Below are 128597 nucleotides of genomic sequence, written 5' to 3'. Positions count from 1 at the left end.
GGAGCAGAAAGACTTACCTTGGGGGAAAAAAGGGCAGGTATACACTCGCGCGCGCCTTTGCCTTTAGCACTGCACGGAAAACTTAGAAACTGTCTGGCTGGTCAAAAAGGAATTTAAAAAAGAGGTGTGTGTGTGTGTGTGTGTGTGTGTGTGTGTGTGTGTGTGTGTGTGTGTGTGTGTGTGTGTGTGTACGTGTGCGTGTGCGTGTGTGCGTGTGTGTGCGTGTGCGTGTGTGTGCGTGCGTGCATGTGTGCATGTGCGTGTGTGTGCGTGCGCGAGTGTATACCTGTCCTTTTTTTCCCCCAAGGTAAGTCTTTCCGCTCCCGGGATTGGAATGACTCCTTACCCTCTCCCTTAAATCCCACATCCTTTCCTCTTTCCTGATGAAGCAACAGCTTGTTGCGAAAGCTTGAAATTCGTGTGTGTGTGTGTGTGTGTGTGTGTGTGTGTGTGTCGACCTGCCAGCACTTTCGTTCGGTAAGTGACTTACCAAACGAAAGCGCTGGCACGTCGATAGACACACAAACATAAATGTATTAAAAGGAGTGGTTTTGTGGTGGCAGATTATGAAAATGAGGCTAACAATTGTTTGGCGACGAAATAATGACGTTAAAACCCATGGGAAGTGGCTAAAAATATCAGTGATGTGCAAAAAACGGAAATAAAGCGAAAGTTATCAGAACTAGACGAAATGGTTGTTTAATTGGTGAAAGGAACTGTTTGTGGACTAGAAACGGTGGATTTTATAGCAACAGTAGTGTCGAAAGCGGAATTTTTTTTGGGTTATGGTTTGGAAGTGGGTGACGTATTGTTGAGTATATATAAGCGGGATAAAATTGTATAGTAGATTACGGTAAAAAGGAGAAGGTGAATACAAAGTGAAACTACTGGCAAAAACAAAAAGAGAAAACAAAACGACAGAAAAAAAGATTTCGAAATGTAACAGTGACAATAACTAATATATATATATATATATATATATAAACAAAGATGATGTGACTTACCAAATGAAAGTCCTGGCAGGTCGACACACACACAAACATACACACAAAATTCAAGCTTTCGCAACAAACTGTTGCCTCATCAGGAAAGAGGGAAGGAGAGGGAAAGACGAAAGGATGTGGGTTTTAAGGGAGAGGGTAAGGAGTCATTCCAATCCCGGGAGCGGAAAGACTTACTTTAGGGGGAAAAAAGGACGGGTATACACTCGCTCACACACACATATCCATCCACACATATACAGACACAAGCAGACATATTTAAAGACAAAGAGTTTGGGCAGAGATGTCAGTCGAGGCAGAAGTGCAGAGGCAAAGATGTTGTTGAATGACAGGTGAGGTATGAGTGGCGGCAACTTGAAATTAGCGGAGATTGAGGCCTGGTGGATAATGGGGAGAGAGGATATATTGAAGAGCAAGTTCCCATCTCCAGAGTTCGGATAGGTTGGTGTTAGTGGGAAGTATCCAGATAACCCGGACGGTGTAACACTGTGCCAAGATGTGCTGGCCGTGCACCAAGGCATGTTTAGCCACAGGGTGATCCTCATTACCAACAAACACTGTCTGCCTGTGTCCATTCATGCGAATGGACAGTTTGTTGCTGGCCATTCCCACATAGAATGCGTCACAGTGTAGGCAGATCAGTTGGTAGATCACGTGGGTGCTTTCACACGTGGCTCTGCCTTTGATCATGTACACCTTCCGGGTTACAGGACTGGAGTAGGTGGTGGTGGGAGGGTGCATGGGACAGGTTTTACACCGGGGGCGGTTACAAGGGTAGGAGCCAGAGGGTAGGGAAGGTGGTTTGGGGATTTCATAGGGATGAACTAAGAGGTTACGAAGGTTAGGTGGACGGCGGAAAGACACTCTTGGTGGAGTGGGGAGGATTTCATGAAGGATGGATCTCATTTCAGGGCAGGATTTGAGGAAGTCGTATCCCTGCTGGAGAGCCACATTCACAGTCTGGTCCAGTCCCAGAAAGTATCCTATCACAAGTGGGGCACTTTTGTGGTTCTTCTGTGGGAGGTTCTGGGTTTGAGAGGATGAGGAAGTGGCTCTGGTTATTTGCTTCTGTACCAGGTCGTGAGGGTAGTTGCGGGATGCGAAAGCTGTTGTCAAGGTTGTTGGTGTAATGCTTCAGGGATTCCGGACTGGAGCAGATTCGTTTGCCACGAAGACCTAGGCTGTAGGGAAGGGACTGTTTGATGTGGAATGGGTGGTAGCTGTCGTAATGGAGGTACTGTTGCTTGTTGGTGGGTTTGATGTGGACGGACGTGTGAAGCTGGCCATTGGACAGGTGGAGGTCAGCGTCAAGGAAAGTGGTATGGGATTTGGAGTAGGACCAGGTGAATCTGATGGAACCAAAGGAGTTGAGGTTGGAGAGGAAATTCTGGAGTTGTTCTTCACTGTGAGTCCAGATCGTGAAGATGTCATCAATAAATCTGTACCAAACTTTGGGTTGGCAGGCCTGGTTAACCAAGAAGGCTTCCTCTAAGCGACCTATGAATAGGTTGGCGTACAACTCCCCAGGACACTATCCAAATTCAACCCTGCCTGGAACAGTTCCGTCCTCCGTCACAGCGGGACCCACCTCCTCTTCCTCAAAATCACCCTCTCCAAACTTTCCAGGAATTTCTGACTTCCAGCCTTGCCTCTCAATCCTTCTTAAAAAACCTTAATCCTAGTCCCAACATCACCACTGCTGAAGCCCAGGCTATCCGTGATCTGAAGGCTGACCGGTCCATTGTCATTCTTCCGGCGGACAAGGGTTCCACGACCGTGGTACTTTATCGTCGGGAGTATGTGGCTGAGGGACTGCGTCAGCTTTCACACAACACCACATACAAAGTTTGCCAAGGTAATCCCATTCCTGATGTCCAGGCGGAGCTTCAAGGAATCCTCAGAACCTTAGGCCCCCTACAAAACCTTTCACCTGACTCCATCAACCTCCTGACCCCACCGACACCCCGCACCCCTACCTTCTACCTTCTTCCTAAAATTCACAAACCCAATCATCCCGGCCGCCCCATTGTAGCTGGTTACCAAGCCCCCACAGAACGTATCTCTGCCTACGTAGATCAACACCTTCAACCCATTACATGCAGTCTCCCATCCTTCATCAAAGACACCAACCACTTTCTCGAATGCCTGGAATCCTTACCCAATCCGTTACCCCCAGAAACCATCCTTGTAACCATTGATGCCACTTCCTTATACACAAATATCCCGCACGTCCAGGGCCTCGCGGCGATGGAGCACTTCCTTTCACGCCGATCACCTGCCACCCTACCTAAAACCTCTTTTCTCATTACCTTAGCCAGCTTAATCCTGACCCACAACTTCTTCACTTTTGAAGACCAGACATACTAACAATTAAAGGGAACAGCCATGGGCACCAGGATGGCCCCCTCATACACCAGCCTATTCATGGGTCGCTTAGAGGAAGCCTTCTTGGTTACCCAGGCCTGCCAACCCAAAGTTTGGTACAGATTTATTGATGACATCTTCATGATCTGGACTCACAGTGAAGAACAACTCCAAAATTTCCTCTCCAACCTCAACTCCTTTGGTTCCACCAGATTCACCTGGTCCTACTCCAAATCCCATGCCACTTTCCTTGATGTTGACCTCCACCTGTCCAATGGCCAGCTTCACACGTTCGTCCACATCAAACCCACCAACAAGCAACAGTACCTCCATTACGACAGCTGCCACCCATTCCACATCAAACGGTCCCTTCCCTACAGCCTAGGTCTTCGTGGCAAACAAATCTGCTCCAGTCTGGAATCCCTGAACCATTACACCAACAACCTGAAAACAGCTTTCGCATCCCGCAACTACCCTCCCGACCTGGTACAGAAGCAAATAACCAGAGCCACTTCCTCATCCTCTCAAACCCAGAACCTCCCACAGAAGAACCACAAAAGTGCCCCACTTGTGATAGGATACTTTCCGGGACTGGATCAGATTCCGAATGTGGCTCTCAAGCAGGGATACGACTTCCTCAAATCCTGCCCTGAAATGAGATCCATCCTTCATGAAATCCTCCGCACTCCACCAAGAGTGTCTTTCCGCCGTCCACCTAACCTTCGTAACCTCTTAGTTCATCCCTATGAAATCCCCAAACCACCTTCCCTACCCTCTGGCTCCTACCCTTGTAACCACCCCCGGTGTAAAACCTGTCCCATGCACCCTCCCACCACCACCTACTCCAGTCCTGTAACCCGGAAGGTGTACACAATCAAAGGCAGAGCCACGTGTGAAAGCACCCACGTGATCTACCAACTGACTGTGCCTACACTGTGACGCATTCTATGTGGGAATGACCAGCAACAAACTGTCCATTCGCATGAATGGACACAGGCAGACAGTGTTTGTTGGTAATGAGGATCACCCTGTGGCTAAACATGCCTTGGTGCACAGCCAGCACATCTTGGCACAGTGTTACACCGTCCGGGTTATCTGGATACTTCCCACTAACACCAACCTATCCGAACTCTGGAGATGGGAACTTGCTCTTCAATATATCCTCTCTTCCCATTATCCACCAGGCCTCAATCTCCGCTAATTTCAAGTTGCCGCCACTCATACCTCACCTGTCATTCAACAACATCTTTGCCTCTGCACTTCTGCCTCGACTGACATCTCTGCCCAAACTCTTTGTCTTTAAATATGTCTGCTTGTGTCTGTGTGTGTGTCTGTGTGTGTGTGTGCGCGCGCGCGCGCGCGCGCGCGCGCGCGCGCGCGCGCGCGCGCGAGCGTATACCCGTCCTTTTTTCCCCCCTAAGGTAAGTCTTTCCGCTCCCGGGATTGGAATGACTCCTTACCCTCTCCCTTAAAACCCACATCCTTTCGTCTTTCCCTCTCCTTCCCCTCTTTCCTGATGAGGCAACAGTTTGTTGCGAAAGCTTGAATTTTGTGTGTGTGTATGTTTGTGTTTGTCTGTCTGTCGACCTGCCAGCACTTTCATTTGGTAAGTCTCATATATATATATATATATATATATATATATATATATATATATATATATATATAAAAAGAAAGATGATGAGACTTACCAAACAAAAGCACTGGCAGGTCGATAGACACACAAACAAACACAAATATACACACAAAATTCAAGCTTTCGCAACAAACTGTTGCCTCATCAGGAAAGAGGGAAGGAGAGGGAAAGACGAAAGGATGTGGGTTTTAAGGGAGAGGGTAAGGAGTCATTCCAATCCCGGGAGCGGAAAGACTTACCTTAGGGGGAAAAAAGGACAGGTATACACACACACACACACACACACACACACACACACACACACACACACACATATCCATCCACACATACAGACACAAGCAGACATAATATGTCTGCTTGTGTCTGTATGTGTGGATGGATATGTGTGTGTGTGCGAGTGTATACCTGTCCTTTTTTCCCCCTAAGGTAAGTCTTTCCGCTCCCGGGATTGGAACGACTCCTTACCCTCTCCCTTAAAACCCACATCCTTTCGTCTTTCCCTCTCCTTCCCTCTTTCCTGATGAGGCAACAGTTTGTTGCGAAAGCTTGAATTTTGTGTGTATATTTGTGTTTGTTTGTGTGTCTATCGACCTGCCAGCGCTTTTGTTTGGTAAGTCTCATCTTTCTTTTTAGATATATTTTTTCCACGTGGAATGTTTCCCTCTGTTATATATATATATATATATATATATATATATATATATATATATATTCCTGCAAGCGCAACTTGTCCAAAAGCTTACACATTTATGATTAATTTTTCACTGTGCCTTTCTGACTCAACACCACCTCTCTGTGGCAACCTACAATCTATTCTTCATATTGTGATTACACTGTTCAGTGTATGGCTGATGCACATCTTCTATATGATCTTTTACATGGTGACAATAAATGTGTTATCTACAAAATAGTAATGAACAAGAAATGGAAAAGTTCATACATCAACTGGTAAAAGAACTCATGGGAACGGGAGAGCAGGAAGAACAAATTAAAGAGGATACAAGACGAAACTCTTCTAGCAAGCTGAAGTAGTGCCAAATCAGTTTTGCAAAGGCAATAAAACCAATGAGGAAAATGCCTGATGAACTCCTGAAGTAGTTCTTATGAGTAAATAATATTTGATACGAATTATTGTATTCCCTCAATTACAATGGACGTATACACCCAATGCCATTTGTAATTACATCCATCTTTTCCAGAGCTCAAACAGTTCCAGTTCCAACTGTAACAAGAGAGATTATGGTTTAATGTCTCATCAATGGTGACGTCATTGAACACAGTTGGTGCTGAGAATGAAACTGGCTGGCTTTTTCGACGGAATTACATTTGCCTTTAGCACTGCTCGGAAAACTGAGAAACTGTATGGCTGGCCAAAAGGGAAATTAAAGAACTGTCCTTCCAAGTCTGATGACTTAACCACTACACCACCTCATTGAGCACAGTTGAGAACATTTTCCCAACCATTTAACCAAAAACATGTTACATGTTTGTTAGACTTTTTTTTGGTAAAAGGGCAAGGACACTATAAACCTCTTTGCAACATCTGTAATAAAAAAATTCAATAAATATTCTTAGTGGCACCTTACATTATAGCACATTTTTGTACCAATCACACCAGGCTTTGTTATTTTCATGAATTCCAGTTTATTTCTTCAGTTTAATAACTAGTATGCAGATGCTTTAAAGTTTAATAAACAATTTCAATTTTAAGGCTTATGTCATATGAAAGCTTAAGAGGATCTAAATTGCCTCTAAACTTCAAGTGCACTTAGTAGTTTCATTGCTGAGTATAACAGACTTTATAATTTTAGTCCCACAACCACAACAAAGCTGGGATCTACCAGCATGATATTGACACCAGCCGTATATTTGCTGCGAAGTAAATCAACAACTTGCACACATGTATCCAAGCATACACAAATTTACATGATAATGTTTTTAAGTAACCAGTTTATTTGTGTAACAATAGCATACAATATAAGTTAATAAATCTCCGATGTGGAATCTTCTGCATCTGAAAGGATTCACACAGCTTTAACAAAATGAGGTACAAGGGCACAAGCTGACCTTCCAACTGAGGAATCCAATAAGAAAGTGGATTACCAAATTCAGTAACCAACTTCTATCAACAACTATGAATCACACGAGCATAAAAGTTCTTTAAACACAAACAAAATCCCACAACAGTTTGAGGCTTGTTACCTGACCACACACATATTGATAGCCCTTTATTTCGTAACAAAATAAAGTATCTTGACATTCACAAGAAATAAACACTTTTATAACACAATTTCACACTGCAGCTATATTAGTATCAATACTGTTCACCTATCCATGTATCATCACTTTAGATGTCATAGTTCATAATTTAGCTACCTGGAGATGCTTTAAAAAGCAAGCGAGTTTGTGAAATATGGTCCTCCTAAAATTTATATTATGTAATAAAGCTGGGAGTGTTCTAGTGTCAAGATCTACACTTACATGACCAATTTATTATATTCAAGTTTTAAGCAAAGGCAATGAGATGTCACTTTCCTTACTTCAGTTTCTCACTAACATTACAAAGATTTCTATAAGAAACCTAGCAATTCTACCAGAACTGCAATTTTTAAAATTTTCACACATCAGAATTTGGTTCAATAAAAACTTCCACACTTTTAACAATGTTAGCAAATGCTCACTCTCCATGGGTACACCAGTCAGAATACAAATTACTTCACTGTATAACCTATTGCTTTTAAATTCAGATCCCATCACATCTACAAAAAGCATGTACTATAATAAGATGAGACTGCTACACGAGGCACTAGGACAATGACAAGTAACTTGCCACAATATCCTTCCTCCGATATTACGTTAACCTGAAATTTTAAGCAGTACCACTTGTAGGTGGCCAATATTATATGATCTCCAGGATTTATTACAGGAACTGCACCAAGTTCGCAGACTGACGTTCACAGCAATTATCACATTCCTGGTGAGATTAAAATATTTTATATCACATTATAACAAAAAATATTTACATATCATTAGGCTACATTAAATTGTGATTTGTATGACTATGGTTCCCAGTAATGAAACTGTTGAAGATGACTATATGTAAATATATATAAATAGCAGCAAACACTGCATTAATGACATCATAAAAAGTATTAACTAGTTAATTTAACTGTCTTTGTTCCACTCATCAATGAATATTTACAATATGTCCAGTCAAATATGGCAGTTAAACATGAGACCAACAAGGACAGTGCCACTTAAACAAGTGAAAGGCACAAATAAATTATGTACTGCATAGAAATATATATAATATATTTATATATATATCAGCTTTCCTCATTCAGGAGGCCACAGCACATATGGGCACATATTTCAACAACTACATACAAACTGTTTCTTAAAATGCCATGTTATAAACTTTGTTGCTATCTACATTTGTTACTTAATGGAAGTATTCTTGTTGGCATCTTTTTGTAACCAATTTGAATGTGCATTGTATGGAGTCAACTGTAGCAGACTGCAGATATAAATGTCTGTATCAACATTTCTTACTTGAACAATCAGTAAACTACTTTACAGTTCCTGATTGTCCATAACAATAATCCATTACATAAAATATTAAAGAGTATAAAAGTGCAACACTGGAATTAAGTACAAACAATGTTGTGTTTTATGGTATATTATTTTGTGAATTTTTATGACTCAAATGAATGTTCTCTTTCTGAGTTCTATTCTTCAAACGGAGAACACACACTCAGGTCACCAAAACATTAATACATTGTTAAAAACTTTATTAAGAACAACAAAAAGGTAACAGTTATGCCTTCTGGCATTGTTCACTTTCTATGCCTGATTGAATCCTTCCCATGGTCAGGTGTGTTTTTCCTGCAACAAATGGAGAGAAGTCGATATTGCATTTACCATGAATGAAACTATTTAGATACAAAAATAAGTACCTTTTGATGAGAAGGAAACAGAGGAATTTATGTTCAACATAACTACATGTTTGAAGAGTTTTTCTAGCTACAAAAGTTAAATAACTTCCAGTCGAGAGTAGTGAGCTCCAAATATGGTGCTCCCTTTTGTAATTTCCAGTGCAAGACATTACTACAAAACTTTTACACGGAGATTAACTGGATCATTCAAGAAACTTTATGTAAAAATAACTGAACTTTCAACTCTACAGCAATAGCAATACTAGCAGTTTTGCAGATTTAAATGAAGGTCAATTATTGTTTGTTTTTCAACCAAGTAACAATATCTTTTAGCAACACCGACAAGCTTTTTGGGATCCCAAAGGAAGTCCTTTGTACATCATGGATAGTATCTTACCTGTTCAAAGGAACCAAAAGACATGCCTTCACAGACCTACAGAGGCAAGTGCTGGGGCCAAAGGCAAGGAATTTGTCAGTGGCTGCAGGTGGGCACAGAAGCCTGCCAGGTCCATGTCCTCTACTAACTATCCCACTATCAGCCTACAGTGTTCTTGACAAATTTGTAATGAGACACCCAAAACCACAATGTAAGAACCACTGTCTTACATGATAAGACTAATTTACAGTTGTTTCTACAGATTCAACACACAATCCAATAACCCCATCAGCACACTGTTCAAAATCCATTTCGTTTGGTGACAATCTGGTCAATCAATCTATGCACAAACTACTGGACTCAAAAAGATTAAATAAGATGCCTTTACATTATTTTGGAAATATGCCACAGAATAAATGTTTTCAAACAGCATTTTTACTTACTGCTCTGGACTGTTATCTGTGTCACTTTCTTCAAGTTCCGCCTTGTTGCGCTTCTTCTCATAGATCAAGATAATGGCACACAGTACAAACACTTCAGCACATATGCCGAGGAATGGCCATAAAGCAGCAAGTTTGTCTAGAAACAGAAGCACTGTTTATTAGCACTATCACAATAGGGACATAACTTATTATTATAACAATAATAAATAATGGAAAATCCAGGATGGAATGTAACTGTCTGGCTTCACGTGTGTGTGTGTGTGTGTGTGTGTGTGTGTGTGTGTGTGTGTGTAACTAGTATTGCATTACATTATACAAAATCTACATGACACTTCTAGTTTTAAATATTTGGGCTTTATACAGATATTTACAGCTGGGCACTTCTATGCTGATGGCACAGCCTATTCAATATGGTTCACCTGGTGGTTCTGGAATTTGAACACCAGAAATTAAGTCTGGCAATACAATAATTATTCTTAAGACATAACTATGAATATACGCTGGTATCACTAACATTTTCCTTGTATCAACCAGAATTTTCTTCAATCACCCTTCAACCTCTGAAACAACTGTCAAATTCTACGAAATTCTCCAATTACCCAAGGTTCCAATCTCTTAAAACATTGTTGCTATATAATTTCTCATGCAACCACAAATTGCCAACTACTCCAGTCACAGCATCCAATTATAAATACATGTGCTTGTACCAGAAGTACACTAAGTGAGGCATTTGAGCATTAAGTAAAGACTGAAGGAAACTGAAAAGACTGCGGTACTGAGAAAAGGCGTGACTATATGTGGTTTTCAATTGAAGCAGATGGTCGATATGAGACCTTCCCTCCTGAAAGCCATCCTGGTAAGGAGATAAAAGGTCCCGAGATTTGGGGACCCAATAGAGCCAACTAGCCACCATCAATTTAGTAACTTGAAGTGGACACTGGTCAGACTGACTGGCCAGTAGCTATCAAGAGATGACAGCGTCTTAAACTTTAGGTCAGGCATCGCTATACTGCTAAACACTCGGAGGAGATATTGTCGTTGTGGGGGACTGAGGTGTTTAAGCAACTCATTATGGATGGAATCAGGACCTAGGGCTGAATCTTAAGAAGATAGAATCAGAATTAATTCTCATCCAGTAAAAGTTTTATTGTTGGATTCCACCTGACAAGGGGTAAAACATAGGAGGAAAGCTTCAGCCCACTGTCTCTGGAGGAGGAAGGCAACTGGTTAGGAGGCTCACTGTTGCTGTTGCCGAATGAGTCACGATGTGTTCTGCAAGACCTGATGGATTGGTACAGATGCCACCTGGAAGAGCAAGGCCTGGCATGGATTGGTTTGTTTGTGGTATAAAGGGACCAAACTGCAAGGTCAGTCGCTTTTTCCTGATACATGAAAGGCTCAAGGTACAAAAACACCCAACACCACACCTAAAAAGAAAACAAATGGAACAAACAAAAAAATGGGGAAAACATACACCACAAAGAAAAGTAGAAGAACGTATTAAAACCATAGAGCATGTGGTCTGGGCTGGCTGATGACAATAATAAAAGAGGATGAGCCAGACACACTGCAACACACTAAAATGTCCACCCTAAAAAGACATGGCACATTAAACACATGTAGGGAAAAGATGACCATCAAGACAAACAAACGCAAAGAAAGTGCGAGACTCAAAATGCAGGGAGAGTGGCAACCTCAGAGAAGGCAAAAAGCCCACCCTTAGATGGTACGATAAAAAGCACCCTCACGGATAAAATTTAAAACTAAATCTGCTCTGTTGAGGCATTATCGACCAACACCGAAAATAGGGTGCCGAGAAAGTTAAAAGTCCGCCACAGAGCGGCGGGAAAGTGGGCAGTCCAGCAAGAGGTGGATGACCGTCACTGACCCACAGCGACACAGAAGCGAGTCCTCACGACGGAGGAGGTAAATATGTGTTAGCCACGTATGGCCATTGCGGAGCCGGCAGAGGACAACTTACTCCCTGCGATAGGCACGCATGGAAGACTCCCACGCATTCGTAGTCTCCTTCATGAGAGAGAGTTTATTGTGCATACTGTTATGCCATTACATCTCCCAAAGCCAAAAAACCTTGTGGCGTAAGACAGAATGCAGGTCAGGTTCAGAGAAGCCAATCTACATAAGCAATTTCCGTGCAGCCTGTTTGGCTAGCCTGTCAGCAAGTTTGTTACCTGGGATTCCGACATGACCTGCAGTTCAGACAAACACCACTGAACAACTGGACCATTCCAGGGCATAGATGGACTCCCACATGGTCACTACCAAACGATGACGAGGGTAGCACTGGCCAATAGCTTGAAGGCTTCTCAAGGAGTCAGTACACAGGAGAAATGACTCGCCTGGGCATGAACAGATGTGCTCAAGACCACGAGATATAGCCACCAGCTCGGCAGTGAAAACACCGCTGCCATCGGGCAAGGAATGCTGTTCAATATGTTCTCCATGGACAAACGAGAAGCCGGCATTACCATCAGCCATTGAGCCGTCTGTGTAAACCACTTCATAGCCTCGGTACATGTCAAGAATCGACAAGTAGGGGGAGCTGTGAGCTGTGGAGTTAACCGAGTCCTTAAGGCCATGTGATAGGTCCAGGTGAAGCTACACACCATCGAGGTATACGTGAATGGACCTCAAGTATAGGCGGTAAAGGCCACGGATTCCAGTTCGGATAGAAGGGATGGGACGCTAACTGCAACTGTAAACCCTGACCTGGGCCACTGATGTGGGAGGATGAACTGCAATGGGTGGGAAAAGGAGATGGTAATTTGGATGTGCAAAGGAACTACAAATGTGTGCAATGTACCTGGTGAGCAGTTGTGCTGCACACCTAACCTTCAATGGAGGGACTCCAGCCTCCACCAGGGCACAGGTCACTAGACTCATCCCAAAAGCTCCCATCACTAGCCTAACACCACACTGGTGCATTGGGTGAAGTAACTGTAACACTAAGGGTGCCACTGAACTATAAACTACACTCCCATAGTCAAGGCGGGATTGAAGGACAACTCTAGAGCAGGAACAGGAACAGCAGCAAAGAGCTATCTGCACCCCAGTTGGTGTTGCTCAGGCAGTGGAGAGTATTGAGGTGCTGCCAGCACTTCCACTTAAGCTGACAAAGGTAAGGAAGCCAAGTCAATCGGGCGACAACAGCCAGTCCTAAGAATCGATATGTCTCCACTAAAGTGAGAGGATCGTCATTAAGGTAAAGTTTGGTTCTGGATGAATGGTACTAGGCCAACAGAAGTGCATAACCCAAGACTTTACGGCTGAAAACTAGAAACTGTGGGCTGGAGCCCATGACTATGCCTTGTGGATAGCTCCCTGTAGGCACCACTCAGCAGCACCAGTACTGGCGGAGCAGTACGAAATTCTGAAGTCGTCTACATACAGAGAAGCTGAGACCGACGGCCCTACAGCTGCTGCTGGACCATTAACGGCCACTAAAAACAGAGACACAGAATACAGAGCCCTGCAGGACCCCATTCTTTTGGATATGGGGGGGAACTATAGGACGCACCAACTTTGACACAAAGTACGGAGCAACAGGAAATTTGGATCAACATTGAGTGCGGGCCTCCGACACCCCACTTGTATAATGTGGCAACGAGATGATGTTGCACGGTGGTGTCATATACTTCTCGTAAATCAAGGTTTGGCATCTCAAAAAGGCTGTTCGGATGGCAGACTACGGACACAAGAGTGACCCTAGCAGAAACCGCCCTGGCATGGAGCCAGTAGGCCACGTGATTCCATGACCCAACCTAACTGTCGACACACTATACATTCTAGCAGCTCACAAAGAACATTGATAAGGCCGATAGCTATCCACATCAAGCAGGTTTTTGCCGGGTCTGAGCACTGGTATGATGGTGTTCTCCCACCACTGTTATGGAAAGACGCCATTGCACCAGATCCGGTTGAAGATGACAAGGAAGTGTCATCTGTCAGAAGAGAGATGTTTAAGCATCTGACTATGGATCCAATCTGGCCCAAGAGCTGTGTTGGAGCAATGTGCAAGGCCACTGAGGAGCTCCAACTCTGCAAATGGAGAGCCATAGGGGTCACTGTGTTGTGTAGTGAATGAGAGGACTCTCTTCCATCTGCCTTTTGAGAATGCAAAAGGCTGGCGGGGTAGTTCTCCGACGCAGAGACTCTAGCATAGTCCTCAGCAAAGTGCTCGGCAATTGCATTTGCGTTGGTAGATAACAAGCCATCAATGGTAATTCCAGGGACACCTGTTGGGGTCTGGTACCCAAAAACAAGTCTGATCATTCAGATATGGGAAGGTGACGTATGGCACGCAATGGTCGAGACACTCCTCTCGCACCACTAATGTTTCCACCTTTTGATAAGCTCGCAAACACAGGCACGGAGCCGTTTAAAGGCTATTTGGTGCTCTGCCATCCGTTACGAAAAGCTTATGACAGCACCTTGCAACATCATATCCTGCGCTTATGTCGTGGTAGAGCTCGCCGACTGCTCTTTAATTGCCTCTGCAACCTCCAGCGACCACCTAGGTACAGACTTTCACCGGGGCACCCCAAAGAACTATGGTAGGCATTTTCTGCTGCAGAAATTATTGTTGTAGTGACCTGCTCAATCACAACCTTGATGGCACCACGAGGGGAGATTCAACGGTGACTGCAGAGGTGAAGGCTCTGCCTTTTTTAAAGCCCATATGGGTAGGCATCTGGGCATGACACCGTGGCAGTGACAGGAAGATGGGGGAAGTGGTCACTACCACACAGTCATGTGCTCTCCAGTGGATAGTTGGGGAAGTCCTGGGCTGCAAATTGATAAATCAATGGCACAGTAACTACATTTGCCGGATATAGACTGGGAGACTCAAACGTTCATAACGGGTGGCAGGGACAAAGAACCCAGTGAAATTTTTTTAAGTGCTTTATCTGAAAACTACCGTGAGCAGTTAAACAGAGAACTGACTAGTGGCGATAACATATTAGACCTTCTGGTGACAAACATACCCGAACTATTTGAAACAGTTAACGCAGAACAGGGAATCAGCTATCATAAAGCGGTTATGGCATCGATGATTTCAGCCGTAAATAGAAATATTAAAAAAGGTAGGAAGATTTTTCTGTTTAGCAAAAGTGACAAAAAGCAGATTACAGATTACCTGACGGCTCAACACAAAAGTTTTGTCTGAAGTACAGATAGTGTTGGGGATCAGTGGACAAAGTTCAAAACCATCGTACAATATGCGTTAGATGAGTATGTGCCAAGCAAGATCGTAAGAGATGGAAAAGAGCCACCGTGGTACAACAACAGAGTTAGCAAACTGCTGCGGAAGCAAAGAGAACTTCACAGCAAACAAACATAGCCAAAGCCTTGCAGACAAAAAAAAAAAAAAAATTACGCGAAGCGAAACGTAGTGTGAGGAGGGCTACGCGAGAGGCGTTCAACGAATTCAAAAGTAAAGTTCTATGTACTGACTTGGCAGAAAATCCTAAGAAATTCTGGTCTTATGTCAAAGCGGTAGGTGGATCAAAACAAAATGTCCAGACACACTGTGACCAAAATGGTTCTGAAACAGAGGATGACAGACTAAAGGCTGAAATACTAAATGTCTTTTCCAAAGCTGTTTCACAGAGGAAGACTGCACTGTAATTCCTTCTCTAAGTTGTCGTACAGATGACAAAATGGTAGATATCGAAATAGACGACAGAGGGATAGAGAAACAATTAAAATCACTCAAAAGAGGAAAGGCCGCTGGACCTGATGGGATACCAGTTCTATTTTACACGGAGTATGCGGAGGAACTTGCCCCCCTTCTTGCAGCAGTGTACCGTAGGTCTCTAGAAGAGTGTAGTGTTCCAAAGGACTGGAAAGGGCACAGGTCATCCCCGTTTTCAAGAAGGGACGTCGAATAGATGTGCAGAACTATAGACCTATATCTCTAAAGTCGATCAGTTGTAGAATTTTGGAACACGTATTATGTTCGAGTATAATGACTTTCCTGGAGACTAGAAATCTACTCTGTAGGAATCAGCATGGGTTTCGAAAAAGACGGTCGTGTGAAACCCAGCTCGCACTACTCATCCACAAGACCCAGAGGGCCCTAGACACCGGTTCACAGGTAGATGCCGTGTTTCTTGACCTCCGCAAGGCGTTTGATATAGTTCTCCACAGTCGTTTAATGTACAAAGTAAGAGCATATGGACTATCAGACCAATTGTGTGATTGGATTGAGGAGTTCCTAGATAACAGAATACAGCATGTCATTCTCAATGGAGAGAAGTCTTCCAAAGTAAGAGTGATTTCAGGTGTGCCGCAGGGGAGTGTCATAGGACCGTTGCTATTCACAATATACATAAATGACTTGGTGGATGACCTCTGAAGTTCACTGAGGCTTTTTGCAGATGATGCTGTGGTGTAACGAGAGGTAGTAACAATGGAAAATTGTACTGAAATGCAGGAGGATCTGCAGCGGATTGACGCATGGTGCAGGGAATGGCAATTGAATCTCAATTTAGACAAGTGTAATGTGCTGCGAATACATAGAAAGATAGAGCCCTTGTCATTTAGCTACAAAATAGCAGGTCAGCAACTGGAAGTAGTTAATTCCATAAATTATCTGGGAGTATGCATTAGGAGTGATTTAAAATGGAATGACCATATAAAGTTGATCGTCAGTAAAGCCAATGCCAGACAGATTCATTGGAAGAATCCTAAGGAACTGCAATCCGAAAACAAAGGAAGTGTGTTACAGTACGCTTGTTCGCCCACTGCTTGAATACTGCTTAGCAGTGTGGGATCCGTACAAGATAGAGAAGATCCAACGGAGAGCAGCGCACTTCGTTACAGGATCATTTATTAATCGCGAAAGCATTACGGAGATGATAGATAAACTCCAGTGGAAGACTCTGCAGGAGAGACGCTCAGTAGCTCGGTACCAGCTTTTGTTAAAGTTTCGAGAACATACCTTCACCGAAGAGTCAAGCAGTATATTGCTCCCTCCTACGTATATCTCGCGAAGAGACCATGAGGATAAAATCAGAGAGATTAGAGCCCACACAGAGGCATACCGACAATCTTTCTTTCCACAAACAATACAAGACTGGAATAGAAGGGAGAACCGATAAGAGGTACTCAAGGTACCCTCCGCCACACACCGTCAGGTGGCTTGCGGCGTATGGATGTGGATGTAGATGTAGATTAGCCACATTCAAATGTGTTGTGGCCCCAGTATTTAAGAGGCAGAGGTAGAGTTGGGACAGTAAATTCGCGAAATCTCTGCCACTGCCAGTAAGCATGGTGCTACCCCACAAGCGGTTATGGGCGTTAAAATCTCCCCATAGCAGGAAAGGTTTAGGGAGTTGATCAATCAGTGCAGCCAATATGTTCAGGGGAAGTGCACCATCTGGAGGGAGATATTCACAGCAGACAGTTATCTCCTGTGTCGTCTGTATCCTGACAGCCACAGCTTTAAGAGGATTTTGAAGGGGGCGCAAGTTCACTACATACCGAGTTCAGGACAAACAAACTCCACCTGACACTACTATAGTTGCTACAGTTCTTGTAATATCCCTTGTAGCCACAAAGGGCAGGGGCCGCGTTGCCGGGAACCAGGTTTCCTGGAGTGCAATGCAGAAAGCAGGTGTAAAGCTTAACAATTGCTGAAGCTCAGCCAGGTGGTGGAAGAAACCGCCGCCTTTCCACTGGAGGATGATGTGATCATGAGACGGTGAAGGCATATAACACTCAATGAGGCAGTCTACAGCTCAAGGTCGGCTCAAGGTCACTTGCTGCCACCGGCATTGCCAAAACAGGCTATATCCATTGTGTCAGTGTCTGGCGAGATCTAGGTCCTCAGTGGATGGAAGAATCTCCACCCCGTCCTCAGACGTATAGCTTGTAGGTTGTGTGTGTTGTTTTTAGGGCACGAAACATCTAAGGTCATAAGCGCTCAGTAAAGAACCAGATAGTGCTGGGGCCATGAAGGCAAATAATCGTTACAAGGTCCAATACAAAAGGGAAGAAAAAACAAATCTAAAACATCAAGACATCATGGAAGAGTATCTAAAAGATGTCAACAAGACATGGAGTCACCAGGTAGAAATTACATCTCTCTCGTCATATTACTGCTTTTAAAAAACACAAAACGTGAGCCAGAGCTTGCATGTCATCTGCTAAAATGCCCGGCAACTCAGGTGGCAGCCCGACCCTGAGACGGAAGTGGCTAAAATAGGGGCAGAGGGTCAGGAAATGTCTGACTTAATGGCTGGCTTTAGAAAGGACAGCTGGGTGCAGAGTCACCACTCAACAAGTGGTGGTGACTAAAGCAATAGTTCCCTATTCGCAACCGAGCTAACATTACTTCCTCATGGCGAGACAGCCAGGAGGAAGTCTATCAAGCTGTTGGGAGAGGTTTCACTTCTCTGAGTTTGTTCCCATGAAGGGAGCACCAATGGTCACATCAAAGTAACGTGATACGCCGAGGGATAAAAGTACAAATATCTTGTCAGGGAACAGAGTAAGAGGCAGGCCGACAGATGGACGGTGGCCTTGGCTGCAGCATCAGCAGAGTCATTCCCAGGCAAACTAACATGGCCAGGAACCCATATGAACATCACTTGGGCTCCCCCATCTGGGAACAAATGGAGGCAGTCCTGGATCTGTCGGACGATGGGGTGTACTGGATCAGGATCATTTAGACTCTGAAGGGCACTGAGGGAGTCAGAGCAAATCACACAGCGAGCGACCTGGTGCCTATGGATGTAGTGAGCAACCTGATAAGAGAGCAAGAAGTTCTGCTGTAAAAATTGTGCACTGGTCGAGAATCCAGTACTGAAACTTATCAGCCCCGATGATAAAAGCACAGTCAACACCATGGGCGGACTTTGAAGCATCAGTGTAGAAGAGTATGCTATTGGCAATTTGTGAGCGAAGTTCGAGAAATAGGTCAGCTCGGGAGTCGAATCCTTCGGGAACGACCCGAGGTCAAAATGAACGCAAACCTGTGTCTGAAGGCAAGGTGGTGAAGGGCTCTCCGTCATTCGGAAAGTGGCAGGAAGTGTGAACTGCAGCTGCTGATGGAAGCGAATGCAAGGAGGCCGCAGAGAAGAAATGTACATCTCGTACTGGTGGTCAAGAATGTCATAAAAAAAAATAATAATAAAAAAAGGGGGGGGGGGGTGTCAAAGGTTGGGTGGCCTGGCATGGAAGGAAGCCGACACGCATACCTACTAAGCAGGATGTCGCGCTGGTATGACAGGACAGGTGTGTTGGGGGGGGGGGGGAGAAGGGCAGGACGGGTGTGTGTCGGGGGGGGGGGTGTCGGGGGAAGAGGGCAGGACGGGCGTGTGTCGGGGGGGGGGGGTCGGGGGAAGAGGGCAGGACGGGCGTGTGTCGGGGGGGTCGGGGGAAGAGGGCAGGACGGGCGTGTGTCGGGGGGGTCGGGGGAAGAGGGCAGGACGGGCGTGTGTCGGGGGGGTCGGGGGAAGAGGGCAGGACGGGTGTGTGTCGGGGGGGGGGTCAGGGGAAGAGGGCAGGACGGGTGTGTGTCGGGGGGGTCGGGGGAGAAGGGCAGGACAGGTGTGTGTGGGGTGGGGGATGAGGGCAGGATGGGGAGAGAGTGATACAGGAAAAGAGCAGTGTAGGGAAAGAACGATACAGGGAAGGAACAGTATAGGGAGAGTAGAAGTAAACCAACGTAAATGAGCTTCAAGAGCCCATGGAGTCTTTAGACAAGGAGCGCTGAAAAAGCAGCAGAGCTGCGAGGGCTGGGGCCCCGTGGTCGCCAAGCACGTACTCACCCTAGATCAGTTTGGCCCCCGGAGGGGTGGGGTGGGGGGCGCAGAACTATTACGCAGTGGTGGTATGAATGCCACCGCAATTCCCTTGATGTTGGGGATCTTCTTTCTGGATTTCTCACTGATCCTTGGGTTTCTCTGGCTGGGAGGGCTTCACTGGTTCAGTCTCTGGGACTGAGGATGATTATGAAGCCCTACAATGAGTTACTTTTCAGTACTTCGGCCAATGGCGTGTGTCATCTTTCCAACTAGCAGAAACCTGGGAAGGGAGTGACCCTAGGGACACCTTCCTAGCGAGAGGAGCCAAAGAAGACTTGTGCTTTTCCGACTGAAGTGGGAAATAGTGTCCCCGATGGTTGGGGGAGGGGCGGGGGACAGTGTTCCTGAGGTAAGTGGTGGGGGAGCAACAGGGAGGGAGGTGCCCCCACCATCAAGGGGGCAGGTGTAGTCTTCCAGCTCAGAGCCGACTGGAACTCGCGCAACTGATGGGGCTCCAACTGTTCTCTTAGCGGGGGCATAAGAGGTGGTCATAGCTACAGGATGTAGGCACTCACATTTCCTCTTTGCCTCAGTGAAGGGCAGTCTGTCCCAGGGTCTAGTATTCCATGATTTTCCTGTCTCACTGTAAAATTCTGCTGTCTGGTGAGCAAGGTGAATGGTACTTTCAGCAGCTGACACAGATGGGAGGCAGGGCACATGGAGTATTGGGATGGGATGGATGTCCACTATCTCATGTTATGCTGGAAGTACAGCAGGAAGATATATGCCCAAATTTCCAGAACTAAGCACCACATTGGGGGACGGATATATGGCTTGACGTCACAGTGGTAGACCATCACCTTGACATTCTCGGGTAATGTGTCACACCCAAAGCCCAAGATGAGTGCACTGGTGGCAACCTGCTTATCCCTCAGACCCCGATGGACGCGCCACATGAAATTAACATATCACCGCTCTAAGCTGATGTGCAGCTCGTCATCAGGCTGCAAAAGAAGGTCACTGTGGAATATAATACCCTGGACCATATTTAGGCTAAACATCCCCCAGCTAGTCACAAGTGAGTAATGCCCGTGACTGGGCAGAAGATATCGTTTTTATGAAGACTGACCCTGACCGCATTTTGGACGAGCCCTCCACCTTTTCAAATTTTTCCTCTAAATGCTCTACAAAAACCTTAGGCTTCATTGAGGCAATGAAGTCTCCATCAGTTCTCGTACATATGAGGTACCGGGATGAGTAAGGTCCGCTGCCATCCTTAGCCTGGTGTTCCTCCCATGCTGTGCCCAGGGAGGGGACTGATTTAGGATCATATTTCGTTGCATTGTACTGAGACTTCGAATGCTTAGAGACTGCTGGCATTTGATCATTTGCAAGTGATGATGTGGTACACTTCATCGTGCGTCATCCTCCCTGATGTCACCCACTCTGATTAGGGGCCCTCCCCACAGGTGCCACCCAGCCTCATCAAGGGCCACCTGGCAGGGTGGCCATTGCCAGGCGTCCCAATGCCCCCGGGAGATGGGTATCTACTCCATGGCATATGTAGGGAGTTTACGGTGCAGACATCAGCAGAGCAACCCCTGTGCAGTCAGGAGGCTACAACCAACAGGGTACATGGCAGCCCCACCTCAATGGACTGGCTACCGTGCTGGATTTGAGGTGCAAAGAATTCCATGGTCATCGATGGCGCACAAAATGACACTGCATAGCGGGTGGAAGAAAATGCACCCAGGAAGGTGTCCTCACTCAAGAGATGGACAATGAGCAAGACTGCAATGCCAAGACAAGAAAATGGGCTAAAGATCTCAATGCACGATGAACATGATGCACCATGTAAGGCATCCTTCCCCAATTGGCTCGTTCTTCGGGAAAATTTAGAAAAATGGAGGTCAAACCATACAGGGGACCATAACAAAGGAAGTAGTCTGTCACAGAAGTAGTAGTGTTGTGATTTGTGTGAGGAAGGAAGGAAGGAAGGAAGGAAGGAAGGAAGGAAGAAGGATAGGGGAGTAAGCAAAAAGATCAATGGCAGAGAAAGTGCCATAGGCAGCAGTAAAATGCCAAGGGAAACCATTGCTAAGAAGACAAAAAGTTGGTCACTGACGAGCCTCCAACTAGACGAGGAAGCACTGCTGGGTGGATGGATGGGCGGGCATGTGATCAATGGGAATACTGCACAAGTATTGTGCTGGTCACTAAATAACAAGCCACCAGCTGATAGTCACTTGTCTATTTGATGCATTGTCATCAACATCATTGTTATCACGTATATAAAGACTGTACATTACAAAGCTGTCAGAGCAGTGTTGACTGTTACATACTCCTTTACACATCTGATCAATATGTTCATGACAATCTAAGGACAGATTCTACTCTAAATGCATAAAATAAATTCATTGGTTTAACAGCTGGTGGCTTCTTATTTAGTGGCCAATACACCAATCATGTAGTACTATTGATTAGCAACATGGTCACATTCTTCCTGCACGACTAAGCACAATCACAAATTTAACAACAAAGAGTGGTAATCCTAAAGCCAGTATAGTCTACATCTACATGGATACTCTGCAAATCACATTTAAGTGCCTGGCAGTATGTTCATCGAACCACCTTCACAATTCTCTATTAATCCAATCTCATACAGCGTGCAGAAAGAATAATCACCTATATCTTTCCGTACGAGCTCCGATTTCCCTTATTTTATCATAGTGATTGTTCCTATGTAGGTCGGTGTCAACAAAATATTTTCTCATTTGGAGGAGAAAGTTGGTGATTGCAATTTCGTGAGAAGATTCCGTCGCAAGGAGAAACGCCTTTCTTTTAATGATTCCCAGCCCAAATTCTGTATCAATTCTGTGACACACTCCCATGTTTTGCGATAATACAAAACGTGCTGCCTTTCTTTGAACTTTTTCGATGTACTCCGGCAGTCCTATCTGGTAAGGATTCCACACAGTGCAGCAGCATTCTAAAAGGATGGACAAGTGTAGTGTAGGCAGTCTCCTTAGTAGGTCTGTTATATTTTCTAAGTGTCCTGCCAATAAAACACAGTCTTCGGTTCGCCTTCCCCACAACATTTTCTTCATTCCTTCCAATTTAAGTTGTTCGTAATTGTAATACCTAGGAATTTAGTTGAATTTACAGCTTTTAGATTAGACTGATTTATCATGTGACCGAAGTTTAACGACTTCCTTTTAGCACTAACGTGATGACCACACTTCATTATTTAGGATCAACTGCCACTTTTGCACCATTCAGATATCTTTTCTAAATCGTTTTTCAGTTTGTTTTGATCTTCTGATGAGTTTATTAGTCGATAAACAACAGCGTCATCTGCAAACAACCAAAGAAGGCTGCTCAGATTGTCTCCAAACTCATCTAATAGATAAGGAACAGCAAAAGGCCTATAACACCAGATTGGGGAACGACAAAAATCACTTCTGTTTTACTCTATGACTTTCCATCAATTACTACGAATTGTGACCCCTCTAACAGGAAATCGCAAATCCAGTCACATAACATACAATATTCCATAAGCACGCCATTTTTACTATGAGCCGCTTGTGTGGTACAGTGTCAAAAGCCTTCTGGAAATCCAGGAATACAGAATTGATCTGAAATTCTTTGTCAGTAGCACTCAGCACTTCATGTGAATAAAGAGCTAGTTGTGTTTCACAGGAATGATGTTTTCTAAACCCATGTTGGCTGAGTGTCATAGACCGTTTCCATTAAGGTAATTCATAATATCTGAACACAATATATGTTCTAAAATCCTGCTGCATATCAGCATTAACGATATGGGCCTGTAATTTAGTGGATTACTCCTACTACCTTCCTTGGAAGGTGTGACCTGTGCAACTTTCCCGTCTTTGGGTATGGATCTTTCGTCGAGTGAACGGGTGTATATGATTTAAGGATGGAGCTAATGCATCAGCATACTCTGAAAGGCACCTAATTGGTATACAGTCTGGAACAGAAGCCTTGCTTTTATTAAGTGATTTAAGTTGCTTCACTCCTCCGAGGATATTTCCTTCTACGTTACTCATGTTGGCAGCTGTTCTTTATTTGAATTCTAGAATATTTACTTCGTCTTCTTTTGTGAAGGCATTGATAGTTTCTTGCTGCTAACATACTTCACATATGACCAGAACCTCTTTTCTTTGGGTTTTCTGCCACGTTTCGAGACAAAATTTCATTGTGGAAACTGTTATAGGCATTTCACCTTTAAGTCCATGCTAAATTTCGAGCTTCTGTAAAATATCGCCCATCTTGGGGATTTTGCATCTGTTTAAATTTGGTATGTTTGTTTCATCGTTTCTGCAACAGTGTTCTAACCCGTTCTGTGTACCAAAGAGTGTCAGCTCCAGTATTTCGGATAAATCTCTCAATTTCTGCCAATACTATTTCTTTGAATTTAAGCCACATCTGGTCTACACTTATTAATTTGGAATGAGTGGAGATTGTCTCTTAGGAAGGCGTCAAGTGAATTTTTATCTGCTTTTAGAATAGGTGTATTTTTCACTTATTTTTGGACGATTTGGGGATTACAATATTAAATCTCGCTACAACTCTGTTCACTAATCCCTGAGTCAGTTTTGACACTCTCTATTAACTCAGGATTATTTGTTGCTAAGGGGTCAGGTGTGTTTTCAAAATCTTTTACTATATGTGTGGGCTCAAACTAACTGCTCGACATAATTTTCACAGAATGCGTTTAGCACAAATTCGGATGATATTTTATGCCTACCTCCGGAATTAAACATGTATTTTTACCAACATATCAAGGGTAAAAGAGTCAACTATTATAGTACAAGATGGGTATGTGTTTGAAATCAAACTCAAGTTTTTGTTGAACCTTTCAGCAACTATCATCTGAATTGGTAGGTCGGTAAAAGGATCCAATTATTTTATTCCGGTTACAAACAATGACCTCTGCCCATACTAACTCACAGGAAGTATCTACTACAATTTCATGGCAAGATGAACTACTTCTGACAACAACAAACACACCACCGCCAACGGTGTTTAGCCTATCCTTTCGGAACACCGTTGGGTTCTTCACAAAAATTTCGGCTGAGGTTATATCCTGCTTTCAGTGCCTATAACGATTTGAGCATCAGTGCTTTCTATTAGCACTTGGGCTCTGGTACTTTCCCAACACAGCTATGATAATTTACAACTGTTATACCAATGGTTCCTGCATCAGTGTTTTTTTTTTTTTAAAAAAGTTCACATATACAAGTCTAAACTAGACAACATGAAGACAGAGGAGTTTAAAAAACAATTATATGTCAGAAGACAGCTAAAAACAGGCATGTGGAGAAAGGGCTAAAAGCAACACCATATACTGATACGAAGGTCCAAATCTAAAAATTAAATCGCTTTCGTGGATAAAAAGTAAAACGCGGTCGACAGCCCGCGTGTCATTTGCTAAAACAGCCAATAACTCATACGGCAAACCCGAGCGGGACTGTTAAAAAATGGACATTCCATACGAAAGTGGTGGACAGTAAAAACTTGGGTACAATGTGTACAAAGTGGTGGGGGTAGCATCACTTAGCAAATGATGATGGCTAAACAGGCGGTGCCCAATATGCAGCCTAGTTAAAATGACCACCTCTCGGCGAGAGGGCGAAGAGGTGGTCATCCAAGCCGTTGGGAGAGGCTTCATAATCCTGACCTCATTCCCGTGAAGGGAGGGCCATTGGTGATACAAAAGGGACACAACCACCTCCTGAGAGACGGCAACACAGAGATCTGAAGAAACATAGGAAATTGCGGGCTGAGGTACGAAGACTGCAACCTTGTTGCCTGGCAGACTGACATGACCAGGAACCCACAGAAGCATCACACTGGCTCCAGCAAGAGTGAGCAAGTGACAGTTTTCCTGAACCTGCTGCACGAAGGGGTGGGCAGTGGACAAAGACTTTGAATGGTGCTGAGTGCGTCTGAATGAGGACACAATTGAAAAGGCTGTGTCGCCTGATGTACTCCGTGGCACGACACAGGACGAAGAGCTCTGCTCTAAATATTGAGCAGTTTGCCAGTAGCTGAAATCTAAAGACACGGGTGCCAATGACTAAGGCACACCCGACCCCACAATCAGTCAGAGCCATCAGTTTACACAAAGGTACTATCGCGAAGTTCCATGCGAAGGTTTTGAAACTGAAGGCAATAGATCCGAGGCTGGAGTAGTGTCCTCAGGAAGAGAATGAAGGCTGAGGTCAACATTGGCCGCTTCACGAAGCCAAGGTGGTGAAGGGTTCACACAGACCACAAAACCTGCAGGTAATGTGAAGTTAAGCTGAAGAAGACTAAGAACTCAAACACTGAAGTGGAGGCACGAGAGAAGAGAAACAAAGTTATAGGGAGCAAAAAGCAAAGGTGACACTGTTCTTACGTCAGCAACAGAATGCAGAACATCCTAATAACACCCCAGACATCCTCCCAAAGGAGGGGAAAAAGAATAGCAAGAGGATAGACATGCAGCATAGAAGGGGAGGAAAAAAAAATCCAGAGTTCAGCACCCCGTGGTAGCCAAGCACGAACCCGCCTAAGTGTGGCGAGCTGTCTTCGGGGGGGGGGGGGGGGGGGGGCGCTTTGTGCTCACAGAATATCTAACTTCATGGACCTTAGTCTCATACCAGACAGTACCTGCACTTGGTAAGAGTACTCTCCTGTTGCACTACACAATAGAGATGATGTAATGAAGTCAATCCTAATGGATATTATAAAATAATCCAGTCTTTACATTGCTAAGTGGTAGTAAGAGTATCTCAATTTACACTCAGATTAGCACCATGTATATTTAATGTACCTTTCTCAATTTCTCTATTACACAATGGACAGCTTCATGGGTGCCTGTTGCTCCCTAAGGGCACCCTGGATCCATCCTTTCAAGCTGGATTCCTACCTCAACCACTGCTCACAATTTACAAAAGTCTTTGTTGCTGCCTTTTATTTTAATACCTCAATCACCCTATCTATCTTGCCCACAGTGCCAAAATTTTACTGTTTTAATTGTGCTTTTACCTTTTTTATTCTTCCGTCTATTTTCTTATTCCATTTTAACCTCTATCCTATATCATTCAGTTTTTCCTTTCTTCTACCTATTAATCATCCTACTTATGAGATTTGTTGATTTGTCTCCCTAACACCTGTCTTTTGAAATACTGTTGCAACTTTAAATTTGAATTGTGTTCCAGCTTCATATAAATTTCTGTATGTGCATCCCAGATATTACTTTAAGCTTATTAAAACTCAAGAGGTAGGCACAAGAAAATGCTATCCCAATGAGGCTTGTAGAAATGACATCCTTTGGATGTTCTATAGCTACATACCATGCATCTTCCTTTGCATAACAAAGAATATTATTTATAAATAATGTATTCTGATAGTGCATGCAGCACATGCTATTAAGAATGTTGTACTGGGAAACCGTCCAAACAAAACCAGGCGCAGAACTAAAAATAATTTGTGCTGGTGCTTCACATGTTACAATAGGTCACGTTTATAATTTATTGAAGCTGTGGAACAAATCAACAAAAACTACTAGCTCGGATCAGTTTCATCACACACTGTTGTGTTTCTGAATGCATTGCAAGCTTGTAGCAAGTAATTTTCACCGCTTGGAAGTTCTGTTGGTTATTTAAGTTGTTCTGCTACATTGTATTACTGTTCTTGTCTTTGGTTTATCCAGCATAAAATGCACTAACTCAAAATGATCCCTGGAATAACATTTTCTTACAGCAGCTCCAATTCACCACCATTTGTACCTCTTCCCAGAGTCTTGTTAATGCACAGGGTGTATCAAAAAGAATCATCCGATTTGGCACATCTATATTTCTGAAACTAGTTAACACCAGTGCATCTTACAGTAATTCTTTGATTTAAAAAAATGCCCGCACTTACAGATGTTAGTGTGCCAGTGCCCCAATAAAGTCCTTCGACTCAGTCTTCAACTGTGAGAAAAGTAAGTTCTCAAGCATATTGAGATATGTGCTTCATGTAGTGTTCTCAGCAAAGAAAACTGGCCCATACACCTTTTCCAATGAAATTGCACAAAACCATTAAATTTTGGAGAGTCCCTCCCATGTTTTACACATTCACGTGGTCGTTCCATTTTCACATTACGACTGTTCACCTTTCCATTTAAATGGATTGTTGTCTCTTCACTAAACAAGAAGCGTGGAAGAAAACAGTCAGCCATCACCATGAACGAAATTGCAGAACTCCACACGTTGTTTGTCACCTTCAAGAAGAGCTTGCATTAGCTGAATTTCGTACGGTTTCATGTGTAAACATCGACTCAACACGCGTCAGACAGACATCGGGCATCTTGAGCTGTAAAGCGAACGGCTTTCTGCAGACTGTGTGAAACTAAGGCAGCTGCTTTCAACATCTGTGTGTGTCAGGCATGCGGGGACTGGCCGGCAATTTGCCTTTACACAAACAATCTGTTTCTTGGAATTTTTCATGCCATTATCTAATGCTACCTAGTACGAAAGTCACACTGAACAGTTATTACTGACCCACACTGTGCAAAATGTAGACCACAAAATGCTTTCTGTTTTCCTGGCACCATTTTTACTAGAACTGAAGAGGGCACACAGCTGCTACCTAATGAGAACCATGTAAAACTTGGAGGTTTGCTCTTTCCAACAGTATGCTGTTCACACATGTATCTCAAATAACTTATCACTTTTTTTTTTAATACTGATTCATTTTGATACATCCCATATTTAAAAATCAAGACCTATGGAGATTACACATAATGAAAAAATTATTCTTTGGGCTTAAAAATTAATTACACAAGAAATTTTTGGAGGTTGTGAAATTTAATTCTGCACATATGAAGAACTTTAGTAAATACACAGCATAATTATTAACAGTATAGCAGTAGGAATACAACCTTGTGTGTTAGTGAACTTAAAGGAGACAATTCACTTTCCACTTTTCAAATATTCTACTAGAAATTAAATTGTTGAACAATAACTTAGTGCATTCGTACTAACAGTAAGCTCACCAGGCTGTTTTAACAGTGAAGCAATAACAATGGAAGCTCCAGGTAGAAATATTAACATTAGGAATAAGGACTGCTACTTACCGTAAAGACACGTTAAGTTGCAGAAAGGCACATTTCAACAACACTTAAATAGAGCTTTTGGCCACAGCCTTCATCAGTAAAGATAGAGGCATCCACACATGACTGCCACTTCTAACATCTCTGGCATTCCAGCCTAAGATGCTGGAGTTTGCCATCTCATGTATGCATGAGGTGTGTGTGTGTGTGTGGGGGGGGGGGGGGGGGGTTAACTGATGGAGACTGTGGCCAAAAGCTGTGTGTCTGCAACTTAATGTGTCTTCTTTATGACAAGTAGCAATGTGTCTTTTCCTATATTGTCCATGAAGCAGTAACTTATTGATTACCTAAATTTAAAATAACTCCAAGAATTATGTAAATATACTGTTTATGTGCAATGTCTTATCTTAGCCATACAAGCACTCTTCACACTAAGTCAAAGTTTCAATGACGTCCAAGTGGAAACTAAGAAGTTACTGCAAAACTTAAGCTTTGAGTCCAGTAGATGAGGCTTTGAGGCTCAATTCAGTGGCTCAGACAGATGGCAGTAATATTTGAAATGCAAAAATCTTTGTGCAAGTAACTGTCCTATAGGTGTTGGGAAACCTACCTTGTAAAGAAGTATAATAGAAATTTAATTGTACTTTAGGTAAAAGGTATGAACTACAGGCTCAAACATTAATTTAGTGGCAATTACATTAGCTATTACCAAGGGCAAAGCAGGCACTACTACTAGTAATCCCCATACACGATAAATTCTTTTTTCCAAATGTGACTGTACACAGAACTAACCTTTTACGCGCACCATTGATTTTGCTGTCCCAGCCGTCGTCATATTATTATAATTTCCAATATTGGAAGCAATGCAATAGTAATTATTTCTATCGTCCATTGTAACTTCTTTTATGTACAGAATTGCATCAGCAATGTCACCTTTTGCTTTCAGCGTGATACGATCTGTACTTCCATTTAAAATTTCATTGCCTGAAATGAAGATATTTACACATATGATTTTAAGGAAATCAAGAAACTTGAGAAGCACACTACATGTTTATCTTTAAAACTTGTGTTGTTCTTTTCTAAAAAGGATGTATTTTTTACACTTGCCTATTTTCCATTTAATTGTTGGAGTAGGGACACCACCAGTCTGGCATTCTAATGTCAAACTCTCACCCTCTATTACTATTGTGTTGTCAGGTAGGCGCGCAAATGGACGAGCTGTAAGAAAAACATTATATAGCAGATACAGTAATTATGAGTTATGCTTAAATATCACAACTGTTAAATACAACACTTAATTTTAATAAGTAATAAACTATCTCAATACACTACAGCCAAATTCAGAACAGTATCAAATCACACATAACAAGATTTTAAAACCCACATCCTTTCGTCTTTCCCTCTTCTTCCCTCTTTCCTGATGAGGCAACAGTTTGTTGCGAAAGCTTGAATTTTGTGTGTATGTTTGTGTTTGTTTGTGTGTCTGTCGACCTGCCAGCACTTTCATTTGGTAAGTCACATCATCTTTGTTTTTTGATATATTTTTCCTACGTGGAATGTTTCCCTGTGTGTGTGTCAAAACCGTTTCTCCACAAAAAGGCTGGAAATGTAGGTAGTAGCAGTAACAGATGGAACAATGGCATAAAATGTTGTTTATGGCATTGACAGATGTTAACTTTTGACTGTTGATAAAGCAATGAAACACACTGACCATTTGGTCCAATATTTGTGGAGGTCATGTTTTACAGTAAAAAATAGAGTGTGAGAGTGAGTGGCCAGTATTTGCTTTTTTTTTTGGGGGGGGGGAGGGGGGTGTATAATTTTTAATACTACTTGTATACATACAGAAAAGGACAAGAAACAATACTAGCTTTCAGAACTAGTAGTTCCTATCTCAGAGGCAAGAGGGATAGGTTGGGGAGGATTGTCAAAGACTTAAGGGTAAGTAATTCAGACCCCAGGATGAAAGAGACCCATCGCCTCCCAGGTTATAGGAAGATTTGATAATGTAATAATACAATTTGTCTCCATACCTTAAAGCAGAATGACAACTTCTTAAACCACTGATCAACTAACATTCTACACCAGCACATGATCTGTGATTTACAGGTTTATCAGGCGGAATAACAAAAATGCAAAGACATTACTGACATGTTCATACCGGATCTCTTTCCAACAAAAAGTATTGATTCAAAATTTTACAACAGGAAATTTCATGTAACAAAAATATTTTTAGTTTCCTAGTTAGAAGTCAAAATATAAAAATTGACTTTCTGTAATTTTTTACAGTGCACAATGAAACTTACAGATAACAATGAATGGAACACTTGCATTTGAAGCAAGATCAGTACAAGTGTAATTTCCAGTCTCATCGTCTGTTGGTTTCTCTATCACCAGAGAAGTTGGTTCAAGTTTGTATTTTTCACTTTCTTTGATTACTGTGTCTCCTTTGCGCCTGAAAACAAATTCAGTTCAGCATAGAGAGTACATGTCTTTTCAGAGGTAAAAACTGAATTACACAGTGGGAGTTAAGATAAACTGCAACAAACTATGACCTACAACTGATATGCACATTTATTGTTATGGAACACATGTCTTATCCTAACAAATCCCCGTTACATATTTTCAAAACTATGACCAACTGAAATTTTCAGAAACACAAGAACTTCCGAAGTAGTATCAAGTCACTTACCTGCTACCTTACAACAAATAAAAAAGCTCCACTTCACAGGTTTAAAAAATGTTACTATACAGTCTGTCTACACTGAAGAGTGAATCACTTGTGGTGAGGAAGTGGCACTTACCAAATCAGCACCTTACCTCCTCCACAGGATGAGTAAGAATTGAGTTTCCCATCTAGCAGTGGTGTGGCAGCATGCAGTGACTTACACACATTTTGTTCACATACATTAAAAACATTATTATCAAAAGGATGGATTGCTACTCACCACTGTGGACTCTGCAGTCAGGCCACAGTGGCAATTCTGCACACGTGGGCACCAAAAGGTGAAATGTTTAATAGCCTTTCCAGTCTGCAACTCAGCACTTCTATGTGGTAACAAATATTGCTGTTCCATTACTTTCCAATGTTAAGCTACTAATTTGTTTATTCCATATCTGTTAATGCATTTAAACACACCCGAGTGAGGACTCGTTGCAACTCATTTAAAAAGGCACACTATGGTTGGTACACAGCCTGTAGGTGCTCCTTGTGATGTAATTGGGATAGTGAACGGAAACTTTTCTGCTTGCTATTCAGTTTACTGACAGGCTATTGTAACAGAACACACCTACACTGGAAAGTGAAGACAAACGAGTTTGCTTAATGTGACACACTTAACAACCAATCCCACTCTCCCTGCCTTACACAACTGTTTACATCATAGAAACTGACGATGTGTTGTTTTTAAAGAGATAGAGCTACAGTTCAGAATTTCACTCTTAAAAGTTTGGGAAATTAAGGTTCCCAGCAACCTTACTGGAATTCAGTGTTAATCACGAAGCTCATGGTTACATACACAATTCCATCAGTAATTAAGATGAACTACAACAAAAGGCTGCACTGCTTGCCCATGATGAACACTAAGGCCACCCATGATTCTTGCAAACATGCTCACAATTTTTTGAAAAATTGTATGTCGTGTGATTATCATTAAAATATATTCTGGTTTGGTTATTATTGCCACACACAAGAAATTTTTCACACACTGTGCAGAAAACAAACATTGTTTAAATGCAACAAAAAATTATGGCAAGGGTATTCATGTACATGCAACATCTCATATCTATCTTGAACAGAAGACTGCAAATTAATTTGTAGTGTATCATGCAAATTATCTTAATTTATCTTTAAAGTCACTCACTGATATAAATTACTTACCACTCCAGTTTTGCAGTCGTACTGTTAGTACATTTCAGAACCAGTTTAAGTTGCCTCCATTCCATTACCTTGTAATTCTCAAAATCATACATAGGTTGAAGTTGTGGACCTGAAAAAATAATGCATATTTTCAAGGAATTTGTGAGTAATTTTATCAGCACTTTATTGTGGGCAACTGGAAATTATACAGTCCTTAGCAACTACACTAATAGTGGCTTTCAACACATGAATATCCAATAAGAGAAGGAAGAGAAGAATTTTTTTTATTATGAGCTACATATGAATACATAATTCCCCAATTTAAACTTTACCACATAAATAAGCATTTAAAAATTGTCCATTTCCGTAGACAAAGCCACAAGTATAGCAGAATAATGTAAAATGCCAATGTGTCCGTGTCGCAAGCAATCTTCTGTGTAAAAAAAAAAGAGGGAAGTTGCATTACTATGATCACAAACTAGTAACAACAGTCCTTTTGTAAGTGAAAATACTCATACAAATGATGTCTGATTTAGCATGGATGTTAATCCTTACAGTTTCCCAGGCCTAAAACTTTACAGCACTCAAGTTAACCCATCTCAACAATTCACAAATTACTTTAGTATACAAGGAAATGAGAGTTCTCCGAGATTCTCAAATTTATGTTAGATTTTGCAATTGGGCACTACTTCACATTAATGTATAACTGAAACACTCCCTCAAACTCATGGTTACCACCTGACCATGCACATGCAAGAAACCTTGTACAAAATACTCTAAGGCACCTAATGATTTCTTCACACATTTTACAGTAAATAAAGAATTGTTCTTATGTATTTTGGAATAGTTTTAACACTTCATTTATAGTGTAAATTGAGGACATGTCTAGTGAAAGTAGTCATGAACGTACGTGTGTGTGTGTGTGTGTGTGTGTGTGTGTGTGTGTGTGTGTGTGAGAGAGAGAGAGAGAGAGAGAGAGAGAGAGAGAGAGAGAGAGAGAGAGAGAGTGAGGGGGGGGGGGCAGCAAGTTTCAGTCACGCCAACCCAGAGTGAAGGGGAATATACTGTTGCATTTTTTAATGAAGAAAGGAACAGCACATTTTAAAAATTACAACAGTATGTACCCATTACTCTAACAATTTAAAAACACAAAAGATATGTGATTCTTATGGCTGATGTTCAAGGTAACTAGTTACTTCACAGATCTGTTGCTATTTTAGCAGCAGTTAACAACAGATTCAAACTTTCTTCCATAATATAACAAATTTTGTCAAGTTGTATAGGAAGTAGTTTGCATATTTTTGTGTTACACTAATCATACTTTGATATTAATTCTCAAAAATTTACTTTAATAAAATGATCAGAATTTGCACAACACTACCAACATCATAAATTACATTAGTTATTACAGCTGCAGAAATGTGATTAGTGATTAATATTACTGACTTAACTGCTACGAACCAGATCATAACCTTTTTGTTATTCAACAGTAGTGTCCTGCTTTCCAGTTTTCCTCTCCACTGCACAAAGAACTCATCAAAAACTGTCTAAAAACATGTAAAGCTGTGGAACAGCACTAAGGAAAAAATTGATTGTATAAACAGAAGGACCTAGAAATACCAGATGATTTCAGACCGATTATACAGGTTTGTCAGAGTGACGAGCTTGTAAGGGTGTTACAGGGTAGACTGTACTGAGAAGTAATTGTTAAGAAAAGTGTCATTTCTGTCAGCACTGGCATTAGGACCTAATTGGCTAACTTAATCTGAAGTGGATCAATGTATGAAGTTTTTTCTTACAAGCTTTGTGGACTTTTTTGGACTGTGTCTAATGATCCTGTATAATAAGGTATCAAAACCAGATTTTAACCCACAAAACATTTCCATGACAGATGTGTACATAGACCATAATTTGTTGGTCATGAATTGCACATTAAAACTTTTGGCATAGCAAGAAAGGACATGGAGATTGGTTCTGGGCAAATTTAAAGAACCACTTAAATTCTCAAAGGGCCAAAAGCTAACAACAACCTGGAAGAAAAAGGGGAAAGGATCAGTTGATAAGAGACACTGAGGCAACAAGGAATTTTAATTTGTTAATGGGAGGAGTGCAGGCTGGGGCTGGGGGTATGGGTAGACTGAGGAAAGGGGGAGGGTTAAATTGTCATTAGAGGGAAGGCTTGCACAGGGGTTAGTGTGGAGAGCTGCATCAACTCAATCTTCCAACTGAAGACCATCAGAAAACTTTTTATTTTGCTTGCTTCCTTAACACTGTTCAATTTGGAGGGGGTGGGGGTGCTCTGGACATTCCCTCATTCTTCCCTAGTCCATTAGTGACAGCAGTTAGAAATTCGATCTAATTGTGATAGTATGTAGGTGTGGTAAAAATCACAGCACCGAAAGCCATATTTATACCAGAGATGAAAAATCTAATTAGTAAAAAATATTCACAGGGCCAAAAAAGGCAGAGTTCATTTTTCACAAGCTACATACCGTATTTACTCGAATCTAAGCCGCACTCGAATCTAAGCCGCACCTGAAAAATGAGACTCGAAATCAAGGAAAAAAAATTTTCCCGAATCTAAGCCGCACCTGAAATTTGAGACTCGAAATTCAAGGGGAGAGACAAGTTTTAGGTCGCACCTCCAAATCGAAACAAAGTTCGTCTAATTGTAATATGAGACACAATTTAGGTCGAATGAATGACGATACAGCTGCAGTAGTTTGGTTCGAGTCGTAAGCTTAGCAGTTACGGTTTACCAGGTAGCCATTGCTACGCGTCACGCGCTCCGTCCGTATTTATACGGATATCCTTCCTTTTTCACGTGCTTCGTCTGGTTTGAATTGATTGCTTATTTTTCTTTGATCTGATAAGTGGCGTTCTCTTTGTTATAGGTGTTTACGTCAGTCTAAGTTGAAAATGCATTACTATACTATCATGCATTGTTTGTCGCATTCTGATAGGTGCGTGTTTACGACCTGTCGCCGCTCGCGGCGTGGCTTGCTTTTGTGCGCGCTACCGCCGCTTACAAATAAAAAATAGAGAGGAATCGTTTCATTAGTGAAACATTTGTTGTTACTTACACTACTGCTTTCTTTGATAATGATCAACAAGAACCAAATAATAGACTGCGTATGATAGATGATGTTCTGAACGAGAGTTTAGCGAAAATTTTTCTCCGTTTGAAAATCTTTGCAGGTGCCTCTTTAGTTCATTACGTTCTGCACAGAAATTAGAGTCATCTTAAATTTAAAAATCTAGTCAGTTGCCGTGCTTCATTTCTGACTGTATCACTATCAGGCATAAGAATAATACGAATATAAACATGACATGATATGTATATTCTTCCGCGTTTGCTGTTGTCTCACTCTAGTTTCGTAGTTTATTAGGCAGACAGGATTTAAATGAGATAGTAGCAAACACGAAACAATACATGGCAAAATGTTTATATTCGTATTAATCTTATGGCGAAGAGAATACTACATGTGATTCACAATACATAAAAGCTCCTATTAGCAACCATCTCTTCTCACAGGTAGGAAAAAAATTCAGAACGTAGAGTTGGCCATATTGACAAACATCCCAAACAGTCTTGCCAGTCGGATTTTCGTAGTACATTGAAATGCTGCTACATCCAAAGATCAACAATACAGAATTTGTATTTACTTCGTTGGATAATGTACCAAAATTCAGTGGTCGAATCTCTGGGCGGAGGAAAAAGGCTCGTCTTCCACTTTTTTTTTTTAATTTATTTACTGACGCAGAGATTTTGGTGCCAGTATTTATCTTTGTGCCTACAAAGCATGCCTGTGTGGCGCTACATATATTCGACGGCAGAAGTTAGTTGTGGCGGCACCCACCAACATTTTTCAGAACTCCCGCTTGCTTTGCACTCGATTCTAAGCCGCAGGCGGTTTTTTGGATTACAAAAACCGGAAAAAAAGTGCGGCTTAGATTCGAGTAAATACGGTAGCTCATTCTCTTTCCATGCACTTTGAGTCCTAGGGTTCAAAAGTGCTCAGAGAAAAACCTATAGAGGTGACTACTGATGTAATGGTGATGACAGTTCATATCTGTTATTAGTTTTAACATTTTTGGTTCACTGACAATTGTGCATTTCAAATGTGACACACATCCTACAACCAAACAAGGTCACAATGGAATAAAGACTGCTTCCAATAATTCAGAAGCATATTTATTATCTCTGTTACCCATTTCCTGTTTATGTACATATTTGTGACAGTTCTCTACAGTTTTTGATTTGTCATGATGCTGCAGTGATGGATTATTAAATTCCTGAGGCAATGATCTGACTACCAAATTTATGATTGTGAAGAATGAGAAGTTGATACTAAACATGACATACAACAGGGAACTGAATGAAATGTTTACTAGTCAATACCACCAATTACTCCCATGAACTTTCTGACAACATTTTCCTTGAACTGACAGTATACTCTTGATGATATTGAGTCTTCTGAGCCCACCAGTTACAAAGGGGCTCCACCAGATTTAATCCCACTGTCAAAGGCCAAAGCAGTTGCCTCTGCTAAAAAGCTCCAAAATACATTAAATCACTTCACAGGAATGGATTCTCTCGGTTGAAAAAAAGAATTCAAAGACAATGAAAGAACATCTACAAGAAAGGAACAAGACTGGAGGAACTCTGTAGTACTGGGCCATCCAATTTCTCATATTTATTGGAAAATTTCTTTTTGAAAGCTAGTGCAAACTGACTGAAAAATTTCAAGAGAAATACCAAATATGACAAGCTATTAAATGCACTGGCAAAAACCAAAGAAGCAGAATTTGAGCCTGAAAGCAGCAGAAGGTGCAATTGCAAACTGACACTTTATAATTACAAACAGCAATTGTGATTACATACATTTTCTGGCGTAATGAATGTTTATGCACTTCACCGGTATGAAGCTGGATTAGTCATTCAGACGACAACATTTTGACAATCCAACTGGCCACCATCTTCAGGTAAGATTACAGGTGCGCAATCATGCCGGAAGCAAGCAATGGCCAATATTAATTTTCTGATATAAACACATTTTCCTTAAACTGACAGTGTAGTAATGAAGATCCCGTTGATGAAAAAGGTATATCAAAAAATTTGTGGCTATCATCCACTAGTTCTGGCTTGACTGCACCTGCAATCTCACCTGAAAATGGCAGCCAGTTGGGCCATCCAAATACTGTGTCATCAGGACAAAGCCCAGCTTCATACCAATGAAGACTATTAACAAACAAATTTATTACTGTAAGTGGCAAATGGGATGTATTTTTGATGCTAGGTAAGCTCACCAGATGTTCCAAGTCACATGTTCCAAGCAGGAAAAATTAATGGAGCTTGCTAAAGAAAATTGCACCACATGTTATGTGACAACTTCATTACTGGTTGACTCAGAGTCATGTCTTTGATGAGATTTTTTGTAACAACTTTAGAACAGCTACATGCACAATCATCATACCCCAATGTTTAAATCTGGGTGATGTATATGCCCTTTGACGGGTCAAAAACTAATTGGCAGTGCACCTTCACCAAAGAAGTGTGCAATTTTTTAAATGGAAGGATGCAATTAAAATTAGCCAACTGTTCATAGGTTTTAAGCATACCTATGTTTCATGGCACATTATGATTCAAAATTAACAAAGGGGATTACAAATTATAGCACCAAAAATATTTCTCGTAGTCCTTTAGTGATGGCAAAAGGGACAGGTTACCTTAGGGTGTTCAGATTTCCAAAATCATAATATGGGACACAAATTACAAGTTGAAATGAATGGACATTTTATAGAAACTTTGCATTTTGTTAAACTACAACATACACAAAAATACTTTCCGTTAATAATCAAGTAAATATTTCATTGCTGCGACATGCAAAAACAGTATATGACTTTCGTGTAACGAAGTCTTTAACTAGGGTAGTAAATGATTATTATTTACGTAGGGTACCAATTTTCCACTCTCAATTGAGCGCGCAAGTTTAGCCGTGGTTAGTTTCTGAAAAATTTTTTCGATACATTTTGCGTAAGTTTGATACTTTGAAACGGAACGTTAGAAAAATTATGTTAAGTATTCAGAAAAATCAATCTTGGTTATAAGCACTTCCTCAACGGTCTGCACACTAAACCACCTCTTTTCAGCAATTCATAAATCATTTGTGATCGAGAATACCCATTCTGCAGTAACATTAGTGCCAGGTATAGTATCACAAATGCAGAAAAGAGCTACAATTTTTTTTCATCTGTTCTCTTGAGATGAAGGAAGCTGAAAATGGTAGACATAGTTCCAGTTGGTTTAGTCAAATAGTGTTATATTTACTCTTTGGGTATGACCACTTTGTTCTCCATCTGGTTATGCAACACATTAAAGACAGACTGTTGCAAAATACACGGGAAGGATAATGGAAAACGCTGACAATACACGGTCCTATTTATTTTGTCGGGGCAACAGGAAACAATAAGACACGATCACGAAAAATACGGAACGTCGGGTCACCCTAGTTTAACTTCCTTTTGGGAAGTACAATTTCTTAACATTTGTTAACCACGCTTAAAAAGAAAAGAAAAAATGTCAGGCTGTGAGCTAACAATGTTCATTGCCTACGTGAAGCACTAATGGCTGTAGAATTGCAAGATCAGAATCAAATATAAGGCATGTAGGAACGAGATAGATAAGTACAGATCGTCAACTTATTAGTCTGCATTAACTAAGTGACGCATAACTTGGCTTACGTGCGGCGAGAGATTACATCACTGTTAGTCCAGTAAACATGCGCCTTTGCGATAATAATTGCTGACGTTAACCTTATCAGTAAGCACACAGTGATTAATTACATTCTTAATTACCGCTACCTGAATGCCGTGGCATTGTCAGCAGATACCAGGTTCCATGAAAAAATCAATTCCTTCTATTACATGAACGAAATGATGCTTTGGGAAAGTAGCCATTAATGTACTCACCCCAGGTAACAAGAGTCGGCGCGGTAGTAATGCTTTGCAGAACACCAGGCGCCATTGTAAAAAGGATGCATTATAAAAAATGGAAATGCCGTGTGGCTAGGGCCTCCCGTCGGGTATACCGTTCGCCTGGTGCAAGTCTTTAGAGTTGACGCCACTTCGGCGACTTGCGTGTCGATGGGGACGAAATGATGATGAAAGACACACAACACCCAGTCATCACGAGGCAGAGAAAAATCCCTGGCCCCGCCGGGAATCGAGCCCGGGACCCCGTGCGTGGGAAGCAATAACGCTACCGCAAGACCACGGGCTGCGGACGGATGCATTATAATTCACAGTGACTCAAAATTGTTACACGAATGGTCGACATTCACCCACCTTATACATCGATGTTTAGTGGGGCAACATCGATATTTATATTAAACATTTTGATCTAATAAAACTGTCCAGTACACTCTTTTGTTCTAAACAGTCATTTTACCATTAATTTGCTTATTATTTCTTGTTTCTTTTTGAAGTTATGATGTGAGGAAACTACTTGAATCGCCCAAGAGTAAATACACTCTTGTTTTGCGTCACAGTAAGGGCTTGTTTTCGGTGTACACGGCTTTCGATGCAGGTGAATTTAATGCTAAACGCCTTTTGTATTGCACTGTTATGAAATATTGTCTAAAACAGTTAATTTGTTTCATGCGATGGTAAATAACTGTAGCGAATAATTTTTAATTTATTAGCTTTTAAAGATGCCATCGAAAAGTCGGGACTACTGAAGAACGGGATACAACCCGTCTGCTTTGACGAATTACGTCAGAATTTGTTAGACGATTTGTTACACAAATTTAACATCAAAGACGGGTGTTCGTAAACAAAGGAACGCAGGAGAGAGAGAAAGATGGTAGACATACTTCACGTGCATTAAGATTTCGAACATAACGTTAAGGATATCGCTTGTTGGAGTCCTAGTTCTTGTGCAAAAAAGAAAACGATGGAAGCAACGTTAGCATGGAATACCTCCGTCAACATATTAGCTGTATCCTTAACTTCCGTCGATCTGTATGGATTAGCTGCAGTACGGGATACAAATTTAACGTACGTCGATTTCTTCGTTTTCATTAGCATCATTGTTCATTCCTATTGGTAACATTGGATACTGTACCTAAGTTGAACGTCGCGAAGGCGGAAAAAAGACAAATTTGTATCCCATATTTCAATTGAGCTCTATGGGTAAAATGAAGTATGGGATGCAATTTTTTGCCTTCGATACCAATACTATTGAATGAAAATTATGATAGTCTTGTGACGCCAAAAACAGACTACAGTAAATTTTGTATCCCATTCTTCAGTTGAGCTATGTAGGTCAACTGAAGAATAGGATACTAGTGCTAGGTTAGGCGAAAAATAGCGACATAACATTTGTATCCTTTTCTTCAGTTGACCTATATAGGTAAATGATACCAATGTTACGTACGTAGCTTTTTTCATCAAGCTAGCACGAGTATCCCGTACTTGAGTTGGCTTGTATACGTCGACTGAAGTTCGGGATACAGATTTTAATATCTCAGTCTTTTTCGCCTTCAGTAGCGCTAGAATTGACTTTAAAAAATCGTAGTGATACTAGTACCAGGAAAGGGAAAAAGTGCAACAACTGCAAAATTTGTATTCCCTACTGCAGCTAACAGCAGCTAAGGCAGAACAATATAATACGACAAAGAAATAGCTCAAAGTAGACGGATTCAATATAACATAAAAATAAGACTAAATTTACCATACACAAAATCCTTCGCAAAAAATCAAAGCTTGTGTTGAAAGACTTCAAGAAAAATAACATCCACATACACAAGAAACATCACAAAAAACACACATACATATAAATATATAAACCCAGAAGTTTACATCAACGAAATAAAGTAAAATAATTAAAAAATATTCACAGAAGTAAATGACGAATGATGGATTAATCCCAAAAAATCCAAATCAATATTTTAACGATCCCGACCAAACCCACCTTTTTCTTTTATCAGTTACCCCCTCCCCAAACCCTATCCCAACCTGAAATTAACAAATTTTGGCACTTAAACGGGGATATGTATCGGGTACTCCACGCCTCCATAAATATTCATCTAAATAGCTCTGTCATGTCTAAGTATGTCGTTTCCCCCTCCTCAAAACAGAATTTATGGCTGACCAACAACCTTCTATACTATTGGTACAAGCCCCAGTTGATGAAGATTTGAATGCAATATTATGACTGAAGAAAAACCGTCGGAAATAACTACCCTCTGCAAAATGACCCATTATTTTCACCAACACTTTCTTCGTTGATTAGGAACTACTTTAAAAACTGCATCACATTATGGACCTGAAATTACAGCCCCCCAAACCCATAATCTCACCGCAGGTTCCCCTGTTGTACTTGGTTTTGCCGAAATGAGACACCGATTTCGACTGTAACACCCCTTCGAAAGGCCTCCTGCACTGCATATACCCCTACAAACTTCCCTACAAAACAAACACCAGTCTAAAACGGTACGCTCACTTACGACATTCAGGCACACACAACCACACACAAGATGCATACTGTTGCTGTTTGAGGTAATTTTTATTACAGCCCTCACGGCCAGCTTTGATTTCTGAAACCATGTTCCTCGTCTAATTGAGCGCCAAAGTCAATCCTTGCTATACATACATATGAATAAATCTTGAGTACGACGAGCAGATACACTCATCAGGCGCATATGTTCGCCGCACTCACGATATAGTACGTAATCAGCAAGAAGAGCAGACATTTACAAAAATCGAATGGTTGCCATTATGTCCACGCCCAAAGCCTGCTTTAAGTCTTACATATTCATGGGAATAGATAAATCCATACCTACAAAAGAAAATAGACTAAAAATACTTCTAAATGAACTATTCTTCCCAATTATCTCTGAACTCACAAAGAATGTAATTAAGTACAGAATGAATTGGAAAGAACAACTTATTTAAATCAATCCAAAAGAAAAAACCTTACGCAATGTCTAACGGAAGATCCGAATCGGCGAGTGATTTGTGATTGGGAAAGAAGGGATACACGCAGTGCCAGAAACCTCTTACTCAACCCCACGCCCTAGTTGTCGAAACACGTCCGAATACGCTGATACGGGATCACAAAGGATTCGGATGATTAACAGTATTTTGCACATGATTTGGAAGGTCTTACAACAATTTCAAATGTTAGAAAACGAAGGTTTTCTGGATTTAATCAAAACAAATACCTGATTTAACTAAAGTGTGAGATATTACATAAACTGAGATAATTACTCGCGAAGTTTGTGGTGAAAAGTTTGTAACCTATAACCACAGAAATTAAAAAAACGAATGCTACATGCTGAAAAAGTTAATCTCTTTGCTGTAGCCACTCTTGGATACTCTATTCAGGATCATACATCTTGCAAGAGGCACTAACCTGTTCAAGAGCCATTAAGAATGTCACAGAGTTTATTTAGGAATTGAGGTGCACGAATGAAGTGATAATTACCTATTGTCTACAAATTCCACAACATAAGAAGCCACATTTGTCTGGAGTGAGCTATATAAACATGTTAAGAAGACTGCCTACGAACGCAATTTAAAAATTAGTCCTAGGATCCATCTGTCCGCAGCAGAAGAAAGTATCTATCCAACACTAGTGCCGCACAGCGACTGACAGCTTCTGAAAGACTTTCAAACGCTGGTCAACACGTGTATCAACGACTCGCAGGAAAACTTTGGTCAATGCCACTTTATTGCAGAGTGTACCGAAACTAGGGTTTTCCTCTTTCTCTCCCGTGTTGTACGTAACGAACATATACTGTGAACAATGAAACGACTGACAATGAAGTCTACTGGCATTGTAATAGACCACAGAAAGTTTGCAGACGGCCTTCTGCAGGGTTACTTCATACTAAATACCACGGTAACAACCCGAAACAACTGATTTCAGTGAAGGCTGTGCTTAAATTCTGTATGTCACAAGCAGCGACTTCGCCAGATCTCAGAAGCGAAAGTTGTAAATAAGCTTAGTTCAAAGCTTTCCCGCCCGGCGTACTGATTGTTCCATAAAAACACGGGAGAACTGCCGGATATCAGTAACTTTTGGCAGGAAGTTACTGATATCCGGCAGTTCTCCCGTGTTTTTATGGAACAAGCTTAGTTCAGTTTACCTTACACACACACACACACACACACACACACACACACAAAACCTTCCGGATTTCGCAGATGATTTGCTGTTAACTTCCGTCCCTCTCAGACTGTCTGTTCAACAAACGCCACGAGATCGATTTACTGATATAGATCTGCGTAGCAGTTGTTTAACCTATTAGCATCCAGCGTTAACGGTACATGCGACAACATTAGGTATTTCCTGACTGTTGAACAATGAGCTCAATCTTGTAATGCATACTTAAGGATTGTTAAACATTTGTTCTTTGGTTCCTCTGTTCGTTGCTGCGAGAAGCAGTCTTACTAGAGACAATTGGAAATTGAATTGATACATGTTCCTACGGCTTGAATACCAAGAGTCATGACACCATGAATATAGAGGAGGTACAACAAATTTTTTTTCGTAATTCAGGTTTAAGAACTGTAAATAGCTCCTTAATACAACAATTATATGCCGTTTATTTAAATTTACGCAACACTTATACCACAGGGACATGATACGTTTATGTAATATCAGGGTTACGTAAAAGTAATGCTAAGCACTAAAGACAGCACTGTTTTAATTTTTACGCCGGATTCTAGTATATCTATTGCTTTTTAATTTGCTGTCATTCTGGTGAACTGGAACTGTGAGAAAGTAGTTTCACCCAAAATTGCCCCTATCCTAACGTGGCAGAAGGTTGGAAGAGGTACTAATTTTGCCACACAAAAAGAAAACTATCTTTGTGTAAATGGTGAAATAATCTCAGTTCTTTCTGCATCATGAGAGCTGGTTAGAATCTAGTGTCTAATGTTGACTGATAGCCTCAGCAGTCAAGAAGACTGGACCAGTCAAGAAGACTGGACGCTTCATTTCTTTATTACAACAAGCACATGAATGGAACTTATCGAATGGCTATACATGTGAATCAGTACAGGATAAATATCTGTAACAGGCAATGGTAATGGCCTCTTTCTAGCTGGTTATTAGACTAACTTTATACAATGCCTGGCTGCAATACCGCACAAATTTAAATTTTCGAAGAGAAATTATGCCGGTTACCTGAGACCCCCCCCCCCCCCCCCACACACACACACACAGTCCATTGTACCAGATGAGCTCCACTTTCATGGAATGAAGCACCTAATTGTAAACTACAGGAGCTCAAAAGAATACATGGTATAGACATCAAACATCCACTCCGTAATATGGGACTAAGTGTTAATTCTTCGCTACTTAAACCAAACTGTTTTGGATTTGTAATTTTTATTCGTTTCTTTCGGTAAAATGTGTAACCTTTTCGAATAAATGTATTTTTCCCCCCTTCAACGGTGCTTGGCTTTACATATATAGTACACTCGATTACAACGAAACTAGAAAGGTAAAAACTGGTTTTTCCCTTCAAATGTTTCTCCAACGTAATCAATGAGAAGCTAATAAATGTAAAGATCAACAAAAAGTAACTGGGCACTATCCCGAAAATGCACTGTTACTGCAAGATAACTACAAGTTATGAAATTAGGTTCAGCGAGCCAGCTTTTTTACAGTGTTTTTCTCCGAAGAGCGCTTACCTGGCACTCATTTTCATATGCCACAGTACACAGGGACTGAAGACACGGTGACATCATTGCATAAGCGTCATGAAGGTCGGGGTAACTTATCGCTCCGTTCCGCTCCCCTCCCCACTCCTAGAATATGGTGTACACAGTTTCTATTCATTGCAGAATCATCATGCACTGATCACCCCCGTGATTCTGCTAAACCTCTCTTTTAGCAAATAGTGGCATTACGTCGCTGTTTGCAAGGAGTCAATATTACGGCGTCTCGCAACTCATTTATAAAGAAAACTATTCTTTTATTCCCCTCCTGTAAAAATTTTTGCGGACACCATTGCCACGATCGTTACTCTATTCCATCATCCGCACAAAATTACAACAGTTCAGACGTAGTATATCAGATAAGCAGTCATTAGCATGGATATCATTTTATTTCTATGCGATGGTTGGTTGGTTTGTTTTGAGGTTTTATGGGGGGCTAAACATCGAGGTCATTAGTCCCCTGTTCCAAACAGACATACTTCTAAGAGACCTATATAGTAAAAGCGAAACCTCTGCACCCAGGCAAGAGCGCACCTCTGACAGGTTCTGGGAGAACCCCAAAGGGGATGATGTGCGTTGACGTCATGAAGCAGCAGAAACAGGTGAGGGAGTTGCCCAATAAGGTGGAAGAACTCTGTACCATTTACATCCCTACATTTGATGTCACAAGGGCAAAGGGAAAATGCAGTGTGGAAGGAAAATGCGGACGGGAACAGCTTGAAGCTGGGTAGTCAGGGAGATGGCTTAACTCATGATCCCAGATGAGTAGTACAGCTCCCTCATGAGATGGATTGGCGACATCAGGGGAAGATCAAAGCAGACCGGGAAGAAATGCAAGGGCTCAAAGCTGTTAGGACGCAATTTTGTTCCCTGGGGCAGAGAGCAAGCTGATGGAGCAATTCTAAGAGCAGCCGTAAGACCTCTTTGTTGGATCAAATGCTAGGAAAGCTCCACTGTAGGAGAGTCGTGACGAGAAAAGGGGAGGAGGGAAAAAATGAAGGGGTGTCCACTTGGCGGCTGCCAAATGCCAGCCTTCGAAGACTAGACTCATTGTTACACAGTGCAGAGATTGGAGGATCCTGCTCCAAGAGGTCTACAGAAGCATGGGCATTCTGCTCCTATCAGTCTTCAGAGTCAAGGGCAGAAAAGCAGTTGGCGGTGCCCAACAGCAACATGGAGGTCGGCCGGGTGAGAGTATCACATGGCGACAAAGTCTAAGAGTATCTCCAAGTCGGCAAAGGAGAAGACCGTTTGCCTTTGTCTTCTCTGAGCCTTTCCAGTTGGTGGAGGAAGACTCATTTGTTGGCTGGAGAGATGTTGGCAGTCTTCCTGGAGTACTCCTGTCCATTGTGGCCTGCCAGTTGTGTAGAATGTGACTGCCCCAAGAGGGGAAAATTTGGTGGCTTCTTGCACAGCTGGAGGAGGAGACGGGAATGCTACCATGAGCCCAGGTGATTTCAGGACCATGGTACTGAATTTGAGGCCACATGTATGCGTGGCCATGTCCCTCATGGAGCAAGGTGCAGCACGAATAATACTGTAAGTATCAGATGGTAGAACTCAGAGTTTCCTAGTATCCAACAACTTGTGAGCCACTGGGTAAGGCACTTTCTCCTTCACCCATATCTCCTGCAAAGCCTGCTCATCGAGATACACAGGACACTCAGAAGGCGGCAGCATGGTCACCATTGTAGTAGACACAGCAGGGAGACTTAGGTGGACAATCACCTTCGTGAGCATCCCTACCATAGGTTACACATTTGGCCAGGTGTCAAGACATTACGAGTGTTATAACAATGGAACTGGTAGCAGCACATCAGGTTCACAATGTATGGTCGGACTTTGATAAGTTCATACCTCGCTTTGATCTTTGACAGAAGCACCACTATCAGAAGTGATAAGAGTGTGTGGAGACACTAAGGATGCAACTACCTTTTTCATCATCCAATGGACCGGAGTGACAGTTGTCAGCAAGGTATGTTTGGATGTCCGCCTCAGTCAACCAGCCTAGTGTAAATATCACCGTGCAAAGAATACAGTGTTTGATGAGCCTCAACACGAACAGGATAGCCATGGAGGAGCAAAGCTGCAAGCAGTGGTTGTGCTTGAGAATCAGAAGTAGTCTCAAAAAGCAAAGTGCCATTCTGTAAATGAGAGCAGAACTTCACAGGGGCAGCAGTTGCTTCAACACCCTTCTCAATAATAAACGGATTTACCATAGCAAAGGTCTGACCACCTTCAGTACATGAAACCATGAGGAACCATGGTACAGCTGGGAGGGTCTTAATCGTTAGCCTCATTCCGTTTCGTAAACGTTGACTGAAGATAATTGGCTCATTGCGAGAAAATCCCTCATGAATGCCAGCACCCTCGATGGCATGTTCCTTCCAACTGTAGGCCACCCCTCAGAAGGAGCACACACACCTTAGGTGGTTGTTCACCCCTCAGGTCAAACGTACCTAACACATGACTGAGGGACCAATCCGCAATTTGGGAAGGTAGCAGCTCAGGCAATCACTCCTCCCTGGGCCTAGCCTGTACCAGTGAGTGTGTGAATGTTACCTGTCACTTGTCATGTGTCAGACATGTGGGCTGGCCTGCAAGAAGAGCACACGGGGAGAAAGAAGAGAGACACCTAACGTCAAAGCGGAGGCAGACAGGAGAAGAGGAACGGAGAAAGAAGAAAGGGACAAGAAACTGGAGAGGCTGTTCTGATATTGGCTACTGAATATTCATAACATTTCCAAAAACATCCCAGACATGTTCCCGAGGGAGGGTAAAAATAGGAGGATAGGCATGCAGCACAGAAGGGAAAAGATCCTGCAAAGGCTGGTGCCCTCTGGCAGCCATGCAGAAAACTGCCAACGAGCAGAGAACCCCCCCCCCCCCCCCCCCGGAGGGGAATGGGTAATGTTTGTTAGGAATTGTTACCACTATCTTTGCTCTCTCTAATAACTTGGCGACATTTAGCCCTTGACACACTAAAGGCAGTGAGGTTCTCTGCATCAGCTGGCACTTTAACCTACACAGAGCCATCTGCCTAATACTGATTGCACAGCAGCAGTAGGCACTCCAAGGGACAGGCAGCTTTTCACTTGTCCAGGAAACTGCAGAATGATCCACCTGGACAGTTACATGATTTTCAAACTCAGAATGGCTACTGTAAAGTGTCTTATCTGCTCTACTGAGCATGCATTGCAGTGGTTTTCTGTTGGGAACCACAATAGATGAAAGGTGAATCCAGATGTGAAAATTACCACCACCATGCAAATCATCATCAACTACTTCCAACTGAAAAGTGTGGGCAAGAGCTGGACAGCAAAGTGGGAGACTGACAGCAAAGAACAACCCTGTTGCAGTGCAGAAGTGCTTACCTGGCAAATTTAAAATTTAGCAAATATGTACATAAAGACAAGTGCAGTCTCTCAATGGTTCTACTGCTTGGACAGGTAGTTGCAGGTCCCCAAACCATTAAAATTAGGCATGGGGGAGCTGAGTAAGAAGGCGACACAGCCATTTTTTAAAATGCGTTGTGGGTGCACGTGGAGGGAACATAGTGTCAACTGATTACACATGTGCACAGACACTGCTTTTGTGGGGACAGGGAAAGTGTGGTAGGCGATGTTGACGAAAATCTCTACTCCTTTAGCTCACTCTAACATCATCCATTTTGTGGGTAACAGGCACATAGCACAGAGGCACCTGAAGATTTGAAATGAGTCTCCTGAAGACATGAGGTACGTGAGAAAAGTAATGAGACTGACTGACAACACTGTTATAAGAGTTTCAGCTCCACACAGCCGCCACATGTATCTAACGGCAACATTAGTAAAGTTGTATTTTTGTTGTGCATTACAAAAATGGAATAGCATGATTTAAAACACTATGCCATAAAGTTTAGAGCTGAACTTGGCGAATCCAAAAGTGTCACCTTTGAAAGTTGAAAACACGTATGGGGACACTCCTTATCAAGAGCAAAGTTTTTCATGGGAACAAATCATTTTTGGAAGGCTGAGAACATCTTTAAGATGATCACTCAGGGATGCCTTCTACTTCAAAAACCAATGAAAATGGCGAAAGTATGAGTGTTGTAGTGAGATCAGACTGATGTTTAACAATAAGGATGATGGGAGACTAGTTTAACATACTCACTGTAGAACAAATATTGACCAAAGATGTTTATGTTGCAGGTAAGTGGATGCTGTATCCTAACACCCAATGTCACACAGCCAGTTTCATCATCAGGGAATTTACCTTAAAAGGCACTCCCGTTGCTCCACAGCACCCCTATTCATCTGATCCGAGTCAGATTTTTCTATTGCCAAAGCTGAAAAATGTCTTCAAAAGACATTTCTGACTCTTGAGTGCAGTCAAAAGAATTTGACCAACATGTTAAAGGCCCTACCAGTTAAAGCCATTCACTACCGTTACCAATACGGAACAACAACACTGGTGTATAGCTGCTTAAGAGAACTTCTTCAAATGTTACAATACTGTTGCTAAAAGAATTTGGCAGATTAAAAGATCTGTGTCATTACTTTTCTCAGACCTCATATACACAATGGTTCACCCTGAGCCAGGAGATGTTACTCTAAAGGCATCTTGAACCAGTATTAAGTTCCAATGAAGTACAGAAGCAACATTACGATGGTGACGTATGCTCAAGCCATTCCTCCATTATACCCCCAAGGTAAGGAAATTGCAGAAGTGGGTGGGGGGGTTTGCTGGTTCACTTTAGGGACTCACTGGTTCCCTGAGGCAAACACTAACATACATATTGTCAATGTTCTTGTCTGATCCACTGGACAGGAACAAGGTTGCATGGTCCAATTTTCTTCAGTGAAGATAGCACAGTCCCTGCTCCAAACTGGATGGGCCTGGGAGCAATTAAAACACATGGGCAATCAGGATGTTGAAAACGCATTTCCTGGGTCATGGTGCCACGTCTTCCACATGTAGCTCAACTGTTAGAACCCTTCATGGTGTGACTGAAGTGTAGACAACAGTACATTGGTGGAGAAAGCCTGCTGAAATATACTCTTACAACTTTGGCAGAAATTGTCAGGGTAAGATGCTGATTTTTGAAGCTCACCATCGACCATTTCCATAACACTGTAGACTTGTCACCTATGTTCCTGTTGCACCTCATTTGTATTTGTACCCATAATGTGCCAACATGTTTAAATTTTATTTTAATCCAGCGTGCAGCTCACTGTTTATGGGCTCCAAGTAGCTTGGTATTCACAGCTTGTTTGCTTGTGGAGACTTCAGCCTCAAGCAAGAGAAGACTTGTGTACCCTCTTTATAGCTTTGAGATGCCCTACAAATGTCCCCCCAGAACTTTACCGACAAAGAAGGGTGACAATTTTTCAAAAGAAGGGCATGCACACATTTCATCACAAAGACATGTGGTAAGTCACTTAATACTTTCTGTAACATTCAGAGATGACCCAAGTGGACCAGCCATGTGAGGCCTCTAGGACTGGGTGTTAATACCACCCAATGGACACCTGACCACTGGGAGTAGAAGTGTAAGGTCTGCACTTCTTGCAGATCCTGTGATGAGTTAGGGAAGGAAGTCCACCCGGAGCTCCACTTGCCTAGATAAGTCTTATACAACTGAGGTGTAGAAGGTCTCCCAGAGGTTGCACACTGCCGCCCGATCCTCCACAAAAGCCACACAGTGCAGCACGAGGAGCTTTTCATAGAGGTTTTTCCATCCTTGCAACTCCAGCAGTTAAACCAAGATTACTGGTCTCTGTGAAACACCATGGCACCACTGTGCCACACAGTGGTCACTAAGCATGCCAAGAGCTTATGGTGACAGGACTGGCAACACTAGTCCCAAGGTCAGGAATCCTGCTGTCACCAAGCACTTACTCAGAAAACTAATGCTGACCCTGAGGGTTCACACTTCAAGAAAATCTTTCCTGAAGCTGTACTTCAGTGCTGTCTTTTGGAAACAGCATTGCGCACAAAGTTATACTCCGACTTGGCTGCCACAATGTTAAGGACAGGAAAGGCCCCACCTAATTTGATAATAGAAGTTTGAGAAAATAAGGTGGTTGAGCCAGAACTGCATACAGGCTGTATTAGAAGAAATTTGAGTGTCTAAAGAGCTATGTGCAACAACAGTTTCCACTGTTGTGTGTTAGCAAAAGATATTTCTGAGGTTCCACAAAAAGTCTGACCCTGAACTCAAAACATCACAGTGGCTCCATAAACAGTGAGCAAGTGAAAGTTTTCCTGGATCCACTGCACAAAGGTGCACAGAGGCTTTGATGGGTTCTGAGAGAATCTGAGCAGATGACAACTGAAACGCCTGTGTTGCCAGATGTACTGCACGGCCTGATACAGGGTGCTCTGCTGCAAATACTGAGCAGTGCACCGGAAGCCGAAACAAACAAACAAACAAACAAACAAACAAACATCGGCACCAATGACGAAGGCACACCCATCACCATGGTCAGCCCGAAGTTCCATGCAAAGGTAGTGAAACTGAAGGCAACAAGAGGCTGGTGTAGCATCCTTAAAAAGCGAATGAAGGCAAAGGTGAACACTGGCCACCACAGAAAGCCAAAGTGGTGAAGGGTTCACACCCACTGGGAAAAGTTGAAGGGAGTGTGAAGCTAATCTGCCAGAGCAAGAGCCAAAAGCAAACTCTAGAAGGTAACAGAAGAGGGACGTGCTTCATACTGATGATAGAGGAGTTGAAGGAGGCATATGATTGATGGCCATGCATGGCAAACAGACAGCATGCCTATCTGCTGATGAGAAAGTCATCACATTGGGACAGCAGTAGTTTAGCAGCTTCTGCCTACAGACTCTCCACTGGGCTGTTGTGAAAGGCATCAGTGGCCAAATGGATGTCACGATGGTAGATGGTATAGAGATGATTTAAGAGGGACAGACATGCTGATGCATGAACATAGCATTCATGGTTACTTTTGAACAGGCAAGGGAACGGTACAAATGGAGGAGGGTGGTTTGATCTACACAGCAGGAAATACTATTGAGGACACGTAGGACATTGAGGGACCATTTATTTGGTTTGGTTTTGGTTTTTTGCTTTAGGGCACAGACAACTGGGATCATGCGTGCCCAAGTCAAAATTAGAGAACACAAAGTCAGAGAGAAATTGAAAACTACTACACGTCAGTCCCGTGCAACATACTGATGATCAAAGGAATCAAAGGAGGCGTAAGACAGGTGGCCACACATGGCAGACAAATTGCATGCATACCTACTGAGGAGAAAGTCATGGCAGTAGGACAGTGAGTTCAGCAGCTTCAGCGCACAGACACAATGGGACTAGTGTAAAAGGAGCCCGCGGTCAAACAGATGCCACAATGGTGGCTAGTACTGAGGCAGCATAAGAGATGGACGTGCAGATGCATAAACAAAGCACCCATAGTAGAGTCTTGTACAGACAAGAGACTAGTAAAAACAGAGGGTGGTTTCATCAGCACCCCAGGAAGTACCATTCAGGAAACTGACATTGAGGGACTGTATACAGCAGGCTGCCAGGTAAGACACGTGGGAGGACCAAGAAAGTTTCTTATCGAACAGGAATCTCAGGTATTTCGTAGTTTCAATGAACGGAAGAGCAACAGGTCCAAGATGTAAAGATGCCGGAAGAAACCAATTGCACCACCAGAAATTCATACAAACAGTTTTGTCAGTGGAAAAAAGAAAGCCACTGTATGTTCCATGAGTAAAGACAAGACATCACTGAAAATGCTGCTCAACGAGACAGGTCCATGAGGAACTGCAACAGATGGCAAAATAGTCAACAAAAAGGGAGCTGAGATGCCAGGCAGGAGATAGGCAATATAGGATTAATGGCAATAGCAAAGATGATGAAACTCAGGACAGAACCATGAAGGCACACTGTTTTCTTGGGTAAAGGTGTCCAACAAGGCAGAACCCACACACACCCCTTGAAAACTGTCTTAAAATACCTGAAGGAAACAGGGCATACAGCCACGGAAGCACCATTTGTAAAGAGTACAGAGGATACCAATTCTCCAACAGGTGTCTTAAGCCTTCTCCAAATCGAGGGGGAAAAAATGGTCAGTCTGGGATTTCTGTGGAAAACCATTCATGACATGGGTTGACAAAGTAAGGAGATGGTCAACTACAGAACACCACACTCTAAATCCACACTGTGCATTCGTCAGTAAATTGCGAGACTAGTGACCATACCAGCTGGGCATGAATCATGTTTCCTCACCTTGCAAATGCAGCTGGTAAGAGATGGGGTGGTAGCTAGAAAGAACATTTTTGACCTTACCAGACTTAGTATGGGTATGATAGTGGCTTCATGCCAATGTCTGGGAAATGTGCCCACTGCCCAGATGCAGTTGTATGTATTAAGCAGAAAGTGCTTGCCCACAAGAGAAAGTTGCTGCAACATCTTAATATTAACAGCATCTGGCCCTAGGGTGGTAGATCAGGCTGAAGTGAGAGCATGATCTAGCTTCTTCATAGTGAAGACAGCATTGTATCAATTCTGCGAAGAGAAGGGTATCGCCTGAACCACCTCCACTTGTGTCTGATGGAGGCAGGCAGGTTGACAATGGGAGCAGCTCAAAATTTCTGCAGACAATCCACAATAACCATCTGCTACTAGCAGGCCAGAAATTGGGGAATGGAACTTGGTCCAAGAGAGCTGTCTGAAGTTGGTCCACAAGAGTGAAGAGGGAGTGGAATTGTTAAAATAACTAGTGAATAATATCCAGCTAGCTTTTTTGCTATCCTGAAGAACGCGATTACACTCTGCACCCATTTGTTTATAATGAATGCAGTTTGCCATCGTAGGATGACAGTTAAAAATGCTGAGAACATGTCCTTGGGTGCGAATTGCACTGTGGCATGCTTCACTCCACCAAGGTACCGGTATACGATGTGGTAAGGATGAAGGTCAAGGAAGGGAACATTTTGCAGCAGTAAGAATAATGTTTGTAAGATAGTCCATCTCATCATCACACCAGGGACAATCCTGTTCTCCGAAGGTCACCAGGGAGGAGTATAGCCTCCAGTTCGTCTTAGTAAGCTGCCATTTGGGTGTGCACACAGACGGGGTAGGAGTCAGGAAACTGATAGCACACGGGAAATGGATGCTCAAGTAGGTGTTAGAACAGACCACTAGAGACGATGGGCAAGTTGGGTAGCGCACAAGGAAGGTCCAAATGGGAATAGGTGTGCAGAGAGCCTGGAAGGATCGTGGGTGCTCCCGTGTTAAGGCAGAAGAGGTTTAGGTGATTAAGGTCAGGGCACCTGTGACAGGTTCTGGGAGAACCCCAAATGGATGGTGCACAGTAAAGTCACCGAGCAGCAGGAATAGGTGAGGTAGCTACCCAATAAGCTGGAGGAAGTCAACCCTGGTGACAATGGAGGGATGTGAATGGTAAAAAGTGAAAAGGCCAAATGAGGGAGGGAAAGGAACTTCAAAAACTTGAAGGTGGGTGGTCAGGGAGATGGGTTTACTATTAATGTCATCCCGTATGAGCAGCATGATTCCCCCAGGAGATGGAATGCTGACCTCAGGCAGGAGGTCAAAACAGACTAGGGAGAAATGCAAAAGCTCAAAGCGGCCGTAAAGATGCAGTTTTGTTTCCTGAAGGAAGAGTACACGTGGACACTGATTCTAAAAGCAGCCATAAATCCTCTGTTTCATCTAAGGCTGTAAACGTTCCATTGGAGGAGAGTAATGACAAAAAATGAAAGGGGGTGTTACCTTGGCGGCTGCAGAGTGCCAGCCTTCGAAGACTTGCTGCAGCAGAACAGAGACAGCAGGATCCTGCTGATGAGGTCCGCAGAAGCATCTGCTTCCTCCTGTTGTCAGCCTGAGGAGCCCAACACTGAAAAACGCTTAGTGGTGGGCACCAGTGACACGGAGGCCAGCCAGGCGAAGGTAACTTATGGCAACACCATAAAAGAGGATCTTCGAGTTTGTGAAGGAGAAGACCATTTGCCTTTGTTGGACTTCTTCGAGCCTCTCCGGTTAGCAGAGGACTCAGGTGTTTGTTGGCTGGAGAGATTTAGGAAGTCTTCACAGGAGTATTCCTTCTGTTCTTTCCGGCCTGCCAGTTGTATAGCTAGTGACTTTGCCCTGTGACGGCCAAGTGTGATGGTTTGCTGCACAGCTGGAGGGGGCACCAGGGATGCTACCTTGACACTGGGTGATTTCAGAACCTCAAATCTGAATTTGAGGTGGAATGTCTGCATGTAAATTTTCTTCACAGAGCAAGCTGTAGCAAGAAAAGTGCTGCAAGCGGCAGACTAGAACGCAGGGTCTGCGGCTGGGCAGTAACTTGTGAGCGAACAGATAAGGAACTTTTTCCTTTATCCACATCACCTGGACATCCCGCTCAAGATACACAGGACACATTCGAGATGAGGGAGCATGGTCACCATTGCAATTGATATATCGGAGAGAAGGAAGTGGACAATCGCCCTCGTGCACATCCCTACCACAGATTACACAGTTGGCTGGGTGTCAACACGACATTCAAGAGTGGTTGTAACAATGACACTGGTAGCAGTGAATCCCCAGGTTCGGAACGCACAATCTGACTGTCATAACTTCATAATCTGCTTTGATATTTGACAGCATCACTACTATCAAATGTGAGAAAAATAGTGTGGGTGGGCACTAAGGAGGCATCTGTGTTGCTCATCACCTGATACACAACAATGAGACTGATCAGAGAGTTATGTTTGGATTTCTGTCTGTCAGACCGTCGAGCAGCCTAGTGTAATTAACACTATGGGAAGAATTTAGAGTTCTATGGGCCTTGACACAAACAGGTTAGCTGTGAGGAAGCAAAGCGGCAAGCAGTAGTTGTGCTTGAGAATCAGAAATAGTCTCCAAAAGCAAAGTGCCATTCCATGAATGCGCACACAGTATTTCACAGGGCCAGCAATTTCATCACCTTTCTGAATAAAACTGATTTACCACTGCGAAGGACTGACCTTTTTCAGTATGGGAAACCACGATGAACCGTGGTGCAGCTGGGAGGGTCTTTGAATCATTAGTCTCATTCCGTTTAAGTTTTGTAGAGACGGATTTTGAAGATGATTGGCTCATTGTGAGAAAATTCCTGTGATTACCAGTGTCTCCAATGGCATGTTCCTTCCAACTGGGGGGGACCTCCTTCACAAGGAGACGCTCCCGCCTTATGTGATTGTTCAAGGTCGCACATTTGAACACCTGACAAATGGACTAATCGGCAATTTGGGAATGTAGCAACTCAGGCTATAACCCCTCCCTGGACCTGGCCTGCTGTACCAGGGGACAAGTGTGAGCCCTACCTGTCGACCAGGGCTGGGAATTACATTACCTAGTCACCTATTACACATCAGACAGGAGGGCCAGCCTTCAAGAGTGCAGAAGGAGGAAGAAAAGGAGAAGCCTCAAATGCCAAAGTGGAGGAAGGATAGGAGAAGATGAACAAAGAAGGGGAAAAGGAATGAAACAGTGGTGAGGCATAAAAAGTCAGCTACAGACAGTGCCGAACATTCCCACAAACACAATGTATGTTTCCAAGGTGGGGAAAGAAAATAGCAAGAGCACGGAAGGGAAAAGATGCCGCAAAGGCTGGAGCCACGTGGTAGCCAAGCACAAACCCACCAAAGATCAGTGAGTGCCCTGGAAAGGGGCGGGGAGGGGGGGGGGGGCAGGACAGTGGATTCTCTGCAAGAAGTGTGGTCGTGGTCACCTTTATGGCCCTCTTTTGGGTGAGTACAAGGTGAACGAGTCTTATTTCCAGACCAACAATTGATGGTATAGAGCTGACTGAAGGTCCCATTTGTGGACCTGCATTTCCAAAATCAGCATTCAGGTAGCCAACTTTGCCCACCGGTTAGCATGTTCCTTCCCTGAGGACCCAACATGTCCAGGGTTCCACACAAATGGCCAGTCATCCAGCTTGGAGGTCAGGAAGATCCTGGATGGTCATGACTAATGGTTGGTTGGTTGGTTTGGGGAATTAAAGGGACCAGACTGCTACGGTCATCGGTCCCTTTGTCCAAGTACTAAAAACACCCACAGAGAATAAAAAACGAGTAACAGAATAGAGCACAGACGACACAGAACCAGAGAAACTGAGACAAAGACCAGACAAAACGAACTAAAAGCACACAGAGTGTGACGGTGGTTGGCCGACCAGAGAAATTAAAAAAGGAAAAGCCAACCACTTGAAACACATTAAAAAATCAGTTTAAAACTGGAGGCCAAAGGCCAGAATCAACACAAAACAATAACATAAAACAGAAACACTCAGATTTTTTTTTTTTTTTTTTTTTTTTTTTGTGGTTTTAGGGCGCACAACGTCAACGGTCATTAGCGCCCAGACTACTTTAGGAATGCACCGAGAGTCACAAGTTTAAAACAGCAACAAAACGGAGAACACGATGAAAGACATACTGACAGGCATAGGATTAAAAAAGAAAACAGCATAATCAAATGTCCTTTGAGAGGGTTGTCAAATTGATAAAATGAAGAACGCGAGCAGCTGCTCGTGGGTCATCCGCTAAAATGGCTTCTACAGTACATGGCAGGCCAATATCGAGACGTAGGGTGTTACAATTCGGACACGACGTTAAAATGTGGCGGACCGTCAGCAATTGCCCACATGGGCAGAACGGCGCCGGCACAGCCGTCAGCAGATGGCGATGGCTGAACCGGCAGTGGCCAATTCGCAACCGGGCCAAAACTACCTCCTCCCGCCGAGAAGTGCGTGAGGAGGATGTCCAAGCCACGGGTAGAGCTTTCAAGGCCCGAAGCTTGTTGTCGGGAAGTGCAGCCCAATCGGCATGCCACAGCGAGACAATGCGCCGACAAATTACCCTGCTACAATCTGACGAAGGGACACCACAAGAAGCTGTCCGAGGTTGGAGGACCGCAGCCTTGGCCGCGGCATCTGCAGCTTCGTTCCCAGGGATACCGACATGGCCAGGAATCCACATAAAGCTAACCGGAGAACCGGCGTCCACCAGCTGCTGAAGAGAGCGTTGGATCCGGTGCACGAAAGGGTGAACCGGGTACGGATCACCGAGGCTCTGGATAGCGCTCAGGGAATCGGAGCAGATGACATATGCAGAATGTCGGTGGCGGCAGATGTAAAGGACAGCCTGGTAGAGGGCAAAGAGCTCAGCTGTGAAGACCGAACAATGGCCATGGAGCCGATATTGGAAACTTTGTGCCCCGACAATAAAAGAACACCCGACCCCGTCATTGGTCTTAGAGCCATCTGTATAAATGAAGGTCGTATTAATGAACTTCGAACGAAGTTCGACAAAACGGGAGTGGTAGACTGAATCGGGGGTAACCTCCTTCGGGAGCGAGCAGAGGTCAAGGTGGACGCGAACCTGAGCCTGGAGCCAAGGTGGCGTGTGGCTCTCGCCCACTCGAAAGGTGGCAGGGAGTGAAAAATGAAGGTGTTGAAGGAGGCGACGAAAGCGAACTCCAGGGGGTAGCAGGGCGGAGACATACAACCCGTATTGACTGTCGAGAGAGTCATCAAAAAAGGAACGATAAGATGGGTGGTCAGGCATTGCCAGTAGCCGACAGGCATACCGACAAAGCAGTATATCGCGCCGGTAGGTGAGTGGCAACTCACCAGCGTCAGCATGAAGACTCTCGACGGGACTAGTATAAAACGCTCCGATCGCAAGTCGTAAACCCCGATGTTGTATGGAGTTGAGGCGGCGTAAGATGGATGGCCGTGCAGAGGAGTATACGAAGCTCCCATAATCCAGCTTGGAGCGGACGATCGACCGATATAGGCGAAGGAGGACGGTTCGATCCGCTCCCCACGACATACCACTGAGAACACGGAGGACATTGAGAGAACGGGTACAACGGGCAGCCAAGTAAGACACATGTGGAGACCAACTAAGTTTCCTGTCAAATGTAAGACCTAAAAATTTTGTTGTCTCCACGAATGGGAGAGCAACGGGACCAAGTCGTAAAGACGGTGGGAGAAATTCTTTGTAGCGCCAGAAGTTAATACAGACCGTCTTCTCGGCAGAAAAACGGAAGCCATTGGCGACACTCCACGAGTAAAGACGGTCAAGAGAACGCTGAAGACAGCGCTCCAGGAAACACGTACGCTGCGCGCTGCAATAGATGGTAAAATCGTCCACGAAAAGGGAGCCTGATACATCAGCTGGGAGGCAATCCATTATTGGATTGATCGCTATGGCGAAGAGAGCGACGCTCAAAACTGAGCCCTGTGGTACCCCATTCTCCTGGCGAAAGGTGTCTGACAGGACAGAACCCACACGTACCCTGAACTGTCGATCCATTAAAAAGGAACGAATAAAAAGAGGGAGGCGACCGCGAAGACCCCATGTATGCATGGTGCGGAGAATGCCCGCCCTCCAACAGGTGTCGTAAGCCTTCTCCAAATCAAAGAACACAGCCGCGGTCGGGCGCTTCCGCAAGAAGTTATTCATAATGAAGGTCGACAAGGTAACCAGATGGTCAACAGCAGACCGGCGCCTACGAAATCCACATTGTACATTGGTAAGTAGGCGTCGAGACTCGAGCAGCCAAACCAATCGAGAGTTAACCATTCGCTCCATCACTTTACAGACACAGCTGGTAAGCGAGATGGGTCGATAACTGGAGGGCAAGTGCTTGTCCTTCCCCGGCTTAGGAATCGGGACAACAATAGACTCGCGCCAGCATGCGGGAACATGTCCCTCAATCCAGATGCGATTGTAAGTACGAAGAAGAAAACCTTTACCCGCAGGAGAAAGGGTCTTCAGCATCTGAATATGAATAGAATCAGGCCCTGGAGCGGAGGACCGTGATCGGCCAAGTGCGGTTTCGAGTTCCCGCATGGTGAATGGGGCATTATAACTTTCACGATTCGAGGAGCGGAAGTTAGGTGGCCTAGCCTCCTCTGCCTGTTTGCGGGGGAGGAAGGCAGGGTGGTAATGAGCGGAGCTCGAAACCTCTGCGAAAAAGCGGCCGAAGGCATTGGAGACAGCCTCAGGGGCCACAAGGACGTTATTCGCGACCGTCAAGCCAGAAACTGGTGAGTGGACCTTAGTGCCAGATAGCCGGCGCAGGCTACCCCAGACAACAGAAGAAGGAGTAAAACTGTTGAAGGTGCTTGTGAAAGCAGCCCAGCTGGCTTTCTTGCTTTCTTTAATAATACGACGACACTGTGCACGTAGTCGTTTATAATTGACACAATTCGCCACTGTAGGGTGGCGTTTAAAGGCGCGTAAAGCACGTCGACGAGCACGTAGAGCGTCTCTACATGCTGCGGTCCACCAGGGGACCGGTACGCGACGTGGAGAAGAAGTAGGGTGAGGGATGGAATATTCAGCAGCAGAGAGAATGACTTCCGTGAGGTGTGCGACCTGACTATCGCAGCTTGGGAATGTTTGATCCTGAAAGGTCGCCCTTGAAGAGAAGAGCCCCCAGTCTGCTTTGGAGATGTTCCAACTAGATGAGCACGGAGAGGGGGTATGCTGCAGGAGATGGATAACACACGGGAAGTGGTCGCTCGAATATGTATCAGAAAGAGCATACCACTCGAACCGGCGTGCAAGTTGGGGAGTACATATAGAGAGATCTAAATGGGAATAGGTGTGAGATGTATCCAAAAGAAAAGTAGGGGCGCCAGTATTGAGGCAGACGAGATTGAGCTGGTTGAAAAGGTCTGCTAACAGGGAGCCCCTCGGGCACGATGCTGGAGAGCCCCAAAGGGGATGGTGGGCATTGAAGTCTCCAGTTAACAAAAATGGTGCAGGTAGCTGAGCAATAAGTTGCATCATGTCTGCCCTGGTAACGGCAGACGACGATGGAGTGTAAACGGTACAAATGGAAAATGTAAAAGTGGGGAGAGTAATGCGGATGGCAACTGCCTGCAGGCCGGTGTGCAACGTGATGGGATCGTAGTAAATATCATCCCGGACCAGCAACATAACCCCTCCATGAGCTGGGATACCTACCACACGGGGTAGGTCAAAACGCACAGAGGTGTAGTGTGCCAAGGCAATTTGATCGCATGGGCGTAGCTTCGTTTCCTGGAGGGCTACGACAAGCGGACGGTGCAAGCGAAGCAGCAACTTCAAGTCCTCTCGGTTGGAGCGAATGCTGCGAATATTCCAGTGAATAAGTGCCATCATAAGAAAAAAGGAAGACGAAAGAAGGGGTCACCTCGAAGGCCGCTGAGGGCCTGGCTTCGAGCGAGCACTGCCGCCGCTATCAGTAGGCGGACAGTCATCGTCCATTGGTTCTACAGGTTCATCGGCCATCTTGGGAAGATGGCCGGGAGGGGGAGCTTCCTCCGCCGGTGAACGGCCAGATGTTCGGCTACCAGCAGTGCGGCCAGGCGAAAGGGATGACGGCCTGGGGCGGCAACCGCTGGGTGGCGCAGGAGAAGAAATGCGCCGTGGCGGAGAAGGAGAACTGTGCTTCCTATTAGCCTTCTTGGATGGTCGTTTGGTGGAAGTACCGGACGAAGGCTGGGAGGTCGAGGTACGAAGTCTGCACGGGACGGTTCCTTCTTGAAGGCCCGTGCATCTGACTTCTGGGTCTTCGTCTTAGCAGAAGCTGATGAAGGGGCTGGTGTCTGTGGGGTGATGGGACGAAGAGGAGACGTCGACCGCGCGATCTTAGCACTGGCCGAACGGACGACCGTGGTGCTGAAGGTCAGATCGCAGGTCTGGGTTGCCACCTCCCTGGTAGTCCGAGGAGAGGCGAGGACAGTACTGTATTTCCCCGCTGGGAGCAGCGTGGGCTTCCTACTAGCCAATAGCTTGCGAGCAGCCGAGGTGGACACTTTCTCTTTGACCCGAATTTCTTGGATACAGCGTTCTTCCTTATAGACAGGACAGTCGCGGGAGGATGCAGCATGGTCACCCTGACAGTTCACACAACGAGGAGACGGAGGTGGACAGTCACCCTCATGGGCATCCCTGCCACAAGTGACACATTTAGCCGCATTGGAACAAGATTGGCGAGTGTGACTGAAACGCTGACACTGGTAGCAGCGCGTAGGTGTCGGGACATAGGGGCGAACAGAAATAACCTCGTAGCCCGCTTTGATGCGCGATGGCAGCTTAACACTATCGAAGGTCAAAAAAAGTGTCCGGGTCGGTACAAGGTCATTGTTGACCTTTTTCATGACCCTATGGACAGCCGTCACGCCCTGCTCAGCGAGGAAAGATTGAATCTCCTCGTCAGTCAAACCGTCGAGGGATCTAGTGTAGACCACACCACGAGACGAATTCAAAGTTCGGTGAGCCTCCACCCGGACAGGGAATGTGTACAGGAGTGTGGCCCGAAGCAGTTTTTGTGCCTGAAAGGCGCTCTCAGTTTCGAGTAATAAGGTACCGTTACGCAACCTGGTACAGGATTTGACAGATCCGGCTATGGCATCGACGCCCTTCTGGATAACGAAAGGGTTGACAGAGGAAAAATCCTTTCCGTCCTCAGATCGAGAAACGACGAGGAACTGTGGGGCAGGCGGTAGTACTTTTGTCACTGGTAGCTGGTCACGTTTCCGTTTTTGGGCAGAGGTCGAGAGAGATGGAGTGAAATCCATTGCGGAGAAATCCCCCATGATTGCCAGCGTCTCCGATGGCGCGCTCCTTCCTTGTGGGGACCCTCTCAGAGGGCACTCCCGCCTTAGGTGAATGTTTACACCTCAGGTCACACCTCCCGAGAAACAGACGGAGGGACCAATCGGCATGGTCAGAAGGTATCAGCTCAGGCAATCACCCCTCCCCGGGCCTGGCCTTTACCAGGGGGTACGCGCGTGCCTTACATGTCTACCCAGGGCGGGGAATTACGCGTTACCCCGTCACCGGCTACGCGTGCGAACGCGTGGGTCGGCCTTCAGGCGCGCACAGGGAGGAAGGAAGAAGAGGAAAAAGGAGAGAGAGAGAGAGAGAGAGAGAGAGAGAGAGAGAGAGAGAGAGGACAGTGTCTCAAACGCCGAGGCGGAGACCAGAGAAGGCAAGGAGAAGAAGGCAGTGAGAAGGCAAGGAGAAGAAGGCAATGAGAAGGCAAGGAGAAGAAGGCAATGAGAAGGCAAGGAGAAGAAGGCAATGAGAAGGCAATGAGAAGGCAAGGAGATTATGCAGGGGAAAGAGTAAGGAAGACAGTGAGGTGGAGAAGAGCAAAGAAAGGAACCAACCAAAGAAAGGAAGAAACGAGAAGTGAAAAAGCAAAATGACCGCAAATAGAGGTCGTGGAACCGTCCGTCTCCGGACGCAGGCGCTAACTACCCCCTTGAGGGGGAGGGACTCCTTTTAGTCGCCTCTTACAACAGGCAGGAATACCTCGGGCCTATTCTTACCCCGGACCCGCAGGGGGAGCACTCAGATTAAAGAATAAAAACCCCCTGCCCGAATAAAACTTAAAACTAAGTCAGCCATAGCCGAGTCATCTGTTAAAAGGGCAGGAAGCGAGTCAGGCAGTGCGAACGACTGCCTGAGCGCAGCTAAAAACGGACACTCCAATAAAATATGAACCACTGATAAAACGGAGCCGCAGCGACATAGAGGCGCGTCCTCACGGCGCAATAAGTGGCCGTGCGTAAGCCGAGTGTGCCCAATGCGCAGCCGGCAGAGGACAACAGACTCCTTGCGGGAGACCCGAAGGACGACCGCAACACAGTCGTCGTCACCTTGATTGGACGGAGTTTGTTTGGGCGTGGGCAGATTGCGCCATTCAGCGTCCCAAACCGAAAGAACTTCACGGCGTAAGACTGCCCGCAAATCAGTCTCTGGGAGGCCAATCCCCACAGACAATTTACTAGTGGCCTCTTTCACCAGGCGGTCAACATTCTCATTGCCAGGTATCCCAACATGGCCTGGGGTCCACACGAAGACCACAGAGCGGCCGCAACGCGCAAGAGCATGCAGGGACTCATGGATAGCCATCACCAGAAGAGAACGAGGAAAACACTGGTCGAGAGCTCGTAAACCGCTCAGGGAATCGCTACAGATAATGAAGGACTCACCTGAGCAGGAGCGGATATACTCTAGGGCATGAAAGATGGCGACCAGCTCAGCAGTGTAAACGCTGCAACCATCTGGCAAGGACCATTGTTCAGAATGGTCCCCTAGAGTTAGCGCATACCCGACACGACCAGCAACCATCGAACCGTCGGTGTAAACAATGCCAGAGCCCTGATACGTGGCCAGGATGGAATAAAAGCGGCGGCGGAAGGCCTCAGGAGGGACTGAGTCCTTCGAGCCCTGTGCCAAGTCAAACCGAAGGCGAGGAACACACCATGGGGGTGTACACAGAGGTGCCCGGAAAGGAGCTGGAACAGGGAAAACCCAAGCCCGGAGAGAAGCTCCTTGACACGTACGGTGATCGGACAACCCTATCGGGGCCGACGGTCCGGCAGATGGACGACTGACTGCGGGAACAGGACACGGTAATTTGGATGCCCGGGCAAGCTAAAAACATGGGCTGCATAAGCAGCCAGTAATTGTTGGCGTCTTATCCACAGTGGAGGGACACCTGCCTCCACTAGTATGCTGTTCACAGGGCTGGTGCGGAAAGCACCAGTGGCAAGGCGTATCCCGCTATGGAGGATTGGGTCCAGCACCCGCAACGCAGATGGGGAAGCTGAGCCATAAGCCAGGCTCCCATAATCCAGACGAGACTGGATTAACGCCTGGTAGAGCCGGAACAGGGTAGATCGGTCGGCGCCCCAGCGGGTGTGGCTCAAACATCGCAGAGCATTGAGATGCCACAAACACGCCTGTTTGAGCTGCCGGATATGAGGCAGCCAAGTCAACCGGGCATCAAAAACCACCCCCAAAAACCTGTGCGATTCCACCACTGAAAGACGTTCGCCGTTAAGAGAAAGCTGCGACTCCGGGTGGACAGTACGTCGCCGGCAGAAATGCATAACGCAGGTCTTGGCTGCCGAAAACTGGAACCCATGAGCTACAGCCCAAGACTGCGCCTTGCGGATAGCGCCCTGTAGCTGACGTTCAACAGCTGCAATGCCAGTAGAGCTGTAGTAAAGGCAGAAGTCGTCAGCATACAGGGAAGCGGAGACTGAATTTCCCACGGCCGCAGCGAGCCCGTTAATGGCTATTAAAAACAGGCAGACGCTTAAAACAGAACCCTGTGGCACACCGTTCTCCTGGACGTGGGAGGAACTATACGAGGCCGCGACTTGCACGCGGAAGGTACGATACGACAGAAAATTGCGGATAAAAATCGGCAGAGGACCCCGAAGACCCCATCCATGAAGCGTAGAAAGGATGTGATGACGCCATGTCGTATCGTACGCCTTTCGCATGTCGAAAAAGACAGCGACCAGGTGCTGACGGCGGGCAAAGGCAGTACGGATGGCCGACTCCAGGCTCACCAGATTGTCGGTGGCGGAGCGGCCTTTACGGAACCCACCCTGAGACGGAGCCAGAAGGCCCCGAGACTCCAGTACCAATTTATGCGCCGGCTCACCATCCGTTCAAGCAACTTGCAAAGAACGTTGGTGAGGCTAATGGGACGGTAGCTGTCCACCTCCAGACGGTTCTTTCCAGGTTTCAAAACGGGGATGACAATGCCTTCCTGCCATTGCGACGGAAACTCCCCCTCGACCCAAAGACGGTTGTAAAGATCGAGGAGGCGCCGCTGGCAGTCCACTGAAAGGTGTTTCAGCATCTGACAGTGGATGCCATCTGGCCCAGGAGCGGTGTCAGGGCAAGCGTCTAGGGCACAGCGAAATTCCCACTCACTGAATGGAGCATTATAAGATTCTGGGTGGTTGGTGCGAAACGAAAGGCTCCGACGTTCCATGCGCTCTTTAATGGAGCGGAAGGCCTGGGGGTAATTCGCAGAAGCGGAACTCATAGCAAAATGCTCTGCTAAGCGATTTGCAATGACGTTGGAGTCAGTACAAACTGCTCCAGTCAGTGAGAGCGCAGGGACGCTGACAGGGGTCCGATAGCCGTAGACGCGGCGGATCTTGGCCCAGACCTGCGATGGAGTGACATGGAGGCCAATGGTGGATACATACCGCTCCCAGCACTCCTCCTTGCCTTGGCGGATAAGGAGGCGGGACCGCGCACGCAGCCGTTTGAAGGCGATAAGGTGGTCTATGGAGGGATGTCGCTTGTGACGCTGGAGCGCCCGCCGGCGATGTTTAACCGCTTCAGCGATCTCAGGCGACCACCAAGGCACAGCTCTCCACCGAGGGGACCCAGAAGAACGGGGAATGGCAGATTCGGCAGCAGTTACGATGCCGGTGGTGACCGATTGAACCACCGCATCAATGTCACCATTAGAGAGAGGCTCAATAGCGGCAGTGGAGGAGAACAAGTCCCAGTCAGCCTTATTCATAGCCCATCTGCTAGGGCGCCAAGAAGAGTGACGCTGTGGTAGTGACAGAAAGATCTGAAAGTGGTCACTACCACACAGGTCGTCATGCACACTCCATTGGACAGATTGAAAGGTCAATGGCGGAGTATGTGCCATGCGCCACACTGAAGTGTGTGAAGGCACCATCATTTAACAGCGAGAGATCGAGCTGCGACAATAAATGCTCAACGATGGCGCCTCGACCTGTTGTCACTGACCCACCCCACAGAGGGTTATGGGCGTTGAAGTCGCCCAACAGCAAGAATGGTGGCGACAATTGGGCTACCAGTGCAGCCAGGACATGCTGCGAGACATCACCATCCGGTGGAAGGTAAAGACTGCAGACAGTAACAGCCTGTGGCGTCCACACCCGAACAGCAACAGCCTCTAAAGGTGTTTGGAGAGGGACAGACTCGCTGTGCAGAGTGTGAAGGACATATATGCAGACGCCACCAGACACCCTTTCATAAGCTGCTCGGTTCTTATAATAACCCCGATAGCCATGGAGGGCGGGGGTTCGCATTGCTGGAAACCAAGTTTCCTGAAGAGCAATGCAGAAGAAAGGGTGAAGGCTGATAAGTTGGCGGAGCTCAGCTAGATGGTGGAAGACACCGCTGCAGTTCCACTGGAGGATGGTATTGTCCATTGTGGAGAAAGGCGTGACGTGACTGGGAAGGCAGATTACGCCGCTGGGTCACCTGCTGCCTCCGATTGAGCACCCGTGCAAGCGCTATCCATTGCGTCTGAGGGATCGGCGGGATCGAGGTCCTCAGCGGACGCAAGGATCTCCACCTCATCCTCAGACGCAGAGCTTTTAGGTAGCGGTGGAGTAGGTGCCACTGCAGGTGTCTTGGACTTACGGGTCTTCAAAGTCGTTTTCTCTCGCTGTTCCTTTGGTTGCCGTTGTTGAGAGGGCTTAGTGGAGTCAGTCTCTGGGACCGAAGAGGATCGCGAAGCCCGTCGACCAGCGAGCTGTGGCTTCTTCAGCCACTGGTTGGTGTCTGCTGTGCCGCTGGTAGGAACCTGGGAAGGGAGTGACCCAAGGGATCCCTTCCGAGCGAGAGGAGCCGAAGAAGACTTACGCTTCTCCGGCTTAGAAGTGGGGACTGGTGTCCCCAGTGGTTTAGTGGGTGCTGCTCCCGAGGTAGATGATGTGGGAGCAACAGCGAGAGAAGGGGCCCCCATCGTCAAGGGGGCAGGTGAGGTCCTCTGACTGAGAGCTGACTGTATATCTTGCAGTTGAAGGAGCTGGAGCAGGAGTGACAGTGGAGGCATAAGATGACATCATGCGCACGGGATGTAACCGTTCAAATTTCCACTTAGCCTCAGTGTAAGTCTTATATTCCATGATTTTGCGTTCCTTCTGTAAGATACTGCAGTCCGGTGAGCAAGGGGAATGAGGCTCTGCACAGTTGACACAGACAGGAGGCGGAACACATGGAGTATCGGGATGAGATGGGCGTCCACAATCTCGACATGTGAGGCTAGAAGTACAGTGAGAGGACATGTGACCGAACTTCCAGCACTTAAAGCACCGCATCGGGGGAGGGATGTAGGGTTTGATGTCACACCGGTAGACCATCACCTTGACCTTCTCTGGTAAGGTATCACCTTCAAAGGCCAAGATGAAGGCACCATGTAAGACGCCCTTCCCCAATTGGCTCGCTCTTCGGAATAATTTAGAAAGATGGAGGTCAAACCCGAGAGGGGACCTTCACATAAGGCCGAAACAGTGGAGACTCCTTTTAGTCGCCTCTTACGACAGGCAGGAATACCGCGGGCCTATTCTAACCCCCGAACCCGCAGGGGGGTGGGATGTGATGGGCATCTGCAATCTCGGTGTATGACACTGGAAGTACAGCGGTAAGACATATGGCTGAACTACTAGCATTTAAAGCACCGCATTGGGGAGGAATATAGGGCTTTACATCACAGTGGTAGACCATCACCTTGACCTTCTTGGGCAATGTATCACCCTCAAAGGCCAAGATGAAGGCACTGGTGGCAACTTTATTGTCCTTCAGACCTGGTGGACACACCGGACAAAATTTACACCTCGCCGCTTTAAATTGGCACACAGCTCATATTAGGACTGTAAAAGGTCTCTGTGAAATATGATACCCTGAAACATGCTTAAGCTCTTAAGGGGCGTGATGGTTACAGAAACATCCCCAGCTTGTCACAAGCGAGTAACTACCGTGACTGGGCAGAGGATGCTGTTTTGATCAAGACTGACCCAGATCTCATTTGGTAACAAGCCCTCCATGTCCTCTAAATACTCAACAGAAAACTAAGGATTCATCGTCAAGAAAGATTCCCCATCAGTTCTGTAACATACAAGGTACCGGGGCGAATAAAATCTGCTGCCATCCTTAGCCTGATGTTCCTCCCATGGTGTGGCCAAGAAGGGGAACGATTTGGGGTTGTACTGTGCATTGAATTGAGCTCGTGATCACTTAGAGACTGCTGGTGTTTCACCACCAGCAACAGATGACTGACTATGCTTCATCACGTGTCATCCGTCCTGATGCCACCCACTCCGACCAGGGGCCCTCCCCACGGGTACAACACAGCTGCAGCATCTACCCCTTGGCATACGTGGGTAGTTCATGGCACAGGCTTCAGCAGAGTGATCCCTGTGTGGTCAGGCGGCTACAACCAACAGGGTACATGGCAGACCCACCACAACAGACTGGGTACCATGCTGGATATCAAGTGCAAAGAAGTTCATTATCATCATCGACACAGGAATCAACCCTGCATAGTGCGTGGTGTAAAATGCACCCAGGAAGGTGTCCTCGCCCAAGAGATGGAGAATGGGCAGGACTGCAATGTGACGATGAGAAAGTGGGCTAAAGATATCAATGCACAATAGAAATGATGCACCTTGTAAGGCACCCTTCCTGTACTTCACTGTCCTGGACTGCATGTGCTTGTCACTTTACATGTAGGTCCTACATGAACATTTTGAGTATTAGGGATGATTTGCATACAATGCATTAAATGTAAGAATTTAGTTATAAGAGAAACATTACAATAATGTTTGTATACAGTATTATCTCGTCAATGACTAGTGACATAAGCCTATATCACAAACTTATTCAGACAACCTCATATTGCTCATATTTCTATTTGTTAGAAATCTAATTGCTGTTTACAGCCAGATGGTCTGCTTGTTTAATTCAGTGTTGTCTGCAATGAGAGGAAGATTTAACTTATCTTCTCCTCCCTGGGTATCATTTTACTTAAAGATAGACTACTGTATTGCAAATATTTCACTTGTTTGAGGATATTCACAAAACAGTGGACAGGAAAGTACAATAAAGGACTGTTACTGGACAGGTGGGACAAAAGGGTAATCTGAGTTCTGAAAGTTGCACATTTGTATGTCCAAAGCAAATGAAGAAAATGGTATGTCTAACATTACCATGCAAAACAAAACAGTGTTTTAGTTGGAAAACAGACAACCGATCGCTGTTGCCTCACGTTCACTAGAGGAAAATGATCAAATGAGTAAAAAGATTTCATTGCAAGAAAATACAAACTTTCACAAAAAATTTCAAGACTGAAGCTGGCCCAGTATACCACACTATATCATACTATCATCACAGGAAACAAATCGTTCTGGTCAATAATGATGTGGCCTTTGGAGGCTAGGATGCTACTGTAAGACCCAGCAGTGATTAATAATTGAGAATGATAAAATGACTAAACTTGATTTCGGAAGAGAGTTTTGACATACCATGCACTACTATAAACAGAACTCGTGTAAAATATGTGGGCCTAACAGCACTTTCCCTGAAGATCAATATTTTTGGATGGCGTAAGTTATGATCCAACTTCTTGTATCTTAGATACTGAATATATGATAACTCGTTACAAAGAAGTTTTGAATCCAGATACAAAAAACTTAATTTACACTTTTTTAGGGTTAATGGTGTGCTGCATGACATACAGGTAAAATATCTAGACAAAACGTGAACTGGAATGAGCAATGTCAATGGGCAAGAAGACGAGACTATGGTTTATTCTTAGCTTATTTAGGTTACCTTTATGGGCCTTTTCACATTGGAGGCTGACCATGCAGCTGGGTAGAGCTGCAGTGATTTCCTTTGAATTGAACACTGTGTCCTCTCACTAAAGGCAGAGAGCTTCGTCCGTCTCACTGCAGCTGGTCCAGCTTATAGCAGCTATTCAACACAGATCTTTCAGATGGGGTGCAATGAGCTGTTTGCCATCTCTTGTTTGTCACGTCTTATAGCACTTCACACACAGTTTCAGTACACACTGTCAAGTTAGCAGCTCTACATTTCTGCCCAGTGTTTACCATTTCCAGGTTGGCAACTTGCCTGGAAAATCTTTAAACTCTGGAATTTTCAGGGAAATTGAATTTACTGAAAATCCAGGAAAATATATGGGAATTCTTAAATGTCTCCAGGGAGATTTTTAATGTTTGCTGTAACTTGTTCTGAGTCATGCTTGAAAAACAATCTATTGTTAAGAGGATACAAGCATGCAAGAAATAAGCTGAGCGGCATGGCAACATTGTCTTACTTTTGAGGCATATAAAACACCTCGACAATAATAAAATTTGGAAAACTTTAGAATTAGGTACTATTACATTAACTGATGGTTCAAGAATCATAAAAGAAGGTTGTATACCGGGAAGAAACCTGGAGATACTAAAAGGTATCAGATAGATTATATAATGGTAAGACAGAGATTTAGGAACCAGGTTTTAAATTTTAAGACATTTCCAGGGGCAGATGTGGATTCTGACAACAATCTATTGGTTATGATCTGCAGATTGAAACTGAAGAAACTGCAAAAAGGTGGGAATTTAAGGAGTTGGGACCTGGATAAACTGAAAGAACCAGAGGTTGTAGAGAGTTTCAGGGAGAGCATAAGGGAACAATTGACAGGAATGGGGGAAAGAAATACAGTAGAAGAAGAATGGGTAGCTCTGAGGGATGAAGTAGTGAAGGCAGCAGACGATCAAGTAGGTAAAAAGGTGAGGGCTAGTAGAAATCCTTGGGTAACAGAAGAAATATTGAATTTAATTGATGAAAGGAGAAAATATAAAAATGCAGTGAATGAAGCAGGCAAAAAGGAATACAAACGTCTCAAAAATGAGATCGACAGGAAGTGCAAAATGGCTAAGCAGGGATGGCTAGCGGACAAATGTAAGGATGTAGAGGCTTATCTCACTAGGGGTAAGATAGATACTGCCTACAGGAAAATTAAAGAGACCTTTGGAGAGAAGAGAACCACTTGTATGAATATCAAGAGCTCAGATGGCAGCCCAGTTCTAAGCAAAGAAGGGAAGGCAGAAAGGTGGAAGGAGTATATAGAGGGTTTATACAAGGGCGAAGTACTTGAGGACAATATTATGGAAATGGAAGAGGATGTAGATGAAGACGAAATGGGAGATAAGATACTGCGTGAAGAGTTTGACAGAGCACTGAAAGACCTGAGTCAAAACAAGGCCCCGGGAGTAGACAAAATTCCATTAGAACTACTGATGGCCTTGGGAGAGCCGGTCATGACAAAACTCTACCATCTGGTGAGCAAGATGTATGAGACAGGCAAAATACCCTCAGACTTCAAGAAGAATATAATAATTCCAATCCCAAACAAAGCAGGTGTTGAAAGATGTGAAAATTACCGAACTATCAGTTTAATAAGTCACAGCTGCAAAATACTAACGCGAATTCTTTACAGACGAATGGAAAAACTGGTAGAAGCGGATCTCGGGGAAGATCAGTTTGGATTCTGTAGAAATGTTGGAACACGTGAGGCAATGCTAACCTTACGACTTATCTTAGAAGAAAGATTAAGAAAAGGCAAACCTACGTTTCTAGCATTTGTAGACTTAGAGAAAGCTTTTGACAATGTTAACTGGAATACTCTCTTTCAAATTCTGAAGGTGGCAGGGGTAAAATACAGGGAACGAAAGGCTATTTACAATTTGTACAGAAACCAGATGGCAGTTGTAAGAGTCGAGGGGCATGAAATGGAAGCAGTGGTTGGGAAAGGAGTGAGACAGGGTTGTAGCCTCTCCCCGATGTTCTTCAATATGTATATTGAGCAAGCAGTAAAGGAAACAAAAGAAAAATTCGGAGTAGATATTAAAATCCATGGAGAAGAAATAAAAAGTTTGAGGTTCGCCGATGACATTGTAATTCTGTCAGACAGCAAAAGACTTGGAAGAGCAGTTGAACGGAATGGACAGTGTCTTGAAAGGAGGATATAAGATGAACAACAAAAGCAAAACGAGGATAATGGAATGTAGTCAAATTAAGTCGGGTGATGCTGAAAGAATTAGTTTAGGAAATGTGACACTTTAAGTAGTAAAGGAGTTTTACTATTTAGGGAGCAAAATAACTGATGATGGTCGAAGTAGAGAGGATATAAAATGTAGACTGGCAATGGCAAGGAAAGCGTTTCTGAAGAAGAGAAATTTGTTAACATCGAGTATAGATTTAAGTGTCAGGAAGTCGTTTCTGAAAGTATTTGTATGGAGTGTAGCCATGTATGGAAGTGAAACATGGACGATAACTAGTGTGGACAAGAAGAGAATAGAAGCTTTCGAAATGTGGTGCTACAGCAGAATGCTGAAGATAAGGTGGGTAGATCACATAACTAATGAGGAGGTATTGAATAGGATTGGGGAGAAGAGAAGTTTGTGGCACAACTTGACTAGAAGAAGGGATCGGTTGGTAGGACATGTTTTGAGGCATCAAGGGATCACAAATTTAGCATTGGAGGGCAGCGTGGAGGGTAAAAATCGTAGAGGGAGACCAAGAGATTAATACACTAAGCAGATTCAGAAGGATGTAGGTTGCAGTAGGTACTGGGAGATGATGAAGCTTGCACAGGATAGAGTAGCATGGAGAGCTGCATCAAACCAGTCTCAGGACTGAAGACCACAACAACAACATTAACTGACCCATATTTGTAACAACTTTACAGTTTAATGTCTTCCATGTATTTCAAATGACAAATGATTTTGTTCTTGCCTGTCAGAGCTATACAGCCTCAATCACATATCTATTTGCCATGTAAAAAGTGTGCAGCAAAAATTGTCTTATGCACCTCAATTACACCCAATAAAACACTACGGAAGAAAGTGGAACTTAGCAGAATTCTAAGAGGTAATATGAAGCATCAATCTGATTATTTTACATCAATTCCTCATGTTCCTTCCAAGTTTTAAATCCAGCTGACTCAAATTTATTTCTGGCGGCCGCTAAATGAGTGATTTCAAGATTGTACACCATTCTTAAAATGAGGTCAATAACATACACTGATCATCCAGAACATCATGACCATCTACGTAATAGCCAATATGTCCACCTCTGGCATGGATAACAGCAGCAATGCATCATGGCATGGAAGCAAACAGGCCTTGGTAGGTCACTGGAGGGAGTTGAAATCATCTCCTCCACCAAGCCACAAGGAGAGGCGATGAGCTCTGATGCGACGTTCAATCACATCCGAGGTCTTCGATCATGTTCAGATCTGGCCAGTTGGGGGCAGCCAGCACATCAATGAACTCTGCATTGTGTTCCTTGAACCATTCCAATACACTCCTAGCCTTGTGACGTGGTGCATTAACTTGCTGAAAAATGCCACTGCTGTCAGGAAACATGTTCGTCATGACCATCACGATGCCTTGCACAAGCTCTGACAAACCCATGGATGCCTATGTGCATGTCCCCACAGCACAATGGAGCTGCTGCCAGCTTGTCTCCACCTCCCATCAGCATGGTTAAGGTATTGTGATTCATCAGACAATGCAACACACTGCCAACCAAACAGTGAGGTCATCGTTCCCTTGTTCACAGCAAAATAATTACACAAGGGAAAGAAAAATAGAAGATATAGAGCACAATAACAGGAGAAAGGAAGAACCAGAAGAATGACAGCAGAACAACCAACACTACAATGGACAAAACAGGAAAAGAAAACTACAGAGAGAAGCAAGGGACAGATACAGGGTGTCTACGTGGGCAAGGAAAAAAAAAAATCCCGGATTTTTCCTGTATTTCCCGGTTAAAACTACACTTTCTCCCAGGCGAAAATACACTTTCCGTGTTAAGTGACCGTATACTATTCCTTGGCACTGTAAAACTCATCAATCCTTTGAATGTTTATGGTCTTATATACCGACGTAGAATTTCCCGCCACTTTAGAGAACGAAACTCGGGGGAACAAAAACACATTTTTAAACACCTTTGATGTGCAGCAATAGGTACGCTGCATATTTTCGTATTATGGAGGTATAAATTCGAATTCCACCAAATACCGCATGTTACTTTCCGAAGCATTGAAATCGAGATGGCGATGCGCTTTTGTAAGCTACTCATCACTCATGTCATGTGATCTCGCCAGCTGAGAACGTAGGGCACGTGATGTCAGCCAATAGCAAGATCGCAAGTAGCACGAAAGCACAAATAAAAGTTAATGGTTTAAATTAATATACATAGCATTCACATATAATGTTGGTCTCCAAGATTAATAAGCTGGAAGAGAAGCTAAGTTTCTACATATAATGTTGATCTTTTCTGCCCGTGATACAATTTAAGATACATCACACAAATGTGCCAGTAAAATTTTTAATAACGACGTAAATGTGTGATCTGAGTTCGAAATTCTTCTAAATGGCCGTCCTCAAGGAGTTTATTTTTAAATGAGAGTCAAACGCTTTGTTATTTACGAAATTCATCGTACAGTCTCGCACATAGTTTATCTTGCGTAAAAGAAAATTTGCTTTTAATGTATGTAACACTTTTCAAACCACGGTTCGCAATATTTTCCCGCTACCTGTTAGAAATAGGTTCGTTTCAGCAGTTGCAAGAGAGCGCCAGATAACAGTCATCACCACGCGATGGCGCAGGAAGGCCATATGTTCATACGTGTAAAACAGTAAAAGATCTTACATTAGGTCATAAAACAAACAAGACATCAAGGGGTACTTCAAGAGCATCGGAATTTCGTGAACCATACTAAAATGCATAATTCGGCTTTAAGTGCACATTCATATGTCCAGATTCGGATTTAAATTTTCTTGGAGTACTAATAATGTATTATCGCATGTTTAGTTCTTTATTATGGCATAATGTCATACGTGCACTTGAAATCAGCGAACAGTTTAAACCAGCCAACAGTATGAAATTAAACAGTTCGTTTCAAATAAACTGAATGCCTCAGCAGAAAAGATTAATAAAAGCCAAATCTCTTTAGCAAACCGACTAAGATAACTTCATTGTTCTGCAAGGCGATTAATGCTTGACTGTCAGAAAGGTGGAAATAAAATTTGAAACTAATGACATATTTTAGCCATCCGTAATTATGCGAACATATTCAATTCATTTGATATCTCCTGGTCACAAAAATCCGTTTTATCATTTAACGTGAGAGCAATGAACGAAGAGGAAACAACAAAATCACTGAATGTAAACAGGTCAGGTGGCGACGACCCACCTCCCCACTGCTACTCAGACTGCTCTGTGCATCAGGCCCGGATTTACTATATTTCCAAACCGAGGCAATATTAGGTAGTGGCGCCAAGCCACACTTCTGTAACAAGAAGCGGGAGAAGGTACTACTCATACGCAACTCAACTACGCATGCCGAAGAGCCCGCCCGCAACTGCTCAAAGGAATCTAATTTGAGCAGTTGTCACGTCTCGCTCATCGGTGGCAATTTGTTATGAAGCATGCATGGCATAGCCTTCCAAAAGTCTTTGACACATTTTGCTGTTGGCAGACGCTTGTATGAGCACTGTGTTTTGTTGTATACGGCGCATTTCCTTTGCAACGTAAGTTTATTTTACGTTCTTTTTTCTTTTCATTCATGTTTCGTTGCAGCTGTGTTATTCTGCAGCAGCGGGGTACAGTAATATCCTTTGTTAGAGTATTGGTTCTTACCACTCAAAATCACAAAAATTTAACTGAAAACTAAAACAATGAAAATTCCTGGGTTTTTCCCGGATCTCCCAATTGTCCCGGGTTCGTATACACCCTGAGATAGAAGGGGGGGGGGGGGGGGGGAAAGAAGACAGCACATGACCGTGGCTGACCGACCACAACAATAAAAAGGAAAGGCCAGCCTCTCGGCAAGACATTAAAACATCCACCATAAAAGCATTAGCATGGAGAACACAAAGGGACAAAGGACATGCGCTAAAACATATCTGATAAACCCACAGTCACATATAAAACATAAAACTAAATTAGCCGATGAGGCGTTGCCAGCTAAAATTAATGGCAACGAGTCCAGTAACTGAAAAGTCCGTCACAGGGCAGCCAAAGGAGGACAGCTCACCAAGATATGGGCCACTGTCAGCCAGGCACCACACTGACATTAAGGTGGGTCATCACGGTGCAGGAGGTAGCCATGTGTCACCCAAGTGTGGCCAATGCGGAGCCAGCAGAGGACCACAGAGTCTGTGCCAGTGGCCTGCATGGAGGTCTGCCACACATTCGTAGTCTCCTTAATGGCACGTAATTTGTTGTGCGTGCTGAGGGTTATACCATTTCATCTCCCAAAGCCACAAAACCTTGTGGCATAGTACTAAACGCAGGTCAGTTGCAGAGTAGCCTATCTCCATAAGCAGTTTCCGCATAGCCTGTTTGGCCAGCCTGTCTGCAAGTTCATTGCCTGGGATTCCAATGTGACCTGGGGTCCAGACAAACACCACTGAACAACTGGACTGTTCCAGGGCATAGATGGACTCCTGGATGGTCACTACCAAAGGATGACGAGGGTAGCACTGGCCAATAGCTCGTAGGTTGCTCAAGAAGTCAGTACACAGAAGGAACGACACCCAGGGTATGAACAGATGTGCTGAAGAGCATGAGATACAGCCTCCAGCTCTGCAGTGAAAACACTGCAGCCATCAAGCAAGGAATGCTGTTCAATGTGTCTTCCATGGACATACGCGAAGCCGATGTGACCTTCAGCCATCCAGCTGTCAATGTAAACCACTTCATGGTCTCAGTACAAGTCAAGAATCTAGATGAAGTGGCAATGGAGAGCAGCGGGGTTAACTGTCCTTAGGGCCATGGGAAAGGTCCAGGTGAAGCTGCGGCCAAGGTGTACACCATGAAGGTTTACGTGAATGGACCTCAGGTATAGGTGGTAAAGGCAAGGACTCCAGTTTAGATAGAAGTGATAGGATGAGAACTGCAGTTTTAAGCCCTGATCTGGTCTGCTGATGTGGGAGATCAACTGCTGTGGGTGGGAAAAGGAGACTAATTTGGATGTGCAGGAGAACTAAAAATGTGTGCAACATAACTGGTGAGCAGTTGTGCACTCCTAACCTTCAATGGAGGGACTCCAGCCTCAACTAAGACAATGGTCACCACACTCATCCTAAAAGGTCCTGTCACTAGGCAAATGCCAGTGGTGCAATGGGTCAAGTAAATGCAACACTGAGGGCACCACTGAACCACACCCCCATAGTCAAGGCAAGATTGAACAAGGACTCTGGACAGCTGCTGCTGCTGCTGAGTGATATGCACCCGAGTTGGTGATGCCCAGGCAGCAGAGGGCACTGAAGTGCTGCCAGCAGATCCACTGGAGTTGACAAAGCCAAGTCAATCAAGCATCTAAAACCAGTCGTAAGAATCAATGTCTTCACTACAGTGAGTGGATCGTCACCGAGTTAAAGTTCTGGTTCCAGATGAATGGTACAACACCGACAGAAGCGTATAACACATGGCTTTGCGGCCAAGAACTGGAAACCATGGGCTAGAGCCCATGACCGCCTTTTGGACGGATCCCTGTAGGTGCCACTCAGCAACAGTATTGGTGGAGCAATACGAAATGCTGAAGTCGTCTGCATACAGAGAGGGCGAGACAGATGGCCCTACAGCTACTGCTACACCATTAATGGCCACTGAAGATAGAGAGAATACACAGCCCTGTGGGACCCCATTCTCTTGGATACAGGGGGAAACTATGGGAAGTACCAACTTGGACACAGAAAGTAAGAAGCAACAGGAAAGTTTGGATAAAAATCTGGAGTGGGCCTCAGACCCAACTCTCATAATGTGGCATGGATATGATGTCAGCAGGTGGTGTCACAAGCTTTTTGTAAATCAAGATGTTGGCATCTCGAAAAAGCTGTTCGGATGGCAGACTCGAGGGACACGAGATCATCAGTGGTAGAGCAACCCTGGTGGAAGCCGCTCTGACATGGAGCCAGTAGGCCACGCGACTCCAGGACCCAACTCAACCATTGACACATACATTCCAGCAGCTTACAAAGAATGTTGGCTGCTAGCTATCCACAGCAAGCGGGTTTTTACCGGGTTTGAGCACCGGAATGATGGTGTCTTCCCGCCATTCCACCGAAGAGACGCCATCGCAAAAGATCTGGTTGAAGATGAAGATGAGATGGCGCTTGTAGTCAGATGAGAGATGTGGATCCGATCTGGCCCAGGAGCAGTGTCGGGGCAATGTGCAAGGGCACTGAGGAGCTCCCACTCTGTAAATGGGGTGTTATAGGATTCATTGTAGCACCTAGTGAACGAGAGGACTTTCCCTTCCAGCCGCCGTTTGAAAGTGCGAAAGGCTTTGGGGGGGGGGGTATTCTACGATCTCCCAACACTCCCGCTTCTGTCATTTGGTAAGTTGGCAAATGTGGGCACAGAGCTGTTTAAAGGCTAGGACGTGCTCCAGGAAAAGGTTCCACCTATACAGCTGTAAAGCTCACCAATGCTCCTTAATTGCTTCAGCAACTTCCAGCGACAACCAAGGGACTGTCCTTGCTCCATGAAAACAGAGTTAATGGACATGAAAGATTCCCCATCAACTCTCGAACATACGAAGTACCATGGCAAATACATTTCTCTGCCAGCCTGGTGTTACTCCCATGGTGTGGCAAGGGAGGGCAACAATTTGGGGTCATATTTCTTAGCACTGAAGTTAGACTTTGCCCACTTACAGACTCCTGGTGACAACCCACCAGCAAGAGATGACTTATTACACATCATGGTATGTCATCTGTCCTGATGCCACACACTTTGACCAGGGGACCTCCCCACAGGCACCACTCAGCCTCAGGATGCCACCTGGCAGGAAGGCCATTGCCGGGAGTCCCGAAGTCCCTGTGAGATGGACTTCTAGTCCATCGCATACATGGGGAGTTAATGGTGCAGGCATCAGCAGAGTTATCCCTGTGTTGCCAGGGGGCTACAAGCAACACGGTACAGGCTGCCGTGCTGGCTATGAGGTGCAAAGAATTCCATGGTCATCGTCGGCATACAAAATGACAGTGCATAGTGGGTAGAGGATAACGCACCCATGAAGGTGTCCTTGTCCCAGAGATGGAGAGTTAGCGGGACTGCAATGCGACGACAAGAAAGTGGGCTAAAGATCTCAATGCCTGATGGACTCGATGCACCATGTAAGGTGCCCTTCCGCAATTTGTTCAATATTCAGGCAGATCTTGATAAGATTTCAAAGTGGTCCAGAGGTTGGTAACTTCCTTTGAATGTTGAGATGTGTAAACTTTTAGTCTTTACAAAATAAAAAGCAGTACCCCATGACTATAATATCAACGAGTAATTGAATTGGCCAACTCCAAATACTTGAGTAACACTTTGTAGGGATATGAAATGGAATGATCCCATAGGTTCAGTAGTTGGTAAAGCAGAAGACAGACTTTGGTTTTGGTAAGATACTGGCAAAGTGCAATCAGTCTACAAAGTAGATTGCTTACAAATCACTTGTGCGACCAGTTCCAGAGCACTGCTCCAATGTTTAGAACCTGTACCAGATAGGGCTAAATAGATGTTTAACACACAGAAAGAAGAGCAGCACGAATCGTCACAGGTTTGTTAAATCTGTGCGAATGTCACAAAGATACATAAGGAATGAAACAGACTAAGATAGACATGCACTATCATGAGAAAGTCTTGAAATAAATTATGACTGTAGGAATATATTATAATCCTCTATGTATCCCTCACATACAGATTGCGCGCGCGCGCCCACACACACACACACACACACACACACACACACACACACACACACAATCATTCTTCCCACATTCCAGACATGAACTAAACAGGAAGGAACCCTAGTAACTGGTACAATTGGACATACCCTCTGCCATACACCTCAGTGGTTTACAGAGTATATACCGGGTGATCAAAAACCACGGAATAATGTAGATAGAGAGGTAAAACTGACAAAAGTTCACAAAATGTCCGACAGATGGCGCTGGCCAGCAAAACATCAGTGACTGCCCATGACAATCTTTTATAAAAGGAGCTGTAATGAAAGAGAGAATCAGATGCACCAGCAGTCGCAGTATGTTGACGTTACATGATAAGGCGCTTTTAGTGAAGCTGTATTGTCAGAATGGGGAATGTGCTAGTTCAGCGTTACGATCCTATCGCATAGGATGAGGATTCGAACAGGTAAAGGTCCGTTGACATATGCAGCTGTGGCAAGAATGATTTCGAAGTTCGAAGCCAACGGGGTTGTTTAGACGACAGACCCCGTAGTGGCCGACCGAGCCCAAGGCGTAATGCTGCTGAGACAGTTCAGTAAGAAATGGAAACTGTAGCGGGTTTGTCTATGCACGGGGAAGTCGTCGCACTCGCACATCGCACCGGCATTCCATACACTACTGTTTGGTTGGCACTGAGGCGTACCCTCCGATGCTATCCGTACAAAATCCATTGGCATCATGAACTGTTACCTGGCGATTTAGTGAAGCGGAGGGCATTTGCCGTGCGGGCGTTTCAGAAGATGGCAGAAGATGACGATTGGTTGAGTAACGTTAGTGGACCGACGAAGCTCATTTCACGCTCCGAGGGTCTGTCAACGCCCACAACTGCAGAATTTGGGCTACCGAAAACCCTAGAACTGTCGAAACTCCATTGCACGATGGGAAAGTCACGGTATGGGTTGGATTTACCACATTTACCGTTATCGGGCCTTTTTTCTTCGAGGAAATGCGCGATTCGTTAAAATTAAAAATTGTGCACCTGCCGAGTTTTGAATCCTGCATGCGAAGCTGTTGTGCTATCCAATACACCATGCAACAGGACTATGTAGTCTAACTTTTTTGAATACGTGTAACGAAATTCCGAATTTTTTCGTTTCGTCCATTACTCGTAAATGAGGGCTCACAAGGATGAATGGCTGCAGTGTACGATATATGTGATCTTAACCTAGCTCACCATACTGATAGTTTCAAAACGTGAGTCATACAGCTGACGACTTCTTTTACGTCATACTGACGTGCAATATGAAACTAATTTGTCATTCTGGAATAAATGACGGTAATGTAATCAGTAGGAAATTGCTACATAGCCATGCTCCCAAACGTGGGTGGACGGCATCCTCGTAACCGTAAGGGAATGGATACCGGTAATTTATAAGAAAACCAACGGCGAATACGTTATCTAATGCTCGTGAGTTTAGCCTCTTAACCAACTTCTGTTTAAGGCCACTCAAAAGAATGTAATCCAAGTAGAAATGACATGAAAACCAATACGAAGTTATCAAACACCCAAGGAAACATTTGCCGAACTTTAATACCAAAAAAATACTATACAGTAGTTTGCCAATTCTATCAAATAGCTAAGATTTCAGAAATAGGCATGCACTCGCTAACTTGCTATTTGTTTCGATTCTCTCGTCACTCAAAATCGGTCACAAATTATCAACGGGCGCAAAATTTCTTTAAGTCTTACTATCTAGATTCCCCAAACTCTTTCCAAAAAGGGAATGCTGTATAGGAATATTTCTCCGTGTTGGTACTTAACTAGGGAGCTGTACAAGAACTGAGGTCCACGACTGACCAATAAAACATTACTCCACTAACATTCAGCATTTTATTTTTCATTTTGGTAAAAATCATACGTTACCCTGAACGATTTTTATTAGTCCACAGACCATTTCACAATGCACGGATTTATAATCACATTTCTTACAATGATGAACATCGTATTTTGCTTCTATGTTGGTAGAGCTTGTAGGAACGCATAACTGCTTTGACAGGCAATAAATTTCACAAAGTGTTAAGGTTTGTGGGATATGCATACTTTCAGTCACTTGCGAGGAGAATTAGACGTTTGCTTCAACCTGCTGAGATGTCACCAGAGTGATTATCCACAGTAAATTATTTGAAAAATGGATGACGCAATCAAGCACTTTGCAAGTATTTTTACTATGGTAGTTGGATTGTTGTTCAAAAATGGCTCTGAGCACTATGGGACTTAACATCTATGGTCATCAGTCCCCTACAACTTAGAACTACTTAAACCTAACTAACCTAAGGACATCACACAACACCCAGTCATCACGAGGCAGAGAAAATCCCTGACCCCGCCGGGAATCGAACCCGGGAACGGGAAGCAAGAACGCTACCGCGCGACCACGAGGTGCGGACAATTGTTGTTCATCGGTGAAACTGTGTAGTAACAAATACACTGACACGTGCTGGCGTTATGCTGAGTTTGACAAATTGGGTCACTCCGTTGTTAATACTTTTGTGATAAAAGTTCTTACAGTGATCAGATCCACGTAAGCAAGGAGATATAAAAGCTGTCACCAAACAGTACTGACTTGAGGGGAAAAAAATACTTCGACACTTGCACAATACAACTATGTACCCATTTTCCGACAATTTTCATCATACATGATCTGAATGATCCTAATGAATGTCGCACATCACCTTCACAGCAAGGATGGCTGAGAGATCTTTTGATAATCTAATACAATTTTACGTAGCAGAGTTCGGCGAAATCCACCAACCGTGGAGAGTCACTGTTCGAAATTCAGCTGAAGGCTACATTTTACGAGTACTGTTAAAGGTAGCTGACTTAACATGGGCATCCATTATAATGTTAGGAAATGACAGTTCAGTCCATGCACAGTTTGTGACGTACATGCAAATGCCTTTAAGTTTAGATTCCGTCAACTCAAGCCAACTTCCTGTTAAAATTGGTAAAAACCGGTAGCATCCAGCTGACTCTTCGCGCCGGCGCAGTACGATCAATTTAATCTTTTCGTTACGTGCCACAAAAACAATACCCCGGTAACAGACACGAGAATACTGTATTCTTAAGCTGAACGCGCAATGCGTAGGTAACACGTAACAGAACCTTTCACTCCTGCTGCATTATTAATCCACTAGCATAAGTTTTCTCCCACAAACCGCAGTTTTGACACATTTGTTGTGTTCTCTACTGCCGCAACGCCTCTGCTACGCGACAACCCACAGTAAAAGTGGGTAAGCACTAAAGAACATTACAAAGCATGTATACCACAATGTTGCTAGCGTAGTGTAAGTGGGTGGATATAACTTCTAATTTCAACTGTCAAGATTTCACTTTTTTTTGAAAATTCCGGGGAACCTAGAAGGTTACAGCGATAAATGAAATTGTTTTGACCGCTAAAATGACACAAACATGCAGTTAACTGGCACTAGCAAAACAGTCAATAATTAGTTTCGTTTTAAGCTGAATGAAGAGTTCAAAGGTACATGTTCAATACAAACGTTAAACTGTGGCAAGTCCGATTAATTTGTTAAGGCACTGCAAAGTGGAAATGTTGGATTCAAAAGTCTTACCACTCAAAACAGTGAGGTTGTGAGAATTATTATGAAAAGTACTGCATCTGTAAGTTCCAGAGTGAAATGCACGTGCATGCGTTACATTAAGGTGAAAGAAAATCCTTCCATTTGCTTCTTTTTTGTACATAGTGTAATTCTTGTCCGAATCGATGACGACTTTCACACCATTGACCGTAGATATATGGTCAAATTTGATAGTGTAGCCATCTTTTTGCCATTTTATTGCATCAAATACTGAAGCTTCACACACTATCGTGAATGGGCAGTCTTCAAAGACGTGATGATTACCCTGATATTTAACTGGCGGGTAGCCTGAATAAAACATTAACAAACTAACTGCAAACAGTTACACGAATATCAAATGTTCATTATCAGGACTTTATATCGAAAGCACGATTCTTAGTAAATCGCAGGATTACAGTAATTTATCAAACAATTTCATATTTGAAAATACCACAACATAACTGCATTCACAAAGCCTTACGATTTTGCAATCCAAACCCGATTACTTACACACAAACACTTGCATCTCTCTGATGAAAAGGGCTCCCCATGTTTTAGTAATAGGGAAAAGTCATCGAAAAAACTGCAGCCTTGTTTGTATTGTATTATATACACAATGGAATTTTCATTTAACTCAGGATTTTCATACGAACATTAGACCAATAACTATCAGAAAAAATATTAAAAAATAGCACAGCTTTAATGTGAAAACCAAATCGGAAACTTAGCACTACTCTGAACGACGAGAATCAAATTACCATCTAAATTTAATCAATTCCTTCGCGGTCTTTAGTTCGGAAACTGACACCAAGCATTCAACGACAGAAGACCATACTGTGTGTTCTGAAACTAGTCTCTTAGTGTTCGGTGTCAGTCTATTAGAAACTGAACTGAACACAATCATACAAAAGGGAATTGGCACAGATGCCTGTATCTCTGCATATCAGACCAAGGCATCCAAATGAAGCAGGCAACTAACACATGCCACAAACGAGAAAGTATACCCAAATTTAAAAATCTTTACCATTATAAGTGTTTACCTCAGATTACAAACCCTACGTGTAACAGTTTAGCATTGATATTTTCATAATTCCCACTGTGTCTAACGAACTTCAGGAGCTACATTCTAACGACACCAGACAGTGACGTCTGTATGTGTCAAGAATAGGCTACTTTCTTGGCACCGACACCCAAATGGTAGCTAATCAATCCACTGCAGAGAAAGTTGTCATAGTGGCTGATCCTATCATTAAAATCGTAATTTCTAGACCGAGTTTGCGCTTAACATTAGGGTGATGGAAGGAAGAGACGAGAAGGGAATTCTCTGCCATATTATGGTAATGAGAACTGACTCACGTAACACTTAAAAATAACCTTCAAATCGAGGACGACTACGCGTAGAGACTGCTCCTCACAACAGAGCTGTCACAGCCTACTTTTAACACTGTACTATCACCACATACAATTAAAACATTTAAAAACACATTTATTAATATTAACCCATTACACTTAAGAGTCTCAAAAGACTTACCTGCTGCTCTTGTAGACACTATATTGGATACAAAAATTAGTAGAAGGCTTAGGAAACTGTACCTAAGTATACAGTTCCTGTACTTTAACGTTAATATCATGATAATATTGCTATAACTAACTCCAACGTGACTACACTTCACAAACCCAGCCCACAACAATTTTACACTCTACCGCAAGATGGCGTTGAGAGACACTAACTATCTAATCGGGCACAGAGTACAAGGCAAAAATAGACCAAAACCAGAGATTTTATAACACAGCAATACTGTCAAAGATATCGCAGACGCATACAGTATCAAAGACGCCACACGGCCACAGTAGTTTATCGTTTGGAAGGATAATAGTTAAGTTCTTGAGTTGTTAGATGTTGTGAAAGATGAGTTGATCTGTTAATGGATACACAAATGGAACTGTGGATGTGTGAACGGATACATATTTTTTTTGCATTGTACAGTCGCTGTATTCGGTGAACGCAAAACGAATGTGTGGAATGGTTCACTTCTTTTTAAGTGTGGAAACTGGTCAATTATAGTATTGTGATGTAGATAGCTCCATCGGATGTGTACACAATGTTACTCTATTGTACTCCAGAGTTTGAGATTGTTGACCAACAGAAATTAAGTGAGCATTTTTCTTATAGTTTGCTATTGGAGAAGGCTTACTTGAGATACTACAGTATTAGGTTTCGATTTTCGTGGTGAAGCAGCGAGGCTCGAAATATACTCAAGTTATGTACGTCGAACGTCATGAGGTATGTAGTTACATTAAAACTGAATCATGGAAATATACAGGAATGGATATGAGTGTAAGTATGGGGGCAGCTTTTTAACAATAGCGTCGTTAACGATCTACAGGCTTATTATTGTCGCTCATTGGGCAGTGGTACACTTTTTTTTTTTTTTTTTTTTTTTTTTTTTTTACTTTTGCTATAAAATATGGCAGGTAGATGGTGTGGTAACATGTATAAAGTCTATCTTAAAATGTATTTGTTGCAGTACATGCAAATAAATTAATAATTGTTAGTCTCATGTAGTATGTGCACACATTGAAATGGTTTTGCCACAAGTACCAAATAAATAAATGATTGACCCCTTAATTTCTGATATTCAGAACTACGGCCGTTTTGCTTAGCAAATTAAAAGTGCTAAAAATTATGCTTCCTGATAACAAGATCTACAGTGAATGAAGCCAAGGATAAGAATGAAATACGCGAGGTTTATATTTCTGCAGGTGATAGTAAAGCATTGTTTCAATAGATTTCTACTGCACAAAGCAAAGTGATTGACAACTTAGTGTGGAAAGGGGGAATATTTTCAGTTTGCAGCAGCAGCAGCAGAACAGTTCCGTACTGATAACATTCATACGTACCCCACTAACATGTAATATTGAGTTCTCTTTGCAGGCTCATAATAGTCTTACCGTTTTCCTGTGGAGTTTCACACATTATCTAAAAGAAACATATCGATAGAGCAACAAAGCATATAGTTACAGGCCACAGTTGTCATTCAGGTAGAAGAGTGACATGATAACTGTGTACAGGACAGAATGAGCGACCAAACACTAGCGTTTATTAATTGAAACTTTCTGACAGATTAAAACTCTGTGCTGGACCGAGACTCGGACTCGGGACCTTTGCCTTTCACGGGCAAGTGCTCTACCAACTGGGCTACCCAAGCTCGACTCAGAACTAGCACTCCTGGAAGAAAGGATATTGCAGAGACATGGCTCAGCCACAACCTAGGGGCTGTTTCCAGAATGAGATTTTCAATCTGCAGCGGAATGTGCACCGATATGAAACTTCGTGACAGATTAAAACTGTGCGCCGCAATATTCTTTCTTCCATGAGTGCTAGTTCTGCAAGGTTCGCAGAAGAGCTTCTGTGAAGTTAGGAAGGTAGGAGACGAGGTACTGGCAGAATATAAGCTGTGAGGACGAGTCATGCTTGATTAGCTCAGTTGGTAGAGCACTTGCCCACGAAAGGCAAAGGTCCCGAGTTCGAGTCTTGGTCCAGTACACAGTTTTAATCTGTCAGGATGTTTCATATCAGCGCACACAGCTCTGCAGAGTGAAGATCTCATTCCGCTTATTAGTTGTTGCTAAGGCAGCTGCCCTGTAAGTAAACAGATGTGAATGGCTTCGTATTCTGACTCTGTTCTAATATTTCCTTTTTAAATTTGTTTATAAATGCAATTTTAAAAGGAACATGTAATATTATTTGAATAACTTTATTCACAGACTTGACCTCAAGCATGGGAGTGAAATGGACTGGGACTACATTTAGTACTATAAGAAATTCTTAATTCAAACTCATTTGCTTGGCTATGGAAGATTACTGTAAGTTACGATTATCCAACCATTTTACTACTGTAGTGTCGGCAGACTTGCCAACACTACGCACACTAATTGAAAGAGGCGGCCAAGATGCACGCGCTAACTCAAGAAGGATGGAGTGAGGTCTGAAACAGGAGACTTAATGAATGTGATAAAGAAAATACGTATCTTTGGAATATACTTAACTTTTAATACATCCTTGTATACATCATTCATGATGAGACATCTGGAGATTGTGGCGATACAAGTGACTCTTTATATACAAGCTATTTAAGGCTAATGGCACCTTGCTAAGTCGTAGCCATTAACTTAGCTGAAGGCTATTCTAACTGTCTCTCGGCAAATGAGAGAAATGGCTTCGTCCGTATAGTCGCTAGCAACGTCGTCGTACAACTGGGGCGAGTTCTCGTACGTCTCTCGAGACCTGCCGTGTGGTGGCGCTCGGTCTGCGATCACACAGTGGCAACACGCGGGTCCGACATGTACTAATGGACCGCGGCCGATTTAAGCTACCACCTAGCAAGTGTGGTGTCTGGCAGTGACACCACAACTACCTCGTGCACCAGTTTTTTTTTTTTTTTTTTTATTTTTTTTTTTTTTTTATTTTTTTTTTTTTAATATAAAAAGTCTCCATGGTTTGAGAATTGGTAATATGCTTTTGATCTCACATTCAGATACACTGACATTAAAATAGCATGTTGAAAAACAATCTGAATATATATACCAGGGCAGTGCACTGATCAAAATTTCATGCAACTACAGTCACCCTCGGCAAACCACTATGAAGTGCAGGCAGAAGGTACTTCCCATTGTACGAGTTATTAGGGCTTCATCCATTTACATTCAGATATGGAGCATGGGAAGAATAACTGTTTAAATGCCTCAGCATTCTGTAATTAGTGTAATCTTGTCTGTGCGATCCCCTTTCTTAGGGTTATTTGCGTCTATCTAAAAGTGTGTAACAGTTCAGTGTCTCTGTTGACACTTCCCAACAGATCACACAAATTTGTATATACACTCAGTGTCCCCCATTAGTTGTGTTTGGTAATTGTTCTGTTTGAATTCTCAGGATAACGGAAGTGTCAGATTCCACCCGTTGGCTTTAACCTGTGACATAGGGCTGTTGTTGTGAGACGTCACAACAGCGCGGAGTTTAGTTTGTGAGAGTGGCGTGTTTGTAGGTGTCGTTTGATGTTATTGGTTTGCTGTTTCTCCACGGTAAGTCATTTAATTCTATTTGTGACTTCTAAGTTTAATAGTGCGCATCTGCAGGCTGCAATGGGGGACGACATGTTGTCTGTCATTAAGTTTCTGCAACTTTTTTGGGCTTGTGACAGAGATAATGTAATGCGGTGTTTATGAAATTTGGGAGTTAGTGTGTACCGCCGGAACTTTTTTATGGTAAGTAGTCCTTTTTTGGGTCTATTGTTCGTGTGTTATGATGTTCAGTGCGATTTTTGTGTGTTATTCGGTTGGTGTTATTTACTGCATGTGGTTGATGTTTTAGTATTGGCACTTGTGGTTGATTTATGTATCTTAGAGGGAAGTATTTGATTTCAATTTTCTTGGTATCATCAGTTGTATTTGAGCTGCATGGGTCATGGGAAGTAACCAATTGCCATTTGTCGTCGTAGCTGTGTATGTTTTGGTATCATGAGCTGTTGTGGGCCTATATAGATCAAGGGAAGTGTTCGATACCAATGCGTTGTCGTAGCTGTGTGTGTTTTGGTATCTTGAGTTGCTGTTTACCTATATAGGTCAAGGGAAGTGTATGATTCCAATGTGTCATACCTCTGTGTTCTGGTATCATGAGTTGCTGATGACCTATATAGTCAAGGGAACTGTCTGATACCCATGTGTAGGGTCGACCAAAGCGTCCGATCCCACCCGTCGGCTTTGACCCGTGACGTAAGGCTGTTGTGGTGTGTGACCTCACGACGGCGAGGAATTTAGTTTGTGAGAGTGGCGTGTTTGTAGGTGTCGTTTTGATGTGATCGGTGATGCTCTCTGGTGGTGTGTTAGGTGCTCTCTGGTGGTGTGTTAGGTGATGTTTTTTGGTTTAGTTTGCGAGTGTGGCGTCGTGTGTGAATTTTGGTAAATTGCTTTTTTTATGTCTTTGGTAGGTATGGATATGACTGACAGGGTCAAAAGTTTTCGGTTGTCGGCTATGATGGGGGACAGTGCGTTGTCTCTAATAAAATTTCTTCAACTATTCGGATTTTTGGATGAAGTCGTGAAGAAATGAGGCTTACTTAAAGTTCCGGCGTCTCAGACCAGGGACGGCTGTATGTGGAGATGTTGTAAGGATAACAGGTCAAGGGTAGTGTTCGATCCCAATGTGTGGCTGTGAATGTTGGTTTCGGTATCGGGAGATGTTTTTGGGCTATGTAGGTCAAGGAAAGTGTTAGGTCCTAATTTATGGGATTGGGAGCTGCTGTTGAGCTATATAGGTCAAGGGAAGTGTTCGATTCCAGAAGATATTGTGTTTAGTGGTATTTGGGGAGTTTTGTGATGTCGGTTTTTTTCATCATTTTGTGTGGTTTCGTATGGGGGTGGGTGTTTAAATTTGTTTATATTTAGTTTGTCCCCACCCAAAAACTCCCTATTTCCCGTGCTTGTCCCTTTAGTGTCATTAGGCTTTTCGTGGGGCGTGTGTATGTTTGTTTTTTGATGTATTTTTGTCCTCGTAATGTGTACGTAACGACTTTATATGTGCCATATTGGAATTGTGGTTTATTGTTGTTTCCGCCATATTTGTGACGTCATGAGTCAAAGCAGATGGGTGGGATCGGACGCTTCTGTATTTCCCATGTGTATCATTGTAGCTTTGTGTCTTTGTATCATGAGCTGCTGTTGACCTATATAGATCAAGGGAAGTGTCTGATTCCAATTTTTGTTGTTTTGGGTGTTGGTTTTGTGGTATCGATAGTTGCAGTGTATAATTTTTGGAGTAGGTGGTTTTTATTTTGTGGTATCGACAATTGCGGTTGAGCTATGTAGGTGAAGGGAAGCGACAGATTCCTGTATATATTGTAAGTGTAGCAGAACTTGGGAATTTTGTGGTGTGTTTATGTTGTCATTTTGTGTGGTTTGTGATCATGGTGTGTGTCTGTATGTGTTTATATTTAGTTTGTCCCCACCCAAAAACCCCCAATTTCCCGTACTGGTCCCGTTAGTTTGATTATATTTTTGAAGAGAGGTGTGTGTGTGTGTGTGTGTTTATATGTATTTTCTGTTTGTTGTCGTTTATGTAATGACGTCATAGGCACCATATTGGAGACGTTGAGAATGGTCATTTCCGCCATATTGGTGACGCCATGCAGACGGGTGAAATCGTAAGCTTTTGTATTCCTGCATTCTCCAAAGTATGCTGTTGGCTTTACCTACAATTGAGCCTATTTCAACATTCCATTTCATAACCCTACCTAGGTATATGCAGAAGTTGACAGATTCCAAATGTGACTCATTGTTACTGTAGTAGAGTGATACTGGTACTGTGTGTTTTTCATTTTGTGAAACGCACAGTTTTACATATTTGAACATTTAATGCAAGTTACCAATGTTTGCACCACTTTGAAAGCTTATCATGATCTAACTGAATGTTTGTGCAGCTTTGTTCAGACAGTACTTAATTACAGATAACTGCATTACCTATGAAAAGTCTGAGATTGCTATTAATATTGTTTGCAAGGTCATTAATGTACAACTGCGCACAAGAATGATGTCAAAACTCTTCCCTGGGGCACACTCTTTTATACCTGTTAACGATGCTTCATCCACAATAATGTGCTGCTTCCTCCACAACAAAAAATCCATAGTCCAGTCTCAAATTGTGCTTGATACCTCATATGATTCTACTTTTGTTTAAGAAGCACAGATGTGCTACTAAGTGAAATGTTTTTGTAAATTGAGAAATATTGCATCTTTTTGACTGCCTTAATTAAAAACAACTTAAGGATGTGAGAAAAGTGAGAGATGAGTTTCATATGACCATTGTTTTCAGAAACCATGCAGGCTGGCATGCAGATGGTCATTGTGTTAGAGATACCTCATTAAGATTGAGCTCAGAGTATGTTCTAAGATTGTACAACAAAAAGGTAAAGGTATCAAACTTCAATTACTATTAATTAATTCTGATACTCTCTAGCTTCACTAAAGCTTCCAGGCATATTGGTGCTTCTGATTTCTACAAGGAAAATGTGGCTCAGAATTTGCATTGTAGCTATTGTAATTTGTGGCATGGTTTTGTGACTATATTATGACGGTGTGATGTTGAATGATCATTATTTATTTTAAAAAAAATACTGATACTCATAATTTAGAGGATCCTTCCAAAAATAGTCTATTTTTGATGCAATGCACTTTTTGTCCCAGAGTTTGTACCTGTTTGCAAAGACGTCCAGGAAACCATTTTTTTAAAAGTCCTTCAGAATTTCCTTTGCAGCTTTGGCTACTGTTTCTGATGAATGAAAATGCCTCCCACAGAGGTGTTTATTCAGATTAGGGAATAGAGAAAAGTCACACAGGCCACAATCCGGACTATTGGGAGGGTGAGGGTGATTTTCACATTGACTTTTGCAAGATCTTCAATAAGAACATTTGCAGTACGCGGCTGTGCACTGTCATTGTTCAGCATCCAGACTGTTTCACAGATACGTGGTCTTTTGCATCTGATATGGGCTTGCAAAGTTTTTGGAACATTCCTGTAGTTTTGTCCAATTATTCATGTGTTTGCCGCTACAACGTGGCAATAAAATATTTCATGACTATCAAAACTTGAGATGAGCATAACTTTCTGGGTAAAAACACTCACTTCTACATGTACACTCTGCAAACCATTCTGAAGTGAAGTGCATGGCGGAAGGCACGTTCCATTGTACCAGTTATCAGGGTTTCTTCCTGTTCCACTGACATATGGATCATGGGAACAATTATTGTTTGATCACTCCATGCATGCAATAGTTATTCCAGTCTTATTTTTATGAGCCCTATGTGAGTGATATGTAGGGGCTTGTGATATATTCTTAAAGTAATCATTTAAAGACGGTTCTTGAAACTTTATTAATAGGCTATCTCAGGATAGTTTACATCTGTCTTCTAGAGTCTTCCAGTTTGGTTCCTTCAGGAGGTCTGTGACTCTCTCCCATGGATTAACCAAACCTGTAACCATTCATGTTGCCCTTCTCTGTACATATTCAGTATCCCCCCTTAGGTCTATGTGGTACAGATCCCACACACTTGAGCAATATTCTAGAGCTGGTCATGAAAGTGATTTGTACGCAGTCTCCTTTGTACAATGATTGCACTTCCACAGTATTGTACGAGTAAACCAAAATGTACCACCTGCTTTACCCATAACTAAGCCTATATGATCATTCCATTTCATATCCATATAAAGTGTTACACCTGGGTATTCGTATGAGTTGGCCGATTCCAACAGTGACTCATTGATAGTATAGTCATATGATACGATAGGATGTTGTTGTTGTTGTTGTTGTTGTTTTTTTAAAAAAGTGCAAAATTTTATATTTCTGAACTTTTAAAGCATGTTCTCAATCTCTGCACCACTTTAAAATTTTATTAAGAACTGACTGAATATTTATGCTGCTGCTTTCAGATAATACTTCATTCTAGATAACTGGATCATCTGCAAAAATCTTGAGTTTACTATTAATGTTGTGTGCTAGGTCATTAATATAAATGGACAGCAAGGGTCCCAACACACTTCCCTGGGGCACACCCGAATTTACTTTTACATGTGACAATGACTCTCCATCCAAGATAACATGTTGCGTTCTCCCTGCTAAAGACTATTCAATCAAGTCACAAAAGTGCGAATTCGGTTTCACATGATCGATGTTTTCGAAATTTTTGCTGTTTGGCATTGAGGAGGTCATTCTGTTCAAGATACTCATTATGTGTGAGTTCAGAATATGTTCTGAGATTTTACAACAAATCAATGTCCAGAGTACTCGACAGAAGTTCGTGGATCGCTTCTTCTACCCGTCCTGTAGATGGGTTGACCTGTGCCTTTTCCCAAGAACCGGGCCCCTCCCATTATGAACTGTTCTACTGGGTACATATCTATCCAGTGGATGGTCAACCATTCATTTAAACTTGAACCAGACTTCCTCCTGCCCTGTGTTGAAGTTCCTTTCTTGAGAAATGGTACTATTGATCTTTTATCTAGTTTACTGAACATATATATATCTTTCTGCTAGTTTTAGTTGTCCTTTGCACTTTGGTAATCATTGTTACCACAACTGTGTCATGGTCACTGGTGCCAGTTTCGATTTAGGTGTCCTCAAAGAGGTTAGGTCTATTTATTGCCATTAGATCCAGTATATTTCCATTGTGATTGGGGTTCCTAACTATATATTCTAGGTAGTTTTCAGAGGAGGCGTTTAGTAAAGTTTCAGAGGATGTCTGATCACACCCACAACTAACAGAGCTGTAATTTTCTCAATTAATTGTTGGATGATTAAAGTCTCCATCGATGGTTACAGTATGATTGGGAAACCTGCGTAATAGTGAATTGAGGTTTACTATAAAGTTTTCGGTTGCATTAGGAGACAAGTCTGGTGAGCAATAGAAGTATCCAATTATCGTTTTATGCCCACCCTTGATACTGAGTTATGCCCAAACAATCTCGTGTACAGCTTCAATTTCTATCTCGGTTGATTTGAATTTTTAGTCTGCTGCAACAAATACGCCACCTCCATTACCCATTTTCCTAGTCTTTCAATAAACACTTAAATTTTTCCCAAAAATCTCACTGCTATCAATTTCGGGTTTCAACGGACTTTCTGTACCTAGTATTATGTGAGCACTATTTAGGATTTAATACTGGGAGGCATTTGTTTCGATTTTACTCTTATACTTCTCGGTTTCCTATAGCTGTTGTTACTGGATTTGATGGAGAGTTGCGTAATCTAAAAAACCTTTGTGAGCACCCCATGCACAGACAACTACCTGAGTAGCAGCCTCTGATGTGCACACCTGAGCCATTTAGGGGAACTCTAAACACTTAGGTTTCCTGGGGAGGGGGGGATATTTCCAGGTTTCATCAGCCATGTGATTACCTTTGAAAGTTCAAATTCTCCTCTGACATCAAATCCAGTTGCATGCAGACCTGCAGGCAAATGTTCTTTGGTCAGGAATGAGCAGCCTTGAAAGCCACCAAGCACAGATTTATCTTATGTTTAAATTTTCAGTCACCCAACTTGTGGCTGGCACCAAAAGAAATTTTCAATATTTCAAAAAGTGTTCAAATGGTTATTTGTCGATCCTCTGTCACAATAACAGCAGTGGTGTTGATATTTTCTTCCGTAAGAGCAGTAACTGGAGCACGTGGTCCACCTTCCTTAAAAATAGTCAGGCACCTCTCTTTAAACAATGTAAACCATCTTTGAACTGTGCTTTGTGGAAGAATAGACTCTCCATAGGCCTCCTGTAAAGTTCCATAGGCCACAGCTGAAGATTTGTTGAGGTGAAAGCAGAATTACAGAGCCGCTTATTGTTCATCATGTATTACCTTGATTGCTGCGGAAGTAACTTGCCCAACTCTCATAAATGGCAACTAGGTTTGTCAACTATGAAACCAATATGGCATGTTACTTCATTAAGCTAACAGAATGTCATGAGTTTAAATTCTAGCCCAAGAAATTGATAGTAATAAGATTATGATCATTTTTTTTTTATTGAACAGACTCTGTAAAAAGCAAATTTGTTGGGAATTATCCTCCCTCTTTACTTGTAAGTTAGGCTATAAGCCCCAGGTCATATAGTTGAGACATGAAATTGTCAAGGAGACAGGCGACCATCATTATATTATGAGGCCCATTCAAAAACTTCCAGAAGTTTGTCCACAATATTGTGTTACACTTTCCTTTTACTTATTGTGCATGGTCTCTTTCGAAATACTCTCCTCCGCAATTGATACATCGCTCCCAATGCCATCCCACTTCGAAAAGCAGTCTTGGTGCACTTCTTCCTGGATCGCACAAAGCACCATCTGCGAATTTTATTTTGTCTTGTCTGTCATTGCAAATCTGTCCTTTTGAGGAGGTTTTCAACTTCGGAAATAAAAAAACAGTCCTCAGGGGCCAGGTCTGGAGAGTACGGAGGATGAGACAGCACAGTGACTTCATTTTTTGTGGAGTAGTCATGCACCAACAGGGATGAATGTGTGGATGCATTATCGTGATGCAAGAGCCACGAATTGTCTCACCACATTTCAGACTGTTTGCTTTTCACATTCTCTCGCAGGTGTCGCAACACTTCCCAGTAATACCATCAGTTAGCAGTTTGTTCTTGTGGCACAAATTCATGATGAACTAATCCTTCAGAATCAAGTAAAAGTATTTGCATGGCTTTGACATTTGGCCTGATCTGACAAGGTTTTTTTTGGTCTTGGATAAACTTTTCCTGACCCATTGCTAAGATTGAACCTTGCTCTCAACATCATAACTGTAGCTCCACATCTCATCACCAGTTATGATTCTCTTAAGGAACATTTTGTTCTCATTTGCACGATCCAAAAGTTTGTGACAGATTTCAAGTTGAAGGTCTTTCTGGTCTGGCTCGTGAGCCTGTGAGGTAACGGGCGAGTTGTGGCGCCCTGGAAATATTCAAAGTTTGGAGGTGGTGTGGCCGCGAGGGGGCTTCTCAGGGGGCCGCGGCCTGGCAGCAACCACGTGGTATCGAACGTTAGCTGAGCATGAGGGATAGCCCCAGCGCATGGTCCAGCCGCGTGGCTGGGAATTCCACGGTGATGTTGTGTCGATGAAGGAGACACGCCGTGAGTGCCAAAGATGGTGGACTTTGTGAAACCTTAATGGCAGACATTTCACAGTTCGTATAGAAATTAATGGAGTCTACCCGTGGTCTAGGGGTAGAGTCTTTGATTCATAATCAAAACGTGTTTGGTCTCGGGTTCGATCCCCGCCACTGCCTAAATTTTGATAAATAATCAGCATTGGCGGCCGAAGACTTCCGGCATAAGAAGTCAGCCTCATTCTGCCAACGGCCTTGTCAAAGAGGGCGGACGAGCAGATAGAGGTTCAGGGCACTCTCTTGTCCTAGGAGTGGGAAATTGCCTCTAAAGACGGAAGAATCAGCAATGATCAAAGACATGAGGATGCAGAAGGCAATGGAAACTACTGCATTAAAGACACGTAACGTGTATCCTCAGGACATGTGGCCTGTAATTGAAGAAGTGTCATGATGATCTCTCCATTGGCAAAAGATTCCGGAATAGTTCCCCATTGGGATCTCCGGGAGGGGACTGCCAAGGGGGACATTACCATGAGAAAAAGATTGAATAATCAACGAAAGGATAACGTTCTACGAGTCGGGGCGTGGAATGTCAGAAGCCTGAATGTGGTAGGGAAACTAGAAAATCTGAAAAGGGAAATGCAAAGGCTCAATCTAGGTATAGTAGGGGTCAGTGAAGTGAAGTGGAAGGAAGACAAGGATTTCTGGTCAGATGAGTATCGGGTAATATCAACAGAAGCAGAAAATGGTATAACAGGTTTAGGATTCGTTATGAATAGGCAGGTAGGGCAGAGGGTGTGTTACTGTTAACAGTTCAGTGACCGGGTTGTTCTAATCAGAATCGACAGCAGACCAACACCGACAACGATAGTTCAGGTATGCATGCCGACGTCGCAAGCTGAAGATGAACAGATAGAGAAAGTGTATGAGGATATTGAAAGGGTAATGCAGTATGTAAAGGGGGACGAAAATCTAATAGTCATGGGCGACTGGAATGCAGTTCTAAGGGAAGGAGTAGAAGAAAAGGTTCAGGAGAATATGGGCTTGGGACAAGGAATGAAAGAGGAGAAAGACTAATTGAGTTCTGTAACAAGTTTCAGCTAGTAATAGCGAATGCCCTGTTCAAGAATCACAAGAGGAGGAGATACACTTGGAAAAGGCCGGGAGATACTGGAAGATTTCAATTAGATTACATCATGGTCAGACAGAGATTCCGAAATCAGATTCTGGATTGTAAGGCGCACCCAGGAGCAGATATAGACTCAGATCACAATATAGTAGTGATGAAGAGTAGGCTGAAGTTCAAGACATTAGTCAGGAAGAATCAATACGCAAAGAAGTGGAATACGGAAGTACTAAGGAATGACGAGATAAGTTTGAAGTTCTCTAACGCTATAGATACAGCAATAAGGAATAGTGCAGTAGGCAGTACAGTTGAAGAGGAATGGACATCTCTAAAAAGGGCCATCATAGAAGTTGGGAAGGAAAACATAGGTACAAAGAAGGTAGCTGCGAAGAAACCATGGGTAACAGAAGAAATACTTCAGTTGATTGATGAAAGGAGGAAGTACAAATGTTCCGGGAAAATCAGGAATACAGAAATACAAGTCGCTGAGGAATGAAATAAATAGGAAGTGCAGGGAAGCTAAGACGAAATGGCTGCAGGAAAAATGTGAAGACATCGAAAAAGATATGATTGTCGGAAGGACAGACTCAGCATACAGGAAAGTCAAAACAACCTTTGGTGACATTAAAAGCAATGGTGGTACCATTAAGAGTGCAACGGGAATTCCACTGTTAAATGCAGAGGAGAGAGCAGATAGGTGGAAAGAATACATTGAAAGCCTCTATGAGATTTGTCTGATGTGATAGAAGAAGAAACAGGAGTCTATTTAGAAGAGATAGGGGATCCAGTATTAGAATCGGAATTTAAAAGAGCTTTGGAGGACTTACGGTCAAATAAGGCAGAAGGGATAGATAACATTCCATCAGAATTTCTAAAATCACTAGGGGAAGTGGCAACAAAACGATTATTCATGTTGGTGTGTAGAATATATGAGTCTGGCGACATACCATCTGACTTTCGGAAAAGCATCATCCACACAATTCCTCCAATAACTCACGCACTATTCAAGTTACATGCCTGTAATTCATACCAATTCAGGTACTAGTTACATGCCTGTAATTTATACCAATTTAGGTTTACACTAATAGCTTTCTAAAGACACGTCGATTGACACAATTGGATGAACCATTAAGGATTTGGAAATTTGTTTCTGAGTGTTAACTGTATAATTTACAGTCAGATACTTAACTTTAAACTAATAAAGATATTGAAAATCCGATTACACCATCAGAATCATCATGCAAATAATGGTATTGTACATGTTATTTTTGAGGTATCGTGATTCATCTGGCTACTATTATTATTATTTCTTTCTTGTCTCAGACGTTATGTCTGGTTACAAATGGAAGGTGACGCAGACCTTGATCAAGCGTGACTTCCTTTTAACTGTACGGTATATGTTACATTGCATTTAGGAACTTTCGGGTAATTGAACAAGTGTCAATAATTACAGATTTCTGTAGTTGTATATAGAAGTTTGGATGTAGCTGTATTGCATTGATGTACTGGTGGATATTGTGTGGTATGACTCCTGTAGTTGATAGTATAATTGGTATAATGTCAACTTTATCCTGATGCCACATGTCCTTGACTTCCTCAGCCAGTTGGATGTATTTTTCAATTTTTTCTCCTGTTTTCTTTTGTATATTTGTTGTATTGGATATGGATATTTCAATTAGTTGTGTTAATTTCTTCTTTTTATTGGTGAGTATGATGTCAGGTTTGTTATGTGGTGTTTTTTCATCTGTTATAATGGTTCTGTTCCAGTATAATTTGTATTCATCATTCTCCAGTACATTTTGTGGTGCATACTTGTATGTGGCAACATGTTGTTTTATAAGTTTATATTGTAAGGGAAGCTGTTGATGTATTATTTTTGCTACATTGTCATGTCTTCTGGGGTATTCTGTATTTGCTAGTATTGTACATCCACTTGTGATGTGATCTACTGTTTCTATTTGTTGTTTGCAAAGTCTGCATTTATCTGTTGTGGTATTGGGATCTTTAATAATATGCTTGCTGTAATATCTGGTGTTTATTGTTTGATCCTGTATTGCAATCATGAATCCTTCCGTCTCACTGTATATATTGCCTTTTCTTAGCCATGTGTTGGATGCGTCTTGATCGATGTGTGGCTGTGTTAGATGATACGGGTGCTTGCCATGTAGTGTTTTCTTTTTCCAATTTACTTTCTTCGTATCTGTTGATGTTATGTGATCTAAAGGGTTGTAGAAGTGGTTATGAAATTGCAGTGGTGTAGCCGATGTATTTATATGAGTGATTGCTGTGTGTATTTTGCTAGTTTCTGCTCGTTCTAGAAAGAATTTTCTTAAATTGTCTACCTGTCCATAATGTAGGTTTTTTATGTCAATAAATCCCCTTCCTCCTTCCTTTCTGCTTAATGTGAATCTTTCTGTTGCTGAATGTATGTGATGTATTCTATATTTATGGCATTTTGATCGTGTAAGTGTATTGAGTGCTTCTAGGTCTGTGTTACTCCATTTCACTACTCCAAATGAGTAGGTCAATATTGGTATAGCATAAGTATTTATAGCTTTTGTCTTGTTTCTTGCTGTCAATTCTGTTTATTATTATTATTATTATTATTATTATTCCCCCCCATCAGTCTACTGACTGGTTTGATGCGGCCCGCCACGAATTCCTTTCCTGTGCTAACCTCTTCATCTCAGAGTAGCACTTGCTATATAAATATATTTATTCATCTGTGTCTTTGTTTATATCCGATATATACTATTCATGAAGAAATTGGCCAAACATTTACTGTGTTTTAGAAAGCACAGAGACATTAGGCTACTGGCCTACTTTTGCCTGCTATTCCTTTGATATATGTTTATTTAATTTATTTATGTATTTAATAACGTATGTTAGAGCGTGTCTATGGTCCAGCCGTAGGAATATTTATTTAATTTCAAGTTATCTAAATGTAAATCCAGTATTTCGAATGTGTTTCGTTATGTTTGTGAATGTGCGTTGGCTTGAAGACATGGTGGAGCGCTCTAGCCAGTCACAGTGCTCGTGAATGGGGAGACTGGATGGAAGGGGGAGGACAATATGGGAGAGGACACTGCGGGTCCGGGAGAGTACGGCAGACAGGACGCTTGGTCACGAGAGAGACTGCGAGTGTGGAGTAGTTTGCATGTGGTCGCGAGAGATAGAAATACTTCGGAGTGCGGACTTGTGAACTTGTGAGATTTCTGAAGTTTCTACAGTGAAGACGTAGTATGCGTTTAGAATTGAATATCTCGCGAGCTATGTTGTCGTTAATAACTAATTACATGCAGTAGGTATCTATTGTTTCCCTGTTATTCAACTTAGATTTTATTTAATTGCTGGACTGTTGACACCAGTAAGTGTTTTGCATAAATATACCATATTCTCAAAAGTACTTCTACTATCGTACTCATCATTTAAAGTTGTTAAGATAGTACCTGCAGATTTTATTTATTGCAATCTTTTATTTGTAAATTTCTGTGTTACATTTGTGATTGCTGAGTGATATGAACCTTCGACCATTCGATTCATGTGTCTATTCATATTGTATACTGTTGACTCAACATTATTTGGCTTGTAATGCAGCAACTATGTATCCCAGCTCCTAGACAACGAAACTAACCAAAACTTTAAATATTTAAACTTTGAGTCTGAGGGTACATAGTTGAGGGCCACCATGTCACATCCTTTCATCATTTTATTTGAAAGCCCGCAAGCCATGGGACGAACTTGGAGACAGCATGATGCATTCCAGGATTCTGGGTCAGGATTTCATGACATGATCCAACTAAAATGTTGCACTCTTCTGCAATCTTTCAGACAGTCTGTCTTTGATTGGCACCCATAGTTTCACTGACATCTTGACATGAGTGTCGTCAATAGATGTTGAAGGGCGTTCTGAAGGAACGTCATCTGGCCATTTTTAAACTGAATTGCTCGTAACACCAAGTATAGCTTAAGCAATCATCACCATAGGCTTCCTGCATCATTTGGTGTCTCTCTGTAAAGGTTTTCTAGAATTACAAGCAAAATTTAATGCAGATGCATCGCTCCTCTAACTTTGCCATTTCAAAATTCGCAAACCATGCGACTCAGCGTACTACTCGATACAGTACTGGTGAAGAATAACAAAGGCAGTGTAATCATTGAAATGAATCGGTCAGACTAAACATTTCCTGTGAGAGGTGAAGGTAATTTGGGGCATGGCATGCAGGTAAAAAAATACAGAGTCATGAGACTAAGAACGGGAGGGAGGGGCGATGGGAGGAGATTGGTTCAGTGAGTGTTGACAAAAATATAGTATAAAGGATAGAAAGAGTAGCAGTAAAATGTATATATACTGTATGTATTACTGTGTCCTATAAAATGAACAACCAGTACAGATTTCTTTTTAACCAGTTCGAATTTTTCTTTATTTTTAAAATTTTTCTTACTTGTTAAAGTTCTTGTTTATTTTTTATAATTCTTCTTTATTTTGTAATTACAATAAATTAAAGCTGTCGTGGTCCAAAGTGATTGGGGGGGGGGGGGGGGGGGGAACCATTGGGCAATAGAGGAGGGGTGTAAGGGTAGACAGGGAGGAAGGCTGGAGTGGTGCAGTACAAAAACATACGGATGACAGAATAGCGTAAGGTCGTAGTATATAGTAATAAGCTATGCTACATGCATGAAACCACCTGACAGAAGACATAATTGAAAACTGTTGGAATAACAGGTGAACAGTCGACGGAATAAAACATAAACCTCATCAGAGAAAAAAACCTAAAGAATGAATTACAGAGTGCCTATGTTATTTGTCCTGTCACTTGATTAATCTCCTGCTGTTACATACTGTTTTACAAGCACTTACACCATTCTATTTCTTACATTCCTCCAGCCCCATCCCAGTTCCACCTCGTGCCGTCTCTTGGTGCCCTACTTCTAAGCCAAGACCATATTTAGATAGGTTATTATTTTATGGAATTAGTCTTAATGTTTGGGTTCTGATGTAATTTCCCATCTGCTCTGGACACACAACATAAACACTTTGCAATTAATTTGTTTATCTTACTCATAGATTTTATTCTCTCTGATGAAAGTTGTATTTTATTCTGTTGTTTTATCTTCCTTACTTCTAAGCCAATATTGTTTTAAAATAGTTCACTGCTTTATGGAATTAGTTTAAATGTTTTTGTTGATCTAAATCTGTATCTGCTTTGGACAGATAACATTAGCAAGTTGGTTTAATTCTGCTGTTTGTTCACTATTTATTCCAATAATTGTCTCTGATGTGTTTTGCCAGGTAGTTTCCTGAAAAGGTGGTATAGATTATTACTATATACCACCCACTGTACGCTGTTCTATCCTGTCCGCAGCTCATGGTCTAGTGGCTAGTGCTGCAACCTATGGATCACAGGGTCCCAGGTTCGATTTCACAGCTGGGTTGGGGATTTTCACTGCCCAGGGACTGGGTTTTTGTGTTGTTGTCATCATTTCATCATCATCCTCATCATTCATGACAGTGGCTAGATTGGACTGTGAAAAAATTGGGACTTTGTATGGGCACTGATGACCGTGCAGATGAGTGCCCCACAAACCAATCATCATAATCATCATCATCATCATGTTCTCTCCTCCATATGGTTTCACACCTCCAATCTGTCCCCCCTTTTCTGCCCCCAGGTTTCTGTCTCTCGCCCCTCCCCTATTGTCCATTGGATCTCTCCCTCCCCCCCCCCCCCCCCCCCCGCCCTCTTTACTTTGTGCCAAGACAATTTTACTTTATTGTAAACAGAAAAGAGTTCAAAATTTAAGAAAATCATCCTGCTGAAAAAGAAAACTATTATAATCATGTATAACTTTTGTTTTATAGACTTGATTGAAAGTAGTATGTCCAGAAGACTTGCATTACAGTAACCTTGATTGTTTAATGTAGTACCCTTTCCAGGTGGATATGTTCGACTCAGTTTCATTACTAGTTGCCTAGATTGCAAGATTAATTTTGAATGAAAAACAAATTATTTGGTCTTTGTACAGGTTGTATACTTCATTTATTTCATAGGTATATATATATATATATATATATATATATATATATATATATATATATATATATATATATATATATATATATATATATATAATAGAGGGAAACATTCCACGTGGGAAAAATATATCTAAAAACAAATATGATGGTTTGTTTGTGTGTCTATCAACATGCCAGCACTTTTCGTAAAACAACAGCAATATGAAAGAATGACAATATTCTCCTGTACTGTTACTGAATTATTATTTTACTCTCCGTGATCTTGATTTCGGGCTATCTGCTATTTTCAAGTGATAGCTCCCTTTGAAGTGTGTCAATCCATCGTTTCTTATAAGAGAACACTGTCCTTGTCTAAAACATTCCAAGCGGGAAAAATATATCTAAAAACAAAGATGATGTAACTTACCAAACGAAAGTGTTGGCATGTTGATATACACACAAACACACACACAAAATTCAAGCTTTCGCAACAAGCTGTTGCTTCATCAGGAAAGAGGGAAGGAGAGGGAAAGACGAAAGGATGTGGGTTTTAAGGGAGAAGGTAAGGAGTCATTCCAATCCCGGGAGCGGAAAGACTTACCTTAGGGGGAAAAGACAGGTATACACTCGCGCGCGCGCACACACACACACACATATCCATCCGCACATATACAGACACAAGCAGACACTTGTAAAGGCAAAGAGTTTGGGCAGGGATGTCAGTCGAGGCGGAAGTACAGAGGCCTCTGTACTTACTTAAAAAACATGCTTCGTATCATTGCATCCCATAGCCGTCAATAACCTACGTGTAGTCCCTGAGTCGTGTCAAATGCTGAGCAAATCAGGGAGTGCTGTCAGACTTTCCAGGATTTGTCTAACCTGGTGGTGGTAGTCTGTACACCCAAGCCTGGGGTAAAATATGTCTCACTGTAACTTTGATATGTTATTAGCATTGTTAGTTAAATTATGCAACATTGGCCTTCCACATACGTTTCAACCAATTGTCCCACCTTGTAACAGTGTGTAAGTTTCCCAATCTGATACATTGCGATGTTGAGTAAAAGCCTGTCTTCTAGTGCCTTGGAAAAAAAATCCGCTGCACATGTGATAATGAAGCCACCAAGCTGTGGGAATAGATTGCAGATTTGAACCTCATAAAGAACATTGTGCTTACAAATATGAGGTAAATAATTAATCCGAGAATGAAAATCATCACATTTCAGTGTGTAATCATAATATAGATACTGAGCAAAAGGTAGATAACGATGTTTCAGAGCATGTGGGTGCACTATCTCAAGCAGCCTATATAGAAAGGATGGCCTTCTTTGACACTACCAAGATACACTTGGCCTATTTTATCAAATCTTCTGTGAGCCCTGTACTGGAGTGGAAGACCAAGACAGAAGAAAGCTAGGCCGTCTTCTGGGAGATGTGAGGAGTGTCTCAGGAAGAAGGATCGCAAAACCAAAGCTACTTGGAATAATTGCTGCACGTTCATATGTTAGGAACATTCATGTTCAGTGTGCAGAGAATGTACTGACAATGATTGTGATTAGATACGAAAGACAAACTCTCCAGAATAAACAGTCTTTGAGAGATTTAATTTTTATGATTATGGAAAGTGTTTGCATCTTAAAAATCATTAAACATTTAAGGGGGTTGTTTATGTTGTTGCCCCCGATGATAATTAGACGAAATATTTGTCAGGATTTGTAACCAGTGGGTCCTTGAGGTACGGCAATACGCAAACACCGAGAGGTAAGTTTAAACAGTTTTATTAACAAAGGCTGATTACAAAACATGCATGCTACGCGCACCCATCATCACTGTGTGTGACATCCTAATTACAGCGAATTACGGTCGTATCGAAAGGCTCCATGGAGAACTAAGAAAAGAGACATATTCGCACCTGAGGCCACGGTAGTTAATACAGCGCACTGCGGACAGCGGCCAGTCACTTACTCCCTGCGTTGCACCGCAGCCGGATACACGTGTACTGACCAAGCAAATTCTCAGCATTCCAGACAGGTTGGCTGGCGCATTTTATGTAATGTACGGCTGCATGCAACCCATAGACCCTTACAAACACATCATTAAAATACTTTGATGTCATTGCATAAGGCTTTAAAAAATAATGATAGGTGAAGATGGCAGTGAAAATATGCCCGTATTGTGCTGGTACTCAAATTAAATCTGACATTTTTAATTTCCTTTTACAGTTGTTTAACACTCTTTTGGGAAGGTAATATCAAAAATTAATTTGTGTACCAGCAAAATAAGGGTGTATTTTCACTGCACCTTCACATTAGCAATATTTTTTCAAGTCTTATATGCTGTCATTGCTAAACCAACTCTAGTTTCACTTTCCCTTTCTCAGTACAACTACTCCTGCCATCAAGCCAGTGAGGTAAGAAATCTAACATGGTGTGGTTGTCAGGTTCTCTCTAAGCTAGGCTATTCTGACACTGCCCCATAGGACGAAGACAGTGCTGAACACCCCTCAGCTTGTTTGTGGGCAAGCGCAACAAGTATAAGCTACCCACCAAGCATCCCTGTGGCACGTATATGCTAACCACATGGCCAACCTTCATGCATAGGCTCTAATTCTGCTGCCTGACTGCCCTTGTGTCAGCTTTTTTCCCATCTCTGTTCACCTGTGCCCATGAGTGCCCAGCAGCTTCCTGCCTGAGGAGCTCATGCTGGAACAGTCCTCTGACAACACATGGCTCACATTCTCATGTAAGCCAATGGAGCTCTGAGCAGTGACTGTCAACCGAAACATTCAGGATGTCAACTGTGGGAGGGGCCTTGGCTACAGTAAGTGGACTCTCGTAGATAAAAAAGCTAAAGTGGCCCCAGATAATGGCAGTGCAGGAACTCTCAGTGACTAATGTGAAGTTTAAGGTAGACTCCTGTTACACCTCACCCTTCATTTCCATAACCGCACCTTGTGATGAAAGACAGTAATCAAATAATTTGCTCAATTTCTACTTTGCAGAAAGACAGACAGTGATTGCTCCACAGTAACAAAACCTATGTTTCTTGTGGAGGGTATCAATGATAAATTTGGCAAAGTCCATCATGTAAAAATTTGGAAAGATCCTTATTGAAATTTGCTGGAAGATTAAAACTGTACGTTGGACTGGGGCTGTAGCCTGGAATCATACCTTTCGTGGGCAATGCTCCTCATGACTGAGTTGTCCAGGGAAGACTCACAACCCATCCTGACAGCTGTACTTCTGCTAACACCTACCTTCTAGACTTCACAGAAATCCTAGCTGCATGTCTCGCAGAACTCACTGTGCACCAGTTTATCCAGCGTTTGAAACTTTCTGGTAGGTTCAAACTGTGTGCAAGACTAGGACTCAAACTCAAAACATTGCCTTTCTCTGGAAACATTCTCACTGACTGTGAAACAAAAATGTTAAATTCTAGCACACTTGACATTTTTCTTTAATGCTTATGTGTTAAATCTAGCTGAATATTTTTTAGACTCTCAGAAAAAAGTGCAGACAACTGATTAACAACCACACACCTTTTTGGTACTTCACGTTCATTTCAGTATACTGTTGGTGTGTGCATTCAGAGTATGGCAGGCAAGAGCCACTTGCCTGTGAGAAACAAGCAAGAAATGCCACAAATATCTTCCTTCACTCTTCTTCCATATTTGTTTACGTTCTTCCTAATTCGACACAGGGAAGTCCTTGCATTGGTCACATTTAGCCAGTACTTGCATTTTGCACAGTCTGCACTTTCAAAATCAGCATGTGTGGAAAAATTGAAAATAGTATGGACATGGGGAGAAATTAGCTGACCACTGCGTCACCCATCACCCCTAGCCCTTACAAATAAGGTTTTACTTTCTTTCAACACCTGATAATCTCATCTAGACTTAGTATTTGTAGGGCAAAAATGTCATGAATAAGTTGTGGTGTTTTAGGCAAAAAAAGGTGCCAATGTCAATGTTCACTCAGCAAATGTTGTTAAGTATAAAAGTAACATTATACATCCACTTACATACATAAACTGACACGAGGTGGGTATTTTGTTTTTAAATAAGAATCAGTATTCTTGTTGACTTTCATGCCTTTCAAATCAGGGTTTCTGGCTAAGTTTTGCTCAAAGTTTTGGTTTTTCAGTACCTTCAAGTACATCATTTATGTCCGTCAAAACTGTTCACTGTGCTTCTTTTTCCTAAAACTGTTAGGTTGATACATAAGTTCATTGCATTTACGAATTTCTGCTGTTATGGGTTTATTTACAGATTGTCATTATTAATTGTTGATCCCTCTTGCTCTTTGAGTTTACATGTTGTGATTTGGAGATAGTGAGTGCAGCTGTGGACACTAGAAAATGGAGTGTCAAGTGGAGAAATCGGAATATTTCTGACATATTCTTCTGTTTGATTTCAATAGAGGGGTGAGAGTAGCACAAGGTAGTCAGAAACATTTGCGCCATGTATGCTGATAAAACTGTTGGACAGAGCATGGTAAGAAAATGGTTTTCTTGTTCTGAGGAGGATTGTTTTGACATTAGTGACACTCCACATTCAGGAAGACTTGGGGGTTTGATAAAGATAATTTAAATGCATTAATCTATAATGATCCATGTCAATGTACTGGAGAGCTGGCAGACATGATTAATTGTGATCATTACACCATTGCATGACCTTTGCATGCAATGGAGGAGATTCAAAAATCAGAGGTTGGGCATTATGTGCATCTCTGCTTGCATGTCATTGGGTGGCTCATGAACAGTGCCAACCACTCCCATCCAGTATCGTTACTGCTGACGAGAAATGGTATCTTTATGCCGATATGAGGAAATCAAAGGAACGATTGAGCCCAAACAAAAGATGTTATGCATCTGGTGTACTACAGATTGCTTTCCTGAAGTGTAACCATCACTGCTGACATCTGGCACACGCAATCCAATAACAAGAAGTAGGAAAACTGTTGAAGTGATCCTACTTCATGATAATGCCCACCTGCATCCTGTCAGACTGACAAAAACACTATACATGAGTTGGGTTCAGAAGTCACTCTGCGTCCACCTTATTCACCTGACCCTGCACCCTCAGATTTTTACCTTTTCTGCCCACCATCGAACAACCTTCAAGAAACTCCCTTTTCAGATGAAAATGTTCTCCAAACATGGCTCGATGAGTTCTTTGCCTCAAAACCACATCATTTCTACAATCAGGGAATTGAGAAGTTGCCCCAGTATTGGCAGGCTATTTTAAATAGTGAAGGAGAATATATTATTGGTTACTAAAGCCTTTGTTAGGTGTATTTGTTGTGTTTATTAAACTTGCAGAAAAATGTTACTGAGTTATGCAGCAACCTAATACTTCACCAGTTTTCTCATGGCTGCTGCCAGGGAAGAGAGTTGTACACAACAAAGTTCATGTTGCATGCCTAATTAACTTGATAGTTCTATAGGCATTCTTACAGCCAAAGAACCATGGCAACACATTAGAAAATCTGCACAAAGTTTGAAAATGATTGCAGACTAATGAACCGATCAGTGCTTTGCAATTGCTAAGTATGTGTGGAAATTGCATACACCTTCTAATCTGTAGATCCGTGGGAATTGTGATAGGATGCAAATTGTAGCTCCTCGTAACCTCTTTGTCATCTTTGAAAATTATGGAATTCAAAAACAGCATAAAGAACATGAATCTTAAAGATTCCTTTGTTTTCTTTTTTATTGTTTATCAGGTTTCTTAATTTTTTTGCATGGTACAATTACGAAACTTCAGAAAATACATTTTTCCTGTTTTGGACACTGTGTGGTAACAATATGATCTGGCTTTCTGAACAATCAGTCCAAAGTTAACATACCATTGGTCATGCAAGAAAATTTGTCTAATATTGTAAATGATCTGATATTGTAGTTAAAATCCACTATGAGGAAGAAATCAAAATGGCACATGTTCACAAGCACATTTATAATATTATATATATTTTTGGATGTTCCGAACTACACACAACTGATTTACAATAGAAATACATCAATTTCGGATAAACACATTTTATTGGTGATAGTTTACAGAACAGAGTGAAGAGTGTGTGTTTACAAAGCAAGTCAAGAAATAACTGTCCAGAGACCGTCAGCCTCGGAGAGATCACTCGAGTTGAAGTCCATAGTTGATCCACTTTTGATCACCGCCACAGAGGGTCCCCCCTCCCTGGTAGTTCAGAGCACATGGGAAAGGATGCACCACCAGGACTGGAGTGAGGTCGCTTAGGAGGAAGTGGCGATGGGATGGTGTCAATGAGGTGGTGAGCAAGTTTGCCTGACCAGCCATGCTACGGCTGTTTCCAAAGGCTGATGTGTCGATGTGCAGGCATGTGTGATCATTCATGTTGAAGCTGAGAGTGAGGCATGACTGGACTTTTTGTTGGGGACTGGAGGTTGTCTGGGACATGTATATCTGCCCAGATAAAATCCTGTCTCCAAATGAGATGGGTGTAAACGTAGGCCCATGTGAGAGCTTGGGAGGTCCATCAAAGTACCTCATGTCTGTGCAGTTGTCTGTGATGGGACAGTAACATGAAGGTGGCCATTATAAGTGATGTGAGCTGCGTTATCTTTTTCCATGTTGGTAGGAAGCTGGTGAGAGTGCAGCAGGCAGTTCCAATGAGATAATACATCCTCCATTGCAGTAGGAGAGTCAGCAAAGCACCAGGTGTATGCCATCACTTAGCTGCAGCCCGATGTGCTCAGGACAGAAATCTGTTATGTCAACTGTGTAGGTCATAGCAGTGTAGGGGGAAGTGGTTGTAAGGCACTCACGCAGTTGCAAATACTTTTGTGGGTTAAGTGTATCACACATAGGGCCAATCTAAACTGGTGTACTGGAAGGTGTATCACTAGAAAAATATGGAGCCACATATAAGTTCACATTGTCATCAGCCGTCCCCTCTGGAGCAGTGACTGTATCCAAAACTGATCTGAGACAGTTTGATACTTCCCCTTTGGAAGAATGTTTAATATGTTTACCAAATGGATGCGAACCTTGTAGGGACCTGCGTTCGGAGGTTGAAGAGCTGACTGGACAGTATCATTGCATAGCATGTCATTGACAATTTGACTCAAAATGAGTGGCAGATCACTCAATTAAACTACGGTAAAGGCGTTGAGACCTAGTGGATATCCTCAAAGACGACCTGAAAGTTGAATGGTCCCAAGAAGGCGTTGTAGATATGCAGAATATTATGAAAAGGGTGGAATGTGACCTGATTAAATCTGACTTGTTCATCCTCACTTTTAGTAACACACAACTCCCAGAACAAAGGCAGGTTTTCTTTGCTTAACTGTGCAGCCCTATGTCCCCAATCCAATGTGCTGTTTTAAATGCCAGCTAGTTGGACACACCACACTTGGATGTAAGGGAGAAGCCACTAGTGGCAAATGTTGTAAGGATGCCCATGAAGAAGTCAGATGTTCATTTCCTCCCAAGTGTGTGAACTGCTCTGGGGCTCACCCTATCTGGAGTAAGGACTCCTGTGTCTTCGTGAAGAATGGAAGATACTCTGTGAAGAATGGGTGATACAGGAGACTAAAACCACATGATAGATCCCCTATGGTAGGGCCCAGCAGAAAATTTATAACGTCATGCAGACCCCAACATTTGCTACCTCTTTTGTGTCGGTTATTAAGCACCCAGAACAGAAAAGTGGTGCTGCTACACAGACAAAGGCAGCTAGTGGTAGCACTAGTATCTGCGATTGTCAATGTACTTCTGCTGCTGCAGTTAATTTGCAGCCTACACTTCCTCCCAAAATGTGGAAAAAGTCTGTGGTCACTGATGTTGCAGAGCTCCCTGTTCCCCTATGGTTCAGTCTGGTACACCATCCAGTGCTCCATCTATCTCCAGTGTGGTTGTGGCTCCAAAATCTGCCAAGAGCAAAAATCAAAGGCCAAGCATCCCCCCTGATGGAGTTGGGAAGTGAACAGTTTGATGACGTTGATATCATACTACCTGATGTGTTGTTCAGGCAGAGCTAATGGAGTTTGATGGCAGACTGGGGCAGTCAGCTTGCCCCAAGACAGCTCCCACCCACTATGGGCTCCCCTCTCTAGGCGGAAAGACAGGGTGAAAGCACAACTCCCATGATAGATAGCTTCCAAATTACAGTGGAACATTAATGGGTTTAGGACACTTGTGAAGGATCTGAAACTACTAGTGCGAGAACACCCCCTGTGCCTGTGTTTACAAGGAACCCATTTTAAAGCAGCTGACAATCCTGTGCTAAGGGGCTATACCCTTCAGTGAAAGGATGACCTGATTGGGGACAGAGTCAAGGGAGAGGTTCCTGTGTTCGTCAGTAATGCCAGTAATGCATATCTCCTTTTCTGTCCATGGCTACTGACCTGCAAGCAGTTGCTATCAAAATTCATGGGTGTTGGAAGATGACTGTTGCTTGCTGTGTCTACCTCTGCCAGATGCAATAGACTCTGAGGCTCTCGTACATCTTGTGGAACAACTACTATGACCATTTCTTTTACTGGGAGACTTCAATGCCCATCATGTGTAGTGGGACTCGACCTCCACTTGCTCTCCTGGGTCAGGTTTTGGAGAGCCTGGTGCCATCTCATGAGCTGTGCCTGCTCAACACAGGTATTCTCACTCATTTCCCCTCTGTTACTGGGTTACTCTCAGCCATCAATCTCTTTTTATCCACTTCCAGCACATGCAGATTCTGTTCAGTGGCAGGTAATTGACAACTTTCATTTCAGTGACCACTTCCCATTCTGCATTCACCTGCTAGATTGAGCACTACCTGAAGAGAAGCCACCAACATAGATGGTCAGCAGGGCTAACTGGATGCTGTTAGCCAGCTGGCTGTATTTGAACACTGTGACTGTCCAGGGATGGATGGACCACATCACACGATGATCCATTATGTCATTGACTTATCCTTCCCAAAGTTCTGAAGTCATCTTAAATGTTGAATTGTGTGTTGGTAGACAGAAGAGTGCCACTCAGCAATCCGGGTCAGGCGTGCTGAACTTTGACAGTTCAAGTACTGTCTGACAACAGAGAATGTCACAGCATTTTGTGTCACAAGGGCCAAGGCTCAATATATCCCCCTGCGGGTCCGGGGTAAGAATAGGCCCGAGGTATTCCTGCCTGTCGTAAGAGGCGACTCAAAGGAGTTTCAACCGTTTCGGCCTTCCATGTGATGGTCCCCCTTGGGGTTTGACCTCCATTTTTCAAAATTCTACAGAGGTACGAGCCTTTTGGGGAAGGACACCTTACGAGGTGTACCACTGGTCCTAAGTGCACTAAGACCTTGGCACTCAGCATTGTACCGGCGTTGTCACCATACCCATTATTCCTCAGATTGGGCCTAAACGCCTGATGGGTTGTACAAGTTACGCCCATAGTGCGTCCCCATCTGCACCTACGATCCTGATGGACTTTCCATGGCACCAGAAATCCAGCACGGTAGCCAGCCCGTTGTGGTGGGGTCGTCATGTACCCTCTAGGTTGTAGCCCCCTGACAACACAGGGATCGTACTGCCAATACCTGAGCTGCACCCTCCCCACGTCGGCCAAGGAGTAGATGCCCGTCTCCTTGGGGCATCAGGACTCCCGGCAACGGTCATCCTGCCAGGTGGCCCTTGCTGAGGCTGGGTGGCGCCCGTGGGGAGAGCCCCTGGTCGGAGTGGGTGGTATCGGGGCGGACGTTTCGCAGATGAAACGTCAACACGTATCAGGTCGCTCTGCGGCCGAGTCTTTCAAAAGAAAAGGTACCGTTTCTAGTTCTCCTGCCCTTTCCCCCTTGGCCACTCCCTGGGAGGAGGGACAGGCCCGCCGGCTTGGGGCGAAGTACTTCCCCCGCTATACGGTCTGTTCTCGAACCGATGGGGGGACGTTGGCCACCTCCAAGCCCATGTTCTTTGTTCAGCACATTGACGACATCTTCAGGGAAATCGAGGCTCTCAGCAAAATGCGTTCAGGGTCCGTTCTTATCAAGACCACCTCCGCCACACAGTCGACGGCGCTCCAGGTGTGCAACCGTCTAGGGGACATCCCAGTGTCCATTGTCCTGCATCTGGCACTAAATAGGACGCAGGGGGTTATTTTTCATCGTGACCTCGTGCTACAATCTGATGAGGAGCTCAGGGCCAACCTGGAGCGCTGAGGCGTGCATTTCGTCCGGCAAGTCCAGCGCGGCCCCAAAGACCGTCGCATCGACACTGGGGCCTTTATCCTCGCCTTCGAGGGGGACGTTCTCCCGGAGAAGGTAAAGGTGATGTGCTACCGGTGCGACGTGCGACCTTACGTCCCGCCTCCTATGCGCTGTTTTCGGTGTTTGCGCTTTGGGCACATCTCGTCACGGTGTGAGCTGAGCCCCTTTGTGGCGATTGTGGACGTCCTCTTCGTGAGGAACATACATGCACCCCACCACCTCGGTGCATTAATTGTCCTGGCATCCACTAGCCCAGATCCTCAGACTGCCCCGCATATCAGAAGGAGAAGAAGATACGAGAACTCAAAACTTTGGATCGGCTCTCTTATTCTGAGGCCAGGAAGAAGTATGACCGCCTCCATCCCGTGCCATTGACCACTTCGTTTGCCTCAGTTGTGTCCACTCCTTCCGCGGTATCCTCACCCCTATCCTGTCCCCTTTCCGCTTCCTCCGCCCATCAGGGGGCTCTGCCTCCGCCTCGAAAATCCCTCCCTTCCAAATCCTCCTCCCCCGTGGCCCCCGCCCCCTCTGCCCCAGAGGCCACCCTTACTCCTCCTCCTCTCCCCCCGCCACCTGAGAAGCGATCCTCTTCTCAGGCATCCATCGGGGAAACGTTCCGGACCCCAGCTTCCGAGGTCCGGCGTTCCAAAACGGACCCCGCGCGTGAGGACCTTCTTCGGGTCCAGCCCACCATCCCTGTGCCTCCTTGGCCTTCCAAGAAGGTCTCTAAGAAGAAGTCTCCATCCCCCTCTCCACCCCGGCGCATTTCGTCTGACGCTCCATCGGTGAGTCGCTGCTCCCGGCCGTCTTCAGTTTCGCCGGGACGCTCTGCTGCCAGGCGCTCAGCTGGCATCTCGTCGGCAAATGATGCTGCCCCTCCTACACAACCAGGGACAGCGGCCGCAGCTGGCGACGACTCGATGGAACCGGATCCGCCTCCCGCCAGTTGTAGCGTTGTTCCCTCGCAACCTGGCCCTCCGCGGCCGTCGAGGTGACCAGCTCTTCCCCCGTCTCGCTCCCCCAACTTTTTGACTAGCGATGGCCTTATTACATTGGAACATAAGAGGTATTCGATCTAATCGGGAGGAATTACAACTGCTCCTCCGCCTGCACTGTCCGCTCGTCCTTGGTCTCCAGGAAACCAAGTTGCGCCCGACTGACCGTATTGCCTTTACCCACTATACCTAGGAGCGGTATGACCTCACCCCTGTGGACAGTATCCCAGCTCATGGTGGGGTCATGTTGCTCGTTCGGGACGATGTCTATTACTATCCCATCCCATTGACCACCCCACTCCAAGCAATAGCTGTCCGTATTACTCTTTCTGCTTTTACTTTTTCAGTTTGTACCATCTACACTCCAACGTCATCTGCTGTTAGTCGGGCTGATATGATGCACCTGATCGTTCAGCTTCCCCCGCCGTTTTTATTGTTTGGCGACTTCAATGCCCATCATCCCCTTTGGGGCTCTCCTGCATCCTGTCAAAGAGGCTCACTCTTGGCGGATGTCTTCAACCATCTCAATCTTGTCTGCCTCAACACCGGCGCCCCGACTTTCCTCTCGGACTCTACTCATACCTACTCCCACTTGGACCTCTCGATCTGTTCTACCACTCTTGCCCGTCGGTTCGAGTGGTATGTCCTTTCTGACACCTATTCTAGCGACCACTTCCCCTGTGTCGTTTGTCTCCTGCACCACACCCCATCCCCACGTCCTTCGCGCTGGAACATACCGAAAGCTGACTGGGGACTTTACTCCTCCCTGGCGACCTTTCCGGACCATGATTTTCTCAGTTGTGACAGTCAGGTCGAATACCTCACGGCTGTTATCATCAATGCTGCCGAACGTTCCATTCCTTGTACTACCTCTTCTTCACGTCGCGTTTCCGTCCCCTGGTGGAACGAGGCTTGTAGGGACGCTATCCGTGCTCGACGACGTGCTTTACGCACCTTTCGCCACCATCCTACGTTGGCGAATTGTATTGAATACAAACGACTCCGAGCGCAATGCCGTAGAGTCATCAAAGACAGCAAAAAAGCTTGTTGCGCCTCTTTCACCAGCTCCTTTAACAGTTTTACTCCCTCTTCCGTCGTTTGGGGTGGCCTGCGCCGGCTGTCGGGCATTAAGGCCCACTCCTCGGTACCTGGCCTGACCCCAGGTAATGAGGTCCTTGTTGATCCTGTGGATGTCTCAAACGCCTTTGGCCGCTTTTTCGCGGAGGTTTCAAGCTCCGCCCATTACCACCCTGCCTTCCTTCCCAGGAAAGAGGCAGAAGAGGCTCGGCGACCTTCCTTCCACTCGCTGAATCTGGAAACTTACAATGCCCCCTTTACTATGCGGGAACTCGAACGTGCGCTTGCACTGTCCCGGTCCTCTGCTCCGGGGCCAGATGCCATTCACATTCAGATGCTGGCACACCTTCCTCCGGCGGGCAGAAGCTTCCTTCTTCGTACCTACAATCGCGTCTGGACCGAAGGTTAGGTCCCCATGCGTTGGCGTGACGCCGTCGTTGTTCCTATACCCAAACCCGGGAAGGATAGACACCTTCCTTCTAGTTACCGCCCCATTTCTCTTACAAGCTGTGTCTGTAAGGTGATGGAGCTCATGGTTAATGCTCGGTTAGTCTGGATTCTTGAATCTCGACGGCTACTTACTAATGTCCAATGCGGCTTTCGTCGCCGCCGCTCCGCTGTTGACCACCTTGTGACCTTGTCGACATTCATCATGAACAACTTTTTGCGACGGTGCCAAACGGTAGCCGTGTTCTTCGATTTGGAGAAGGCTTATGATACCTGTTGGAGAGGAGGTATCCTCCGCACTATGCACAGGTGGGGCCTACGCGGTCGCCTGCCCCTTTTTATTGATTCCTTTTTAACGGATCGCAAGTTTAGGGTACGTGTGGGTTCCGTATTGTCCGACGTCTTCCTCCAGGAGAACGGAGTGCCTCAGGGCTCCGTCTTGAGCGTAGCCCTTTTTGCCATCGCGATCAATCCAATTATGGATTGTATTCCACCTAATGTCTCAGTCTCTCTCTTTGTTGATGACTTCGCGATCTACTGCAGTGACCAGAGAACATGCCTCCTGGAGCGCTGCCTTCAGCGTTGTCTAGACAGCCTCTACTCATGGAGCGTGGCAAATGGTTTCCGGTTCTTTGAAGAGAAGACGGTTTGTATCTACTTTCGGCGATATAAAGTGTTCCTTCCGCCATCCTTACATCTCGGTCCCGTTGTTCTCCCATTCGTGGAAACAACTAAGTTTCTAGGGCTCACGTTGGACAGGAAACTGTGTTGGTCTCCACATGTCTCTTATTTGGCGGCCCGTTGTACACGTTCCCTTAATGTCCTCAGAGTTCTTAGCGGTTCATCTTGGGGAGCGGATCGCACTGTCCTGCTTCGCTTGTATCGGTCCATTGTCCGATCGAAGCTGGATTATGGGAGCTTCGTCTACTCGTCCGCTCGGCCATTCCTCTTACGCCGGCTCAACTCTATCCACCATCGGGGGATATGTCTTGTGACCGGAGCCTTCTACACTAGTCCTGTCGAGAGTCTTTATGCTGAAGCTGCCGAATTACCATTGACCTACCGGCGCGACGTACTGCTGTGTCGGTATGCCTGCCGGCTGTTGTGTATGCCCGAGCACCCCTCTTACCAGTCCTTCTTCGCTGATTCTCTCGACCGTCAGTATGGGTTGTATGTGTCTGCCCTGCTGCCCCTCGGAGTCCGCTTCCGTCGCCTGCTTCGACAATTGGATTTTGCCCTCCCTACCACCTTCAGAGAGGGTGAGAGCCCGACACCACCTTGTCTCCAGGCTCCGGTTCATATTTATCTCGACCTCAGCTCACTCCCGAAGGAGGGTACTCCGGCTGCAGTGTATTGCTCACGGTCTGTCGAACTTCGTGCTCAACTTGCTGGTCACACCTTTATTTACACCGATGGCTCCAAAACTGACGATGGTGTCGGCTGTGCCTTTGTCGTCTGGGCCACCACCCTTCAATACCGGCTCCTCGACCAATGTTTGAGCTTTACGGCCGAGCTTTTTGCTCTCCATCAGGCCGTTCAGTATGCCTGCCGCCACCGCCATTCATCGTATGTACTCTGCTCTGACTCACTCAGTGCTCTTCAGAGCCTTGGAGCTCCCTATCCGGTCCATCCCTTGATTCAACGGATACAGCATTCCCTCCATTCTTTCGCTGATAATGGTTCTCCTGTCAGCTTTCTGTGGGTTCCCGGACATGTAGGAGTGCCTGGGAATGAAGCTGCGGATGCTGCAGCCAAGGCTGCAGTCCTCCTGCCTCGGCCAGCCTCCCATTGTGTCCCGTCATCTGACGTTCGTGGGGATGTATGTAAGAGGCTTGTGTCATTGTGGTGGGATGCTTGGTCATCCCTCCAAGGAAACAAGCTCCGGGCAGTAAAACCCCTCCCAACTGCTTGGACAACCTCCTCCCGACCATCTCGGTGAGAGGAGGTCCTTCTGACCAGGTTGCGGTTTGGGCATTGCCGGTTTAGCCACCGCTACCTGCTCTCCGGTGACCCAGCCCCGCAGTGCACTTGTGGTCAGGCATTAACAGTGCGCCATGTTTTATTGTCGTGTCCCCGTTTTAGTCAATTTCGTGTTGTCCTGTCCCTGCCATCTACTTTACTGGATATTTTAGGTGATGACGCTCGAGCAGCTGCTCGTGTTCTGCGTTTTATGACTTTGACTGGCTTGTCCAAATACATCTAACCTTTTTACTTATTTTATCTGCATCTTTGTCAGGTCTTTCTGGTGTCCCCCCCTCTAGTTTTACTAGATTCCATGTGCTCTAACAACAGTGACTGGGCGCTAATGACCTCAGTAGTTGAGCGCCCTTAAACCCCACCAAAAAAAAAAAAAAAAAAAAAAAGGCTCAATATGTAATCCAGGAGGGTAATAAAAGGTCATGGCAAGCGCTCCTGGACTCCATTCATTGTTCCATTTGTCCTACAAAAGTCTGGGAAGACAGGAGGATTTCCGGTAAATGAAGCCATTTACCAATAGCAGCCGTGCAGGGATGTCACCAAACAGTGCCTGGAGAAATTGCTCAGACACCGGCAGAAAATTGTGCACAAACTACTGTCAGTGCCAGCCAGGATTCAGCACTTTGTCGTCACTGTGCAACTGTAGAGAGGGGAAAATTGGACCTCAGATCCAGCAGTTGTAAAACTTGCAACTACACTTCCTCCAAACAGGAGCTGGAATTAGCCATGTCTGATACTCATGATACTACACCTGGTCATGATCAAATCCGCTTTGATATTTGTCAGCATCGGCAAAAGGTATCCTTGAATATTTTAATCTTATATGGCAGACAGGTTACTTCCCCAACTTAGGGAGAGAGGCACTCTTGATAATTCTCCTCAAACCAGAGAAGGACCACACATGTCCCAGTAGTTGCGAGAGTACTGCCTTAATGAGCTGTGTAAGACAGACCCTGGAGTGAATGGTTATCCATCATCTGCTCTGGTTATTAGAGACCAGGCAACTACTTAGCCACTCTCATGATGGATTACGGAGATTCTGGTGTATTGTCGGCAACCTGACCCTGCTAGAGGTGGCTATTCAGCATGCTTTCCTATGTAAACATCACATTATTGGCCTGTTCTTCAATACCAGTGAGGCATGCAGTACTACTTTGAGTCACTACATTCTCGTTCAACTACATCAATAGGGCTTTCGTGACCAGCTCCCCATTGTCATATGGTCTTTCCTATCTCAGCGGTTTTTTAGGGTGCAATTAGGTAACTTGCTGTCAGGTCATTTTGAGCAGGAGTATGGTGCCCCTAAGGTCAGTGTTTTAAGTGTGACCCACTATGCCATAGCCATAAACAATATCACATCTGTGGTAAGGAGTCCTGTATAATGCTCCTTATTTGTGGACGGTTTTGCTGTTTTCTGTTCCTCCTCCTGTGTTGTAAGAGAGAGCTGGCAGTTGAAACTTAAATTGCATAGGTTGGAGGAGTGGGCTTCAGAGACAGTGTTTCAGTTTTCTGCCAATGTGTGTGAGTTTTCATTTTAATCATTATCATTGTATTTTTAATTTATCTGTTGTGCATATGAGGGACATAATCCTAAATTTCAGACATTCAGTGAGGTTTCTAGGCCTCATTTTTGTTTGCAGTTTGTTGTGGTTAGCTCACCTGAGAGACCTGAAAGCCAGAAGCCCGAAGGCACTGAACATCATAAAGTGCCTTAGCCGAAGGTGTTGGGGAGCATACAGTTTTATAGGGCCTTCATGCATTCATGGCTGGAGTATGGGTGCCTTCTTCTTATCTGTGACTTCTTATTTGAATATCATTGACACTGTCCACCATGAGGAGATTTCGCTCACCAGAGCTGATTATAGGACCAGTCCCATGCCCTGCCTGTGTGCTGAGGCTGGGGAACCGCCACTCACCATTCAGTGGCAGCTCCTCATGGTGTGTCAGGCTTTTAAGTTCCTTGTAGCTGTGACTTCGCCTGCATACTATACTGCTACTTGTCTGGCTCTGGAACGCCCTTCCTCCAAGCAGGGGGACTCCATTGGTTGCTCTGTCGTTTCCCCAGATCGTGTCCTCAAGGTGCAACTCCCTCAAGAATTTACCGTCTTTGATGCAGAGTTACATGTGATCTTGGGGGCACTGCAACAGATGAGACATTCTTCCAGTGCTAAAGTTCTTGGTTGTCCAGATTCTCTAAATGCTCTTCGCTCTCTCCAACATTTGTACCTAGCAGATAAACTCATCTGGAATGTCCAGGATGCCCTCCTCCAACTACGACGACTGGGGAAGGAGGTGTCTTTCTGCTTGGTACCAGTACGTGAGTATTGCAGGGAACAAAAGGACAGATCTAGCAGCCAAGGTGGTGTTTCGTGATCCTCAGTTTTTTTCAATGTGCCATACCCCTGCATGTTACGACCTTGCTGTTGTGGTACAAACTTAAGCGTCGGTGGGAAGACGAGTGCCTCGAAATGACTGACAATAACAGGTGTGTAGTAAAGCCCACAATGTGACTGTGACATACTTCCAGCCAGGTAGAATGTACGCAGTTCTCCTTACTTGTCTCACATAGGCCACAGCCATATGGTGCATGGTTTCTTGCTTTGGCAAGAGGGCCCTCCAACGTGTGGTGCATATGGAGTACAGATAACTGTGTGTCACATATTATTGGACTGTGTTTTATTGTCTGACCAGTGGGCCGTGGTGGATTTGCCGATGGATCTGCCCTCTATTTTAAGTGATGTTCAAATGAATGTGATTCAAGTTTTAAAGTTTTGTGAATTTTCCATTTTTAACAACAGTTTAGGGAGATGTTTTTAATGTGCACAGGGTGATTGGCTCATTCAAGTTTATTGTAAGTGGTCAGCCAGTGACATTTTCCTGTTCCTTTCTTATAGCTCCTTTGTCATTTTACTTTTGCTTTAATCTCATGTGTAGCTTCTTTTACACTTTCTCCATTGTTGTAGAATATGTAAGTTAGTTATTGCATGCTCGATTCGAGTGTATCAGTGCGGAAAAATTTTCAAGGTTTTTAGCCACATTCATTTGTTTTAATAAGTGTAAGGGTGTTGATGACCTCGCCGTTGTTTGCCCACAAGCTCCAAACACACATACACAACTCTTGCAGTAACTTCTAACAGAAAGCCGGAACACTTTTTAAAAAGGTGTATAGCTTACACCTGTCTGAATCTTTCTTACTTTAACATGTAAACAGAGATGGGCAGACTTCATTATTTCAGCTGATTAAATGTCAGTTTCTGTTAGTGTCTAATCAGTTTTCTCTCTCATTCCTCTTTTAGTTTGTTATTCATGATGGTATGACAATAGTATCCCACATTTCCAAATTATGTTTCTCTCTTTGCTCTTTGTCTAGTGTCAAAATATTTCTATAGAAATTGTAATCTGCTTTTCTACCTCTGACAGATCAACTATTGATGTGTGAGCAGATAGTTTTATAATGGAAAAAAGTCACTAGAAAGACAAGAATATTCCCGAAATTTTTCATTTTGGGCTTAAAAGTGCAAAATAGAGCATACAATGATGTTGGAGATCCTTGATAGAGTTTATAAGCATTTCAGATCAAGTAGTTAATTACACCTGATTAGATATTCGGAGTACCAGGAGGCATTGTGTCACGTGCTTGAAGAATGTACTGAAGAACAAAGATAGTTAACTGAAATGCAACTAGGGTGGGAGGGATAAGTGGATGGTTTACAATATTTTACCTAGAAGCTGTAAATAATGCATGAAAGTCAATCATTGAAACCACACAGGTATTTGTAGTTCATTAACAGTAATTAAAAATATTTACATTTGATCAGCTAATGTAAATTTTCAGAACACCTCTTCCACTCAGCAGGCCGCATTATGTACATTGGGGCATAATGTTTTTCATACATCTAAGTACTGGGGAAATTCCTGAATACATGCCTTTTGAGCAACTCATGAGGTCAACACCCAAATGGCCTAATTCCAACCTCTGCAACTAATATAAAGCATATGACAAATAGTGATTCAGAGAAATGGGAAGTTCAAGCTGCTGTCATAAGAAGCCCACATCGTTCAGTCCATCATCATGCATCTTCTTTACAGTTGAATAGTTCAAGTGTTCAAAGAATATTAGTACAGGATTTGAATTACCGCCCATAAAAGTTGTAGATTGTCCAGGAACTGAAACCCAATGATCACCTATTACAACAACAATTATGTGAATGAATGATGGAAAAGGCAGACAACAGTGAGTTTGTTAACAGACAGTGGATGTCGGACGAACCACATTTCCTTTATTGTTTTTTTAATAAAAATAACTATTTATTTGGCACAAGGAAACCCACTGCACAGCTACACAAAGTCACAGTATGAAATTAGAATGATATTAATACCTTCAGCTGCCTCGTTTTGTTTGAGGACGAAAATGACATTGTAATTATAATTGCATCGGATCGGTACATCGCCATGCTCAAAATATTTGTTACGCAAAAACTACAAACATTTTCAGAAATTTTTGACAGGCATTGCAACATGGCGCGGAGTGTAGATTTGCAGAATACTATGTCCGAACAAACGAGGAAAAGTGTACAATGTGTAATAGTATCGATGTATATCACGAGTATTTGTGTTTTTAGTGGTACGTCATCAGAAAAGTACCGGAAAAGAACAATGAAGCCAGAAGAATATATGAAGAAAACTTCACACATGGAGCATCCACATCGTCATACGACAAATCAAGTTAAATAATACGTTCGGACCCCTGCATCTGCGAGAAACGTGCAGCAAAAGGTGTAATATGCGCGGTATGTAAAACTGTGCTCCATTAGAAATGTGTAAATACAGATCCAAAACGTAAGATGTGGTTCTGCTCAAAATGTCTCGCACACGATTTAGTTAAAAAACTTTAACGGAAAAGACTTCGGTGTTCAAACCAAATTATCTCTGTGTTATTGGAGGGGAGAGAGTCTTTAAAACGCGACTGTGACAAAGACACACAACAGGACGCAAGTAAATCGTATGATAAATTTCTCTCGGATGCAAGAACTTGTATCAACACTAAAACAAGCTACAGTGTGCGTAAAAACTACGAGGTGGCAAAAATGGCGTCATATGCATTGTATGCGAAAGAGAGCTCAATTTACGGTACGAAAAACTCAGTCCGTCGCAAAAAAAAACAGCCGAAAACACAATATCGGAATGGAAATGTTATACTGGAAACAGCAGTGTTACCAAATTCACCAGTTCCTTTAAAAAATCGATATGACGTCCAAATTACAGTAAGTGACGACTCTGCATCATAAAATGCTACTGTAAACATTCTGATATCCAAACCAGACGTTTTCTGCACCCTGAAGACTCGCAAACTAAGACAACATGTACTTACATCGCAGCAAAAAATTCGTGATAGCTTGATGAAACTTTATATTCAAGCTGATAGCCATGGACGCGGAATGAGACGTGTTAATGAGACAGCAGTTGTGAAGGCCACGAGCTTTGTCAAGCCAGGAGCGCCCCTCACAGAAATAATGAATGTTATCCATTATCAAGAAATTATTGAGTTATCTTCAGGGGACTTTACAGCTCTGTTTGGCAGCTCAAACGATATATACAGAAACGAAACATCCGCAGCTTGCTCAGAATTAAGAAAACAACTAGTTCACATGTCGCACACAAATGTTCTCTTTTGTGAGCATTCCACATTGGTGTTGTGTAAACAAGATCAGAGCTGCCAACGACCTTCTTTCTGATACAGGCAAGCAATTGCAAAACGTTGATGTTGGTGATATTACCAACGTTTGGCGCAGGTTTCATACATCACATGGCCTTCACTTGAACAGTCTTGGGAATAAACTGTGATCCAGAAATTACTGGAAAAAATCAAGAAGCACCTGCAAATATCTGCAACACAAAAAGCTGGATCAGTAAAATCACCAAAGTCAGCTGTAATAAGTACAAGACACATGACTGCAGCAACAGTACCACCCCCACCACAACAATAACAACAGAAGAAACAGCAGTAACAACTAAACCTATATCAACATCAGTTACAGCAGCAGCCCCACCTCCAGCAGAAACAGCGTCAGTAAAAAAAGCAAACACAGTAATTGTACGAGAAACCATGTCACCAACAGCAGCAGCCGCTGAACTTCCAACAACAGTAGCAGATGGTCAACACTGCCTGAAGAGCCAAAGGCTAGGTACAGCTGCTTCACTTAGTGGTGATTTTTTATGGCACCAAACGAAGAAAAGGAAGAGATTGTTACAAATAAGCCTGAAAAATTGCAGAGAAGTGTCACAAATCAGAAACAAAGCAGTACTTCACCAGGTATTGTCAAAATAACGAATACTTTCAAGATAATGAGCCAAAACGTTCAGTGTCTCAAAAACAAAGTGTTAGAAGTCGCCATAAACAACTTTGTAGCTTTCTCTTGTATTTGTCTATCAGAACATTCGTGCATGGTCAGTGAATTAAATCTTACAAATTTAAGCAATTTTGAATTAGCGTCTCATTATTGCCGCATTGTTTGTAAAAATGGTGGAGTGTGCATATACACTAGAGCTGGGCTGCAGTATAAAGTTAGATCTGAAACATACCTAAATATCGAGAAACATTTTTAATCATGTGCCAATAGGGCTAAAATATGAGAAGCATAAAAATCTAATTGTCATATCAACATACAGGTCACCACTAGGCGACAAAAACATATTTTTATTTTTTTTAATTTGGAAGCAGTGCTAAACATTCTGTATAACAATCAAGTGAACTTATTACTACGTGGGGATTTTAGCATCAACCTGATAATTGAAAATGAAGAAAAAAAGACAGTACAAGTGGGAATATTAAAGGCACTTCTACCCAGAAAAGGTTAATATTTTTATGTAGTCGTTAGCAAAAGAAATCTGGGAAGATGTATACTCAAAATCAACTGCATTTTATAATACTTTCATATCCATATTTGAGATGTGTTTTCCAAAAAAATTGACAAGAATTAACGTCATGCCAAGAAACAGCAGCCAGTGGATAACATCTGTATCCAGTCAAAAGTTAAAATTTCTCAATCATCTGAGACAAGACACCTAAGATGAACACATTGCAGAATATGTTGAAACTTATAAGAAAGTAATGCAAAATGACAAAGCAATCATAGGGACAACAAACAAGTCAAAGGCAATATGGAATATAGTAAAAAAGGAAACCAAGAACAGTATTGAAAAGCAAGATTAAACTGTAATAAAAGATGATTGTGGTGTGCTACTCAAAAATGGTACTCTTGCAAATTACATAAATGACTATTTCAGAAACACTCCAGTCAATCTGAGTAAAAATTTTGCTGCTAATAGTAGTACCACAGTTGAAAGAGAGCGAAGTGGTAATTCAGTATCGCTATGTCCCACAAATAAATTAGTTCTTAAGATTATAAAAACTATGAAGAACAAGATGTCCTCTGGAATTATCAAGGTGCCAGGTTCAGTCATAATTAAATGTGCTATCGTCATAGCAGAACCACCCTCATGTATCGTAAACACATTATTAACAGAAGGAGCGTTCCCACAAAGATTAAAAATTTAAAAAATAAAACCCATTGTAAAAAAGGGTAATACATATGAAGTGGGAAACTACAGACCAATAGCTTTATTATTTGTATTTTCAAAAATAATAGAGACTGTCATGAAATATATAATTACAAACTACCTCGAAAATTTCAATATCTTCTCTGTAAACCAATGTGGTTTTCGCAAAGGCGTGAGTACAGAAACAGCAATTAATCGAAAACTTTCTGATAGGACTTGACAGAAATAACAGTACAGTAGGAATAAATTTGGACTTATCAAAGGCATTCGATACTGTTGATCATGATATATTGCTAAACAAACTAGAAGCTATAGGTATTCGAGGAGTTACATTAAAATGGTTAGTCATATCTCCACAATAGAAAACAGTATAAATTACCTCAGTAAACAATAAAAACCAATCATTGTAGACAGATCGAAAATGGAGATTGTACCAGTCAGATTAACTCAGGGCAGTGTTCTAGCGCCTCGATATCAAGATCCCAATCAGTGGTATGCATGTAAGTTTGTTTGCTGATTACACAAATATTGTTGTAACAGACAAATAGGGTATTGCCAACAACTGCAACCAGAGTTTTAGAATACATACAAAACAGATTTGAACAGGACAGGCTAACCTTAAATACTTAAAAAAACTAATGATATACATTACATGACATTCAGAATAAACAAATTGAAAGGGTAGCTGCCAAAAAATGCTTAGGTGTGCAAATTGATGAAAATTTAGACTAGAAAGCTCTCATTCTCTACCTCACTATCAAGTTAAGCTCTGCTTGCTTCGCATTATGCATAATTAGTACTATGTGTAGCAGAGAGTGTAGCTGAACTATCTACAAGGTGCATTCAAGTTCTAAGGCCTCCGATTTTTTTTCTAATAAACTACTCAACCGAAATCTATGAAACTGGCGTTACTTCTCGACGTAATCGCCCTGCAGACGTACACATTTTTCACAACGCTGACGCCATGATTCCATGGCAGCGGCGAAGGCTTCTTTAGGAGTCTGTATTGACCACTGGAAAATCGCTGAGGCAATAGCAGCACGGCTGGTGAATGTGCGGCCACGGAGAGTGTGTTTCATTGTTGGAAAAAGTCACTAGGAGCCAGGTCAGGTGAGTAGGGAGCATGAGGAATCACTTCAAAGTTGTTATCACGAAGAAACTGTTGCATAACGTTAGCTCGATTTGCGGGTGTGTTGTCTTGGTGAAACAGCACACGCGCAGCCCTTCCCGGACGTTTTTGTTGCAGTGCACGAAGGTATTTGTTCTTCAAAACATTTTCGTAGGATCCACCTGTTACCGTAGTGCCCTTTGGAACGCAATGGGTAAGGATTACGCCCTCGTGTCCCAGAACATGGACACCATCATTTTTTCAGCACTGGCGGTTACCCGAAATTTTTTTGGTGGCGGTGAATCTGTGCGCTTCCATTGAGCTGACTGGCACTTTGTTTCTGGATTGAAAAATGGCATCCATGTCTCATCCATTGTCACAACCGACGAAAAGAAAGTCCCATTCATGCTGTCATTGCGTGTCAACATTGCTTGGCAACATGCCACACGGGCAGCCATGTGGTCGTCCGTCAGCATTCGTGGCACCCACCTGGATGACACTTCGCATTTTCAGGTCGTCATGCAGCATTGTGTGCACAGAACCCACAGAAATGCTAACTCTGCCACTTCCTCGATCATGTCGTCAGACCGGCTTCTGCGAGCCCAAGGTTGTTTCTGCCTTCATTTAACTGTCGCACCCACGAACGCACATTCGACACATCCATAACTCCATCACCACATGTCTTTTTCAACTGTCGATGAATTTCAATTGGTTTCACACCACGCAAATTCAGAAAACGAATGACTGCATGCTGTTCAAGTAAGGAAAACGTCGCCATTTTAAGTATTTAAAACAGTTCTCATTCTCGCCACTGGCAGTAAAATTCCATCCGCCGTACGGTGCTGCCATCTCTGGGACATATTGACAGTGAATGCGGCCTCATTTTAAAACAATGCGCATGTTTCTATCTCTTTCCAGTCCGGAGAAAAAAAATTGGAGGCCTTAGAACTTGAATGCAACTCGTACTTTGCTTACATCCATTCTGCTATCACCTCTGGCCTACCCTTCTGGGGTCATAATAAGGCAAACATGAAAACCATCTTCACCTTACAAAAACGAGCTATTAGAATAATTTCAAACAGTAAAAGGCTAACGCCTTGCAAACAGTTATTTCAACACCTAAATATTCTACCCTTACCATGCCTCTATTTAAGTGTTGTTAATATAAAAATGCACATTGATAATTATAAAACTAACTCAGATCATCACTCATACAATACAAGAATGTACAATGACATCCACATAAAAAGGGTAAACAA

General features: G+C 43.4%; 1 protein-coding gene across 2 annotated transcripts; it reads right to left on the bottom strand.

Moving 5' to 3' along the window:
- Nucleotides 1-6933: 6933 nt before the first annotated feature.
- On the bottom strand, nucleotides 6934-85935 carry LOC126262345 (basigin). Of its 2 annotated transcripts, none has more exons than XM_049958915.1 (7): nucleotides 85720-85935; nucleotides 32512-32620; nucleotides 30938-31086; nucleotides 29739-29849; nucleotides 29424-29615; nucleotides 9756-9891; nucleotides 6934-8886 (listed from the first exon to the last, which is right to left on the bottom strand). In XM_049958915.1, the coding sequence occupies exons 1-7, from the start codon at nucleotides 85817-85819 to the stop codon at nucleotides 8838-8840; spliced, it is 846 nt and encodes a 281-aa protein (XP_049814872.1). In that variant the 5' UTR covers nucleotides 85820-85935; the 3' UTR covers nucleotides 6934-8837. The 2 variants fall into 2 exon arrangements, with proteins under 2 accessions (XP_049814872.1, XP_049814873.1); XM_049958916.1 differs by lacking the exon at nucleotides 85720-85935 and adding an exon at nucleotides 85229-85264.
- Between the last annotated feature and the right edge of the window lie 42662 nt (nucleotides 85936-128597).

The sequence above is a fragment of the Schistocerca nitens genome, chromosome 6 (assembly GCF_023898315.1).
Source record: "Schistocerca nitens isolate TAMUIC-IGC-003100 chromosome 6, iqSchNite1.1, whole genome shotgun sequence".
In the NCBI taxonomy this organism is placed as follows: Eukaryota; Metazoa; Arthropoda; class Insecta; order Orthoptera; family Acrididae; genus Schistocerca; species Schistocerca nitens.
The sequence above is the reverse complement of the archived record's forward strand: the minus strand, read 5'-3'. Positions and strand labels throughout refer to the sequence as shown.

Bases quoted from the DNA above. Each gene is read 5' to 3' on its own strand.
- LOC126262345 (XM_049958915.1), bottom strand. From the start codon at position 85,819: ATGATATTAACGTTAAAGTACAGGAACTGTATACTTAGGTACAGTTTC. The intron at 32,621-85,719 runs GTAAGTCTTTTG...TTATTTTTTCAG, and splicing joins AGTGTCTACAAGAGCAGCAG to GTCCACAACTTCAACCTATG. The intron at 8,887-9,755 runs GTAAGTAAAAAT...CATTTGTTGCAG, and splicing joins ACAGATAACAGTCCAGAGCA to GAAAAACACACCTGACCATG.